We start from the raw sequence: 126,306 nt of genomic DNA on the forward strand, positions 1-126,306 counted from the left end.
TTCCTTCCTTCCTTCCTCTATAATTCCCCTTTCTTTCTTTCTTTCTTTCTTTCTTTCTTTCTTTCTTTCTTTCTTTCTTTCTTTCCTTCCTTCCTTCCTTCCTTCCTTCCTTCCTTCCTTCCTCTATAATTCCCCTTTCTTTCTTTCTTTCTTTCTTTCTTTCTTTCTTTCTTTCTTTCTTTCTTTCTTTCTTTCCTTCCCTTCCTTCCTTCTTTCCTTCCCTTCTTCCTTCCTCTCTCCCTTCCTTCCCCTCTAATTCCCTTTTCTTTCTTTCTTTCTTTCTTTTTTTCTTTCTTTCTTTCTTTCTTTCTTTCTTTCTTTCTTTCTTTCTTTCTTTCTTTCTTTCTTTCTTTCTTTCTTTCCTTCCTTCCTTCCTTCCTTCCTTCCTTCCTTCCTTCCTTCCTTCCTCCCCCTTTCCCTCTTGCTGGACAATGTCACCGGGGAGAAGCTGAGGGCCAAACCCAACGAGAGGCAGCTTTCTTTCCATTTGCTCATCGCTTTGCTGAATTTTCCACCTGATCCGGAGTGGCCGCAGGTCACTCTGAGCTCGCTACGCCTGGGATGGCCTCCTTCCTCCTCGTGCCGTGTTCTCCTCAAGCCGGCACGTCCGAACGGATACGAAGGAGCCACGCTCGTCTGTCTGCATGTGGGGGGGAGAAGAGAACCCCATTTTCCTGCCTCATCAAAGGGACTCTTTGGGGGGGGGGTGAGCAGGGCTGGCCACCCAGAGTTGCAAAGAGACAGGTAGGAGAGTCTCTGGAGAAGGACGGGGGGGGGGCAAAGAATTTGCAATGCCTTTGGATTCCTCGGGTCTAGGGAGCTTGCCAGAAAATTGCCCCCCCCTCCCAGGCCTGTTTTGAAACCCCCCCCTTCCCCCTCTTCTCCGGTTTCTCAAAAGTCTAAAATTCTGCTGGATTTTGTAAGGATCAGCTCCCACTGCAAAGGCGGTGTCTCCTTCCCCTGGAATTTATGGTGTTCCTTGGAAAGGCTGCTTTTTCTGAATTTCCCCGCTTGGGGACACAGAACGGGGGCGGTGGGGCGGGGGGGAGAAGACACTAGAACCTAGTGCAGACAGCTTGGCTGGGGGTGATGGGTTACGTGGCACACAGCCAAGCTGAGCGCCCTTCTTTGAAATGGCTCCAGCATGCGCCTTCGGGATTGGGAGGTTGTCTGAACAGGAAAACACCCAGTGGCAGACATTCAGGTCAAAACAGGGTATCTAGGATTCCCCACCCCCACCCCAAAAAAATCACATCGAGGTGAAAACTCTGCTTTCCTGGAGGAGAAAACCTCTGGGATATTGATTGCTGCTTTAATCCCCCCCCTCCTCCTTCTTCCATTTCTCTGTTGCTAGGAAAAAGAAATTTTATTTTTGCAAAAGGCGAGAGTCTTAACTCCTTCTAACCCCTGCTCTGCTTTTTTTTTTGGAGCCCAGCTGATTTAAAAAACAAAACAAAACACCAACCAAATCCCAGTCTTCCCTCCCTCCTTCCTTCCTTCCTTCCTTATAATTAAAAAAAAAATAATAAAATTTAAAAGTCAGAGAGAAAAGGAATATATTTGAGCTGGCAAAAGTCCAAGGCTCTGGGCTCAGCCGGAGAGAGGGAGCGAGGAAAGTCTTTAGTGCATTTGGCACCTCCTGCAAGGAACACTGATTTTTCCAGATAATAAAAAGCCAAAGAGGTGACATTTAATGTCTTTTTGAACTAGCACAGCAACAGGCATAATTGCCCGGGACGCTATTAATTAAGGTGCAGCCCTACTGTGCGAGTTAATTGTCAGCCAAAAAGCCAGCAAGCCACTTTGAGAAAAAGAAAGAAAGAAAGAGAGAGAGAGAGAGAGAGAGAGAGAGAGAGAGAGAAAGAAAGAAAGAAAGAAAGAAAGAAAGAAAGAAAAAGAAAGAAAAGAAAGAAAGAAAGAAAGAAAAAGAAAGAATTAGGAGCCTATAATATTTTCTTTCTTTTTTGTGCATTTCAAAGAGGAAGAAAAATCCATGTGTCCCCCCCTTCTTTATTTTATTTTATGTTGCTCCTGTCTTGTCTTCCAACAGCTGAGTGGTGTTCCCAACATCACAAAAGCCACGAAGCCAGAGAGAAGCTGCCAATTTCTAGCTATAGTAGGAGGTTTGTTCCAAGCAATTTGAGTTGCTTAGGAACCAGAGGCAGTTTCAGGGGAAAATAATAATAATAAAAAAGACTTTGGACACCCACCCTTTCAAAAAAAACCCCCTCCCTCTTCTTCTTTGGCCCAGTTTGGGTGGTGGTAGGACCTCCCCCGACCTACCTTCTCCAGCGTGGCATCGTTTGGACCTGAATTTGGGGGAGATTGCAAAGGGGTGCAGCTGAAGTAAACCCCACCCCACCCCCCAGCAAAAGCCGAAGCGCTGTGCCCAACTTGGTTTCCCCAGCCGGATTCGGCTTGCAGAAAGACAGGTGGTCCTCAGCTTACGACCGCAATGGAGCCCCCGTTGCTAAGGGAGGCAATTGTGAAGGGAATTTTGCCCCAATTTGGAGACATTCCTTGCTGCTTTTGTTAAAGGGGATTCACTGCTCTGGTTTAAGTTAGCAGCGCGGGGGTTAAGGGAATCTGGCTTCCCCCTTGTCAGAAGGTCGCAACACACACACACACACACCCGGACCCTGTGACGGTTGTAAGGGTGGAAAGCGGTCACAAGTCCCTTTTTTCCCCAGCACCGTTGCAAGCTTTGAATGGTCGCTAAATGGGCTGTTGTAAGTCAGGGACTCCCTCTAGACATTTAAGTTTGGCTTTCCGCTCATGAGATTGGGAGGGGGGGGGACTTTCTCCTTGAGGAGCGTCCTGATCATTTTGATTTTTTGGAAAGGCTCCACCATCCCTACCTTGGCCCGTAAATATGGCTATTTTGAGTTACAGGTCTAATTGGCAGAAATACGACCTGTTTTAGCCGGAGGTGCCATATATAGAACGGGTTAGGCTGGACCTTGCCGTGTAATTTCAATTTTTTTTCCTTTTTTCTTTGCAAAGGTGACCGTCTTTATTTCCAAAGTAAACCTGGGGTGCCACGGCTTGGCTCTTCCAAAGAGCCTTGGTTCGTCCAGCTTTCATTGAGAGCTTGACTCGGTTTTAAAAGGGTTTTTGTGTATGGACAAGTTGCTGCAATTTTGGGGGGGAGGGTGTTGTGAAGGAAGGAAAGGGAGAGAATTAGTAAATTATTAGGGAGTAGATTGAAAGTAACCAGCCCTGCTTCTAATTTTGGGGCTAGGCGTGGGCTGTTACGTATCAGCCCTTTATCAGCCTTTAATTTAGGGACTGTTCAAAGTTACAAGGGCAGTGGACAATGGGACTTGCGGCCGGTCCTCACACTTATAACCGTTGCAGCATCCCCTAGGGCACATGATCAAAATCCAGGTCCTTAACCCCGGTTTATGGACGATGGCCGCAGCATCGTGCGACCTTCCCAACCAAGCAAAGTTAGTGGGGAAGTTGGGTTCTCTTAATGACCGGCTGGATATGCGGAACAACCACAGGGATGGGGTGGCTTCACCCCCGTGGTGAAAAAGGTCGCAAAACAGGGCAACCACCTTGCTTAGTGGTTGACTACCGCCCTGCTTAGCTATGGAAATTTATTTGTGTTATATGCCAAATTTATTAACTGCCCATCTCTCTCCTAGAGGGGTTCTGGGGAGGGGAGGGGGTCCCGCTTGTGGCCGTAAGTCAAGGACTAAGTCGTTAACCCTTCCCCAAAGAGTAGACTAAATAGGGGACGAGAAAAAGGAGTTGTGCCTTAAACGGCAACGCAACTCAGCGTCCCTGTTGACACTCGGCTTGTTCTCTTTCAGGACCCTGGAGAGCGACGGGACCCTCGTCCTTCGTCCAATATGGTGCACAGAGTCTCTCAAGCTTACCAACTTTAAGAGGGGTGGACTTCAACTCCCAGAATCCCCCCCGCCAGCCCTGGGAGTTGAAGTCCACCCCTCTAAAAATTGCTAAGTTTGAAAAAGAGTGCAGACTGGAGGGTTTCGCCAGCTCAGCGCTGCTCTGGAAGCGACTCACCGCTTGTGAATGTTGCTTAACGTTCTTATTTTACCTTATCTCTTATTTCCCAACCTTTCTCTGCCTCTCTTAGCTTGACCTTCTAACCCTTGGTGGAGGCTGTGTTTTTTTTCTCCAAAAAAGAGAGAGAGAGAGAGAAAAAAAAAAGCTGTTTATTTCGCCCAGTTGAAGGCCTTGAATCACCCCTAGGGACCCAGCAAACCTCTCTTTTTAAAAATGCCTCTTGAGCAGGAATTCGGAGGAAAATACAGGCCCCGTTTGTTTTTGGTTTTTTGGCATTCTGGGTCAAGAAACACAGCTGCAGAAATCTGGTGCGGAACACGGGCCAAGAACTTATACCATCCCTTCATCTGGGGCAGGTCCCTTTTTCCCACTGCACAGGGGGACATCAAGGCAGCACATCTATATTTTTTTGGGGGGGGAGGAAATGAGAGTAGCAGTTAGAGAGGAGGAAGTGGGCGATGGGACCCCCAAAATGGACCACCGCAACCATTGGGGGGAATTGCACCCAGCCCCTGTTTCAAGGAGGTAGTTTGGCAGTTAAAATACAAGTGGGGAGCCTTTGAAGCCAGGGGGTTGGGGTGGGTGGAGGGGGAAGCCTACGTCCAGCTTTTTGAGGAAGTTCTCCAGATGTTTCTGCCGAGATGAAAATCTGTTCCCGGAAGCTTTCCTTGTCACCAAATATGTAATTCTACAATGCCTTATTGTTTGTTTGGGGGAATGTGTCTCTGTGTGTGTCGGATGTGCTTAAGAAAGGGAAGCCTTGATGGGGGGGTTGGCCTAGGACTGTACCAGTTTGAGAGAGAGGGGAGCTGGTCCCCTTGGGGGTCTCCTGCTTTAACCTCCCTCTTCTGCCTACGCCGGAAAAGGAGCTGAGATGCTCTTGGTGGTCCACCCACCCCTCTTGACGGACAGACACGGTACAGTCTCAGCTGGCCTGTCTCCTCTTGAAACAAACCACCTTGAAGAAGCCATCATTGGGGGGGGGGATGACGTACAACTGGATTGACCAGTGCCAGCTGATGGGAAAGGAGGTGGTCCCCTTTGAAAGAAACCTGCAGCGTTGGCCAAGCCCAAGTCATCCATTATCGGACGGAGACCCCTGATTCTGGGGTGACGATTGCCAAAACTGAGCCGGCCAAGCTTTCCGACGGAGATTGGATGATATTTCTTGGGGAAGGAAGGAAGAGAGAGAGAGAGAGAGAGAGAGAGAGAGAGAAACAAAAGAAAAGCTGGACAAACAAAGGACATCTAGCCGGATTGTGGGTCTCCACAACCACAAAAACTGGAAAGTCACTGTGGTTCTTTTATTTTTGTAACGCCGTAACTTCCGCCGTGGACCTTCCAATTCCACTTATTCCCACCGGAAAGAAGAAGCCGGATGGGCAGCGCGAAGGAAATAATTCCCAGCTCCTTGGCGTTCCTCAAAGACTTGAGTGCCGGGGCAGAAGAAATTTCTGTACGGCTCATTTTTTTTCTTTTTTTCCTGTTTTCTAAAAAAAAAAAAAAATTACGATGACTAAAGGAAAGCATAACCATAGTTTATTTTACCTATGAAATATATTGCTATATTATAAAGGATGACGCTGTAACTTTCGAATATTTTTTTTTTTAAACTCTGACAAGACGGTTTAGAGAAGCAGAAGGGAAGATTTCTTCCTGCTAACCCACATGATTGGTTCTGGGGTCCAGAGGCTTGGTGGGAGAGGAGAAGGGGCTTTGTAGTCCCTCCAGCCCATTTCAAAATACAAAAGCTGCAGATGTGCCATTGTCAAACCGTGGTAACTGGGCGAAGTTGCCGTGCTAATAGCTGAGGGAGGGGGGTTTTTTTTGCTGTGGGATGCTGATTCTTTGAAGTTTTCATCCCTCTTTAAGAAGTTTTTGGTTTCTCCCCCCGCCCCTAATATTTGGGCCAAATTGCCAAATCCTTGAATGTTTTTAACCCGTCACTCTTAGCTCTACCAGCTTAGCAAGCTTTGACTTGGGTCTTCTGCTGTTCCTGTTTCAAGGGGAGCGTAGAATTGGAAAGCAGGAAAGATGGATCAGGCCGGCTGGCTTTGGGGAATTCTGGGAGTTGTGGTCCAGGCCTGCTGGCTGAGGAATTCTGGGAGTTGTAGTCCAGGCATCTTTGTCCAGTTGCTGAGGTTGAGAAGGACTGGCTTGGAAAGTCTTTGCATCTTTCGGAGGAAACGAGAGGGTGGTGCCAAGCATTGAAGGACATATTAATTTGTTTTGTATGTTTGGCTTGTGACTCGAAATGCGCTTTCCTCCCCATCCAGGCAGTTGGAGAATTAGTTGCAATAACAGCGGCACCTCTATAGGCCCTGATTTATTATTGTTATTCTTTTGTCTGTCCCCATGGATGTGTATTATTGCAATGATCCCAAGAAATGGAGTCCATCTTCCCTCCGTTTTCCTTCCTCCCTTCCTCCCTCCCTTCCTTCCTTCCTTCCTTCTCCTTTCCTTTCCTTTCCTTCTTCCCTCCCTCTTTCCTTTTTTCTGCCTTCCATCCCTCTCCTTTCTTTGCTTCCTTCCTTCCTCCCTCCCTCCCATCTCTATCTTTCCTTCCTATCTGCCTGTTTCCTTCCTTTGTTTCTTCCTACCTTTTTCCTCCCTCTCTCCCATCCATCCCTCCTTTTCCTTTCTTTCCTTCCTGTCTGCCTCCATCCATCCTTCCCTTCCTTCCTTCCTCCCTCCCACCCACTCACCCATCCATCCTAGTCCATTCCTCCCTCCCTCCCCTTCTAGTCCCTCCCTTCCTTCCTTCCTCCCTTCCTTCTTCCTTCCCTCCCTCCCTCCCCTTCTAGTCCCTCCCTCCCTTCCTTCCTTCTTCCTTCCCTCCCTCCCTCCCTCCTTCCCTTCCTCCCTTCCTCCCTTCCTTCCTTCCTTCTTCCCTCCCTCCCTCCCTCCCCTTCTAGTCCCTCCCTCCCTCCCTCCCTCCCTCCCTTCCTTCCTTCCTTCCTTCCTTCCTTCCTTCCTTCCTTCCTTCCTTCCTTCCTTCCTTCCTTCCTTCCTTCCTCCAAACACATCCAAAACCTGAGAATCGGAGGAAGAGGAAAGGAAAGGAAATCGGGAGCTTCTTCCTCCCTGCCCGCTTAGTAACAGGGTCTGCTGTCTTTCAGCCTCTGAAATCTCAGCTTGGCCTCCTTCGTTCCTCCTTCCTCTCCTGGAGGCTTTGAAGGTAGCTTTTAATAAAAGCCAAGAGAGAGAGAGAGAGAGAGAGAGCAGCACAGTCAGACTCCAGCCTTGTCCCCAGATGTTTTGAACGCCCTGTTCTCTCCCAAGAAAGCCCCACTTTCCCACCAGCTACTTCGTTGCCTCTTTCTTTCTTTCTTTCTTTCTTCTTCTTTCTTTCTTTCTTTCTTTCTTTCTTTCTTTCTTTCTTTCTCTTTCTTTCTTTCTTTCTTTCTTTCTTTCTTTCTTTCTTTCTTTCTTTCTTTCTTTCTTTCTTTCTTTCTTTCTTTCTTTACTTTAATAAATTGATGCAAATAGGTGCCACTGCTAGGAATGAAAGCGAGCAGGCCTGCAAAGGAAAAGGGAAATTGCTGGAGTCACTCTTGTCAGGTAGACTGCCCCTAGCCTGGAAGCGCCACCTCAGAATGCTTCCCTTCTCTTATTCTGGCGGTCCTTGAATTACAGTGACTGTTTAGTGACCGTTTGGTGACTGTTCGAAGTTACAATGGCACTGAAAAAGGTAACTGGGGAGCCTTTTCCGCTCTTACGACCGTCGCAGCATCCCCCAGGGTCACCTGATCAAAATTCGGATGCTCAGCAACTGACTCGTATTTATGGCGGTCGCATAAATCCCCTTTTGCCACTTTTTCACAAGCAAAGTCAATGGGGGAAGCCGGGTTTACCTAACCGTGTTGCTAACTTAACAGCGGCTGCGATTCCCTTAACGACGGCGGCACGGAAGGTCGTACAGCGGGTCAAGGCTCCCTTAACAGCTGTCTCGCTTAGCAAGGGAAAATGTGGGGCTCAGCGGCGGTCACAAGTAGAGGACTGGGGTGTATTTGACAGGGCAATTCGAAAGCTGAGTTTGGAAGAAATCTGGAGTTCGGGACCGGACGATAGATTGTGTGCTAAAAGTGACGGGTTTTTTTTTTCTTCCTTTCTCTTCACCTTTCCTCTGCAGCTATTAAATGGCCAACTGACCAGGTACACCTGTCTCTAGATGCTCCTCTGCTTTTTTCACACCTGATTGGTGCAGAGCTGTAGCACAGGAGCCCGGCTCCTCCTCCTCCCCCCCCCCGTAAAGCAATAGGGCTGGTGAGCTGTCAATCATGTCACTGAACTGAGCCAAGATGACTCCCTTGCAGGGGAGAACAAAACGCCATTTCTGGCACCTTCCCGACGACTTGAGCTACAAGTCCCAGATGCCCCTTCCCCCTCCCCCAGCTCTTGAACCCGTGTGCGCCAGCGCTGCCAGGAAGACCCCCCTCCCTCCCCCCTGCACCCCAGAACCAACCATTAAACTCAATGGCTTTAACCTGTTCACTGTAAAACCAACAAAAAAATGTAAAAACTAACAAAAAAAAAGTGCCTTGGATTTTAATCTTAACAGAGGTGGGTCTATACATCTCGATGTTTGCAGGGGGTCTAAAGTCGTGTCGAGACCCAGATGGGAAAAGAGATGCACAGGGGAAAAAAATGGAAAAAAACCCAACAGATGTGATCAACAACCCTGATATAAAGCGTTTGAAATCTTCCTGTCTTCTCTTCTTTATTTCTCTCTCTCTCTCTCTCTTTCTCTCTCTCTCTCTCTCTCTCTCTCTCTCCGCTGTGTTTTCTTCATTTTTTCTTTCTTTCTTTTTTAAAGTTCAACAGACTAGGTAGATGGATCCCTTCGGCTCCTTTTAAGGCAGCCTGCAAAGGAATCAAAGCTTACAAAAGACTTTGCTTGGGTCTGCCTCTTCGGACTGGCGAAGGAAGAAGGCAAAATTTAATTTTTATCTGTTTTTTAGAAAAAAAATCACCCCTTCCCCCTTTGGGAGCTGCCTTCTTCCCTGGCAAAGAAGCTCGGGAAATGTGGGTGACAAAGGAGGCTTCTTAAGGCCAGGCTTTGCATCGAGGGAAAAGGGATTTTAAAGCTGTAAGCCTCTCTCTCTCTCTCTCTCTCTCTCTCTCTCTCTCTCTCTCTCTCTCTCTCTCTCTCTCTCTGTGTGTGTGTGTGTGTGTGTGTGTGTGTGTGTCTTATCCAAGCTCATGGAGGGGAAGAGTGTTGTGGGACTGCCAATGGGGCAAATTGCCGGCACAAAACTTTGGGGAGGCGGGGGGGGGAGTTGAGAGGTTGCATTTGAGTGGCTGGTTGTACTGAAATTCGACAGTGCAGGAAAACAGTGTTGGAAAAGAGAGTGGAGGTCTTCTATTCCAACCCCCTCCTCAGGCAGGAGACCTTATCTGGACAAACGGCTGTCCAATCTCTTCTTGAAAACCTCCAGTGTTGGAGCACCCACAACCTCTGGAGGCAAGCGGTTCCACCGGTTGATTGTCCTCACTGTCGGGAAGTTTCTCCTTAATTCCAGGTTGCTTCTCTCCTTGATGAGTTTCCATCCTCCAGTGATGGTTTTGGAAAGCTTTGTCCATCACCTTTTTCCCCTCTCTCTCGTTTTGCCTTGAGATGTGCCGCCTTCTCCGAAGGCCGCTAAGGAGCAAAGCAGATGGCGGCTTAATGTCCTCGGATCTCTTTTGACTTTTAGCTCTCTCCCCGCCCCCCCCACCCCGTCTCTAAAAGTCTATGAATAAGGCAGGTACCCTTTGGGAACACCCGAGAAGATGAAACCTGTTTATTGGCGGCGAGAGAGAGGACCGCGCCATGTTTTATTCATAAATGAAGTTGGTAGCTGTGCTAAAGACCAGGGAGGAGATGCTTTTTGTGTTCCCATGAAAAATAAGCGTTGGGAAAAGTTCTCCTGCTATTGTCACATTACAGGCAGTCCTCGACTTACGACCGTTTATTGAGTGACCAAATGGCACTGGGGGAAAAAGAGAGAGACTTGTGACCGTTTGCACACTTACGGCCGTCGCAGCATTCCCCAGGATCGTGAGATTTACATTCGCATGCTTGGCAACTGGTTCCTATTTGTGACGGTCGCAGCGTCCCGGGGGGAGGGGGTGGGTGTCACGTGATCCCCTTTTGGGACCTCCTGACGAGCAAAGTCAATGGGGGAATCTGGATTCATTTAACGACCGTGGTTCTGTACCAGAGACAAATCCCTTTGGGGTGGGGGGGGGTTTCAAATCACACTTGGCCAAAGAAAGAGTTTAATTCAGTTCAATGCAAACGCATTTTAAATAAATGAATACCTGCAGTTAAAAACCACTAACGTGACTGACTGAAGTGGCTGAGGCACGCTGGCTGAGGAATTCTGGGAGTTGAAGTCCACAAGTCATAAAAGGGCCAAGTTTGAAGACCCCCTGCTCTTATTTATTTATTTATTTATTTATTTATTTGATTTATATACCGCCCTTCTCCTGAAGGACTCAGGGCGGTGTACAGGGCAATAAAATAGGAATACATTAGTTAAATAATTTTAAAACCCAAATCCATCAGGCCAGGCCGGCTTTGTTTTAATGATTACACATCCCATTTTCCTCCGCCAAAGACTCATCTTCAGTGCTAGGTTGAGGGTGCCAAGAATGAGAGGAAGCCTTCCCTATCATTCCCAGCTGGGTCCATCCTGGTCAAGGAGGATGGGAGGTGTAGTCAAAACTGCTTGCCAGGTTCCTTTGAAAGCACCCGGTGAATGCACAGTTGAGGGTTGGCCAATGCTGCCACCTGGTGGCCAAAAGAAGAAACGCACAAGTTAGTGCCATCTAACAGCTGGAGATAATGGAGTTGGGGGACATTTCCCCCCAGACCCTGCCCCAATTCCGTGTGAAACCGGCTTGGAGCAACTGTCCCTTGAGCCTCACTCAATTCAGCAGTGGTTACACTATCGATCTGGGGGTGGGGGCCAGCTAGCCAGTGTTTTAACACCCCCATTTGCAATAATACAGGGAGTCCTCAATTTACAGCCATTTGTTTAGCGGCGGAAGTTACAACGGGTGTGAAAAAGTGGCTTACAACCGGGATTCACACTTAACGACCATCACAGCATCCTCACAGTGGGTCGCAGGCTGCCCAGACAGGCTACAAAGGATCCAAGTCAACAGAAATGGGACTTAAGCCATGATTATGTGTTTGTGAGAAGGCATTAGCCTTAGAGAGAAGCAACAAGCCACAATCAGCCTTTGGATTAAGCGCCAGATGGCAAATTACAGTTATTTACAGGAAAATGAGCCGACAAACCCCCCCATCTGTTTGAGGCCAGGCATTTTTACGCTAATCGGATTAAGTTACTGTCAAGGTTAGGAAGAAAATGAGCAGAAATGAATGGGGAAGGGGCGAATTAAGCCCTTGGGAAATTCTCTCCCCCCCTCCTTCTCACGGTTAGATCAGAGGGGAAGGCTTTGCCTCCGCATTCAACCACGAGCAACCCAGGAGGAATTTAAAGGAAGGGTGGGTGGGATTAAACCCAGTTTGTTTCAAGTGGAACAATGCGTTAAAAAGGATGCGTTCCAAATGGGTGATTCAATTTGGGGTGCGTGTGTTGGTTTTTGGCAGCTGGACTACAGTGAACATCATCCCTAGCTCATCAGTGAATTCAAGATCTTGCTTTTGACGCTATTTTTTATATTTTATTTATTTTATTTTATTACATTTATGTACCGCCCTTTCCCCGAAGGACTCAGGGCGGTTTACAGGGTAATTAAAAAACAAAGATACAAAAGTTAAAAACAGATTAAAAAAAATTATATTCGTCCCTGCATAAATAAAACCCGTTAAAATTAAGATTAAAGCTAAAATTAGAATTCTCAGTGCATGCTCTTTTTATATTTATTACTATTATATTACCATTATGAGCCACCCTGAATCATGTCTGGGAGGTGGTAGCCCTATCATCTATCAATGTGGTCGTGACAGCTGTGGGACTGCAATTCCCATCACCCCCTGCCAACCTGTTAAACTGTATTTAGCCCTTTATTGGGCAAAGTGACTCTGCTTACAATTCAATTCAATTCCAATTCAATTTGCTCCCTCCTCTCAACCCCATCCAAGCCACTGGGCTGCTTCTCTCTTTTGGACTACAACACCCAGCATGTCCCCCCCCTCTCCAGAGCTAAAACCAGCCTGGGTAGTGGGGGATGGATCTTGTAGTCCACGTTCTCTAGACCCCAGATGTGTCAGTGGACCACCGCCGGTTTTTTTTTTTTTAAAAACGCCTCTTTTCCCGCCGGTCTGCGATAGACTGCTCTTAAGCCTGGAGGCTCCATTTCAGGCCTGGCTCGGCCAGCGGAGGCGGCGCTACAGCGCTCTGCGGTAGCCGTGGCGAAGCGCCACGCCCCGTGACGTCAGAGCGGGAAGGACGAGGAGGCTCGCGCGCCGCGCGTGACGCCATCACTCTGCGCCCCAGGCACGGCGGGCTTGAGGAAATAAAGAGAAAGCGGGCGGCCGCCCTTCGACTGCCGTCTCCAACCGGGACTTGCTCCGGGCGGGAGAGGTAAGACGGCCCCGTTGGGGGCCGTTAGGGCGGCGGGGAAACCGGGGCGGCGACGGGAGGAAAGGCGGACGGGAAAGGCGAGGCGGATTGAGCGGGAACGCGTTGCCGCGAGTCACGCATGCGCCGTGCCGGGAAGGCGAGTCGCCGGGCCGCGTTGCGCGTGCGCAGTAGCCCTCCCTGAAATTCCCGTTCGGGTCCCTCTTCGCTCCGATGGGCTCGGCGCGGCCTGCGCCTCTCGCGCATGCGCGTCGGCGCCGCCCGCCGTTCTGCGTCCCGCAAGCCTTGCAAGCGCGCGGCGGGCGAAGAGGCGGGGATGCGCCCGCCCCCCTCCAGCTGCCCTTCCCCAACCTGGCGCCCTCAAGAGGCGGGCGCCCCTGCTCCCATCCTCCGCAGCCTGCCTGCTGGCTGGGGTGAGGGTTGCCAACCAGCTCTTGCAAAGGGGAGGGGGCGAGGTTGGGGGCGGCGCTGAAAAGGATGGGGAGGGGTCGCATCGATGCAAATGGGGGTCCCATTGCATGCATATTGGAGGGAGGGGAAGGTGGGCAGCGCTCGGGAGCAGCAGTCCCACGTTGGGGCATTGCAGGAGCCGAGAGGGAGGGAGGGGAAGCCGATTTACTCAAGCCATCCAAATCCAAAGATCCTTTCTTAGGCTTTGATCTCCCTTTCCTTCATGTTGCTTTCCCCAACAACAGCCCTGCGAGGTCGGTTGGGCTTAAGACTGCACCACCCTTGGGTCTCCCCCTTGCTTTCTGGCATCTTTGGAAGGAGGATAGTGTAGGATCCCGGGCAGCAGCAACACACACACACTTACACAATAGCTGTCAATTTCGAATTTCATCATGCATAGGACTGCTCTTCTCTGCAGAAGAGAAAATGGGATTAGTTGAATCTTTTTTTTTTTTTTAAAAAAAGGGGAGACTACCGCCACCATCATCCCCCGTCCAGCGGTGGGTGCTGGAGACTGTCGTCCAGCAGCGTCAGAAAGGCGCAAAGTGCGGGGCAAACCGACGCCTTGTGCAAATCCACCTTTCAAAGATCATTGCGTCTCTTTGGAAGCGGGAAGATACCAGTTTTTGCCCTCTTCAAAGATGGCGCCGCCGGGATCGACAGCCTGCCCGGGCAAGGCGCTGGCCGCGCTCTGATGGCGTCATCGCTGCTCGCCGGCGTTGGTCCCGCACAATAGAGGCGGCTTCTTTCGGCGGCGCCAGGCGAAGCGCCGAAAGGGGAGGGAGGTAAGGCTGGGGCCGGGCCGGGGCCCATCGGGGTAGGGGCTCCGAGCGCAAAGGCCCGCCTGGGAGGGGCGGGAAGCTGCAGCAGGGCCTGGGGGAGTCTGCCCGGCTCAGCCTGGCCTAGGAGAGGGCAATGCAACGCCGTGCAATGCGATGCAACCGGTTCATAAATCCATGTGCTTGATGGTTGTAGAATTTATAGGGCTGGAAGGGAACCTGGAGGTCTTCTAGTCTGACCCCTTCCTTGCTCAGTGCAACTATATGCAGTTCATAGATTTGTGTGCTTGGTTTTTATGGAATTATAGAGCTGGAAGGGAACCTGGAGGTCTTATAGTCTGACCCCTTGCTCAGTGCAACTCCATGCAGTTCATAGATTTATGTGCTAGGTTTTTATAGAATTATAGGGCTGGAAGGGAACCTGGAGGTCTTCTAGTCTGACCCCTTGCTCAGTGCAACTCCATGCAGTTCATAGATTTATGTGCTTGGTTTTTATGGAATTATAGAGCTGGAAGGGAACCTGGAGGTCTTATAGTCTGACCCCTTGCTCAGTGCAACTCCATGCAGTTCATAGATTTATGTGCTTGGTTTTTATAGAATTGTAGGGCTGGAAGGGAACCTGGAGGTCTTCTAGTCTGACCCCTTGCTCAGTGCAACTCCATGCAGTTCATAGATTTATGTCCTTGGTTTTTATAGAATTATAGGGCTGGAAGGGAACCTGGAGGTCTTCTAGTCTGACCCCTTCCTTGCTCAGTGCAACTCCATGCAGTTCATAGATTTATGTGCTTGGTTTTTACAGAATTATAGAGCTGGAAGGGAACCTGGAGGTCTTATAGTCTGACCCCTTGCTCAGTGCAACTCCATGCAGTTCATAGATTTATGTGCTTGGTTTTTATAGAATTATAAGGCTGGAAGGGAACCTGGAGGTCTTCTAGTCTGACCCCTTGCTCAGTGCAACTCCATGCAGTTCATAGATTTATGTGCTTGGTTTTTATAGAATTATAGGGCTGGAAGGGAACCTGGAGGTCTTATAGTCTGACCCCTTGCTCAGTGCAACTCCATGCAGTTCATAGATTTATGTGCTTGGTTTTTATGGAATTATAGAGCTGGAAGGGAACCTGGAGGTCTTCTAGTCTGACCCTTTGCTACTGTGCTAAAATGTACTGGCCAAGGCATTTGATACAGACAGGCTGAATGGATGTTTGAGCACCGTTGTGTCCTTTTAAATCTCATTTTATTCCTAATTAAGTCATTGGAGGTACAGTTTAGGGTGTGTGAATGGAAATCCAAGTAACAATATGCTTCTTCAACTACGAGGTTTTAGAAGGAATTTTAGAATTCGTCTTAAAGATGAAAGAAGATCTTTTTCCTTTGATAAGAAAATGGCACATTTGGCCTTGGCGATGACTCCCCAATGCCAAAATATGATAGGTAGGTAGGTAGGTAGGTAGATAGATAGATAGATAGATAGATAGATAGATAGATAGATAGATAGATAGATAGATAGATAGATATCCTTTATTGTCATTTTTTACTGTAGGCACAATGGCACATATTAAAAATGAAATTTAGTTGCTTGCTCTCAAAGCGTACACGTACATAACACACATTTAAAACTACCATATACAGAACGTGTATAGACCTACAACGTTACATATGAGTAACATATAATTATTAATCACTGTCCATCTCGAACACGTAACGGAAGGAGGAAGCTTTAGAGTTCACAAGGTTAATATTGTATGGAACAAAAGTATGGAAGGGCCATGAATAATTTCCTTCCCAGTTCGTTACTTCCCCCCCCCCCCTCGGGGCCTGGCCACCCCAAAGAAGGCAGCGTGTTAACTGTACCTCTAATGAAATTTCATCTCCCTGACTCAAATAACCAGCCAACTTAGAGCAAGCACGGAAGGTGTTCTCAATTGGCCCTGTTAAGACAGGTGCAGTGAACCGTAGCTGGGAGGTTTATGAGTGTGCTTCTTGTGGGTGGGGGTGGAGTGTTTGTGCGCATGTGTGCCAGGCCGGAGATGAGAGAGAAAAGGAACAAGCAGGCTTGTCCGTATAGTTGCATCTTTGTGAAAGTCACTGGCTAGCACAGGCGGTCCCCAACTTACGAGTGCGATTGAGCCCCAAATTTCTGACGCTAAGTGAGACAATTGTGAAGTGAGTTTTGCCCCCTGTTTTTAACCACCTTTCTGGCCACCGTTGTTAAGTGAATCCAGCCTCCCCATTGATTTTGCTCATCAGAAGGTCACAAAAGGGGATCGCGGGACACCCGGGGGGGAATGCTGCGACTGTCGTAAACATGAGTCAGTTGCCAAGCCTCTAACTTTGGATCATGTGATCGGGGCGATCGGTTGTAGGTGTGGAGGAACGTCGTAACTTTGAATGGTCACTAAATGAATCGTTACAAATCAGGAACGACCTGCATAGTAGTTGTAGGCAGTGGTTGAGTCACCAAGCCAATCCCTAAGGCAGGACTAGAACTCACAGTCGCCTAGTTTTTTAGCCTAGTGTCTTAACCAACCCAAGCTGGCTTTTTGACTTGTCTTGTCGAAACCTCCCTCTTGCTTTCGAATCGCACAGCAGTGTCTTCCTATTTTCTTTGCAACGACGACCCTGTAAGGTAGCTCGGGCTGAGAGCGATTCACCCAAAGACACCCCCCTCCCCCCATGATAAATATTGCAGGAAAAGAATTGCGTTAATTTGTGGTAGCAAAAGATTGTGAGCCTGCGGCGGGGCTGGACTAGAAGACCTCAGAGGTTCCTCCTAACTCCGTTCAGCCTTTTCCGAGATCAACTTTTCGCAAAGCTGCCGCCTTTGGATAAAATTCGTGAGCCAGGAAAGTTAGCCACCCTACAAGCTTCTGGAAGTTTTCCGTGGCTGAGAGTGGACGTAACCCTAAATATCCTCGCTCCAACACCTTGACACTCACCTGCCCAGGTAGACTGACTTGTGGATGGCCTGAAGTGAGGTGGTCGGGCTTGGTTGTGGCTTACGCAAGGCGGGCGAGATCTTGGCTTATCTGTCACACGTCTCCTTTTCCACCGGGGAAAGGTGAGCGCGTGTTATTTGAACTTGTCAACCAACACCGGGAACAAAAGCTTACGTACTCCTGTTTACAGCCCGTCCCTGAGGGGTCGCGATAAAAATCTCCTGATCAGTTTGAGCCTCTCGGCGCCTGGAGGCTGCGATCTTGAGATTATGGTCTGTGTTTAGAGGTTTGGTGAGGATGGGGTTAGATAAAGGCCCTGAATGTCCACTAGGGTTTTCTGCATTTCAGAAGGGCCGAATCCGAGAAGAAGGTACTTTCGTGTTGTTTTTTTAAAATCCTGAATCCAAGAATGTGATTTAATTTTTTTCCCCTAAATCCAAGAATATAACTGAATTTTTTTTTATCCTAAAACCTATAATTTATTTTTTTTTATCCCAAGTCCAAGAATATAACTTAAGTTTTTTATTCTAAATCCAAGAATATAACTTAGTTTTTTAAAATCCTAAATCCAAGAATGTAACTTATTTTTTTTATCCTAAATCCAAGAATACAACTTAAGTTCTTAAAATCCAAAATACAGGAATATAACTTTTTCTTATTCTAAACCCAAGAATATAATGTAGGTTTTTTAAAATCCTAAATCCAAGAATATAAATTATTATTTTTTTATCCTAAATCCAAGAATATAACTTAAGAGTTTAAAATCCTAAATACAGGAATATAACATTTTTTTTATCCTAAACCCAAGAATATAAATTACTTTTTTATTCTAAATCCAAGAACATAACCTCGTCTTTTTAAATCCTAAATCCAAGAATATAACTTCCTTTTTTAAAAAATCTTAAATCCATGAACATAAGATTCTCCACCCACCATCCAAAGCTGACCAGGCTTAAGAAATTTGCTTTTTTTTAAGATGGGGAGGGGGGGGGAGAGAACCAGGTATCTGGCCGGTAGCCCTGCCCAGGAAAGATGATGAAAGGGAACTGAAATTTTTCATTTTCAAAGAGGGCGGTGCTTCCTTTTTCTAGCCACAAGCCCCTCCCTCTGGGGGAAAAGGGCCAGGAGGAGGAGAATAGAAAGTGAAACTTAAACTTTTCTTTCTTTCTTTCTTTCTTTCTTTCTTTTTTTGCTTCTCCTGACCCGTCGAGGGCGGTTCTTTTCACCCTAGCCCCTGATTCTCACCTGGCTAAGCTTGTCCCCTTGCGGGCAAACCCTCTCCTCTCCTCCCCGTGCCTAGCAGGCTTTTTTGCAAGCCGTGGGTTTGTTGTGTTCATGCACACCCACGCATATCAGTCCCTTCCCTGCCGTGGGAACAGGAAGGTTTTGTCTGGGCCTTTTGCAAGATTGATGCAATGCACAGAGGTCCTCAGAGGAAAAAGCCGAGTGGTAAGTTTATTTATTGAGTTTCGATCTCTGCCCGCTTCAGACCCCCTTTTTCCATGTCCCTGCCTCTCTGGGTAAAGACACCCCCCCCCCTTCTTTTTCTTTTTTCTTTTTTTCTTTTCTTTTTACAACTCTTCCCAAGATGAGGGGTAAACAGACCCAGCTAGCTGGGGGGGGGGGAAACCACTCTGCGTGGTAAATACTCAAGACTTGACCGAGGGACACTTCACTTTGGAGCAGGGGTCTTCAAACTCAGCCCTTTTATGACTCATGGACTTCAGCTCCCAGAATTCCTCAGGCAGCATGCCTGGTTGAGGAATTCTGGGAGTTGAAGTCCATGAGTCATAAAAGGGCCGAGTTTGAAGACCCCTGCTTTGGAGACTTGGGAAAACTCGGTGAGCTGTCCGGAGAGGGCAGTTACACCCACCCGTCTGTCCGTTTTACCCGGGAGTAAATCTTGTAGCGTGTGAGCCAGAATGGCATTCCAACATGATAATAAGCGAGGGAAGAATGTGTTCCTTGACCCCCCAAAAAAGAAAGGAGGTGTGAAGGCTCTTTTTAGGGCAGTTTATAGAGTTTGAAAGATAAGGGAATGAGTTTGATGGGGAACCGAGAAGCGCGTCTGAATACGATCCGTTTCAGGGTCCTAATAATTGGAAAACTTTCACCGGTTTGCCGCGATTTAATCCTGGTGCCTGGGGTTTGAAATCTCCACGCAAGGGGGTGGGTGGGTCCATTTTTAATCACAATCATAATAGTAAAGTTGGAAGGGGCCTTGGCGGTCATCTAGTCCAACCCCTTGCTCAGGCAGGAAACCCTATACCATTTCAGACAGATGGCTGTCCCGTCTCTTCTTAAACACTTCCAGTGTTGGAGCATTCATCGCCTCTGGAGGCAGGCTCTTCCACTTTATTCCAGGTCTGTCCTTTAAAAAATGAAAAAGATTGCCAGGATTTGAAAAAAAAAAAAGAAGATTTTCTGAGTCTGCAGCTAGGTCTGTAAACTTCTGTTCTCGGTTTCCTGGATTTTTACATTGCAATTTGATTTTTTTTTTTACGCTGCTCTTCACCTGGCATGGGTTTGCATGCATGCATGCACACAGACACATAAACACACACACACACACACACACACACACCCCTGTTAAGGTTTCGATTAAAGAGGGGAGAGGCATGGTTGAGAATTGCAAAGGGAGGTGAGAGAGGGTTAAGAATTATTTCCCTGAATAAGTAGGTATTTAGAAGCTGTTAGGAACGTTCCATAAAAATGTCTCTGTGCATCTGTCAAATAGTTTTTTTTTTGCTGTTTCTTTTGGTATATCTAATTTTACAGGGGTTGAGAAAGAAAAGACGGCGACGAACGTAGGCTGAGGGTTTTTTTTTTAAATTATGCCAAGTGTTTTTGATTTGGTTTAAAATGATGTCCCAGCCTGCTTGTACAGATCAACATGTGTGAACTAAACTTTTTGTGTCAAAAATCCACAAACAGTGGTTAAATTAGCCAGGCGTAGGGCAGTATGTCAGAGGCATATTAATAGTTCTTTTAATTATCTGTACAGAGCGGTTAGATCAGATTAGCCTTAGATTCAACCTGGCACAACGCAAGCTGGAATGCCAGTTTGAGCCATAAGCCAGCCTTTTCCAAAGAAATTTACTTCCAGGTGAGCAAACGTCACCTTATTCCCTTTGGGAAACAAAACTATTGTTCCTCCGTTCATCCCTAAACTTTTGCCAAAAGAAAGGGCTGATGCTAAAAACCTCGGACCAAGCTAGGAAGACAATTCTTTAAAAAAAACCACAAATATTTGCAATGCACAAAGGGACGAAGGAAAGGTTTGGGAAGCTCAAATCCAGAAAATTAGGGTATTTATTTATTTTAAACGAAGGAGCAAAGCCGGCTGTGTTTGGAGACGGCTTAACGAATCCCTGGATTCTTCTAGACAATCCTAAAATAGTTTCTCTTGGGTCCAAAGAAAGCGGGCAGTGATCCAGCTTGGCGCTGGACCTGGCAGGGTGCTTGAGGTCTGGATGGGTGGATTATGGGCCTTCAAGTCGTTTTGGAAGGCTGGCAAACTCGAGGGCTTTTTATTTTTTTTCCTCTCCATGAAGCTGACGGGGCAACCCGAAGGGAAGTGGGAAGTTCTTCTCTACTTGCACGCTGGTTTGAAACGTGCCTTCTTGCCTCTTTGCCAGGTTCTGTGACATCTGCTGACAATGTCTTCACCCCGGCTCCTCTTTCGCACCAGCGTGCTATGAGCAGCCTCGCTGCTGGCCAAACAGCTTCAGATCAGTCCTCGCCCAGATCCGCTAGGTTGGTGGATTTTCATCGGGAGCAGATCCTCTTCCTGCAAGGAGAACTTTCCGAAGCTCCGTTCTGGAAGCCTGGCGCGCAGGGCTCCCAGGATCCACCAACATCCTTTCCACCCTCAGCCCATTTCAATTTATGGTCCAACTACAGAGACCCAGCTAGAAGACAGGCCTGTAAGAAGGGTGTCCCCGAGGGGCGGGAGCAGCCGTTACGCCCTAATCCAAGCCACTCCACCGATTGTCCCAAGGGTGGAGCTGACCAGCTGGTCTCCAAATTTCAGAGGCTGACCCTGAGCAAGCAAAACGTCGAGCAGAATCTTCTGGCGATCTTGAGCGATCTCAGAACTGGGCAGACCCTATCCGCTTACCATCTCGCCCACCGGCTGCGCCTCCAGAAGAAAGTGGTCAACCGTCATCTCTACCAGCTTCTTCGCCAAGGGCAGCTGAGCCGGTCGGCGACCACTCCGCCACTGTGGAGGTTAGTGGACCGGCGCGACTCCTCGGAAGCAAGCCGGGAGGGACGTCCATCCATTGGGGAGGACCGCAGCCTCCTTCTGGACCTGGGGATCGGAGAAGAAGGAAGTTCTGCTTCGGATCAGGAGGACACCTCCGTCGCTTGCCCTGACATGGCTGAAGTCAAGGAGAAGATCTGTGGCTTCCTGTTTGGGGTGGTGGACTCCACCGCCCACAACCTGGCCAAGAACATTGGCCTGAGCAAGGCCAGGGAGGTCAACGCTGCCCTTCTGGCCCTGGAGAAGCTGGGCGAGGTGCACAAGGAGAACGCCAACCCTCCCAAGTGGTCCCTGACGGACAACAAGCGGAAACGGATGCAGGTCAAGATGAAAGCCGAAGAGGTCCGGCAGATGGTCCCGTCGGAGCCGGAGTCCGAGCCCCCAGCTCCATGCCTCGAACCCGAGGCCCCTGCCCCCTTGCCCTCCCCTCACCCTTCTCCTCCTCCTCCTCCACCACCACCACCTCCACCTCCGCTGCCGGACAACGAGGAGGAGAAGAAGATCGAGAACGGGCAGCAGGCAGCCGAGCCGACAGAGCCCAGCTTCCGGCGCCCTACATGGGGGAGTCCCTCTCGTAAGCGTCCCAGGTACCACCGCTTCTACGACCACTTGGAGAACAGCAGCTGGGCCAGCGACGACATCCCCGAGGACATGAACGCCATCAGCTGCCAGGACGAGTCCAGGTGCATCATGGAGTCCCCCCTTTCGCCCAGCTACGCCGGCCAGTTCGACACAGCCTTCCAGTGCACCCCCTTGGAGAAGCTCATGGCCTGCCAGAATAAGAATCCCGTCAGCGGCCTGATCGAATACACACAGTACATGTACCAGCGTTGTGAGTTTGTCTTGCTGAAGCAGAGTGGGCCGTCCCACGAGCCACGGTAGGAGACCTCCTTGGGGCGGGGGGGTGGGTTGGAGGAGGGGGAGAATGTCCCCCAGCGAGTCTCGGGAGATTCTCAGTCATCCCAAGTCGTGGTTGCTTTGGGTTGGTTTCAAAAACAGAATTAGAGAGGACGGGGAGTGACCCCCGGAGGTCATCTAGTCCAACCCCCTGCATAAGCAGAAGGCCCTATGCCGTTCCAGACCAATGGTTGTGATGGAGGGAGGGAGGAAAGAAGGAAGGGAAAAAAAAAGAGCGGAATAGCAAAGAGTTGGAAGGGACCTCAAGAGGTCTTCTAGTCCAGCCCCCTGCTCAGGCAGGAAGCCTTGTAACCAGTGGCGGGAGTCAAATAGGTGAATAACCGGTTCTCTCTGTGGATGCCGTTTCCGGAAGTTCGTTCTGGAAGAAAAAAATTAGCTACCGGTTCTGCCGAAGCGGTACGAACCGGCTGAATCCCACCTCTGCCTATACATTCCGGACAAATGGTTGTCCAATCTCTTCTTTAAAACCCACAAATTCTGGAGGCAAGCTGTTCCACTGGTTAATTGATCTGGGATTACAGAATCACAGAGCTGGAAGGGAGCTTTGAGGTCATCTAATACAATTCCCCCCCACCCCGGTCATGTTAAAATATGTATGAAACGTGATATAGCCTGGCCCTAAAAACCAAATTCTCCTTAATTTTAGTTTTTCATTGCTGTTTTTCTCTCACACGCTTTCTCTCTCCCTCTTTCATTCTCTCTCATTCCCTTTCTTCCTCACATTTTTTTTCTTTCATTCTCTTTCTGTCTCCTTCTTTCCTTCGCTTTCTTTTTCTCCTATTCTTTTATTCTCTCACTCTTGCTCTCTCTCTCTCGTTTCCTTTCTCATCCTTTTCTGTCTCTCATTCTCTTCCTTTCTCGTTCTTTCCTTTGCTTCCTTGTTCCCTTCACTTCTCATTCGCGCTCTGCGTCGTTTGTGTCCCACAATACACGTGGGGTATATGCATAATTCTGTATTTATTATTGCCGTATTTATGTGGTGTACATTGGAGGTGGCAAGTCCTGGAGAGCTGCATGCAATGAAATTTCGTTTTCACGTATGGCAATTAGTCTGCATTCAAAGTGGCAGTAAAGTTATCGTTCTTTCTCTCATGTTTTTTTTTCTTTCTCATTCTTTCATTCTTGCTCTCTCTATCTCATTTTCTTTTCTCATTCTCTTTCTATCATTCTCCCTCTCCCCCTCCCTCCTCTCTGTCTTCCATCAAGGTTTAAATTCCAAGTCAAGATCGACACCCGCCGGTTCCCTCCAGCCGAAGCGGGCAGCAAAAAGCTAGCCAAGCAAGAAGCAGCTGCCATTGCTATGAAAATTCTTCTCCATGAAGCCCAGCATGAGGGAGAAGACAGCGCGGGGCCCGAGACGTCGCTGTACGAGGACAGTTCCCCCGGAGAAGGGGAGAAGGTGAGGAGGAGGAGGAGGAGGAGGAGGACTGTGGGGTCCCTGGTGCTCTCTGAGCTGGGTGGTTTCCTTGCGGACGTTTCACGACCCAACTAGGGAACATCATCAGTGCTAGAGGGGGTGGGGGGTTTATTATTATTATTATTTCTCCCTTCTTGCTCTCCAGCCTGAACAGACAGAGCCTGAGCCCACCGCCCCACAGCTCAGCCACCTGTGTGGGAAGAACCCCATCAGCGCCTTGATGGAATATGCCCAAAAGATGGGGAGCGTGTGCGAATTCAAGCTCCTCTGTCAGGAAGGACCGCCTCATGTCCCCAAGTAAGCCGGTGATGATATTATTGGAAGGAACTTCGGAGGTCATCTAGTCCAACCCCCTGCTCGGGCAGGAAACCCTATGTACCACTTCAGAAGAGGGTTTGCTACTACAGCCAGTCCTCGACTTAACAAGCCCAGGGTTTTCTGTGGCTAAGGGAGACGCTTGGGTTAGTGAGTTTCGCCCTATTTTGCCACTTTCCTTGCCACGTTTGTTGAATTGCACCCGAATTAAAGAGGGATTACTCCTCCGGCGTCTGCTCCGCTTGAGTTGCACCCAGATTAAACGCTGATTGTTCCCTCGGCGTCTGCTCAGGTTTCAATACTGCGTCAAGGTGGGCGAGCAGATCTTCCCCAGCGTAGTCTCGAACAGCAAGAAGGGGGCAAAGCAAATGGCCGCCGAGGCCGCCATGAAGGGGCTGACGGGCCAAACCACCGTGTCGCCCGAGCAGGTAAGCCCTTCCCCGTTTTCCCTCCCCTCCCCAACCTTCCTCTGCCTGCTCCGTTACCTTTTGTTTCTTGGACTTCTAGGCGGAAGCCCCCTCCGAGCCCCCACTGGACTTGCAAGGGGGCCAGCTGGCCAATCCGGAGGAGTCCAAGACGGTCAGCGCCAAGGGGGTTGGCGAGCTGATCAAGTACCTGAATTCGAATCCGGTCAGCGGCCTTCTGGAGTACGCCCGGGCCAACGGCTTCGCGGCCGAATTCAAGCTGATCGATCAGACCGGCCCTCCTCACGACCCCAAGTAAGTGGACGGGCTGCAGTGCACCATCCTGGGCAAAATACAGCTGGTCTTCGACTTACAACCACATCTGAGCCCAAGGCTTCTGCCACTAAGCGAGACACCGGTTGAGTTTCGCCCCATTTGATGGCCTTCCTTGCTGCCCTTAAAGGAATCGTGGCAGCGGAACACTCGTTAAGTGAGTTTCGCCCCACTTAAGTGAATCTCCGCATTTGTTAACTTAGTCACAACGGTCTTTAAGGGAACCCGGCTTCCCCATTGCCCTTTAAGGTCGCCAAAGGGGACCGCGTGACCCCGGGGCACTGTGACTGTCACAAATACGAGTCAGCTGCCACGCCTCTGAATATTGATCGTGTGACCACGACGACGGTCGTAAACGTGACAAAGTGCCGTCGTAACTTTGAACGGTGACGAAATGAACTGTTGTAAATCGAGGACAATGGAACTTTTCTGGTGCCAGGACCCGAGACATCTCCCGCCGATTCTCTCCGGCAGGTTCGTCTTCCAGGCGAAAGTGGGCGGGCGCTGGTTCCCGTCCGTCACGGCGCACAGCAAGAAGCAGGGCAAGCAGGAAGCAGCTGACGCGGCGCTCCGGGTCCTGATTGGGGAGAACGAGAAGGCCGAGCACACGGCCGAAGGGCCGGGCGTCACCGAGGTCAGGCCCCTTGTAGCCCCTCCCCCTCCAGATCTGCTTCCTTGCGACCCGGTTCGTGATCTGGACGCCCTCCGGCCGGTTTGCTTGACCAATTGCATGATTTGGTCGTACCAGGCGGTCCTTGACTTATAAGCGAAATGTCCGTCGTAAATCGTCACGGTCACCCGTCCAGGCCTCCACGTGACCGGCCTTGCTTTATTATTTTATATTTTATTTTACGAATAGAATAGGATAGAGGAGTAGAGTAGAGTAGAATAGAACAGAACTGAATAGAAATAAGACTAGAATAGAAATAAGGCTAGAATAGAATAGAATAGAAAAAATTATAGAACAGAATAAAACAAAAATGAATAATAGAAAAATTATAGAATAGAAATAAAAGAAAAAAGAATAGAATAGAACAGAATAGAAATAAAGAATAGAATAGAATATATGGAATAGAATAGAATGGAATGGAATGGAATGGAATAGGAATAGAATAAGAATAAGAATAAGAATAGAATAAGAATAGAATACAATAGATTTCCAATGACCCGTTGTAAGTCAAGGACTACCGTATCGAGGTCCCCCCTCCTTACCCCACCCCGTGCTTTTGGTCTGCATTCTCCTCCTGCCCCAAGGGGACCGGAGACACCCCCCCTGGCCCGGCCTGTCAGGGCATAGCTGACCCTCCTCCTCCCGCTTGCAGCTGCCGGTCAGTGGGAGCACCCTCCACGACCAGATCGCCATGCTTAGCCACCAGCGCTTCAACGCTCTGACCGCCCGCATCCAGCACAGCCTGCTGGGACGCAAGATCCTGGCCGCCATCATCATGAGGAGGGGGCAGGAGGGGCTGGGGGTCGTGGTCAGCATCGGGACAGGTAAGGGAGGCAGGGAGACGGGGAGGGGTGAAATGGGGAAGGCAGATGGGAGGGAAGGAAGGGGGAATGGGAGGGAGGAGGAAGGAAGGAAGGAAGAGGGAATGGGAGGGAGGAAAGAAGGGAGGGAGGGAGGGAAGAAGGAAGGAAGGAAATTTAAAGTCTCCTCTCCTTCCCCCGCCAGGGAACCGCTGCGTGAAAGGGGAGGAGCTGAGCTTGAAGGGGGAGACGGTGAACGACTGCCACGCGGAGATCATTTCCAGACGGGGGTTCATCAGGTGAAGAGAGGCAGGTGGTGGCGGCTGGGAAGCCCCATAGGCTGGTGGGAAGGGTGGCTGGGGATAGTGGGAGCTGTATTCGAATCCTGGCAGCGTTGCCTTTCGCCGCCTCCTCCATTTCAGGTTTCTGTACAACCAGCTGATGGAGTTTGACCCCTCGGCGCCGGAACAGAGCATCTTTCAGCCGACGGAAGACGGCAAACTAAAGATCAAAGACGACGTCAGCTTTCACCTGTACATCAGGTGAGTTGTAGTGACGTTCCCCCCCCTTTCACCTGGACCCGCCAGGTTGAGGGTAAATTTAGGACTAACCTGAAAAAGGGGGGGGGGCTTTTGCCTCCTTCGGGCACCTTAAAGGCCATCTGCAGTATCCCACGGACACATGACTCGGTCACCGTCGGTTTGCTTAACGACCGTGACAATCACTCAACGGCCACTGCGAAAAAAGCTGTAAAATCAGCAGCCGCTTTTTACAACTGTCCCGTCCAGATGACCATAGTGGGCAGATTCCCCGCACGGTCATATCTCAAGGACTATCTGTGGGAAGTGGGAGACATAAGAGAAATGGGGGGGTCTCCTTAAACTTGGTTTGCTGGCGTTAAGTTGGGGAACTTTAAACTGGGCTAGGATTCAGCCTCATTGCCTGGTGTTTGTGTGTGTGTGCGTATTGTGTGTGCGTTTGTGTATTTGTTCTCCAGCACGGCGCCTTGTGGGGATGGCGCTCTCTTCGACAAATCCTGCAGTGAGCAGGCCATCCCAGCCGGGGAGGATCAGCACCAGCCCCTGTTCGAGAACCCCAAGCAGGGAAAACTACGCACCAAGGTGGAAAACGGTAATTGCCGAATCTCACCATTGAGAGACTTCTCTCGAAATCCTGGGGTCTGGGCTCGTTGGTGTGTGGCCGAAGCGCCACGCTTCTAGTCCTCATGTTTCCAAAAAATGACAGGCACAGCCGTCAGTCTCCCATCTCTTGATTCATTGGCAAGTGGGGGGTGAATTATGCAGAGGGGAACTTTGAGTAAAAGGGTCGAAGAGGATCAGCTACCCAGAGAATTGAGGATTGGGTTGTTGTTTTTTTTAAAAAAAATATTGTTTTATTGATTGGTATCCCTCAAAGTCACCTAGCCAGCTTTAACGGCTAAGGCAGGACTAGAACTCACCATCTCCTAGTGTTTGGCCCAGAGTCACCCAGCTGACTTTCAAGTGCATCCAGCTGGCTTTTTAATTTGGCTCCTTTGGATTTATCCACAGGAGAGGGCACCATCCCAGTGGAGTCAAGCGACATCGTGCCAACCTGGGACGGCATCCAGCACGGCGAACGCCTGCGCACCATGTCCTGCAGCGACAAAATCCTGCGCTGGAACGTGCTCGGCTTGCAAGGCGCCTTGTTGTCACACTTCTTACAGCCGGTCTACCTTCGCTCCGTCACACTCGGTAAGCCCAAGCCCAAGTCGTGCTTAAAGAGGGACTAGAACTCACTGTCGCCTGGTGAGGGGCCCAAAGTCACCCAGACGGCTTTCATGCCTAAGGCGGGACAAGAACTCACCATCTCCTGTTGTTTGGTCCAAACTCATCCAGCTGGCTTTCTTGGCTAACCTGGGACTAGAACTTCCAGTCTCCTGGTGATTGGCCCAGAGTCATCCAGCTGGGTTTCATGCCTTAAATGGGACTAGAACTCACCGTTTTCTGCTTTCTAGCATAAATTTATATAAGGTATAAATTTAATGAATCATATCAAAACGTGAGCACTTGGTAACATATATAGTTCAGCTCCCAATATCCATCTATTTCTTATTTTCTTCGTATTGTCCTCAGGTTTTGTTATTATTCCTTAAAGGTATACCCCGTTGCCCTGTTTCGGAGTTGTTTCAAGACGGGATGCTTTCTAAACAAGATAAAACAGAAGGTGGATGAGACGGCACTCCTTACAATCCTTCCCTTAAACCCCCTTTGCCCTTTCTCCCTGTTGCAGGCTACTTGTACAGCCAAGGTCACTTGACCCGGGCCATTTGCTGCCGGATGTCCAGAGACGGCAACGCGTTCGAAACAAGACTTCCCGCACCGTATTTGGTCAATCACCCCGAGGTATGCCTTGCATCGAACTCACTCTCTGATCCATTTAACAGAGAAGCGCCAGGCTATACAGAGATCTCTAAGCTATACAGATCATCCTCATTCAGTGACCGCAATTGGGATGGACGACTCGGTCTCTGAATGAAACCGTGACTGTGCTTACGATCCTACTTCGTTGGCTGGAGAGACCCGTAAAGAAGCCTGTGTGAACGTTGCAAAGTTACATCTTTATCCCCGTCGTTACATGCAAGGCTGTCGCTAAATGAGGATGGCCCGTAGGCTGACTTTTGCCCTCGAGGGAAGCAGCAACACACCACTTTTAGCTCCCTGCTTGCCAAGTCTGGTCAACCAAAGCTGAGCACAGACGCCTTTCTGTAGCTGTTTCAGCGTTTGAGCCACGACAGGATCATCCCGCGGTTCTGTACGGGAGGGATGGCTCAGTGGGTTAGGACGCTGAGCTTGTTGATCAGAAGGTCAGCAGTTTGGTGGGTCGAATCCCAAGCGCCACGTAACAGAGTGAGCACCTGTTACTCGTCCCAGCTTCTGCCAACCTAGCAGTTCGAAAGCACGTAAAAATGCAAGTAGAAAAATAGGGACCACCACGGTGGGAAGGTAACAGCGTTCCTTGCGCCTTTGGCGTCTAGTCATGCCGGCCACATGACCACGGAGACATCCTTGGACAAGCGCTGGCTCTTCGGCTTTGAAACGGAGATGAGCACCGGCCCCTAGAGTCGGAAACGACTAGCACGCGTGTGCGGGGGAACCTTTACCTTTACCTTTAATTGGGACACTGCAGGCTTGAGCAATGGCTGCTCGCGGCTCAGGGTCTGGCAAAGAAATTCAGCCCCCTCCTGTTTGGCCTTGCAGGTTGGCCGGGTGAGCGTCTATGACTCCGCAAGGCAGACGGGGAAGACCAAGGAATCGAGCATCAACTGGTGCCTCCCGGATAGCAGCAACGTCGAAGTCCTGGACGGCACAAAAGGCAAAGTGGATGGGTAAGACCGAAGTGAACCCATTCAGGATCAAGATATTTTTTTTGGATCTGCAGAGATCCTGGAGTACTTTGATTGGGTGGATTATTCTACGTTCTCTCTCCTCTTGTCTCCTTCTTCAGCAAAGACCAGAGTTCTGTTCTGAATTTATAAACAATTCCCCCATAATTATTACGATTTGTGGCAGTGTCAGCCAGATGTTTAGACTGGATTGGGCATTTTTGTCCACTTAATGAGGTCTTTCCCGAGGGCCTGGGATGGGCAGATGTTGATGTTTAATCATATTAAAAGTATAACTCTAGGATTTAAGCTGTTCTGAGTCAAGCTGCCTTGTGCAATTGACCAACCGTGAAGTTGTCAGTGCCGAAGGTGTTCAGCGGATACTCCATTTTTTTAAAAAAAAAATATTATTATTTTCTTTCTGAATTGTTTGGGATAAGCAATCCTTCCTCTTCCTCAGGCCCAAGATGGACATGTCGCGCGTCTCCAAGCAGAGTCTCTTTGTCCTCTTCCGGCTGCTTTGTGCCAAGATGGGTCGGGAAGATCTCCAGAACTTCACCGTCTACTCAGAGGCCAAAGACTCGGCCGTCCCCTACCAGAGTGCCAAGCAGCAGTTCTTTAGGGGTTTGCAAGAAATGGGCTACGGGAGCTGGATCTGCAAACCCCAGGAGGAGAAGACCTTCGTCTTGCCGGAAACCGCCACCCCACCTTTCCTGTGATTTTTTTTTTCTTCTTCTTCTCTCTCTCTCTCTCTCGTTTTTCAATTTTTATTTTCTGCAGAAGCCAGGGAGAGAGAAAAAAAAAAGGGAGGATTTATTTTTTAGATTTGGAGCTGGCCGATGGGGTTGTTTTTAATGGAAAAATGAATGTTTTTCACGCTGTGTTTCAAATTCCTGGAGATCTTTCCAGTTTAGAGCGACAAGGTGTTTTAATGCGGTTGGGAAGGCCAGGGGTCTTTCCCTCCCCCCCTCCTCTCTTTTTAAATCCCCCCTCCCTTTTTCAGCATGAATTTGCCGAGACTTGATCCAAAGGACTTGAGGGAACAAGAGATCCACCAGCATTCCTCTCTTCCCCCTCCTTTTTCTTCTTCCTTTTCTTTTTCCTTCCCTCCATCCCTCCATCTCTTTCCCTTCCTTCCTTCTTTGCCACTTTTTTGGGGGGGCAGCGACCAAAAAAATAAAATAAAAATAAAACACTCCCAAATCACTATCGGAACCTTTCTTTTCAAACTGTGAAGTTGGCACACTGGAGGCTTTGCATTCACACATTTTCTCGTTTGTCTCTATTCTGGTCCCTGGGCGTTTCCCAAAGACCCTCGTGCGAGTTTCCTCACCTTGAAAATTGAATCGTTGAGGGACACTCCAACTTTCCTCCAAGGCTTTTTGACCGAGGACTCAAAACCTGTAGCTCAAGAGAACAGTGCCTGTCCTGGTGGGATTATGTCAGCTACAAAGATGGCGATTTGTGTGCTTGTGTCTTTCCCAGAGAGCCCTATAATAAGCTGCACCGGTCAGTTTTCACCGCAAATCTCGCTTCCCGTTTTGCCCTTTCTTCTTTGCCTAGCAAGCAAATTCGCTGGTTCTTTTCCGCGTTGTCCATCTGAGCCCAATTATTTTACAGGAAAGCAACTTGGGGAAAACTGAGATTGGAGAGGCTAAAACTTTATAAACTTGAAATCCTGAAACTGCCGCGTAGATATTGACCCAGAGAGTTGTGGGTTTCTTCAGCAGGAAAAACCCAGCTTCCCCCCCCCACTCCCCAGCACAAAATTTTAGTTATCATTCCTTTTCCCCAGCCCGTGGATGTTGTGTCTTCCTGCAGAAAGGTTGAGCAAAATTAGAAATTAACCTAAAAAAAAACGGCTGTTTTCACATGCTCGGGAGCACCCTGCCTTGGAGTGGGCAGCTGCAAATGGAGGCTGGGGGCTGCAGTGGGGCCAAATTGCATTCTCCCCCAATCAAATTCCTTGCAGGTGGCCACTGGGCATTTAAAGGTCCCCAGGTAATTTACCTGTACATTTTTAAATGTATTTATGCAAGTGGGTGCAGCTTCCCATATGATCCATTTAACTGTTGTTCCCTTAAGTGTGTGTGTGTGGGGGGTCTCTCCAAACTTGGTCCCTTTACGACTGGTGGACTTCAACTCCCAGAATTCCCCAGCCAGGATCTTAAAAAGTATATACTTAAAAGCATGCTGGATGGGGGAATTCTGGGACTTGAAATCCACCAGTCTTAAAAGGGGCCATGTTTGGAGACCCCTGCCTTAAACAAAGAGGAAAACTTGGCCTCTGGTGAGAGATTTTTTGCATAATCTTCCCCTTTAACCATATTTCTTGTTTCTCGCACTCCTAGAAATCAGCCAGCATTGCTAGAAATTCCTTAAAAAAACAAACCCAAAACGAGCCTTCCTTTCCCAACGTCTCTATCCCCCCTCATGGTTGGTCTCCCCCTGTTCCCTTGTGATTCTCTCCCCCCCCAGCAAGGAAACCTTTCGATTTGACCCTCATAATAATGATTTATTCCTCCCTCCCCTCCCTCCTTTTTGGGGGGTGGGACAAGTCTGCCTTTCATTCCTCCAGATCCTCTCATTTGATGGACAGATGGCATTGCATTCTGCCTGAAATAAAGACTTTTTTTTTCTGTAGCAGCCGTTTCCCCTGTGTGGTTTTTTTTTGGGGGGGGTGGGGTGAAGAACGCAAGGAGGCTTAATTCAGGGTTCTTTAAACTTCCATCTCCCAGAATTCCTCAGCCAGGATACTTAAAAAGTATGTAGGCTTTCCTGCCTGAGCTGGGGGTTGGACTGGATGACCTCCCGGGTCCCTTACCACTTTATTATTATTATTATAATTTAGAAACCGGACCTTTGTAGCGGAAGGCCAGCCTTCACCCAAAGAAAAGCTAAAGCTACCCCGCCCTCTCGTGCAAAAGGGGCGATCGATCGGTAGGTGGGTGGGTGGGTAGGTAGGTAGTTGGCGGATGGGATGTGTAGTCCAAAGCCCCCACCCTCTCTCCCGGTGGGGCAAAGGACCCCCAGGTGGGGCGAAGCCTGGAGCAGAAGGCATTAACGCACTCACAGACAGGTGCACGGACCGCGTGCCTGCAATCGCCCTCACCTGTGCGGCCGCGGCACACCTGCCCGTGATGAGCCGCCGCGCGCTGCTTCCCGCCGTCTCCGTGGCAACCCCGGCCCGGGCTGGACGGCACAGCTGCAACGTGTGATTTTCCCGCCGCGGCTTTCGGACCGCCTCCACACCCACCACGTCGCCTGCGATTGGCTGCTTTCGAAACCCCTCCCTCGGATTGGCCGAGCGGCCTCTCCCTCCAGCTCCGAAGGGTGGGGAAAGTTTTAAAAAGTCGGCGGGCTCCTCGGACTGAGGCAAAGGCAGTGACGGCGCCGCCGAGAGCGGGTGGCCCTGCGGTGGCGTCTCTCGTTCCTCAAAAAAACACCTCAGTTCGCGAGAGCCGAGCGATAAAGGGGCGACCTAGCCTGGCAACGAAACGTTCCGAAAGCCCCCCACGAGCTCGGGGAAGGAACTTTTCCTCTCCTCCCGTGCCCGAGCCGTTCCGCCGCTCTTTCCAAGCCGAGCGTCACTCTCCCAACTGCGCCTCCGCAGGTTAAGGCTGGGCACCGGGCACCTCGCCGTGGCTTCTGGCCTCCTGAGGTAATTAGAGCGGTCCCTCTCCGCCTTCGTGGGGTACGGAGGGCAGGCAATTCATAGCGAGCCTTTGCGGTCCTTTTCAGCACGGCGTCTGTCCGGGGGAGCCAAGCGCCAGTGGCGGCTGAGGTAAAATCCCGAGGGCGTCTTATTTCAAGGACGGCTCACCTCGGGGGAGTTACCTCAGTCCCACGAAGGGGGTTATTTACCTCGGGGGGAATAAGGCAAACTTTGGGTCCTGGAGAGTTTTAGCCAAGGCTGGCGTTTTTTTTAAGAGTCAAATGATGGTGGGATATGAATTCATCAAAGCCAGGTCCTCTTTTAAAAGGGCCAAGCCACCACAGGCAAGCCGATGGAAAAAGAAATAGCTTTAAAGGTAAAAAAATTACCTCAGGAGCTGAGCTATCTCCCTGGAATTAATGAATCCTTGGGACCTGAGGCCATTTTAATCCAGGCTCCAGTTCTTCTTGGCCGAATAAAATCAAAAGTATTTCTAATTCTAAAGTTAACCACAATGACTTCAGGTTCAGGAGCTGACCGGGCGCTCAGAAAATAAAAGTCCATTTTAGGGGGGACCTGAGGTAATTCTAGGCAAGGCTGGGGGGGGGTCTTCAAGGAAAATATTGGCTGAGGCGATTTCAGCCATGCCCTGTTTAGAACAAAAAAAAACCCCACCAAACCACCCCAGGTGAATAAGAGTTAAAACTAGCCTAGGAAGAATAAAATCAAAAGTATTTCTATTCTAAAGCTAACTACAATGACTTCAGGTTCAGGAGCTGACCTGGTGCTCAGAAAATAAAAGTCCATTTTGGGGGGACCTGGAGTAATTCTAGGCAAGGCTCGGGGTTCTTCAAGGAAAATGTTGGCTGAGGTGATTTCAGCCATGCCCTGTTAAAAAAAAAACCACCAAAGCACCCCAGGTGAATAAGAGTTAAAATTAGCCTGGGAGGAATAAAGGCAGTTGGAGCCATGTGCATTGAGAAGGGCTACATTAGCACAGGTGTGAAAAAAGGGCTTAAAATTAGCCTAAAGGCAAAATGGCTTCACGCCCTGGAGCTCCTCATCCTTTCTTGAACAAAGTTTCAAGTCTTGGGACCTGAAGCAATTTTAGCCAAGGTTCAACTTCCCAAAAGAAGCAAAATAGGTAAAGGACTAGCGACTTCAAGTAACAAAAGGCAAAAGTTAAGGGACTTGAAACTGCTTTCTTGAAATAAAGTCAATTCTTTGAGGCTTGAGGTAATTTGAACCAAAGTCTAACATTGGCCATGGCGATGATTCTTAGAACAGGGAAAGAAGAGCTTAACGACCCAATTTAATTCGTTTGGTGATGTTGGGGTTTTTTATTTATTTATTTCAGAGGCACTCCCTGCGTGGCACCAGTGAAAACTAAAGACATCAAAGGTAAGTCAGTTTCATTATACACACATTTAGCCAAGAAGCCTGACAGGTACTGCTGGCAACACGTGGTTTATTACTCCAAAAACCTTACCAATGCAGCGTGGAGATGGGAGAGATGCCCCTACACTGGAGGTTGTTCAATCCCTGAGCTTCCAGTCTCTCACCCTCAGACTGAATGGACGTGGGAGTCATCCACTCCGTCTCATTCGGTCCCTGCACACACGCACACCCTGGAAGACTCACACTGGACGACCTCTGGGGCTCCACTGGGTGCCCCTTTCAGTCCCTGAGCGAGTAATGAGGGTGAAAGACCCTGGAGGAGTGGAGAGCACTTGGCTACAAGCCTCCTCCAGGGCCCGAGTACCCTCAGTACTCCGACTGGAAGGGAGTCCTTTTGGATGACCTCTCTCCCTCCCTCCATCGGTTGCCAGTAGAGTACCAGTCAGACTTCTTAGCACCCAAAGAAGATGATTTGTGGCAACGGCTGAGTGGCATCAATCAAGACTGAAGACATCTGGGGTAAGTCATTTTCATTAATTATACACACGCACCTCATTTAACCAAGAAGCCTGACAGGTACTGCTGGCAATACGTGGCTTATTACTCCAAAAACCTTACCAACGTAGCGTGGAGATGGGAGCGATGCCCCTACACTGGAGGTTGTTCAATCCCTGAGCTTCCAGTCTCTCACCCTCAGACTGAATGGACGTGGGAGTCATCCACTCCGTCTCATTCGGTCCCTGCACACACGCACACCCTGGAAGACTCACACTGGACGACCTCTGGGGCTCCACTGGGTGCCCCTTTCAGTCCCTGAGCGAGTAATGAGGGTGAAAGACCCTGGAGGAGTCGAGAGCACTTGGCTACAAGCCTCCTCCAGGGCCTGAGTACCCTCAGTACTCCGACTGGAAGGGAGTCCTTTTGGATGACCTCCCTCCCTCCCTCCATCGGTTGCTAGTAGAGTACCAGTCAGACTTCTTAGCACCCAAAGAAGATGATTTGTGGCACCGGCTGCGTGGCATCAATCAAGACTGAAGACATCGGGGGTAAGTCATTTTCATTAACTATACACACCTCATTTAGCCAAGAAGCCTAACAGGTACTGTTGGCAACATGTGGTAAGGCTTGCTTTAGTGAGTTTTGAAAGAAAAAAAACAACCACAAAAACCTAATGAGAAGGCCTCACATACATTCTTCATACCAACACAGCGTGGAGATGGGGGTGATGCCCCTACATTGGAGGTTGTTCAATCCCTGAGCTTCCAGTCTCTCACACTCAGACTCAATGAGCCTGGGAGTCAGCCGATCCCTGTCTCATTCGGTCCCTGCACACACGCACACCCTGGGAGACTCACACTGGACGACCTCTGGGGCTCCACTGGGTGACCCTTTCAGTCCCTGAGCGAGTAATGAGGGCAAAAGACCCTGGAGGAGTCAAGAGCACTTGGCTACAAGCCTCCTCCAGGGCCTGAGTACCCTCAGTACTCCGACTGGAAGGGAGTCCTTTTGGATGACCTCCCTCCCTCCAGCAGTTGCCACTACAGTACCAGTCTGACTTCTTAGCAGCAAAAGTAAATGTTATGCGTTTTAATATGATGCCATATACAGTAAAGGAGACTAACAGATTTTATAGTTTCCTTGCCTGGCGTAACTTTGGCCATGGCGATCGTTCTTAGAACCAAAATGTAGAGCTCAACGGCCCATTTTAATGCTAGGTGTGGCTGTTGACTTAAATTAGATTTCATAGTTTTCTTGGCTGGCGTACCTTTGGCCATAGCGATGGTTCTTAGAACCAAAATGTAGAGCTCAATGGCTCAATTTAATGCTAGGTGTGGCTGTTGACCCATACTAGATTTTATAGTTTTTTTGCCTGGCGTAACTTTGGCAATGGTTCTTAGAACCAAAAAGTAGAGGTCAATGGTCCATTTTAATGCTAGGTGTGGCTGTTGACTTATGCTAGATTTTATAGTTTTGTTGCCTGGCGTAACTGGCAATGGTTCTTAGAACCAAAAAGTAGAGCTCAATGGCTCAATTTAATGCTAGGTGTGGCTGTTGACCCATACTAGATTTTATAGTTTTTTTGCCTGGCGTAACTTTGGCAATGGTTCTTAGAACCAAAAAGTAGAGGACAATGGCCCATTTTAATGCTAGGTGTGGCTGTTGACTTATGCTAGATTTTATAGTTTTGTTGCCTGGCGTAACTGGCAATGGTTCTTAGAACCAAAAAGTAGAGCTCAATGGCTAGGTGTGGCTGTTGACCCATACTAGATTTTATAGTTTTTTTGCCTGGCGTAACTTTGGCAATGGTTCTTAGAATCATAAAGTAGAGGTCAATGGCCCATTTTAATGCTAGGTGTGGCTGTTGACTTATGCTAGATTTTATAGTTTTGTTGCCTGGCATAACTGGCAATGGTTCTTAGAACCAAAAAGTAGAGCTCAACGGCTCAATTTAATGCTAGGTGTGGCTGTTGACCCATACTAGAGTTTATAGTTTTTTTGCCTGGCGTAACTTTGGCAATGGTTCTTAGAACCAAAAAGTAGAGGTCAATGGCCCATTTTAATGCTAGGTGTGGCTGTTGACTTATGCTAGATTTTATAGTTTTGTTGCCTGGCGTAACTGGCTATGGTTCTTAGAACCAAAAAGTAGAGCTCAATGGCTCAATTTAATGCTAGGTGTGGCTGTTGACCCATACTAGATTTTATAGTTTTTTTGCCTGGTGTAACTTTGGCAATGGTTCTTAGAACCAAAAAGTAGAGGTCAATGGCCCATTTTAATGCTAGGTCTGGCTGTTGACTTATGCTAGATTTTATAGTTTTGTTGCCTGGCGTAACTGGCAATGGTTCTTAGAACCAAAAAGTAGAGCTCAATGGCTCAATTTAATGCTAGGTGTGGCTGTTGACCCATACTAGATTTTATAGTTTTTTTGCCTGGCGTAACTTTGGCAATGGTTCTTAGAACCAAAAAATAGAGGTCAATGGCCCATTTTAATGCTAGGTGTGGCTGTTGACTTATGCTAGATTTTATAGTTTTGTTGCCTGGCGTAACTGGCAATGGTTCTTAGAACCAAAAAGTAGAGCTCAATGGCTCAATTTAATGCTAGGTGTGGCTGTTGACCCATACTAGATTTTATAGTTTTCTTGCCTGGCGTAACTTTGGCAATGGTTCTTAGAACCAGAAAGAGAAGCTCAACTGCCCATTTTAATGCTAGGTGTGGCTGTTGACTTATACTAGATTGTATACTTTTCCTGCCTGCCCTAACTTTGGCCATGGCGATGGTTCTTAGAACCAGAAAGAAGAGCTCAACGACCCAATTTAATTCGTTTGGTGATACTGATTTTTTTTTATTATTTCAGAGGCACGCCTTGCATGGCATCAGTGAAAACTGAAGACATCAAAGGTAAGTCAGTTTCATCATACACACATTTAGCCAAGAAGCCTGACAGGTACTGCTGGCAACACGTGGTTTATTACTCCAAAAACCTTACCAACGCAGCGTGGAGATGGGAGAGATGCCCCTACACTGGAGGTTGTTCAATCCCTGAGCTTCCAGTCACACACACAGACTGAATGGACGTGGGAGTCATCCACTCCGTTTCATTCGGTCCCTGCACACACGCACACCCTGGAAGACTCACACTGGACGACCTCTGGGGCTCCACTGGGTGCCCCTTTCAGTCCCTGAGCGAGTAATGAGGGCGAAAGACCCTGGAGGAGTGGAGAGCACTTGGCTACAAGCCTCCTCCAGGGCCCGAGTGCCCTCAGTACTCCGACTGGAAGGGAGTCCTTTTGGATGACCTCCCTCCCTCCCTCCATCGGTTGCCAGTAGAGTACCAGTCAGACTTCTTAGCACCCAAAGAAGATGATTTGTGGCAACGGCTGATTGGCATCAATCAAGACTGAAGACATCGGGGGTAAGTCATTTTCATTAATTATACACACGCACCTCATTTAGCCAAGAAGCCTGACAGGTACTGCTGGCAACACGTGGCTTATTACTCCAAAAACCTTACCAACGTAGCGTGGAGATGGGAGCGATGCCCCTACACTGGAGGTTGTTCAATCCCTGAGCTTCCAGTCTCTCACCCTCAGACTGAATGGACGTGGGAGTCATCCACTCCGTCTCATTCGGTCCCTGCACACACGCACACCCTGGGAGACTCACACTGGACGACCTCTGGGGCTCCACTGGGTGCCCCTTTCAGTCCCTGAGCGAGTAATGAGGGTGAAAGACCCTGGAGGAGTCGAGAGCACTTGGCTACAAGCCTCCTCCAGGGCCCGAGTGCCCTCAGTACTCCGACTGGAAGGGAGTCCTTTTGGATGACCTTCCTCCCTCCCTCCATCGGTTGCCAGTAGAGTACCAGTCAGACCTCTTAGCACCCAAAGAAGATGATTTGTGGCACCGGCTGAGTGGCATCAATCAAGACTGAAGACATCGGGGGTAAGTCATTTTCATTAACTATACACACCTCATTTAGCCAAGAAGCCTGACAGGTACTGTTGGCAACATGTGGTAAGGCTTGCTTTAGTGAAGTTTTGCAAAAAAAACAACAACCACAAAAACCTAATGAGAAGGCCTCAAAAATATTCTTCATACCAACACAGCATGGAGATGGGGGTGATGCCCCTACATTGGAGGTTGTTCAATCCCTGAGCTCCCAGTCTCTCACACTCAGACTCAATGAGCCTGGGAGTCAGCCGATCCCTGTCTCATTCGGTCCCTGCACACACGCACACCCTGGGAGACTCACACTGGACAACCTCTGGGGCTCCACTGGGTGACCCTTTCAGTCCCTGAGCGAGTAATGAGGGCAAAAGACCCTGGAGGAGTCAAGAGCACTTGGCTACAAGCCTCCTCCAGGGCCTGAGTACCCTCAGTACTCCGACTGGAAGGGAGTCCTTTTGGATGACCTCCCTCCCTCCAGCAGTTGCCACTACAGTACCAGTCTGACTTCTTAGCAGCAAAAGTAAATGTGATGCGTTTTAATATGATGCCATATACAGTAAAGGAGACTAACAGATTTTATAGTTTCCTTGCCTGGCGTAACTTTGGCCATGGCGATCGTTCTTAGAACCAAAATGTAGAGCTCAACGGCCCATTTTAATGCTAGGTGTGGCTGTTGACTTAAATTAGATTTCATAGTTTTCTTGGCTGGCGTACCTTTGGCCATAGCGATGGTTCTTAGAACCAAAATGTAGAGCTCAATGGCTCAATTTAATGCTAGGTGTGGCTGTTGACCCATACTAGATTTTATAGTTTTTTTGCCTAGCGTAACTTTGGCAATGGTTCTTAGAACCAAAAAGTAGAGGTCAATTGCCCATTTTAATGCTAGGTGTGGCTGTTGACTTATGCTAGATTTTATAGTTTTGTTGCCTGGCGTAACTGGCAATGGTTCTTAGAACCAAAAAGTAGAGCTCAACGGCTCAATTTAATGCTAGGTGTGGCTGTTGACCCATACTAGATTTTATAGTTTTTTTGCCTGGCGTAACTTTGGCAATAGTTCTTAGAACCAAAAAGTAGAGGTCAATGGTCCATTTTAATGCTAGGTGTGGCTGTTGGCTTATGCTAGATTTTATAGTTTTGTTGCCTGGCGTAACTGGCAATGGTTCTTAGAACCAAAAAGTAGAGCTCAATGGCTCAATTTAATGCTAGGTGTGGCTGTTAACCCATGCTAGAGTTTATAGGTTTTTTGCCTGGCGTAACTTTGGCAATGGTTCTTAGAACCAAAAAGTAGAGGACAATGGCCCATTTTAATGCTAGGTGTGGCTGTTGACTTATGCTAGATTTTATAGTTTTGTTGCCTGGCGTAACTGGCAATGGTTCTTAGAACCAAAAAGTAGAGCTCAATGGCTAGGTGTGGCTGTTGACCCATACTAGATTTTATAGTTTTTTTGCCTGGCGTAACTTTGGCAATGGTTCTTAGAACCATAAAGTAGAGGTCAATGGCCCATTTTAATGCTAGGTGTGGCTGTTGACTTATGCTAGATTTTATAGTTTTGTTGCCTGGCATAACTGGCAATGGTTCTTAGAACCAAAAAGTAGAGCTCAACGGCTCAATTTAATGCTAGGTGTGGCTGTTGACCCATACTAGAGTTTATAGTTTTTTTGCCTGGCGTAACTTTGGCAATGGTTCTTAGAACCAAAAAGTAGAGGTCAATGGCCCATTTTAATGCTAGGTGTGGCTGTTGACTTATGCTAGATTTTATAGTTTTGTTGCCTGGCGTAACTGGCTATGGTTCTTAGAACCAAAAAGTAGAGCTCAATGGCTCAATTTAATGCTAGGTGTGGCTGTTGACCCATACTAGATTTTATAGTTTTTTTGCCTGGTGTAACTTTGGCAATGGTTCTTAGAACCAAAAAGTAGAGGTCAATGGCCCATTTTAATGCTAGGTCTGGCTGTTGACTTATGCTAGATTTTATAGTTTTGTTGCCTGGCGTAACTGGCAATGGTTCTTAGAACCAAAAAGTAGAGCTCAATGGCTCAATTTAATGCTAGGTGTGGCTGTTGACCCATACTAGATTTTATAGTTTTCTTGCCTGGAGTAATTGCCATGGCGATGGTTCTTAGAACCAAAACATAGAGCTCAACGGCCCATTTTAATACTAGGTGTAGCTGTTGACTTATGCTAGATTTTATAGTTTTCTTGCCTGGCGTAACTTTGGCAATGGTTCTTAGAACCAGAAAGAGAAGCTCAACTGCCCATTTTAATGCTAGGTGTGGCTGTTGACTTATACTAGATTGTATACTTTTCCTGCCTGCCCTAACTTTGGCCATGGCGATGGTTCTTAGAACCAGAAAGAAGAGCTCAACGACCCAATTTAATTCGTTTGGTGATACTGATTTTTTTTTATTATTTCAGAGGCACGCCTTGCATGGCATCAGTGAAAACTGAAGACATCAAAGGTAAGTCAGTTTCATCATACACACATTTAGCCAAGAAGCCTGACAGGTACTGCTGGCAACACGTGGTTTATTACTCCAAAAACCTTACCAACGCAGCGTGGAGATGGGAGAGATGCCCCTACACTGGAGGTTGTTCAATCCCTGAGCTTCCAGTCACACACACAGACTGAATGGACGTGGGAGTCATCCACTCCGTTTCATTCGGTCCCTGCACACACGCACACCCTGGAAGACTCACACTGGACGACCTCTGGGGCTCCACTGGGTGCCCCTTTCAGTCCCTGAGCGAGTAATGAGGGCGAAAGACCCTGGAGGAGTGGAGAGCACTTGGCTACAAGCCTCCTCCAGGGCCCGAGTGCCCTCAGTACTCCGACTGGAAGGGAGTCCTTTTGGATGACCTCCCTCCCTCCCTCCATCGGTTGCCAGTAGAGTACCAGTCAGACTTCTTAGCACCCAAAGAAGATGATTTGTGGCAACGGCTGATTGGCATCAATCAAGACTGAAGACATCGGGGGTAAGTCATTTTCATTAATTATACACACGCACCTCATTTAGCCAAGAAGCCTGACAGGTACTGCTGGCAACACGTGGCTTATTACTCCAAAAACCTTACCAACGTAGCGTGGAGATGGGAGCGATGCCCCTACACTGGAGGTTGTTCAATCCCTGAGCTTCCAGTCTCTCACCCTCAGACTGAATGGACGTGGGAGTCATCCACTCCGTCTCATTCGGTCCCTGCACACACGCACACCCTGGGAGACTCACACTGGACGACCTCTGGGGCTCCACTGGGTGCCCCTTTCAGTCCCTGAGCGAGTAATGAGGGTGAAAGACCCTGGAGGAGTCGAGAGCACTTGGCTACAAGCCTCCTCCAGGGCCCGAGTGCCCTCAGTACTCCGACTGGAAGGGAGTCCTTTTGGATGACCTTCCTCCCTCCCTCCATCGGTTGCCAGTAGAGTACCAGTCAGACCTCTTAGCACCCAAAGAAGATGATTTGTGGCACCGGCTGAGTGGCATCAATCAAGACTGAAGACATCGGGGGTAAGTCATTTTCATTAACTATACACACCTCATTTAGCCAAGAAGCCTGACAGGTACTGTTGGCAACATGTGGTAAGGCTTGCTTTAGTGAAGTTTTGCAAAAAAAACAACAACCACAAAAACCTAATGAGAAGGCCTCAAAAATATTCTTCATACCAACACAGCATGGAGATGGGGGTGATGCCCCTACATTGGAGGTTGTTCAATCCCTGAGCTCCCAGTCTCTCACACTCAGACTCAATGAGCCTGGGAGTCAGCCGATCCCTGTCTCATTCGGTCCCTGCACACACGCACACCCTGGGAGACTCACACTGGACAACCTCTGGGGCTCCACTGGGTGACCCTTTCAGTCCCTGAGCGAGTAATGAGGGCAAAAGACCCTGGAGGAGTCAAGAGCACTTGGCTACAAGCCTCCTCCAGGGCCTGAGTACCCTCAGTACTCCGACTGGAAGGGAGTCCTTTTGGATGACCTCCCTCCCTCCAGCAGTTGCCACTACAGTACCAGTCTGACTTCTTAGCAGCAAAAGTAAATGTGATGCGTTTTAATATGATGCCATATACAGTAAAGGAGACTAACAGATTTTATAGTTTCCTTGCCTGGCGTAACTTTGGCCATGGCGATCGTTCTTAGAACCAAAATGTAGAGCTCAACGGCCCATTTTAATGCTAGGTGTGGCTGTTGACTTAAATTAGATTTCATAGTTTTCTTGGCTGGCGTACCTTTGGCCATAGCGATGGTTCTTAGAACCAAAATGTAGAGCTCAATGGCTCAATTTAATGCTAGGTGTGGCTGTTGACCCATACTAGATTTTATAGTTTTTTTGCCTAGCGTAACTTTGGCAATGGTTCTTAGAACCAAAAAGTAGAGGTCAATTGCCCATTTTAATGCTAGGTGTGGCTGTTGACTTATGCTAGATTTTATAGTTTTGTTGCCTGGCGTAACTGGCAATGGTTCTTAGAACCAAAAAGTAGAGCTCAACGGCTCAATTTAATGCTAGGTGTGGCTGTTGACCCATACTAGATTTTATAGTTTTTTTGCCTGGCGTAACTTTGGCAATAGTTCTTAGAACCAAAAAGTAGAGGTCAATGGTCCATTTTAATGCTAGGTGTGGCTGTTGGCTTATGCTAGATTTTATAGTTTTGTTGCCTGGCGTAACTGGCAATGGTTCTTAGAACCAAAAAGTAGAGCTCAATGGCTCAATTTAATGCTAGGTGTGGCTGTTAACCCATGCTAGAGTTTATAGGTTTTTTGCCTGGCGTAACTTTGGCAATGGTTCTTAGAACCAAAAAGTAGAGGACAATGGCCCATTTTAATGCTAGGTGTGGCTGTTGACTTATGCTAGATTTTATAGTTTTGTTGCCTGGCGTAACTGGCAATGGTTCTTAGAACCAAAAAGTAGAGCTCAATGGCTAGGTGTGGCTGTTGACCCATACTAGATTTTATAGTTTTTTTGCCTGGCGTAACTTTGGCAATGGTTCTTAGAACCATAAAGTAGAGGTCAATGGCTCATTTTAATGCTAGGTGTGGCTGTTGACTTATGCTAGATTTTATAGTTTTGTTGCCTGGCATAACTGGCAATGGTTCTTAGAACCAAAAAGTAGAGCTCAACGGCTCAATTTAATGCTAGGTGTGGCTGTTGACCCATACTAGAGTTTATAGTTTTTTTGCCTGGCGTAACTTTGGCAATGGTTCTTAGAACCAAAAAGTAGAGGTCAATGGCCCATTTTAATGCTAGGTGTGGCTGTTGACTTATGCTAGATTTTATAGTTTTGTTGCCTGGCGTAACTGGCTATGGTTCTTAGAACCAAAAAGTAGAGCTCAATGGCTCAATTTAATGCTAGGTGTGGCTGTTGACCCATACTAGATTTTATAGTTTTTTTGCCTGGTGTAACTTTGGCAATGGTTCTTAGAACCAAAAAGTAGAGGTCAATGGCCCATTTTAATGCTAGGTCTGGCTGTTGACTTATGCTAGATTTTATAGTTTTGTTGCCTGGCGTAACTGGCAATGGTTCTTAGAACCAAAAAGTAGAGCTCAATGGCTCAATTTAATGCTAGGTGTGGCTGTTGACCCATACTAGATTTTATAGTTTTCTTGCCTGGAGTAATTGCCATGGCGATGGTTCTTAGAACCAAAACATAGAGCTCAACGGCCCATTTTAATACTAGGTGTAGCTGTTGACTTATGCTAGATTTTATAGTTTTCTTGCCTGGCGTAACTGGCAATGGTTCTTAGAACCAAAGAGTAGAGCTCAACGGCTCAATTTAATGCTAGGTGTGGCTGTTGACCCATACTAGATTTTATAGTTTTTTTGCCTGGCGTAACTTTGGCAATGGTTCTTAGAACCAGAAAGAGAAGCTCAACTGCCCATTTTAATGCTAGGTGTGGCTGTTGACTTATACTAGATTGTATACTTTTCCTGCCTGCCCTAACTTTGGCCATGGCGATGGTTCTTAGAACCAGAAAGAAGAGCTCAACAACCCAATTTAATTCGTTTGGTGATACTGATTTTTTTTTATTATTTCAGAGGCACGCCTTGCATGGCATCAGTGAAAACTGAAGACATCAAAGGTAAGTCAGTTTCATCATACACACATTTAGCCAAGAAGCCTGACAGGTACTGCTGGCAACACGTGGTTTATTACTCCAAAAACCTTACCAACGCAGCGTGGAGATGGGAGAGATGCCCCTACACTGGAGGTTGTTCAATCCCTGAGCTTCCAGTCACACACACAGACTGAATGGACGTGGGAGTCATCCACTCCGTCTCATTCGGTCCCTGCACACACGCACACCCTGGAAGACTCACACTGGACGACCTCTGGGGCTCCACTGGGTGCCCCTTTCAGTCCCTGAGCGAGTAATGAGGGCAAAAGACCCTGGAGGAGTGGAGAGCACTTGGCTACAAGCCTCCTCCAGGGCCCGAGTGCCCTCAGTACTCCGACTGGAAGGGAGTCCTTTTGGATGACCTCCCTCCCTCCCTCCATCGGTTGCCAGTAGAGTACCAGTCAGACTTCTTAGCACCCAAAGAAGATGATTTGTGGCAACGGCTGATTGGCATCAATCAAGACTGAAGACATCGGGGGTAAGTCATTTTCATTAATTATACACACGCACCTCATTTAGCCAAGAAGCCTGACAGGTACTGCTGGCAACACGTGGCTTATTACTCCAAAAACCTTACCAACGTAGCGTGGAGATGGGAGCGATGCCCCTACACTGGAGGTTGTTCAATCCCTGAGCTTCCAGTCTCTCACCCTCAGACTGAATGGACGTGGGAGTCATCCACTCCGTCTCATTCGGTCCCTGCACACACGCACACCCTGGGAGACTCACACTGGACGACCTCTGGGGCTCCACTGGGTGCCCCTTTCAGTCCCTGAGCGAGTAATGAGGGTGAAAGACCCTGGAGGAGTCGAGAGCACTTGGCTACAAGCCTCCTCCAGGGCCCGAGTGCCCTCAGTACTCCGACTGGAAGGGAGTCCTTTTGGATGACCTTCCTCCCTCCCTCCATCGGTTGCCAGTAGAGTACCAGTCAGACCTCTTAGCACCCAAAGAAGATGATTTGTGGCACCGGCTGCGTGGCATCAATCAAGACTGAAGACATCGGGGGTAAGTCATTTTCATTAACTATACACACCTCATTTAGCCAAGAAGCCTGACAGGTACTGTTGGCAACATGTGGTAAGGCTTGCTTTAGTGAAGTTTTGCAAAAAAAACAACAACCACAAAAACCTAATGAGAAGGCCTCAAAAATATTCTTCATACCAACACAGCATGGAGATGGGGGTGATGCCCCTACATTGGAGGTTGTTCAATCCCTGAGCTCCCAGTCTCTCACACTCAGACTCAATGAGCCTGGGAGTCAGCCGATCCCTGTCTCATTCGGTCCCTGCACACACGCACACCCTGGGAGACTCACACTGGACAACCTCTGGGGCTCCACTGGGTGACCCTTTCAGTCCCTGAGCGAGTAATGAGGGCAAAAGACCCTGGAGGAGTCAAGAGCACTTGGCTACAAGCCTCCTCCAGGGCCTGAGTACCCTCAGTACTCCGACTGGAAGGGAGTCCTTTTGGATGACCTCCCTCCCTCCAGCAGTTGCCACTACAGTACCAGTCTGACTTCTTAGCAGCAAAAGTAAATGTGATGCGTTTTAATATGATGCCATATACAGTAAAGGAGACTAACAGATTTTATAGTTTCCTTGCCTGGCGTAACTTTGGCCATGGCGATGGTTCTTGGAACCAAAAAGTAGACCTCAATGGCCCATTTTAATGCTAGGTGCGGCTATTGACGTATGCTAGATTTTATAGTTTTCTTGCCTGGTGTAACTTTGACCATGGCGATGGTTCTTAGAACCAAAACGTAGAGCTCAACGGCCCATTTTAATGCTAGGTGTGGCTGTTGACTTAAATTAGATTTTATTTGTTTTCTTGCCTGGCGTAACTTTGACCATGGCGATGGTTCTTAGAACCAAAACGTAGAGCTCAACGGCCCATTTTAATGCTAGGTGTGGCTGTTGACTTGCTCTCCTGGTGTACTTTTGGCCATGGCGATCGTTCTTAGAACCAAAATGTAGAGCTCAACGGCCCATTTTAATGCTAGGTGTGGCTGTTGACTTAAATTAGATTTCATAGTTTTCTTGGCTGGCGTACCTTTGGCCATAGCGATGGTTCTTAGAACCAAAATGTAGAGCTCAATGGCTCAATTTAATGCTAGGTGTGGCTGTTGACCCATACTAGATTTTATAGTTTTTTTGCCTAGCGTAACTTTGGCAATGGTTCTTAGAACCAAAAAGTAGAGGTCAATTGCCCATTTTAATGCTAGGTGTGGCTGTTGACTTATGCTAGATTTTATAGTTTTGTTGCCTGGCGTAACTGGCAATGGTTCTTAGAACCAAAAAGTAGAGCTCAACGGCTCAATTTAATGCTAGGTGTGGCTGTTGACCCATACTAGATTTTATAGTTTTTTTGCCTGGCGTAACTTTGGCAATAGTTCTTAGAACCAAAAAGTAGAGGTCAATGGTCCATTTTAATGCTAGGTGTGGCTGTTGGCTTATGCTAGATTTTATAGTTTTGTTGCCTGGCGTAACTGGCAATGGTTCTTAGAACCAAAAAGTAGAGCTCAATGGCTCAATTTAATGCTAGGTGTGGCTGTTAACCCATGCTAGAGTTTATAGGTTTTTTGCCTGGCGTAACTTTGGCAATGGTTCTTAGAACCAAAAAGTAGAGGACAATGGCCCATTTTAATGCTAGGTGTGGCTGTTGACTTATGCTAGATTTTATAGTTTTGTTGCCTGGCGTAACTGGCAATGGTTCTTAGAACCAAAAAGTAGAGCTCAATGGCTAGGTGTGGCTGTTGACCCATACTAGATTTTATAGTTTTTTTGCCTGGCGTAACTTTGGCAATGGTTCTTAGAACCATAAAGTAGAGGTCAATGGCCCATTTTAATGCTAGGTGTGGCTGTTGACTTATGCTAGATTTTATAGTTTTGTTGCCTGGCATAACTGGCAATGGTTCTTAGAACCAAAAAGTAGAGCTCAACGGCTCAATTTAATGCTAGGTGTGGCTGTTGACCCATACTAGAGTTTATAGTTTTTTTGCCTGGCGTAACTTTGGCAATGGTTCTTAGAACCAAAAAGTAGAGGTCAATGGCCCATTTTAATGCTAGGTGTGGCTGTTGACTTATGCTAGATTTTATAGTTTTGTTGCCTGGCGTAACTGGCTATGGTTCTTAGAACCAAAAAGTAGAGCTCAATGGCTCAATTTAATGCTAGGTGTGGCTGTTGACCCATACTAGATTTTATAGTTTTTTTGCCTGGTGTAACTTTGGCAATGGTTCTTAGAACCAAAAAGTAGAGGTCAATGGCCCATTTTAATGCTAGGTCTGGCTGTTGACTTATGCTAGATTTTATAGTTTTGTTGCCTGGCGTAACTGGCAATGGTTCTTAGAACCAAAAAGTAGAGCTCAATGGCTCAATTTAATGCTAGGTGTGGCTGTTGACCCATACTAGATTTTATAGTTTTCTTGCCTGGAGTAATTGCCATGGCGATGGTTCTTAGAACCAAAACATAGAGCTCAACGGCCCATTTTAATACTAGGTGTAGCTGTTGACTTATGCTAGATTTTATAGTTTTCTTGCCTGGCGTAACTGGCAATGGTTCTTAGAACCAAAGAGTAGAGCTCAACGGCTCAATTTAATGCTAGGTGTGGCTGTTGACCCATACTAGATTTTATAGTTTTTTTGCCTGGCGTAACTTTGGCAATGGTTCTTAGAACCAGAAAGAGAAGCTCAACTGCCCATTTTAATGCTAGGTGTGGCTGTTGACTTATACTAGATTGTATACTTTTCCTGCCTGCCCTAACTTTGGCCATGGCGATGGTTCTTAGAACCAGAAAGAAGAGCTCAACAACCCAATTTAATTCGTTTGGTGATACTGATTTTTTTTTATTATTTCAGAGGCACGCCTTGCATGGCATCAGTGAAAACTGAAGACATCAAAGGTAAGTCAGTTTCATCATACACACATTTAGCCAAGAAGCCTGACAGGTACTGCTGGCAACACGTGGTTTATTACTCCAAAAACCTTACCAACGCAGCGTGGAGATGGGAGAGATGCCCCTACACTGGAGGTTGTTCAATCCCTGAGCTTCCAGTCACACACACAGACTGAATGGACGTGGGAGTCATCCACTCCGTCTCATTCGGTCCCTGCACACACGCACACCCTGGAAGACTCACACTGGACGACCTCTGGGGCTCCACTGGGTGCCCCTTTCAGTCCCTGAGCGAGTAATGAGGGCAAAAGACCCTGGAGGAGTGGAGAGCACTTGGCTACAAGCCTCCTCCAGGGCCCGAGTGCCCTCAGTACTCCGACTGGAAGGGAGTCCTTTTGGATGACCTCCCTCCCTCCCTCCATCGGTTGCCAGTAGAGTACCAGTCAGACTTCTTAGCACCCAAAGAAGATGATTTGTGGCAACGGCTGATTGGCATCAATCAAGACTGAAGACATCGGGGGTAAGTCATTTTCATTAATTATACACACGCACCTCATTTAGCCAAGAAGCCTGACAGGTACTGCTGGCAACACGTGGCTTATTACTCCAAAAACCTTACCAACGTAGCGTGGAGATGGGAGCGATGCCCCTACACTGGAGGTTGTTCAATCCCTGAGCTTCCAGTCTCTCACCCTCAGACTGAATGGACGTGGGAGTCATCCACTCCGTCTCATTCGGTCCCTGCACACACGCACACCCTGGGAGACTCACACTGGACGACCTCTGGGGCTCCACTGGGTGCCCCTTTCAGTCCCTGAGCGAGTAATGAGGGTGAAAGACCCTGGAGGAGTCGAGAGCACTTGGCTACAAGCCTCCTCCAGGGCCCGAGTGCCCTCAGTACTCCGACTGGAAGGGAGTCCTTTTGGATGACCTTCCTCCCTCCCTCCATCGGTTGCCAGTAGAGTACCAGTCAGACCTCTTAGCACCCAAAGAAGATGATTTGTGGCACCGGCTGCGTGGCATCAATCAAGACTGAAGACATCGGGGGTAAGTCATTTTCATTAACTATACACACCTCATTTAGCCAAGAAGCCTGACAGGTACTGTTGGCAACATGTGGTAAGGCTTGCTTTAGTGAAGTTTTGCAAAAAAAACAACAACCACAAAAACCTAATGAGAAGGCCTCAAAAATATTCTTCATACCAACACAGCATGGAGATGGGGGTGATGCCCCTACATTGGAGGTTGTTCAATCCCTGAGCTCCCAGTCTCTCACACTCAGACTCAATGAGCCTGGGAGTCAGCCGATCCCTGTCTCATTCGGTCCCTGCACACACGCACACCCTGGGAGACTCACACTGGACAACCTCTGGGGCTCCACTGGGTGACCCTTTCAGTCCCTGAGCGAGTAATGAGGGCAAAAGACCCTGGAGGAGTCAAGAGCACTTGGCTACAAGCCTCCTCCAGGGCCTGAGTACCCTCAGTACTCCGACTGGAAGGGAGTCCTTTTGGATGACCTCCCTCCCTCCAGCAGTTGCCACTACAGTACCAGTCTGACTTCTTAGCAGCAAAAGTAAATGTGATGCGTTTTAATATGATGCCATATACAGTAAAGGAGACTAACAGATTTTATAGTTTCCTTGCCTGGCGTAACTTTGGCCATGGCGATGGTTCTTGGAACCAAAAAGTAGACCTCAATGGCCCATTTTAATGCTAGGTGCGGCTATTGACGTATGCTAGATTTTATAGTTTTCTTGCCTGGTGTAACTTTGACCATGGCGATGGTTCTTAGAACCAAAACGTAGAGCTCAACGGCCCATTTTAATGCTAGGTGTGGCTGTTGACTTAAATTAGATTTTATTTGTTTTCTTGCCTGGCGTAACTTTGACCATGGCGATGGTTCTTAGAACCAAAACGTAGAGCTCAACGGCCCATTTTAATGCTAGGTGTGGCTGTTGACTTGCTCTCCTGGTGTACTTTTGGCCATGACGATCGTTCTTAGAACCAAAAAGTAGAGCTCAACGGCTCAATTTAATGCTAGGTGTGGCTGTTGACCCATACTAGATTTTATAGTTTTTTTGCCTGGCGTAACTTTGGCAATGGTTCTTAGAACCAAAAAGTAGAGGTCAATGGTCCATTTTAATGCTAGGTGTGGCTGTTGACTTATGCTAGATTTTATAGTTTTGTTGCCTGGCGTAACTGGCAATGGTTCTTAGAACCAAAAAGTAGAGCTCAATGGCTCAATTTAATGCTAGGTGTGGCTGTTGACCCATACTAGAGTTTATAGGTTTTTTGCCTGGCGTAACTTTGGCAATGGTTCTTAGAACCAAAAAGTAGAGGACAATGGCCCATTTTAATGCTAGGTGTGGCTGTTGACTTATGCTAGATTTTATAGTTTTGTTGCCTGGCGTAACTGGCAATGGTTCTTAGAACCAAAAAGTAGAGCTCAATGGCTAGGTGTGGCTGTTGACCCATACTAGATTTTATAGTTTTTTTGCCTGGCGTAACTTTGGCAATGGTTCTTAGAACCAAAAAGTAGAGGTCAATGGCCCATTTTAATGCTAGGTGTGGCTGTTGGCTTATGCTAGATTTTATAGTTTTGTTGCCTGGCGTAACTGGCAATGGTTCTTAGAACCAAAAAGTAGAGCTCAATGGCTCAATTTAATGCTAGGTGTGGCTGTTGACCTATACTAGATTTTATAGTTTTGTTGCCTGGCGTAACTGGCAATGGTTCTTAGAACCAAAACATAGAGCTCAACGGCCCATTTTAATACTAGGTGTAGCTGTTGACTTATGCTAGATTTTATAGTTTTCTTGCCTGGCATAACTTTGGCCATGGCAATGTTTCTTAGAACCAAAACGTAGAACTCAACGGCCCAATTTAATGGTAGGTGTCCTGTTGACCTATACTAGATTGTATAGTTTTCTTGCCTGGTGTAACTTTGGCCATGGCGATAGTTCTTACAACCAAAAAGTAGAGCTCAACAGCCCAATTTAATGGTAGGTATGGCTGTTGACTTGTTTCCCTGGTGTAACTTTGGCCATGGCGATGGTTCTTGGAACCAAAAGGTAGAGCTCAACGTCCCAGTTTAATGCTAGGTGTGGCTGTTGACTTGGTTGCCTGGCATAACTTTGGCCATGGTGATGGTTCTTAGAACCAGAAAGAAGAGCTCAACGGCCCAATTTAATGGTAGGGGTGGCTGTTGACTTGCTTGCCTGGTATAACTTTTGCCATGGCGATGGTTCTTTGAACCAGAAAGAAGAGCTCAACGGCCCAATTTAATGGTAGGTGTGCTGTTGACCTATACTAGATTGTCTAGTTTTCTTGCCTGGCGTAAATTTGACCATGGCGATGGTTCTTAGAACCAAAAAGTAGAGCTCAACGGCCCAGTTTAATGCTATGTGTGGCTGTTGACTTGGCTGCCTGGCGTAACTTTGGCCATGGCGATGGTTCTTAGAACCAAAAAGTAGAGCTCAACTGCCCAATTTAATGCTAGGTGTGGCTGTTGACATGCTAGATTTTATAGTTTTCTTGCCTGGCGTAAGCTTGGCTATGGCGATAGTTCTTAGAACCAGAAAAAAGAGCTCAACGGCCTATTTTAATGGTAGGTGTGGCTGTTTTGCTTGCCTGGAGTAACTCTGGCCATGGCGATGGTTCTAGGTTCTTCTGCAAAGAGGGTGTCCAACCCCCCCAAGATGTTTTGCTTCCCACAGGTGGCCCTTGGGTGGTGCAGTCTGGCGCTTCTGCTGCCGTTACTGCGGTTTGCATGGGGTCTGAAATACCACCAAAATGGGGAAGTGGAGTTTGGGGCTCATGCAAAGTGCAGGGAAGCAGGAGGTTGGTTTCCGCACGTTTCATTACCAGGCTAGCTAACACCTTCGGCAGAGTTTAGCGGATGTCCGTGTTTTGTTTATAAGGGCTTCCGATGTGGGTGTGTCAAGTGAGGGTCTTGTGACAGGTCAGGTGTGAGTCATCAGTGAGAGGCTTGTGATGGGGAGGATACATCAACTCAGAGTCATTGAGAGGTGAACTGGTGTTGGGGAGGAGGGGGGGTTGTGTGGGTTGGTTTTGGGGTTCAGTGCTGTCTCTGGTTTTCTGTGCAGTTGATTTGGATTCTGAGGGGTTCGTAGGCTGGTTGTAGGTCCAAGTGTGTATTGACGGAATTGCTTGTGGAGTGCCAGGTTTTGATGAACTCATGAGCGTGGCGGGTGGCAGCCTAGCCAATAAGTCTAGTGTTGCTCTATTCGAACTGGTGTTGTTTGGTGTTGCTGTGGGTAGAGATGAAGGATTTGGGATTGTGGTGTTTGACAGCCGGTGTTCGTGGATCCTGTTGTTTAGCTGATGTGATGTTTGTCCAACGTAGAATTGATTGCAGTCATTACAGTTGATTTTGTGTCTTGTCTTTGGTTCTGGACAGCACTGACCCCCAACCAACCTATGCAACCCCCCTCCACCCTCTCAGTTCACCTCCCAATGACGCTGACCTGATGTAACCTCCCCATCACAAGCCTCTCTCACTGATGACTCACACAAGACCCTCACTCGACACACCCACCCCTGAGCCATCACAAGACCCTCACTCGACACACCCACCTCTGAGCCATCACAAGACCCTCACTCGACACACCCACCTCTGAGCCATCACAAGACCCTCACTCGACACACCCACCCCTGAGCCATCACAAGACCCTCACTCGACACACCCTCATCGGAAGCCCTTATAAACAGAACACGGACATCTGCTCAACTCTGCCGAAGGTGTTAGCTAGCCTGGTAATGAAACGTGCGGAAACCAACCCACAAGCTCAGAGAACGAAGTGAATAAAGACTATCAGCCGGGGCCGGAGTCCTGAGGCTTCCTAGGCCCAAGAATTTGGCTGGCCGGCCATGGGACACGTTGATCGAGTGTTTCCAAGGCAGGCTAAGCAGCGACGTCTACAGCCACCTGCATCTCCCAGGACACTGGAGAACAGAAAAAAGCCTTGAAGCCAAAGGCAAGCAAAGTCCGTGGCAACGCTCCACAGCTTGTTTTAAGGGCGGAAAAGGGGCCCTGAGCACCGATTGCTGAGCTGCAGGACCAGTCCCAAAACCAGCCCTGGGACCTGCAAGGAACCGGAGAAGCCAGCCGCGAGAACCAGAGGAACAGCGCTGGAGGGAGTCGAAGCCGTTGCGTTCACCCTATCAACTAATGAAGGCGCGCGAAGTCTGTCCATCCCGGTGGAGAGCGACACCGACTCGGACAAGCACCTCTTGGTAAGTCGCCCCATAATCCCAGTAGCCATCCCCATAGAGTTGGTGGTGCCATCCTCCAGGGCTTAATGGCCCTTCGGGACTCGGGCTGCACCAGATGCCTGGCCAGCCCTGGCTGAGTTGAGCCCTTATGTGCCTAGCTGCCCTATATGTGCCTCTGTAAAAAGGCACCTGGGGAAGCCCCCAGGGCTCCCCCAACCTCCGTTCCGTAGAGAATAGCTGGATAAATCCCAATGAATCCAATCTAAGTGGTGTTTTCCTATTTTCTTTTTTTCCAGGACTAACATCCCTGTCAAGCTGGCCCAAGGAGAGAAGCAACCTAGAACTAAGAAACTTCCTGACAGCGAGAACAATTAGTCAGTGGAACCACCTGCCTCCAGAAATTGTGGATGCTCCAACACTGGAAGTTTTTCAGAAGAGACTGGACAGCCATTTGTCTGAAATGGTAGAGGGCAAGGGGTCTTCAAACTTGGTCCTTTTATGACTCGTGGACTTCAACTCCCAGAATTCCTTAGCCAGCGTGCCTGGGAGTTGAAGTCCACGTGTCATAAAAGGGACCGAGTTTGAAGACCCCTGGTATAGGGTATGCTGCCTCAGCAGAGGGTTGGACTAGATGACCTCCAAGGTCCTTCCCAATTTTATTGTTAATGTTGTTACTGTTGTTAATATTGTTGTTAATGTTAATATTACTGTTAATATTGTTAGTTAATATTAATGTTAATATAATTTATTATTGTTAACATTGTTATTAAATGTCAGCTCTGCCACCTTCATTGTGCTTTAGGCTTGCTGGCATCATGTCATAAAGGGAGGGGGGTTGGTAGAGAAAATTGGAGAAGCTGTGCAGTGGGGAGGGTGAACATTGACAGGAACCTGGGGGGGGCGGCTAAGCAGCTAGTTTCCGCCCCTTCGAGATGTGGAAATGTTCACGATGCACCTACAATCAACGTGGTTCTCACAACATCAAGCCGGGATCTATTGAACATTGATTTTCTGGTCAGGGGAGAAGCCCACGAACCTGGGAAAAATCTGTAAAAATCTGTACTCAGACCTTGCCTTGTTTTTACTGCCACCTCTAACCCTTCATAAAAGAACCTGTTGCTTCAACCCAATGGACTTGAGACTCTTTCTTTCCTGGGGACTTGGCTTGGGCAGGTTTGGCAATAACCCCAAATGGCAAGACATATTTTTGTAAAATAAAATGGGAAAGAAAAGAAAAGTTTTTAAAAAAATACGAACTCTCCAAATCTCTTTGAGAAAATCTCTCACAATCGGTGGCGGGCGGGGGGGGGACCCCAAATGTTTTTTGAACCACTTGAGTAAGATTTCAGATTCCAGGGACTTCCCTAAAGCCTGTAGGATTCCTGGGAATTGGGAGTTCATGGGCCTTAAAGCATGCTGGCTGGGGATTCTGGGAGTTGAAGTCCCAAGCATCTTAAAAAGTTCCCACAGTCGAGAAAGCCTGGTTTACGGCAACCATGCTCTTGGCCCTTTTCCACTGGGCCAAAATTAACCGATCGCTTGCGGATTTTTTTTTTCCTCTCCCCATGACTTCATTGCAAACTGGATGAGCTTCGCCACCAATTTCCCCCTCCCCACATGACCCCCCCCAATACCCACCCATAACAGCATCATCAAAAGACAAGAGTGCCCGTCTATGTGATCTATTTTATTGTTATTTCAAAACTAGCATCGGTCAGAGGATAGGAGGACGGGAAGACAGTCAAGGTTAACGGGTAGGCAACCTTGGCTCTTTTATGACTATAGCTGGCTCAGGAATTCTGGGAGTTCAAGTCCACGAGTTGTAAAAGAGCCAAGGTTGCCTACCCAATCATTTTTTTCTCTTCATTTCAGACTTGCACCCCCGAGCAGGTAAGCGAACCTCACCTGCCAGTTTATCCTGCCCAGAAGAATTTTTTTTAAAAAAAAAAATCAAATACAGATCATCCTCAGCTTACGATGATTTTGTTTTGTGACTCTTAGAGTTTACAATACTGCTGGGGGGGGGAGTTATGACTTATCCTCATGCTTACGACCATCGCAGCATCCGCTGTATTTAACGACGGCTCCCGGGGTCGTGTGATCCCCTTTTGAGACCACCTGACAACCAAAAGTCGACAGGGGAAGCCGGGTTTGCTTGATTCAGCAAAACAAAATGGTGGTAAAAGCGAGTGCGGCTTGCTTAACCGCCGCCTTGCTTAGCGTGTAAATTCTGATTCCGATTGTGGTCGGTAAGCTGAGGACTACCTGTAGTAACAGGTAGTCGGTAACAGCTAATTTGCCGCTGCAAAACCCATTCTTCTTGCAGCTTCATGGAGACATCCAGGAAAGATGGATATAATATATATATATTTCCTGAGTTGGGAGCTAATACCCCATAACTGGTCACTAAGCCATGGTTTGTTTATTTTTGAGAGAAGGACTAATCTACAATGCCCAACGGCACTTCCTGAAACTGCAGGAAGTGTCTCCACCACCCTTGGTCCATCTCCTCCTCCTCCTCCTCCAAAATGGAGGTCTTCCATCCTTGGTGAAACCAGCTTGCTCCTGAAAAGGTTTGGGGAAACCACCCATCCTCCCAACAGCCACCTCTTAGTAGGGCCTCAGGGTAGCAAGGGATACGGTTTGACCACCTTGGCTAGGAGAAACTTCTCTCTCGGCTGTTCCTTGCTACTCAAGCTGGTCCCCATAGGGCAGGGATGTGTGACTGGACACCCCCGTTGCAAGGAGGTCTGCTCAGCTGGTTGACCAGGTCATCCCGTTGGTCAACAGGCTTTTCCAGAGCAACAATGAACAGAATTTGTTGAGGTTCCCCTCAAGTTGTCTGTCTCCCTAGCCTTCCACCAAGGGCCAAGAGATGGCTGGGTTCAAGGTCTTTGGTCCCCTCTTGGTAGCCCCATGAGATGGTGTTCCCTGGGAGGAACCACGGGGGGGCGTCCCTTTCTCCCTCCTGATGCAGAAGACGACCACCCTTAGCCACCATGGGAAGTGGGCTAATTATGGTTTATTTGCAAGAGGGAGTTGGTGGCATAGTTCTGGAAGAGAGGCTGGAGGAACATCCCGATGGTGCCGAAGACGCAGACAAAAATGAAGATCCACAAGAAGAGACGGTCAATCACCATCGCTACGTATTTCCAGTCCTCGCTGACCTACAAAGGGGACAACAAACAGAGATTAGCACCCTCTAGTGGATCTTCTTGGAAGCTGCCTCCGACCGCCCTCTACAGGTAGTGGCGGCGATGGTTACCATCTTGGCTTATTTGGGCCAAAGTAAGGCTAAAACTAATTGCAATTTCTTTCCGCACGCCAAAAAATTCTGCTTAGGGGGTGTTATTTTTCGTGAATGTGTTGTTGTTTTTTTTTAAAAAAAATGATTTAACGGGAGTTTTCTTGGTAACATTTCCCCAAAAGATTTGGCCACTGTTTCCTGCCTAGGAGAGGAATTGAGAAACCCAAGGTCACCCAGCTGGTTTCATTCCCAAAGCAGAACTATAACTCACGATCGCCCGGTTTCCGAGCCAGCATCTTCAACACTACACCAAACTGGCTCCATCACTTTATGCTGCTGATTAGAGACTTTGAAACTTCTAGAATGCTGTTTTTCAACCCTTAGCAACTTTAAGAGCTTTGGACTTCAGCTCCCAGAATTCCCAGCTTTATAAGGTATGGACTCCCAACTCCCAGATTTCTATGCCACGAATTGCATGCTGGCTGAGGAATTCTGGGAGTTGAAGTCCATCGCTCTTAAAGCCGCCAAGGTGGAGTTCTACAAGTCTTGGAATGGCCTCCAACAAAGCCAAAAATGACACTGCACGATATCGGAGCAGAGGTGCTCGCTTTATGACCGACCCCTCGGTGGACTCACGCTCTGATCGTTGTCTTCACTCTTCATGTGGTCGGCGATGAAGCGCACCCCGTCAATCGCCTCCTCCAGCCCGCAGCAGCAGGCTTCCTGATTGGGCGCCGCTTGGCCCAGCTGCTCCCGAAATCCGTTGACCCCATCAGAACTTTCGGTGAAGGTCTGCCCGCCGCTGCTGCTCCTGGTCGCAAACGTCTTGACGGTGGACGGGTTGACGTAGCAGGTGCAGGAGCGGGTCCCTCCTTGGAGGAAGAAGCCGCCCAGCGCCCGTTCCTGGCTTTGCCGCTTCTGCCGCAGCTGCTGGCGGGCGCAGCTCTGGCGGGGCTGCTTGAGGAAGAGCAAGGTGGGCAGCTTCTCCAGGAAGACCACCTTTACCCAGGGGGGCATGGTGTGGGTGGTGGGGGAACGGTGGTGGACGTTGAGCACGCAGACGCTGGTGACGATGGAGAAGGTGACCAGCACCATAGTGAACATCAGGTACTTGCCGACCAAGGGCACGTCCAAGGAGGTGGGCGGCACAATTTTGGAGATGAGGAGCAGGAAGACGGTGAGGGCCAGAAGGACCGAGATGCAGAGCGTCATCTTCTCCCCGCAGTCGGAGGGCAAGTAGAAGACCAAGATGGCCAAGGAGGTGATCAGGATGCAAGGGATGATCAGGTTGATGGTGTAGAACAGCGGCTTCCGGCGGATGATGAAATCGTAGGTGATGTCCACGTAGGTCGAGTCGTTGGGGTTCTCGTTGCGCCGTCCCGGCAGAGCGATGATGTCCCACTCGCCGCTGGGGGTGAAGTCATCCAAGCTGGCCACTTCACTCTTCAGCACCAGGTCGATCTCCGTCCGGTCGTAGGTCCAGGAGCGGAACTTCATGGTGCAGTTCTGTTGGTCGAAGGGGAAGTGCTTGACCTCGATCTTGCAAGCGCTCTTGTAGATGGCTGGAGGGAGCCAGAAGATGCTCCCATCGTAGGAGACCACCGCGTTCGAGTAGAAGGACACCTCATACATGCCGTCCGCACTGGAGACGGGGAAGAGCAGAAGTCAAAGGGCGACTGCAACAGCGCTTAGAGCAGGGATCTTCAAAGTTGGCCCCTTTATGACTTGTGGACTTGTGGACTTCAACTCCCAGAATTCAGTGCACACTGGCTGAGGAATTCTGGGAGTTGAAGTCCACAAGTCATAAAGGGGCCAATTTTGAAGACCCCTGACTTAGACTTGTATATCGCTTCACGGTGCTTTACAGCCCCTCTCTAAGCAGTTTATAGAGTCAGCTGGGAAGGGAGGGAGGGAGGAAGGAAGGAAGGAGGAAGGAGGGATTAGAGGGGAAGGGGAAGGAAGGAAGGATTATAGCCCTGTCTAAGAGGTCTACAGAGTCAGTGTATTGACCCCAACAATCTGGGTCCTCATTTTACCGACCTCAGAAGATTGGAAGGCTGGGTCAACCTTAAGCCTGTCAGGATCGAACTGCTGGCAGTGGGCAGAATTAGCCTGCAATGCTGCATTCTAACTACGGGGAAGGGAAGGAAGGGAGGGCAATAGCACTTGGACTTAAATACCACTTCATGGTTCTCTACAGCCCTCTCTAAGCAGTTTACAGAGTCAGCATATTGATTCCTCCCCCCCCCCCAATCTTGGTCCTCATTTTACCGACCTCAGAAGGACAGACGGCTGAGTCAACCTTGAGCTGGTCAGGATCGAACCGCCCAACTGCAGGCAGTCAGCAGACGTAGCCTGCAGTGCTGCACTCTAACCGCTGCGCCAACGCCGCTCTCCTGGCTTAGGAGTAACCCCCTCCTGGTGACTTACTTGTTGTAAAGCACCACATCTGGCAGCCAGATGTGTTTGGAAGGCAGCCGCACCTTCTTCATGTCGTCGAACTCTTCCGGGTTCCATGTCAGGCGATAGTCTTCCCATTCCTGGAGGGGTGGAGACCACAGAGCCCTCCTCTTGAGGCTGTCGCTCAAGTTCGTGACGGGTCCCACCGACCAACTCCCCGTCTCCCGCTCTTGGCTTTGGGCTGCCTTCGTCAAAATTTTGGCTCGGACAAGTTGGAACGTGCAGAGGACCTTCTGGAGAACCAACAGTGGTCCCGCGATGGGAGAGAGGTGTCCTCCGGAGAAGTCAAAGCTCTTTCCCCCCCCCCGGAGAACAAGCCTCGGAGGAAGAAGACCTTGCTTCAGAGTTCTGCCTCGCGGACCCTGCCACTCATCGAGGGGTTAGTCTAGATGGCCTCCCAGTGTCCCCTCCCCGCTTCATGCCTCTCTGGTCCTTAAGCATCGATCCGTTCTGTGCAACCGATTTGCCCAAGCCTTAGAGCACAGGGGTCTTCAAACGTGGCCCTTTTATGACTGGTGGACTTCAACTCCACGCGTGCCTGGCTGAGGAATTCTGGGAGCTGAAGTCCGCAAGTCATCAAAGGGCCACGTTTGAAGACACACACACACACACACACACACACACACACACACACACGCCTTAGAGGTACGTTTATCTGCGTGAGCCTGGAAAAGGAGGGACGGGTCTTACCTGCGTTAACCATACGTTCGTAGTCATGATTTGCTCTCGTTCGTGCTACAAATAGAAATGGGAGGGAGGATAGGAAATAATCCCCCCCCCAAAAGAGAGTGGGTGAACAGGCATGATCCGGACAGTAGGCAAACCCCAATATCAGGTTCCCCGCCCCCAAGTCTAGCAGGTTTCTAATTCAAACAGCCTCTGATGGGCAGAATTGCGGTTATAATTCTAGTCCCTCCTTAGGCATGGAAGCTGGCTGGGTGACTCTGGGCCCATCACCAGGAGACGGCGAGTTCTAGTCCCGCCTTAGCCATGAAAGCCGGCTGGGTGACATTGAGCCATTCCTTCTCCCTCAGCCCAACCCACCTCCCAGGGTTGTTGTGGGGAAATAGGAGAAGGAAGAACTGCTATGCCTGGTGACAGCCTTGCATTCTGTATTGAAAAGGTGAAAGATCCGTCTTGGAGATCTTTATGAGAAAGATTAAATGTGGGGCATTAAAAAAAGAAGAACGGAACCCATACAAACCACGCTGATGAGCTGGGCCAGGGATACCATCAGCTGCACCGTGACCAACTCGGAGCCATTGGTGGCCGGGCGGATGAGTTTGTTGTACCGGGAAGGATCTAGAAGATGCTCCACCAGCCGTTCCTCCGTGTCGGTCCCGAGACCCCCTGCCAACCACGCGGGGTCCGTTAGAACTTTTTAACTTTTAACTTTTAACATGTATTAATTACTACGGGCATAGTTGTTTAATCACTTTTTAATTTTTGTATCCTGTTTTTTATTATGTATTGCCCTGTTCACCGCCCTGAGTCCTTCGGGAGAAGGGCGGTATACAAATTAAATTATTAAATTAAATTAAATTAATTATTAGAAGCCAGTAAAAGCTGCCACCTTCTGGCAGGCTCCGAATTCAGATCTCCCAAACTGGAGCATGCGGGCAGGATTAGAACTTGGCTCTATTGTACAAAAACTCCCTCCCTCCCTCCCTCTCTCTTCTCTCTCTGTTTATGTCCCCCTTTCTCTCTCTCTGTCTCTCCCTCCTTCACTTCCTCTTTCTTTCTCTCTTCCTCCCTCCCTCTCTCCTTTCTCTCTCTCTCTCCCCCTTTCTCTCTCTCTCTCTCCCCCTCTTTCTCTCTTTTTTAATTTCCAGCCTGGAAATTTTATTATTATTATTATTATTATTATTATTATTATTATTATTATTATTATTATTAATCTATTATTCATTAAACGTATACACCACCCGTCTCGCTGTTTTGGAGTAACAGCGGAAGGTAGACTACCTCTGAGGCTGGAGGCTTCATTGACCTTGTTAGCGAAGAAGAGTCTGAGAGAATCAGGGCAGAGCCGAAATTCCCTTCCCAAAATAGCTGCCCTGGAATACGTTGGGGAACCAGGGAACAGTTCGTTTATATTCTCCGGCAATCCGATTCTCATCTCTTTGGAATTCCCCAGTGGCCGTTGTGAGTAATCTCTCTGCCGCTCTCTGTTCTGCTTGCCAAAAGAGGCAGCGTCATTCGAATTTCAGGAAAAAGATGCAGAGGAATCCACCTCTTGAGCCAGGACCCCCAGCCCCCCTTTTTTTTTCTACAGCCCGCCCCCCCCCCAAGGAGCCTCTTTGCCTGAAGAAATTTTGCCTGCGCAATAGCCACAAAATCAGCAATGGGGTTTTTGATCCTTCCAAGGCAGGAAATCTAAAAATGCTGGAATCAAAAGCCCTCAAGTGGATCCCAGCTTGTCTGAGAACCCACTGGAACCAAACCTTAGTCTCTCTGATCCAGTTTGGGTTGCCCCGATGAAAGGATACCGAGGAAGAGAGATGAGAAGGATGACGGAGAGAGAGTGAGGGGCTTGGGGGTTTCACCCTAGGAGGAACGGTCTAAAAACTGGGCCTGTTCAGCTGAAAGAAGAGAAACTTGAGGCCAACTTGAAGCAAACTGGAAATAGGATATTTCCTTACTGGGAGAGCTGGGGAGCAGCTGAACCACGAACTGGTTCCTGGGACTCTGGGTTTTGAGCAAAGGTTAGACAGCCATTTGCCCGAAGGTTTTCCTTCGGGGCTGGACTAGAAGACCTCCAAGGTCCCTTAAGGTTGTCTCCAATCGTAAGGATTCTCTTACGATTCTCTAAAATATAAAACAAAATCCTGTTCAAACCGGTTGAAATGATGCAGTTAAGGATGGTTGCCGTCCTAGGAAAACCTGGCGTCTTTCTTAACTCCCTTGATTTGAAGCAAGGAGAGAGGTTACTCTCCTGAAAGGGTGTACTACAAGTCCCATCATTCACATCCTGGACGTCAACAGCCCAAGCTGGCCCCTTGGATTAACTCTCGCCTAGCGGACGAGGGCAGAAGGACAGCAGGAAGACCCATCCCCGGGAACGAGTAGAAGATCTCTAAGGTCCCTTAAGAACTGGTGGTGTGATGGGTTGGTTGATCCTATCAAAGTCACCCTATCTTCAAGGGAGGAATCCAGATTATCCCCCGGCAGCTAAAAGATGCAATCGGTTTAGCAAAATCACTGGAAGGAATCCTCCATTGCTTGGATCTATTTATTGAAATGATGATCAGAAGATGTCTCTCCTTGGATCCTACCGGTTATTTTCCCTCTTGAGGGACAGCTTCCCCCCCCCACCTTGCGCTGTCAATCTGCAAAATATGTAATTCTCACAGTGCAATTTAGGTATATTTAACCATGTAGTATGGCTGTAGTATTTCCTTCTTGTTATCTTCTTTACTCCCACCCTCTTATTGAGATCATGGTGATGGTGGTGATAATGAGCATTCTGTTGCTTTGCATATACGGTGAGAGTTTCTCCACCAGAGGCAAATTCCTTGTGTGTCTACACACTTGGCCAATAAAGAATTCTATCCTTATTCTTATTCCTATTCCTATTTTATTGTTATTCTATTCTATTCTTATTCCTATTCTATTCTGTTCTATATTCTGTTCTATTCTATATTCTGTTTTATATTCTGTTCTATTCTATTATATTCTATTCTTCATTCCATTATTCTATTCTATTTTCTAATCTACTGTATATTCTATTCTATTCTATTCTATTCTATTCTATTCTATTCTATTCTATTCTATTCTATTCTATTCTATTCTATTCTATTCTATTCTATTCTATTCTATTCTTTTTTTAGGACATGGCCTTCCCATTTCAAACCCCAGGGAGAAGGGGAAAGAGGGCCTAGCTGCTAGAGTCCTTACGTTAATTGAGTCACTGAGGAGTCTTGGAGCCCACCAACAATAGCCATTCTCTTCCGCTTGGAATAGGCTACCCTCTTCTGCTCCCTCTGGGCAGGGGAAAACAAAGAAGGCCCTCCTCCCCATTTCAAACAAAGGCCTGGATTCACGTGAACGAAGGGGTGCCGAAAACCACACACTCACTTCTCAGGATCCCCAGGAGGCAGAGGCAGGCGAGGAGAGCCATGGAGGATGGGTTCATCTTCTCTTCGGAAGGAGCATCCCTTTTCACCCCCTGGGGGCCTTCAGCAGCTTAGGCTCCAATAAGAGGAGGGTGGGTGGAGGGCAGGGAAAGTGTGTGTGTGTGTGTGTGTGTGTCTCCAAGGTGGGTGGGGGCGTCGTCCTTCTACTCTGCCTACCCTCCCCTCTTCAAAAAAAAAAGGGGGGGCTTTCCCCACCGCGCCGCTGTCCGTGGTGCTGAAATCCAAGCGCCTCTTCTGCTGCGCTCTCCGTGGTGCTGAACCGTCTCTGGGGCAGCTGCGCCGTGCAGCGGTGGGCAGTCCCAAAGACCGTCCTCTTCCTCTTCCTCCTCTTCTTTTTCCTCCTCCTCCTCCTCCTCCTCCTTCTCCTCCACCCCAAAGCGCAGGAAAAAGGGAGGCCAAGCTGCTTGTTCTCTGGACCTGACGGTGCTTCTGGATTCTCTACATTAGGTATCCTCGCCAAGGCCTTGGCATCACCGCCTCTGCTTGACGCAGCAAGGAAGACGCCATCCCCCTTGGCGCTGGAAGGGGAGGGGGCAGTTCCTTCTGCTGGCTTGGATTCTCCCAAGAGCTGGGGGAGTCAGGGATCGCCCCACACGCCCCTCCCCCACCCGGCGGAAAAAAAAATCACTGCTTGCCTTAAAAGCGTGTTTTTTTTTTAGTCTCCAAGTCAAGAGACAAAGATGCTGAAATGGAAAGGCTATTTTTAGGCTAAGCGGGATGGCCTTAAATTGGTTTAAAAGAGGGGAAGTTGATAAAAGAGATTTTTCTTTTTCTTTTTTTAAAGTCGATGTGGTAGAATTAGCCTTGGGGTTTAGGCCTTGGAGGGTTTTTGTTTGTTTATTCAAGCCATCTCAAATAAGTGATGCTGGAGATTGAAGGGTGGCAAAATCAATTAAACACCGAATTGCAATCACAAAACTACAGCAATTCCTCGACTTTCCACAGTTCATTTAGTGGCTGTTCGAAATTACAGCGACACCCCCCCCCAAAAAAAAAGGGACTTATGACGGTTTTTCACGCTGATGACCGTTGCAGCATCCCCATGGTCAGGGGATTCAAATTCAGATCTTTGGCAACTGTCTCATATTTATGACGGTCGCGGCATCCCAGGGCCACGTGATTCCCTTTTGCGATCTTCTAACAAGCAAAGGTTCCCCTGTTTGAGCAGGGGGCTGGACTAGAGGACCTCCAGGGTCCCCTCCAGCTCTGTTCTCTTCTAAAGTCAATGGGGAAGCCCGATTCACTTTACAACTGTGTTACTAACTTAACAAGTGCAGTGATTCCTTAACCATTGTGGCAAGAAAAGTCGTAAAATGCGGCAAAATGCAGTTAGCAACATAAATTTTGGGCTCGATTGTAGCCCTAAGTCGGGGACGGCCTAGATGCCTATAGGAGCTGGGAAAAATAACCATAAATATTAATACAGGCAGGAAATGAGGCCCTTCGCACCTTCACGACCTTAGGCCCAGCAGCATCACCACTTTCTCTGGCTGCCAGAAAAGTAGGCCATGCTCATCCAATTGAGATTTTTAAGCTTTTAGCACTTTTTCTTCTTTAACATACTTGAATCTGAAAAGCTGGCTCCAAAAGGGCATTTCCCAGGACAGTTGCTAAGAGCGTGTAAGCGTAAAGCTTACAAATTCAAAAAACCCCAAAGGAATGGCTGCTTAGTGGGTTTGGAGGTTTTTTTTAATAAGGTGCCCCGAGGTGGGGTGGGGGGCTGAAGTGTTAGCGCCCCCCCCCCAAAAAAAAATAAGCTGTCACCAATAGCTGTTGCAACACATCGGGCCGGGCGGATCTCTGCGACGCCAGAGGTTGAATTTTTCTCCTTTTCGATGCGAAGACAGGACCTGGAGGGGTGTGGACGATGGATCTGATGCGTTTGTGGTTTCTTGACTCAGCTGGGCAATTTCTCACACAGGGTGAGGGAAGTCCTTTGCAGAACGGGAGAGGGCAGGCTGCTGACTCCTTTGCAATCTGGTGTGGTTTTGTAACACAACAGATTTGGGTTGGGGAGACCCAGAGTGCGTTCAACGCGGGCGGGGGGGATGACTCTGAGCCAGCCTCTCTTGACTTACAACCACAAATAGGGCCCATCATCTCTTTTGCTAAGTGAGACGTGACTTTGCTGCTTGGAAGGTCGCAAAAGGGCATCGCACGACCCCAGGACTCTGCCACCGTCGTAAGTCTGAATCCGTTGCCGAGCGTCCGAATTTCAATCACGCAACAAGCGACACTGGGCAGTGCACCGCAAGGCTAAACTACGTTGAGATGTCAGGCTGTTGTTTTATGTCAAGATCCCTGTTTGGGATGCTTTAGTTTTAACGATGGGATTGCTGGTTGCAGCCTACAATCAGTCAAACATCCGCTGCAAATTCCTTTGGGCTCTCCACCTATCAGCCCAGTCTGCAGCTGTAATCCGATCCCGGGTCAACGCATCTTCTAATCTCAGCACAATTTCAGAGCGGGCAACTAAATTTCATTTTTGATGTGTGCCGTTGCGCCCACGGTAAAAAAAGAAAAAGTGACAATAAAGATGATCTTTTTCAGGCTTTTCTTCCGCCCTCCTGCAGGGGCCGCTATAAAGCAGCGCTGCCCTTCTTTCCTCGCCGAGAGCCATTCTCCGTGATTGCCGGGCGCCGGGCCGCTCTCGCCGCTCATGTTCCTCATCTTTAGGGGCGTCTCTATGTTCAAAGATGGCGTCCGCCCCTTCCGCCCGGGACGGGAAGCGCCCGTTACTATGGCGACGGCGTCCCGTTAGAGGCCTACCAGGCCTGCCCCTTTCTATCTCCGCCGCCGGGGCTCCGCCTCTTCCTCCCTCTCTCCGTTGGGGCTGCGCGCGCCGCCAGGGCTGGGCGGGGCGTGCGGTGCGGCGTCACTTCCGGCTGCGGGCCCTTCCCGGCCGCCATCTTGCGGTGTGGGGGGACGCGGGGGCCCCGGCGGCGGCGGCGGGGGGCCGCTCGATGGGACGATGCAGCGCGCGGGGCCGGGCGGGGCGGGGCCTGGCGCGGCGGGGGCGGGGCCGGGGCGCGCGCTGCTGAGGCGGGAGCTGCGGCTGCTCGAGTCCATCTTCCACCGCGGCCACGAGCGCTTCCGCATCGCCCGCGCCTGCCCCGACGAGCTGGGCTGCGAGTTCCTGCCCGGGCCGGCCGGGGGCGGGCCGGTCCGTATCCATGGCAACATCACGGTAAGGGCTTTCTCCCTTCCCCCCCCCCCCCGTTTCCCCCGGGAGGGAGAGAGAGGAGGAGGCCCGTCGCTCCAAGCGGGCCGGCTGGGCGGGGCTTAGCCCAGGGGCGGGGCTTGAGGGGACTCCAGGTCCCATCGTCCCCGGCCGAGGGAGCCCCGCCCAAGAAATTCGGCCCAGCAGGGAGGGAAGCCTTGTTGGATGATGGGTTTCGGTTGCTCTGGCTTGCCTCCTTTGTCCCTGGGACTACAAGTCCCATCGCTGCACGCCCTGGACTCCTCTCTCTTGGCTGCGGCTCCCCTTTGAAAAGTGCTCCTCCTCCTCCTCTTGGACTACATCTCCCATCCCAGCATCTCCTCCCTCCCACTCCTCCTGTATTCCATCTCCCATCCTTGCAGTCCCTTCGTTGGACTACACATCCCATCCCGCCTCTCTTGGATTCCAACTCCCACCCGCGCATCCCCCTTCTTCTCCACCTTTGGACTACCCATCCCAGCGTCCCCTCCACTTGCACTACACTCCCCATCCTGGGCCCCTCCTCTCCTGGACTACACCCCCCCCATCCCAGCACCCCCACTTCCCACCCTGGCAGATGGGCCTCCCCGCAGCGGCCCCTCCCCCTGGGCCTGGCACCTGACCGCCCCCCCGTGCTCCCCCCAGGAGGCCTATCCGGCGGTTCCCCCCATCTGGTCGGTGGAATCGGAGGACCCCAACCTGGCGGCGGTGTTGGAGAGGCTGGCCGACGTAAAGAAGGGCAACACATTGGTGAGCCAGCGGGCAGGGGGGGGGCAGTTGGGGGGGAGCTCGGTTGGAATTCCAGCTTGGGGGGGGCTGGGCTGGCCGATCCCCTCCCCACCCTGATTTCCCCCCCCCATTTCTGTCCGTCAGCTCCTGCAGCACCTGAAACGCATCATTTCCGACCTCTGCAAACTCTACAATCTTCCTCAGCATCCAGATGTGGAGATGCTGGATCAGCCCTTACCTGCTGAACAGGTGAGCCTCCCTGATGACCCGCCCCCTCCTCCTCCTCCCCCCCCCCCAGAGCTGGTCCCTTGGGGTGGACGGGTGTCCCCTGAGCCTGGGAAACCACCCAGGGTTTGCCTCCGCAACGTACAGGGAGTCCTCAAACTTACGACGCTTCGTTTAAGGACTGTTATTTTATTACAAGCTGAGTAATCTGGTTGTGCGTACGGACAGTCCTCCGCTCGCAACATTTAGTGACCCGTCTGAAAGCAGCGACTTGGGAATGTTTTCCACACTTACGACCGTCGCAGCGTCCCCAGGGTCACGTGATCAAAATTCAGGCCCTGGCCACATGATCAAAATTCGGACCCACGGCCACTAGTTTGTATTTACGATGGTCACAGTGTCCCCCCCCCCGGGTCACGTGATCCCCTTCGGCGACCTATTGACCAGCAAAGTCCACAGGGGGAAGCCGGGTTCACTTAACAACTGGGTGGCTCATTTAACGACTGCGGTGACTCCCTGAACAATTGTGGCAAGGAAGGTCCTCCAATGGGGCCAAACTCAACAAGCGTCTCGCTTAGCGACAGACGTTGTGGGTGGAGGACTGCCCGTTATTTGCCTGGCAATCTTCCCTTGGGCCCTTTGACTGGGAGGGAGATCCTGGCAGCCCAGCTGGAATCTGCAGGTGCGGTTGGGAGACTGACTTGGAGAGATCTGTTAGAAGGGGGATCCCTCGCTTGGGACCAGCCGATCCCATCTTGTTTTCCCTTTGCTTGCAGAACACGCAGGAAGACGTGTCCTCGGAAGAGGAAGACGAGGAGATGCCCGAGGTACCCACTCCGGTTTTGACACCTACACCCCTAGATTGAAATTTATATTTATTTGTTGAAATTATTAGCTGCCCATCTTCTATATACATATATACAAGTACGTGTGTGTGTGTGTGCCCAAACTGCGACCCAAAACCCACTTGTGTATTGTCGGGTGCCGGGAGGGTGTGGCCAAACAAACTCGGAGTTCTTGGGTATGGTTAGGAAGGCACTGACTTTCCTAGGCTGCCCCATCTATATTTCCTGGTAAAATACACAGATGATTTTAACTTTATTTTTATCTTAATTTCTGTACTTATTATATGTTTTGTTGTTAGCCGCCCTGAGTCCTTCGGGAGATAGGGCGGGATATAAATCCCATCAATCAATCAATCAATCAATAAATAAAATCCCATTGGAGGAAAATTCCACTTAGGGTTAGGGTTAGGTCACCATGGACTCATAGAGCAAAATGGACATTGCCAACAAACTCGGAGTTCTTGGGTCTGGTTAGGAGGGCACTGACTTTTCTAGGCTGCCCTATCTTATGTTTCCTGGTAAAATACATGGGGAAATCCCGGCCCCTCCCCCTCCAGGACACGGAAGAGCTGGACCACTACGAAATGAAGGAGGAAGAGCCGGTGGAAGGGAAGAAGGCCGAAGATGACGGGATCGGCAAGGAGAACTTGGCTATTCTTGAGAAAATCAAAAAGAATCAGAGGCAAGATTACTTAAATGTACGTGTCGCCAGGGGGAGGGAGGGCAGTGTGGGGGGGGAACCTTGGGACTGGGGGGGAGGGAGGGACGGAGTAGTCTTGGGGGGTCCTTGCCTGCCCACACCAGACCTGGGACTCCAAATCCCATAATTGGGGATGACTCGTCCACTGTGGGGGGGTCACAATTTCCGGAGGTTCACCCCACGGTCCGCCAGTCTCCCTCCCCACTCCTTCCTTGAACTGCCTCACTAGATGACCTCTGGGAGCCCCTCCCCCCAAATCGATCCCATTGGGGTGATGAAATGTCCCCCCCCTTTTTTTTTAATCCACCCCCACCCCCCAGGGAGCGGTGTCTGGGTCCGTGCAGGCCACCGACCGGCTAATGAAGGAACTCAGGGATATTTACCGATCGGCAAGTTTCAAAGGAGGTGAGTATCGGGGGGGGGGGGGAAGAGGGGATGGGGGACCCCTTGCTTTGAACTTTTTTTGGGGGGGGGGCTCCGCAGGGCCCTGTTCCGCCTGCCTCTAAGCTCCCTCCCTCCTTTTCCCCCGTCCCCAGGAAACTATGCAGTTGAACTCATGAACGACAGCCTCTACGATTGGAATGTGAAACTGCTGAAGTAAGTCACCCATTCGCTAACTTTATTAATTCAATTTTATAATGCCCCCCCCTCCTCCTTCCCCCAAACCGCCCCCGGGAAAGCGGCTCCGGATGGCTTTCCCGAGCGATCAAATCCTGAAAATGAAACCGCCAAAATGAAGCGAGGTCAAATAACACGTAAACGGTTTTCCTTTACTGACCGTTACAACGGCACGGGGGGGGGGGGGAGAAAGTGACTTGGGGACCGTTTTTTGCACTCAAGACCGTTGCAGCATTCCCACCCCCCACCTCCCAGGAGTCACGCGATCAACATTCCCATGCTTGGCAACTGACGGTTGCAGAGTCCCGGGTTCAAGTGATCCCCCTTTTGCGACCTCTCAATCAATGGGGAAGCCAGGTGCATTTTAAGAACCAGAATGGTCCTAAAATGAGGCAAAGCTCAACAAGTGCCTCGCTCACAAGTGAAACGGGCTTCCTCGTGGTCGTACGTCGGGGAACAGCTGGACGTGACTTCAGCCGCTTCCCATTTGCCTCCCGGATGCCACAACAAGTTTTTTTTTTGTCTCTCTCTTTCCCCCCCGCAGGGTGGATGAGGATAGCGCCTTGCATAGCGACCTGCAGATCCTGAAAGAGAAGGAAGGGGCCGATTTCATTCTGCTCAACTTCACCTTTAAGGTCAGGCTGGCCGGCCACACACTCCCCCCCCCAGGGGTGGGGGTGGGCAAACAGAACAGGCTTGCTCAGTCTCCCCCCCCCGCCTTTCTTCCTTCAGGATAACTTCCCCTTCGACCCCCCCTTCGTAAGAGTGGTGTCGCCCGTGCTGTCGGGAGGGTGAGTATCTCCCGTCGGTTGGCGGAGGTTGCCGTCACAGAGGCCGCTTTGGTCTACAAACCGGGAGACGGGGAGTTCCAGTCCCGCCTTAGCCAGGAAAGCCAACTGGGGGACTTTGGGCCAATCACCAGGAGATTGGGAATTCTAGTCCCGCCTTAGCCAGGAAAGCCAACTGGGGGACTTTGGGCCAATCACCAGGAGATTGGGAATTCTAGTCCCGCCTTAGCCAGGAAAGCCAACTGGGGGACTTTGGGCCAATCACCAGGAGATTGGGAATTCTAGTCCCGCCTTAGCCAGGAAAGCCAACTGGAGGACTTTGGGCCAATCACCAGGAGATTGGGAATTCTAGTCCCACCTTAGCCAGGGAAGTTGGCTGAATGACTTTGAGCCAATCACCAGTTGGTTGTGAGTTCTAGTCCCGCCTTAGCCAGGAAAGGCAACCGGGGGACTTGAATCGTCTCTTTCCCTTCAGGTACGTCTTGGGGGGAGGAGCCATCTGCATGGAGCTTCTGACCAAGCAGGTGAGCGGGGAAGGGGTGCAGCCGGGGGTTGGGGCTGGGTTGGGGTCCTAGAGAGATTGCGGGGGGAGAGAAGGATCCCTCTTCCCCTCCGAATGACTCCTTGACCGTCTCCTCGGCAGGGCTGGAGCAGCGCTTACTCGGTGGAGTCGGTCATCATGCAGATCAGCGCCACCCTGGTCAAGGGCAAAGCCAGAGTCCAGTTTGGCGCAAACAAAGTGAGCGATGGCGGGGGTGGGGGCGGCTTCCTTCCCTCCCTCCCTCCCTCCCCTTCTTCCTTCCTCCCTTCCCCTCTCTTAAGCCACCATCTTGGATCTCGGCCAACCTGGCTTGTTTTGAGAGTATTGGGATTAAACCTGGACCCGCAACGGACCCATCCTGGCCTGTAGCGGTTTCATGCTCTTTGCTTTTTGAAAGCACTTAAAAAGTTCGCCTCTACCTTTTTTTTTTAACACAAAGAACTCAAGCTGTCGAACTAACCTTTCCTCCTCCTCCTCCCCATGACAACCCTGTGAGGTGGACCGCGTCACCTATCCCTGCGACTAGCCCTCTCGTTTCCCCGCCGCCCCTCCCCCCCCCCCCGTTTCTCTCTCTTCCCGTCAAGATTGTTTTCGGCCAGGATCAACCTGTTTTCCCGTCTTCTCTTTCCCCCAGAATCAGTACAGCTTGACGAGAGCCCAGCAGTCCTACAAATCCCTAGTTCAGATCCACGAGAAGAACGGTAAGTCCTCGTTTTGCAACACTCCGCCCCCAGATAGTCGTATCTTGGTGGAGAGCCTTGGTGGAGCAGTTGGCTAATGCCTCCTTAAGTAACACCAGCTGCCTGCAATTAGTGCAGGTTCGAGTCCCACCAGGCTCAAGGTCGACTCAGCCTTCCATCCTTCCCAGGTAGGTAAAATGAGGACCCAGATTGTTGGGGACCATTAAGCTGACTTTGTAATAATGCCTCTTGGGGGGGCCCCAAAAGCCCTAATAAGCAGGCATATACATAGAATGAAGGCTACTGCTAAGCTTGTAAGCCGCCCTGAGTCTTCGGAGAAGGGCAGGATATAAATGGAATTAAATTAAAATAAAATAAAATAAAATTAGTGCAGGTTCACATCCCACCAGGCTGAAGGTTGGCTCAGCCTTCCATCCTTCCCAGGTAGGTAAAATGAGGACCCAGATTGTTGGGGACAATTAAGCTGACTTTGTAATAATGCCGCTTGGGGTGTGTGTGAAAGCCCTAATAAGCAGGCATATACATAGAATGAAGGCTACTGCTAAGCTTGTAAGCCGCCCTGAGTCTTCGGAGAAGGGCGGGATATAAATGTAATAAATAAAATAAATCTCCGGGACCGCCTGCATCCAGAAACCCATCCGCCCCCCATTGACGTCATCCGGTCCGTGGCTCCGTCCTGAAACGGTGTTTTGTTTGCCTCCCTTCCTCCCAGGCTGGTACACGCCCCCCAAGGAAGACGGGTAGCCGCGGCGTCGATGGAGCAGGGACCCCCACACCCCGGACAACCCCCCCCTCCTCCTCCCCCGTCGCTGGACGCTGTGCTCGGATGGCCTCTGAGGACTTTTTTTTCTCTGCCTGGACTCTCCGTCAGCTCTTTGAAAGAGCGTCTGCGATGGCCTCTGGCCTTGGGCTCCTTATAAACATTGGTGGTGAGCGGCCCAAGCCTCATTCGGACCTTCGCTGGCAGGCGATTCTCTCTCCCCCTCACTCTTATTAAATGGGGGAGGGGGGAAAGGAAGGAAGGAAGAATGAAAGAAAAAAAGAAAGCCCCACGCTCACCCACGTGAAAACTCCTGAAATTTTTCCTCTTCTGGCTTCTGCTGCTGCGGTTCTTTAAAAACACACACACACACACAAAAAAAAAAACCCACAAAAAAAAATGCTCTTCCTTCCGCGCTGGATTTAATTTATTTTCTTAATTTTCTTTTTCACGTACACGGCTTCCCTCCTCTTCCATTTCTTCTTCCCCTTCCTCAGCCCACCTGGCCTTTTATTTCTTATTTCTTTTCTTTTTTTTTCCTTCCCCCCCTCCCCTCTCTCTCTATTCTCCCCCCCCCACCTTTCGTTTCGTTTTGGTTACAGTGTATGATGGATGTCTATGGGGAAAAAATATGTATCTTTGGAAAAAAAAAACAATTACATTTGTTAATTTCAAGGGGGTCTGGCGGTAGCTCTGTCCGTGAAAGGGGGGGGTGAGGACGGCGGTGTGGGGGGCTCACACACACACACACACAGAGACGCACACGTACGGGGGGGGGGAAAAGCCTGGGGGATAATTTTTTTCCTTCTGGCTCGTCCCCCTGCCCATTTCTTGGCTAGCAAAAGGAGAAAATGGCCCAAAATATAAGGCTTCAAATTTCAGAAGCAAATCTGCCTTTTGTTCCTCTTGCTAAGGGCAAAAAAAATAATAAACCCCCCCCCCCCTATTCCCTGGGTCCTTGCTTAACGTCCAAAAGGATTTTGGAGGGTAAGCCGTGGCAGGCATTAAAAGTGGAAGGCCCGGTGGCCTGATTTTTTTTTATTTTGGGACTGTTTTCACCAGGGTCATAAAGCGAGTCACCGTTAGGCAGCAAGCCGTGTCTTTGTGATGCGGATCGATTCTCCCAAACAGGTGTTAAAAGGGGCGAAAATATTGGTCACGAATTGACCGGAGTGCTGGAACTGGTTGTAAAAATAATGCAATTGGGATCGCATGGGGAGGGGTGATAACTTCCAAGAATGGGTTGTAAATAACTTGGCGGTGTATGTGTGTCGTAACTTGGAGCCATGGTGAAGCAGTGGGTCATTAAGCGAGGAACGCTCATTAAAATTCTCGAGAGAAAAATTGAAAAGGAAAACCGGGTGAAAAATGATCCCTTGTTGCTTAGATTCCTCTCTTCAAATCTTGGCTCCCAAATCCTGTTTTTCCAAAAAAAAAAAAGAAAGAAACAGACGGGCACCGGTCTGTTTCCCCTAAGGCAGGCCATCCACACACAAGTTGTGATCACATTTTGTGAACAAAGAATTGGTCTTTTTCAACCCCAGCCTGTTGGAGAATATCTTGAGTTCCCCCAAAAGCAGATTAAATACTGGCAAGAGAGCGCCATATTAACTCTCCAGCAGGCCCCAAGCAGGCAGGATCTGGGGGAATCTATCCAGATTAAATCCATTTTCTTTCCGGATTTAATCTGTTTTGTGAGCTACAGCGTCTTTCATCGTGTGTGTGTGTGTGTGTGTGTGTGTGTGTGTGTGTGTGTGTATGCATATATATATATATATACACATACATATATACATATACATATATACATACACACACACACACACAAACATGAAAGACGCTGTAGCTCACAAAGTGTGCTTTTGTTGCCTATAATAAAATTGATTTGATTTGAGAAGGGAGACGACCCTGTTAGTTTCTTAACTACTTACCTTGCCTCAAAGGCTGATCTTGCCCTCTTGAGGACTAGAAACTTAACCTCCCCGCCCCCAAATCTGACCATTTCCAAACACAGCAAAATAAGACTTAGTGGATCTTCTCTAGCATTCTCCATTTCAAACCTCTCCCAGGTTTGAAGTAGCCTAATCTGTTTGGACAAGTGGAGGGTTTTTTTACAAGCCAAGAATCCCTTCCCCCGCACACACAACTTTCTATCGGAATTAAAAATTAGCTGGCATCGGAGCAGAGTAAAATTATGCCCAGTTTCCTAAGAGCCGAGTCCCTCCTAAAAATATCCACCACCACCCCGCCCTGCCCTGATTTGCAGCTTTTCTTTTTAATTTAATCTGATTGCATCTGTCAGCTTAGCTGAAAAGAGTATTTTTAAAATGGAAGGAAAAAGGAACAAGCCAATTTCTGGATCCAGTTAGCATTTTAATAAATTAACTGCAAGAACAAACTCAAAAAGAGAACAAGGTTGCAACAGAACAGCTCAGCCAAAATACAGATTTATGTATTATTTCTACCCCCCCCCCACCCCGCCTCTGCCTACACATCACACACAAATCCAGCTGTCCCAGACACAACATGCAGTAAAAAACATGTTTCTCTCTCTTCAAGCACAAAGTTATAAGGTCTCAACTAAGCGAATAATAAACTAATGCCCCAAAATCTTTCAACCAACTTTTTAAAAAACAAAAAGTTTGGTCGCGGGACCAAACCGCGACTTTTTCCCAGAAGAAAACTTGGGTGTAGTTCAAACTTGCTGGGGGGAGAACTTCCCAAATCCACAACTTCTTACCCTGTTTTGACCACAAACTTTAAAATGTGTGGCTGGAAAACAAGTAAAAAAAAACACACAACCCCGTTAAATTGTTTATACATTGTTCCATCACACCACTGCGTGTCTGGTTTGCGTCTGGCTGCGTATCGTGCCGATCCAGCTAATATTTTATAAATGTAATATTTAACTTGAAGAAAATTCAGCCAAGTGAGGATTGTACAGTGCAGCTGTGCGTTTTGTGCAATGACAACCGATTTATTTTAAGCTTCTGGTCCTTAAGATTGGGGGGGGGGAATGTTAATTTGATTGCACAACTGTATTATTTGCATAGGGCAAGTTTTGCAGTTTCTTTGCAAGTTGACTGAGAACAGGCCAAACTTTTTACACAGGGCTTAAATGCAAACACACAAACGGCAAATTGTTGTGTTTGCAAGCCCAAGAAACAGTGGTTTTTATACTTCTGAATTGCTGCAAAAATCTGCAAAACTCTTTGAGGATTCAGCTAAACCCCAAAAGGGCTGTTTGTGAAATTGTCCTGGTTTTGATTTTGGATTTTGGGACCCATCATAACTCTGAATAAACCACCGATGGGATCAACAAACCAGGATTCCAGCAGGAAGCTTATCTGAGATCAAACATGGTTTCTTTGATACTGGCTGGCTGTGACCAGAAATGTTTTTTTTCCCCCAATGGTTTTGCTCCTTTAAAACTAGCCAGGGTTTGTAATCTGAAAGCTGAACATTTGCGATCTTGGTTTATGGGGCTGTAGCAAGTCAGAGTTAGCTGGATTCAGGCCACACAATGAAGCAACTGTTATTTTAAGGACGCGTCTATTTCATTTAATCCAGAAATGACTTCTTGGGTGATCAAAATCAGACTTCTAAAACCACCTTTAGTTTTCACCTCTGGGTGAAAACAAAAATTAAATATATATTTTCCCCCCCTTTACCTCCCATTGAGAAGGTCCGTTCAATTTTCCTTCCAGGATCTGCCTCCGGATCGCTTGCGGGGGGAAAACGCCTGCACAGCCCAGAAAAAGTCCTCTTCAAATTGATTTCCCCCAAAAGGAATCTTTTGTCCCAATTTCTCAAAGCTGCTAATCAGCGGAATTAAAACACGCAGTGCCGCGTTTCTCGATCTTAGCAACTTGCAGATGGATGGATGTCGGTTCCCAGGATCCCCCATCCAGCCTGCTTCCAGAGGGGTGGGCTTCAACTCCCAGAATCCCCCCAGCCAGCCGGCCAGCCTTACCTTCCTCCAGCACGAAGGGCTGAGCCAGTGGGTGGATCTCCCAAAACTGCTGCTCGTCCAGCTTCCTTAGCGCGTTCAGAGGGAGGCTGGCGCAGCGGCCGAAGTCCACGAAGAAGCCCACCGCCAGGTCGCCCAGCGTCTCCAGCACCCAGCACCTGGGTGGGTGGGTGGGGAGAGAGAGAGAGAGGCAGATTGTTCGTTTGTTTCTCTCTCCTTCCTTCCTTCCTTTTTCTGATCCCTTTCTTCGTTATTCCTTCCTTCCTACAATTTTTCCTTCCTTGCTTGCGCCCTTGCCTCCTTTTCCTTCCTTCTTTCCCTTTTTTCCTCCTTTACTTCCTTTTTCCTCCCCATCCTTCTTTCCTTTTTCCTCCCCCATCCTTCCTTCCTTTTTCCTCCCCATCCTTCCTTTTTCCTCCCCCATCCTTCCTTCCTTTTTCCTCCCCCATCCTTCCTTCCTTTTTCCTCCCCCATCCTTCCTTCCTTTTTCCTCCATCTTTCCTTCCTTTTTCCTCCCCATCCTTCCTTCCTTTTTCCTCCCCATCCTTCTTTCCTTTTTCCTCCCCCATCCTTCCTTCCTTTTTCCTCCCCCATCCTTCCTTCCTTTTTCCTCCCCATCCTTCCTTCCTTTTTCCTCCCCATCCTTCTTTCCTTTTTCCTCCCCCATCCTTCTTTCCTTTTTCCTCCCCCATCCTTCCTTCCTTTTTCCTCCCCATCCTTCCTTTTTCCTCCCCCATCCTTCCTTCCTTTTTCCTCCCCCATCCTTCCTTCCTTTTTCCTCCCCCATCCTTCCTTCCTTTTTCCTCCATCTTTCCTTCCTTTTTCCTCCCCATCCTTCCTTCCTTTTTCCTCCCCATCCTTCCTTCCTTTTTCCTCCCCATCCTTCTTTCCTTTTTCCTCCCCCATCCTTCCTTCCTTTTTCCTCCCCATCTTTCCTTCCTTTTTCCTCCCTCCCTCTCTTCCCTCCCCCCTCCCATTTTTCCCTTTTCCTTCCCTCCCTCCCTCCGGCTGACCCCCCCCATGGAGCCGGGGGCCCCCCCTCACCTGTTCCAGGCGCTGCCCTGCACCCCGATGTCGCACTCGGCCAGGCATCGGGTCCCCCGCTGCACTTCCTCTTTGGCCAGGAAGGGCAAGCGAGACTCGGCCACAGCCAAGGCCGTGAAGAGCTTCTGCATGGATTCATAGCGTTCCTGCGCGGTCAAAAGACCCCAAAACAAAGGGTTTCAGCCTTTCTAAATCAGCAAACTGCTCCCCAGAGGCAGTAATCAAGTTTCTAGCCCTCACAAGGCTTGGAAACGGTAACTCCTTCTCCCCCCAGCGGCACTAGTCAAGTTTCTAGCCCTCAACGAGGCTTAGACACGGTGCCACTGTCACAATCTACAGAGGGGAAACCCTCACCTTCTTTCAACAGCCTGGGAACTCGGGGAGTCACCCTGAATGGCCCGATCCTGCTCACACAAACCTTGCTGAGGACGATGGCCCAGAAGTACGGCATCAGTGGAAACGTGTCCATCACCAAAAGCCCCACCTCCCCTGCCATGCCGGCCATGGAAGGGAGCCACATGGCGTCTCCGAAGCAGTCGTTCAGCAAGTGGAAGAGGAACGAACTTCTAAAAGGAAAAAAAAGGAGACGTGGAGGCAGAACAAAAGAGGATGGGACCCCTTGAGGTCATCCAGCCATGCCTCGGGATCGCATAGAAGCTTTTGAAGGAGCCCGGAGTAGCGAAAGGGTGAGAACCAGGAAACGAGTTAGGGATGTGGCAAACGGGCGACTCGGTGCAAAGTATTGAATTAACGCAACAAATCCGTCAAGCCGAACCTGCAAAACGTGTCGCCGAAATTCATAATTATCGCTCTGACAAGTAGCAGCGTCTGATCAGAGGGGAGGGGGGAAAATAAATCACACTTTCTCCACTCCCCATTTGCACCTACCTCATTTCCATGGGGACAGCATAGCAGACCCTCTGACTGGGAAGGGAGATCTGGGTGGCACCTTTGGGGAAGTGGGGGGGAGGGGAGAAAGAAGCACATTTGAGCCTTGATGCCAGCAAGGCTAAACATCCAGGTAAATCGCAAAAGAGAAACTCCCGCCCCTAAGCCTGATTTTCCTGAAACAACATTCAAACAAGAATAAATTAAAAAGTGGGTGCGAGGGTGCCTTCAACAGAAGGCTTTTACCCAGATCAAAATGAAAAAAAATAATAAATAATAGAAAACAAAGGTCGCCCTCTCGTACCGTTGGTAAATCCACATTCTGCGGAGGGGATCACTTCCAAATCCTGAAAAATCAGAAAATGACATTTGCAAGGGATTAAATCCAGAACCACAACGCTGTTTTAAGCACTGAAAGCTTAAACAGAATTAATGTTTAACCTAGCAGGCCGGGCCAATCCCTTCAGTCATGACTGGTTCAGCAAACTATGACTAAACCAATATCACTCGGTGCAAGAACTGGAACAAGCTGACTTAGCATTGGCTCCGCCAGAGCTACAAGCAAGGAACAGAGGCAAGAATTTCCAATCTGGGCTTATAACACTTCCCATGTAAGCAGGCTGGCTAACCCATGAGATGGCTAGACCACGAATCCAGGTTTACCGGCATCTGAGTGCTGGCTTTCGGAAGCTCGTTGTTTTTCTTGTTTTCGGTAAACATGACGGACATTGGCTTCCCTTTCACGAGGTGTCCGTTCAAAAGCTGGATTGCTAAATTTGCAGCTTCCGGTGACATCAGCTCCAGGAATGCAAAACTATAAATAAATATAAATTAAATGAACATATTAAATTCATATATATTAAATATAAAGCAGAAATATAAACAAAGACCCTTCCCCAACTTTAGAGACACCCTTTAGAGACCCCGGGCAATACCCATCATGCCCCAATGCCCATCATCCCCAGCTCCTCTAGACCCCATAAATACACCCCAAGGGACTGGATTTTGATCCTGCGACCGTGGGGATGCCGCGACGGTCGTAAGTGCGAGGACAGATCCTAACTCCCTTATTGTACCTTTGAATGACTGTCAAATCAGGCCCAAGTCCCTTAAGAACCGTCTTTCTTAGTGACGGAGATTCTGGGTCCCGTTGTGGATGTAATTCAAATTTGAGAATTTTTTTTTTAAAAAAAGGAGAGCCACCAGCATACCTTTTAAAAGAATTATTGTGTTTCTTCAAAGACCTGATCCCAAAATCCTTGAATAAGAAGGCAATCTCTTCCTAACAGAAGAAATCAAATGAAGAAATAAAGGGGGAAAAACATAGATTCAAAACCTTTTAGGAAGGAAGGAAGGAAGGAAGGAAGGAAGGAAGGAAGGAAGGAAGGAAGGAAGGAAGGAAGGAAGGAAAGACCCATTTGAGTTAGGTCTTTGCTCATGCTGGGGAAAAAAATAAAATTAAAGATTCCTTTATTGGAATTATTAGACCGAAAGGTTTTTAAGCCCATCTGGTTTTTGTTTTTTAAGGAAGGTTTTTTTCTGAGACAGCAAAGGATAAATACCATCCTAGAGCGATCCATTTTAAATAAAAAGGTAAAGGTCAAGGTTCCCCCGCACATGTGTGCTAGTCGTTTCCGACTCTAGGGGCCGGTGCTCATCTCCGTTTCAAAGCCGAAGAGCCAGCGCTTGTCCGAGGACGTCTCCGTGGTCATGTGGCCGGCATGACTAGACGCCAAAGGCGCACGGAAGGCTGTTACCTTCCCACCGTAGTGGTCCCTATTTTTCTACTTGCGTTTTTTACATGCTTTCGAACTGCTAGGTTGGCAGAAGCTGGGACGCGTAACAGGCGCTCACTCTGCTACGCGGCACTCGGGATTCGACCCGACAAACTGCCGACCTTCCGATCGACAGGCTCAGCGTCCCAACCCACTGAGCCACCGCGTCCCATTTTAAATGGGCTGCCACGGGTAATGCGGTGAAATTTTTATTTATATTTATGTTTCGGGTTCCTAAATAACCACACGTCTCTCTGAAGGAGGAACTCTGGGTGGTCATTAAATTATTTGAGAGTTTCGGCTAAAAACTCTCAGAGACTTTGGCCCCCCCAGTCACTGTAACACGAAAGCATTTTGTACAAAGACTGAATTTAGAAATTTAGGTGATTGAATTAAATCGTTTCATCATTAATATCGTTTAGTTTCAATAGCAACGGCGCACAAGTCTCCCAGGCTTAGCAACCGAGTTTCTGATCTCTCTTGTGCTTCTAGGACTAACTGTATGCCGTGTATTGCATCTATTGTGTGTGTGGGGTGTGTGTGTGTTGTGGTGTCTGTGTGTAAAAGTAAACCAATGTTGTACACCCACCACTCTGATATCCAGGGGGAGGTTTCCAACGAAGATTTCCTTTTTTTTTAAATGCCCTGAAAAAAAGCAAAATTGGGTTAGGATCCAGTCCCGTAAAGTATGAAAAAAGACTAGACGGTAAAGGCCGTCCGTCCCTCCCTTTATTCCTTCCTTCCTTCTTTCCCTCCCTCTCTTTTCTTCCCCCCTCTCTCCCTTCTCCCCTTTTTCCTTTCCTTTCCTCCCTTTTTCACATAAATTTCCTTCCTTCCTTCCCTCCCTATCTCTTCCTTGTTTCCATTCCTCCCTCCCTCCTTTTTCCTTCCCTCCCCTTTTTCACATAAATGTCCTTCCTTTCTTCCTTCCCTTCCCTCCCTCCATTTCTTCCTCCTTCCCCTTCCTCCCTCCTTTGTCTTCCTCCCACTTCCTTCCCTCCTTCCTCCCTTTTTCCTTTCCTTTCCTTCCTTTTTTCCCACATGAATTTGGCTTCCTTCCTTCCTTCCTTCCTTCCCTCCCCTAAACGTAGAGGGTGGCTGTGAGTTCCTTAGGTTATCACGCCAAGATAAGCGAGGCACACACACACACACACACACACACCGGCATCGTAACAGGGCCTCTCCGTCACCCACCCCTGTTTTCTCTGCTCGCCAAAAAGATGCTGGAAATTTTTCCTCCTCCCTCCCCGCGCCTTTTCCTCGCCTGCTACAACTTCCTGCTGGGAAAAGCCAATTAAAAACCTCCTTTCAGCCTTCGTGGCTCTTAATTGGGAGGCGGGTTGCTTCAAATCGATAAATGATAAAATTTCTGCTCTCCCCCTTTTCACACCGCTTATCTCCCTGGCCAACTTCCGGCGGGGCCAAAATCCTAAGCAGGGACTAATCGCACGCCTAATTCGCACATTCAGTTGTCTAAACTCACCGGGTTGTTTCAAGGGATTGGCCTTAACCAGTTTCTTAGAGCCTGGAGAACATTGTTTCTCGTAGCCATGTTTTGACCTGTAAACCATGTTAGAACAATCCAGGATTAGTAACGGCCACCTTTTGCAATGTTGTTTTCCATTTGCACACACACACACACACACACCAGCCTGGCTTTAACTGGAGAAACCCCACCTCAAGGCTTTGTTTTTAAATAAAACTCACAAGCGTGCAAGGAAAGGGTGCAAAATGGATTCACTTGCAACTGAATCCTTAGCAAGGACTATTTTCTGAAATATTTTCCCTCCCTACTCACATCTCGCTCCGGTGACTTTGCAAGATTCAGCCCGACACCTTTCAAATAATAAATCATATTAACATTATTCATAACAATGTTTTAAAAAAAACCAATTCACATCCTGCGACAATGATCTTAAATATTCTTAAATAAAAACGTTTGCCTACCCTAGATCCTTTGGAAGGACTCAAGAAGTGGATAAAACCCACCTCTGATTGACGGTGCCACCCACTACAATATTATTATCATTAATCATAAATAAATGATATTCGTTATTATTAAACATCACAGCATCCTCTGCCGTTCCGTTTACAGACCGCAACCCGAAACCAAAAAGCAAAATATTTTAAAAATATTTAGGAAACACTACAACCTAAGATACAAATAATCTACCATGCAAAACACTGCAACAGAAATATCTGTAAATACAAAATATTTTTAAATCTAAAGATACAAAACACAACATATTTACATTTAGGTATTTATTTATTTAGCATATGGCATATCATACCTGGACTATCCATACTGTATATATTAGATAATTTAGTTATTAACGGAATAACAGAGTTGGGAGGGACCTTGGAGGTCATCTAGTCCAACCCCCGCACTCAAGCATTCAAAAATCTTAATAGTTAATACTACTTAATATACACCCAGGTGGAAATAAAAATGAGAAATGTCAAATCGAAGCAACTAAGATTGATCACGATTCTCTCTTAAGAAATGTTAGCAGAAGGGTGGGAATTGTAGTCCTGTGCCTTAGGGGAAGTGTAGTTAGGAAAGCGTAGCTTTAGTAGAGAGTTTAACCACGCTGCAGCAGCAAAATTGGGATTAATTTTTCAACCTCTGGGCGAGGACTGTCCCTATCTTTGCTTTTCTTCCCCCAAAACGCCGTTGCTATTATTATTATTATTATTATTACTACTTTGCATTTGGTTTTTTTAGGGGCCAAAAGTTTGGGGCATTTCGGGGTATTTGAAAAAGCAGAGATGAAGGCACCGCTGTTGCAAAGGAGCGTCTACAAAGGAGAAAAGGGACTCACTCCGGATTGCTCACCTAGGGAAGAACAAAGAGGCGCGAATTCGGAGCAAACAAACGCAAACCTCCCACCAGGATCCAGACGCAGCGCGGCTTTTGCGCCGACGCGCATCCCGCCCCGCCTTTCCTCCTCTCCCCCCTCCCACCTCTGACTGTTAATGAGGAGGCGGGAGAGCCTTTAATTCGGAGTGGATCCGGATGAGATGCATGGGTGTACGCCTTTCTGCATTAGATATGTAAAAATGGGGGTTCCACCCGTCTCTACACGTGTGCATTTTTTTTGCAAATATTTTCGTAATGCATCTTCATAGATGTGTTATGGCTTCGGCCACCAGGGGGCTGCGGGGGAAAAAAAGCCACGCTTTGCCGCTCCCTGGCGGCCGGCAGAAGCCCTGCAGCCGAAATCGGCTTTCAATGCAATCCCCGAAAAATCGTCGCCGAATAGGGAGCATAAAACCCCACTGGCTCATTTTCAGCGCCCCCTAATTGGAGGGGGGGTTTCCAGGACCCCCCTTCCTAGTCCTTTTGAATTTCCCTCCTGCCCCACCTTTCTACCATATAACCTCTATTGACCCCCTCCCCATTCTAGATAAAGCTTGCATTTTTTTTAAAAAAGGTGGGGAGTCAAATACCATTGAAATATTTGGATCTAATTTCATCCCTAGGGGGGAAAAAATCAAAATAATTTAGCTCAAGTTAGCTCAGATTCATCTTAGATTAATCAACTCTTTGCAGCTTGAATGGGAAGAAAGTGATAGGAGAGGAGGTAGGTCTCCGGGTGGTGCCCACTCCACATTCATTCCCGCTGGCCACACAGAAGATGGGTTTGGATGGCTCCGTTTTCTCGGAACCGTGCAATGGGTGGGGGAGGTCTTCCCCAGTGGAAGGCGCTCCCTTCAACCAATAAAAGCCACCAACACCCCGCAGGCTGAAATGTAGCAGCTCAGGAGAACCAGCTCCTTCCCTGATGTGCTAGCTTTCTCTCTGCAGGGGTTTTTGATAAAGATTTTTGATAAAGCAGGATTATAGCTTCAAGTAATACAGAACAGCTTCATTCTGTGATGTCAGCCTTCTAATAATGACCTTGCCGGAACTTACCCGTTTTTCTAGAATTCAGCTCCGTTTTGAAAGTGACCCATTTGTGGCTGGGCGACAGCTTTGGATCGGTCGGTCCAGCCAGCCGGTGGTCAGATTATGGGAGAGAAATATCAAAGGCTCAAAGGGCAGAAAGGGAGACATGTCAAGTCACCCAACACGAGTAAGTCCAGAGGAGGGGGGAGGTGTGTGTGTGTGTGTGTGTGTGTGTGTAATTTCACAGACCAGATTTAAAATAAGCAGGGAAATTGCCTCCAAGGTTCTAGTCCTCAAGAGAACATTGAGTAGCGGATCCATCCTTTTTTGGGGGGGGGTCAGACGGAAAGGAAATATGGTGATTGCAGACCTTGATAGTTACCTATGAATGTGATCTTTTGCAGACCAATTACAGCTTCCATCCCTAACACATTACAACCAAGATTATGTTTTTTTTTTTAAAAAAAACACCACCTGAGAATATTACTTTTCAGATAAATATAGATGGAGATATAGATATAGATTAGAGATAGATAGAAATAAAGATAGATATAGAGATAGATGACAGATGATAGATAGAGATATAGATGATAGATATAGAAATAGATAGAGATAAAGATATAGATAGAGATAGAGATAGATAGAGATATAATTAAAGATAGATACATATAGATATACAGTATTCCACATCCTGCTCAAAAATGGATCTAATCTCCAGCGTAAAGAGAATCTGGGTACATTTTAAATAAGGCTTTTAATTTGCCCGCTGAGGGTGACCCATGTTTTCTCTATGCAGCCCTGAAGCACTTTCTCGGATTTTTCTTACCCCAAACCTTCGTTAACTTCCTGTGGAGTCAACCTGACGAATTCCGGCCTACCAAGTTTTTTCTCGGGGCTGGAGTCGGGATTTTATTTGCTTTGAGTAAGTCACGCCGTGGGGGAGAGTTGGGAGAGAAAATACAAAAAAAAAAAAAAAAAAAGGAACGGGTGGATGCCCATATGGAAAAAAGAATAGAAATCTATAGACTCCCTCAATTGGTGGGATTCTGAATAAATCTCGTTAAAGAAAACTCGGAGAATCTGGCTCGGAAAAGAATCATTTTGAGGCTGGGGGAATAAAATAAATAAATAAATCAAATAAATAAATAAAAAATAAAATTGGATACCTGCTGCCTTTCCCCTCCCCACCCCGAAGGATCTTTCTTAAAATCTAAAATTCTTCTTCCCCAGCTTTCGGCAAAATCCTGATCTTTCCCATGACCATCAGGGAACAGACCAAAGTCGAATTGCTGGGCTGGATGACAGGTACAAACTGGCTCTGGGGGAGAAGCCAAGACCCCAGGAAAAAGTTACAGCAGAATCCTGTGGGAAATTAAAGGGATCTGGGTGTGTTTCCCTCTTCCCTCCTCACCCCATTTTTTCCTCTAGTGTTGTTAGCATCCCACCAATTTGCAAACAAACACAGAGCGTCGATTACAATCGTGTTTTAACTCACGCGCGGCACACGCGTTCGTCAATCAAAAATCAATCAATGAATCAATCAGTCAAAAGCTGGATCTTTCGATTGGTTGAGAGAAGCAACTTACGTAGATTCTTCCCGACTGTTAGAACAATTGACCAGTGGAACCACCTGCCTCCAGAAGCAGTGAAGGCTCCAACACTGGTGGAAGATTTTAAGAAGAGACTAGACAGCCGTTTTTTTCTGAAATGGGTCTATAGGCTTTCCTGCCTGAGCAGGGGTTTGGACTAGATGACCTCCAAGGTCCCTTCCAACATTATTATTATTATTATTGTTATTATTATTATTATTATTATTATTATTATTATTATTATTATTATTATTATTATCTTTGTGCTGTGCCCTCTTTTTCCCAGGCGTGGCTGCCATTGGATGGGGCACCTCTCCGCAATTCCGTTGTGCCAGCCTCTTGGTGATCCCTAAATTCCTGGGCAAGGAAGGACGGCTTTATATTCTCACATACATGTTAGCCGCCGTCTACGATGGTACCGAGATTTTTATTCATTTTATTTGTTGGTATCCCCCGTCTTTATGATTTTTTTTTTAAAAAAAACTCAAAGCTTCAAACGTGCCTAACTCTTTTTCCTCGTCCTCCTGTTTTCCCTCCTTCAACAAGAGCCCTGCGAGGTGGGTTGGGCTGAAAGGGAAAGGGACTGGCCGAAAGTCACTTCGCCGGCTTTCATGCCTAAGGCAGGACTAGAACTCGCCGCCGCCTGGTGATTGGCCCAAAGTCACTCAGCTTGATTCTTTTAAATGGTGGAAAGACGTGCTTTAAGATGGGTTTCCTGCACAGACACACTGATCGGAATCAGTGTTATATATTATTTTTTCTTTTGTTTTTTCTCCTCCTATTCTTCTGTTCCTTCCTAAACTGGGAACAGGATAAAAAACGGGGCAGAAAATTTCCACATTAAACGCCGAGGACCATTTATCCTGCAACGTGCATCGCCCCCTCTATGCAAATGTCAGATATAAATAGAGACGCAGCCACAGAAAGATACTCGCTTCTAAAAAAAAGAAATATAGTATTTTTATGAGCATTCACTTTAAGCGGCAATTGCAGCATCCAGCCCTTAGAGGGCAGCATTTAAACTCCCGCTTTGGGATGTTTAATATTGTATCTCCGTTTTGGGACATAGTTCCATGACTGGCCACCAGAGGGCAGCATTTCCTCACTTTTGAAAATAGCCTCACTGCAACTCTTTTAAGCTTCAGTTGCCAATGTGGACTAGCCCCTTTTTCTGCCCTTCACTTGGGAAATTTAGAACAGCTGATCCCCCTACTCTATAATCTTTTTTTTCCCCACTGTCCTCTATTGGCAGGCCCGGTGGCAAACATCCGTCACAATCTGGGTGAAGTGGTGCGGTCCATTAGCTGCACGGTGGAATTACAGATTGAAAACTCCAAAAAAGCTTGGAAAATTTCATTGGCTCCGATGCGGAAGATCCTCAAAGACATGGTGGTGAGAATAACACAGGGCTGAGACTTGCCAAGGGGCTAGCCCTCTTGAGGGGTGTTTTATTAAAAGGCTGGGGAGCAGTAATTAAATGGAGGGTTTTAATGCCGCTTCCAGAACTTGCTGTTCATGTTTAAATTTCAAAACGGCATTGTGGGAAATCGGCGGGTGCCCATTGAGCTACCTTAGTGATGGGTTTTGGAGTTCTGTCTGCTATTAAAATGCTCTTCCGAGGCTCAGCTTAGCGCATGGATTAATTAAAAATCTGTGTCGGTATTAATTGGCCCTTTTTTATGCTAGAAGGACACATAAGAGAATTAACCTCTTGATTTTTGGTTATCTGCCCAGCATGCTTGGCGGGTCAAGTATACTTCTAGTCCTCATGAAGGCACTTGAGTGGTTTTAGGCCTTCTGCTTGGCCCTCATTGCTATTTCCCACGCAGAGAAGCGGGAAGACGTTGAGAACCGAGTCCCAAGAGGTCTCACGCTCTTTTACGGAGCTGAACAAGCAAGTGGCGAGCCGAGCCGGTACGGAGAGCCGTTTGGTGCGTGAAGCCGAAGGAAGCGCCTCGACCCAGGAAGTCTACGAGGCGAAGACACGGATGCGTTGCCAACGTAAGAAGAAGCGAAGAGCGGCTGGAAACTGTCTTTAAACTGGGTTTAAGCTGAGATTTCAAGCCCTAGAGAAGGGAGCCTCCTAAACCTGGCCCCTTTAAGACTTGTGGACTTCAACTCCCAGAATTCCTCAGCCAGCCAGCTGGGGAATTCTGGGAGTTGGAGTCCAGATGTCTAAAGCCAGGAAGGAAGGGGAAGGGAAGGAAATAAATTCTCGGGCAAATGTGGGAATTTCTGTTTTCTTCTAGAGATCATCCAGCAGGCAGTCAAGCGTTGTCAAACCTGGTTCCAAACCAAACATCGCTCTTGCATGCAGACAATCGCCGTACCCCTGGTGAATCACCTCCTCTGCCTCCCCATGAAGTTCAGCTTCCTTTGCCATTTGGCCAAGGGTGAGTGACTTCCCTGCAGGTAGAAAGTTAGTCTTGCAAGGAAAGACCCGTCGGGATTTCTTCACCTTGAAACGCTAGCTTTCTTCCTGCAAGGACTTTGGAAATGGGGCTTAGAGTTAAGGGAAATCCATTCTGTTTACTTCCCCACCACCACCCCCGGTCGTGCGAAGTGGTACAGTCTTACCCAGACTCACCCACCCCCTTGGAAAAAAATATATATTTGCGACACGGCTCGCTCACTCGATCTCTTCATCCACCTTCCGTCTCTCCCGCAGTGATGAACACTTGGTGCCGGGACAAGATCCCCGTGGAAGGGAATTTTGGCCAAACCTACGACCGGGTGAACGGCTCGGTGGAAAACTTAAACCAAGATTTCACAGCCAGCGTTGTCATCCAGGTCTGTCGGAGGGGTCGACGTTGCCTTCACCTGCTCTGAGTCACTCCCTGTACAGCTTTACAACTGTTTTGTTTAGTGACTGTTCCGAAATTACGACGGCCTTAAAAAAGGGACTTAGGGCTGTTCTCCACACGACCGTCGCAGCCTCCCCTGCGGTCGTGCAATCAAAATTTGGACCCTTGGCAACTGATTCATACTTAAGACTGGGATGACGTGATTCCCCCCTTTTGCGACCTTCTGACAAGGGGGAAGCCCGATCCACTTAACGACCGGGTTACTAACTTAACAACTGCCGGGATTCCCTTAAGAACGGTGGCAGGAAAAGTCCCACGCTGGGTCAAAAGTCCCCTAAGTGTCTCACTTAGCGACCAATGCGGTCGTTAAGGCGAGGACTGCCTGTAGCTGAGCGCTTCCCTGCCCTTCCTTCCTTCTTTCTCCCCAGGAGGAGCGCCAGGAGATGCTGGTGGGGTCCAACCTGTCCTCCCACAAACACCTGGTGGACGATGTCAACGAGCAGGTGTACCAGAGCGGCAAACAGCTGGGCACAGCTGTCACGATGCTGCGGGTGCTGCTGTCCTGCATGTTTATCCTGGTTTTCGCCTCGTGAGTTGGGGGCCGTCTTAGAGGGGAGGGCTAGGGGAGGGGAGGGCTGCCCCATTCTTCCCCTGTAGCTGGTCCTTGACTTGGAAGAGTTTGTTTACTGACCCTCCTTCCTTCCTTCCCTCTCTATCCATCCATCTCCTTCCTTCCTTCCTTCCTTCCTTCCTTCCTTCTCTATCCATCCATCTCCTTCCTTCCTTCCTTCCTTCCTTCCTTATCTATCATCCATCTCCTTCCTTCCTTCCTTCCTTCCTTCCTTCCTTCCTTCCTTCCTTCCTTCCTTCCTTCCTTATCTATCATCCATCTCCTTCCTTCCTTCCTTCCTTCCTTCCTTCCTTCCTTCCCTCCTTCCTTCCTTCCTTATCTATCCATCCATCTCCTTCCTTCCTTCCTTCCTTCCTTCCTTCCTTCCTTATCTATCCCTCCATCTCCTTCCTTCCTTCCTTCCTTCCTTTGAGAGAAGCAATCTGAAATTAAGGAGAAACTTCCTGACAGTGAGGACAATTAACCAGTGGAACAGCTGGCTACCAGAAATCTCAGGCGCTCCAACACTGGAGGTTTTTAAGAAGAGGCTAGACAGTCAGTTTTCTGAGATGGTATAGGCGAGTTTCCTGCCTGAGCAGGGGGTTGGACTAGATGACCTCCAAGGTCCCTTCCAACTCTTTTCTTTCTTTCTTTCTTTCTTTCTTTCTTTCTTTCTTTCTTTCTTTCTTTCTTTCTGTCTGTCTGTCTGTCTGTCTGTCTGTCTGTCTTTCTTTCTTTCTTTCTTTCTTCCTTCCTTTCCTTTCCTTTCCTTTCCTTTCCTTTCCTTTCCTTTCCTTTCCTTTCCTTTCCTTTCCTTTCCTTTCCTTTCCTTTCCTTTCCTTTCCTTTCCTTTCCTTTCCTCCTTGATGCGAAAAGTTTCTGGACCTCTCTCTCGCTCTCTCTTCGCCAGGGCTTATTCCTATACCAACAAGTATAACGAAGACATCCGTTTTGACAACCTGTATATCTCCCGTTACTTCCGGCAAATCGATGCAAGACGCCGGAAACAGGTGAGCTACTACCAAAGAAACTCGGGGTGGGGGGTGGGGGGTGGGTGGAGAGAGAGAGCAACATGAGGTGGGCCAGGAGTCCCAGGACCCTGCATGGGGGTGTTGTTGGAGGGACGCCAGCACCAGCAGCAGTCTATCTTGAAGTCTCCGATGCCAAGGTTGCTAAAGGAGAGGCTCCAGACATCGCTCCCCGCTGGGGAAGCCGGCTGAGGCTGCTGGGTTTTGTAGTTCAGCCGCAGGGGAGGCTCCGTGTCTCGTATTTTTTTTTCCCTCCCCCCCAAACGTGCAGAAAAAGCGGACGCTTCTTCCCCTGCGCCGTGCGGAGGAGAGCCGGGTCATCGACCCCCTGCGCCTGGCCTTCCAGCCGGCCGAGACCAAGCCTATGGTCAGTGCAAGCGGGGGGGGCAGCTGGGGGGGGCGGGCGAAGCGGGTGGGGGTCTCGGGGACCTGCGGTTGAGGGCCAGGTCCACCTGACGTTCCCTGCAAGCCTCCGTTCCCCCCCCTCTTGGTAATTTCAGATCTCAGCTGACTGATGCTTCCTTCCTGTCCCCTTCCCCTCTCCTCCTCCCTTCCCTTCTTCCTTCCTTCCCTCCTCTCTTTCTCTTTTCCTTTCTCCTTCCTCCCTTCCTCCTTTCCTCCCTCCCCTTTTTTCTTCCTTCTATCCTTTCTCTTTTCCTTTCTTCTTCCCCCTCCTTCCTTCCTTTCCTCTTCCCCTCCAATCCTTCCCTTTTTCCTTCCTTCCTTCCTTCCATCCATCCTCCCTTTCTCTTTTCCTTTTTCTTCTTCCCCTCCTTCCTTCCTTCCTTCCCTCCTCCGCCCTGCCCTTTTTCCTTCCTTCCATCCTCTCTCTTTTCCTTTATTTCTTCTTTCCCTTCCTTCCTTCCTTCCCTCTTCCCCTCTAATCCTTCCCCTTTTCCTTCCTTCCTTCCATCCTCTTTCTCTTTTCCTTTATTTCTTCTTCCCCCTCCTTCCTTCCTTCCCTCCCCCTCCCTCCTCCGCTCTGTCCTTTTTCCTTCCTTCTATCCTCTCTTTTCCTTCCTTTCCTCTTCCCCTCTAATCCTTTCCCCTTTCTCCTTCCTTCCTTCCACTTTTCCTTTTTTCTTCTTCCCCCTCCTTCCTTCCCTCCCTCCCCCCTCCGCCCTGCCCTCCCCCCCCCAGATGCTGGAGCTGCTGGGCTGCCTGCCCCCCCTGCTCTTCCTGCTGATGGCCTCTGCCCTGGACGCCCTGCTCTTCACCATCTTCAGCACCATCCGGAACCACTCCTTCATCCAGTATTCCTTCCGCAGTGAGTGCCACCTCCCACCCCGCCCGGATGGATCCGCACCCGGCTCCGGAAGGGCGGCAGGTTCTTCTCCCCCCCCCCCGCCCACAGCGGCCCAGCCCTCAGTCCTCGGAGAGAGGAGAAAGCACGCTGGGGTGACTCTACTGGGTGGTTCCTTTCCTGAAGTTGGTTGCACCTCAGTGGGGAAAGCGTTAACAGAAGGACAGAGTTGGAAGGGACCTTGGAGGCCATCTAGTCCAACCCCCCTGCTCAGGCAGGAGGCCCGATCCCGTTTCAGACAAATAACTGTCCAATTTCTTCTTGGAAAACCTCCAGGGAGGAGGGAGGGAGGGAGGGAGGGAGGGAGGGAGGGAGGAAGGAAGGAAAACAGAGTTGGAAGGGACCTTGGAGGCCATCTAGTCTAACCCCCCCTGCTCAGGCAGGAGACCCGATATCATTTCAGACAAATAACTGTCCAATTTCTTCTTGGAAAACCTCCAGGGAGGAGGGAGGGAGGGAGGGAGGGAGGAAGGAAGGAAGGAAAACAGTTGGAAGGGACCTTGGAGGCCATCTAGTCCAACCCCCCCTGCTCAGGCAGGAGGCCCTATCCCGTTTCAGACAAGTGTCTGCTCAGCCCCTTCTCGAAAGCCTCCAGCGCTACAAAGTGCCAAGCTAGGCCCTGGGGCGGGGGGGGGGGACCCGAGTTCAAATCCCCCCACTAGGGATGACTTCGAGCCTCTCTCTCTCTCCCCGTGTCTCTCCTTCACTTCTCCGAGCTGCCCAGGTTGAGAAACCCTGGTGTGACCAAACCTGGCTTAACCAAGCCTTCCCCGGCTCTCCGCGCAGGCAGCCACCACTTGGAAGTCCAGGTTGGCGGGGAAACCCTGATGGCCCGTCTCCTGCGAAGCACCATCGGGGCCCTGAACACGTCCTCCGAAACGGTGATGGAGACCAACAACCTGCGTAAGTGGGGCGGAGCAAGGGGGCGCCTGGCCCCAGATGGGTGGGAGAGGGGGCAGACTCTGCTCGGCCAATCAGACGTTTCGAGGGTGGGCTTATGGACAGCTGTTGGACCCCTGCATTTTGCTGCTGGACTTCCTCTGCTGCTGGAGGCTCGACAACCTGGGCAGTTTTAAGATGGACGGACTTCAACTCCCAGAGTCCCCCAGCCAGCACAGTAGACTCCAACTCCTACTCTAGCTAGCTGGGGAATTCTGGGAGTTGAAGTCCACCCATCTTAAAATGCCCAAGACTGAGAAACCAACAATGTTTGGTGACTGTGATTGGGCAGTTCTTGTCTGTATTCCTCGTCTGGAGGATCTCAGCCCGGCCAGAAGCCGGACCCCAGACCCCCCCTTTTTGCTTTGTTCTGCCCCCCCCAGAGTGCTTGCCAGAGCCGCGAGGGATGAGCCGGGACGAGTACGTCAAATGCGCCATCCCGCTAGGCGCCTTGGTGGTGCTATGTTTCCTGCAAGTCTACGTCTTCCGTCTCCGGAGGGTCATCGCGGCCTTCTACTTCCCCAAGGTTGGGGGGAATTGATCGGTGTCCATCTCTCCCGTCTTTGCCCCTCAATCAGGGCAAAGACCCCCCCAATAAAAAAGGCAAAGGGGATACCCCGAAAGGATGGGATGCTGGGTGCAAATTGGTGGTGGGATACAAAAAGGCATCGCTTGGCGTCTTCTGGATCCTCTATGTGTCTTTGAGCTGTAAGAGGGGCAGAGTTTGACTCCCAGAATCCCCCCAGCCAGCATGGGTGGATCACAACTCCCAGAATCCCCTGGCCGGCGGGTGATTGGATGCTTGTTTTTCCTCCCGGACAGCGTGAGAAGAAACGAATCATCTACCTCTACAACGAAATGCTTCGTCGGCGTGTGGCTTTCGTCATTGTGCAACGCAAGCGCATCATCCTGCAAGCTCGGAGGCGCAAGAGAGTGGTGAGTAAGCACGCCAGCCCTTCGAGGTAGGCCACGTGAGGAAACCAGCCCTAGGAGAAGTGCCCGTTTTTGTAAGCGGTCCGCCGAACAGTTGGGGCGAGGAAGGCCGTAAAGTGGGACAAAAGGTAGCAAACGTCTCACTTAGCAACAGAAATTTGGGGCTGAACGGTGGTCGTAAGTTGAGGATGTCTTGCACTTTGGTCTAACAGCCTTGATTGACGCTTCTGGGCTGCTGAGCCAGAGCTGCTGACCTTCCGCCCAGCTATTTCCGGCTGAATTTCTGCTTCTGCAAATATTTTTGGCACGTGGAGCTGGGCTTCCAGCACGGAGCGGCATTCGAACTCCCCACCCCGCCCTGTTAGCTGGCAGGCAGTTTTTTCCTTCCTTTCTCCTTCACGTCCCTCCACCCTTGGGCAGCCCCGGGACCTCCAAAGCTTCCCTTTAGCCTCGGATGGGTGTCTCCCTCCTTCGGTCCCCGCAGGGTGGGTTTTCGTGCCCACCCAAGCCGCTGCACCCGTTGCCAAATCAGGCCGATTGGACACCCATTGCCGATTCTCGCAGCCGACCTGCTTTTGGGGCCGGGCCGGTTGTAGAAGAATCCTCGACTTACGACAATTGAGCCCAACGTTTCTGTCGTTAAAGAGACACTTGCCCCGTTTTACAACTTTTCCTGCCACAGCTGCTGAGTCATCCGGCTGTTAAGTGAACATGGCTTCCCTCACTGGTGTTGCTCGTCAAAAGGTTGTGACATTTAGTGACCATTTGACGTTACAATGGCAATGAAAAAAGCAACTTATGACCCTTTTTTGCGACGGTTGCAGCATCCCCAGGATCAGAATTCAGAACCCTTGGCAACTGGCTCCTATTTATGACGGGTCGCAGCGTCCCGGGGGTCACGCGATCCCCTTTTGCGACCGTCCGACAAGCAAAGTCGATGGCTTCCCATCTCCAATCTTCCTTTTTGTGGAAAAACTCGGGTGAATCTGGAGCCCGAATTTGTCTCCCTTTCAGAGGAAGCCGCTGCTGAATCAGATCGGACGCTGGTGTCCATTCCTGAAACGGATCTTGCTGCGGCGGTGCATTCTTTGCAACCGGCCCGAATCCCGCCATTCGCTGACGTGCTCGAACCCCGAGTGCGAAACCGTTTACTGCCGAATTTGCTGGAAAGACATGGGCAGAACCTGCTTTGCCTGCCACCCCGAGGATGTGGTCTCGGAGGACGAGAGCAGCGACGGAGAAACGGGCTACGCCGATTAAATTGTGGCGTGTTTTTTTTCCTTGCCTTTTGTATTAAACGGAGTTTTTTTAAAAAAAAATATATTTGGAACAGGTAGTCCCTGTTTAGCGTCTGCCTCGGAGAGCGGCTGCATCATTGTAGTTGCAATGATGTTGGAACAATTCACTTTGCCACCAGTCCTCGCGTGAATGACCTTCACGGCTCTGTCAAGCAAAGCTGAAACTGTACCCTAAAAGCGCAGTCATGGCTTACACTTAGCTTTGCTGAAGAATCAAGTCACTAGTCCTCGCTATAGTCACTACATCAGCATGACCTGCATTTTAAGTGATGATGAAGCTTTTGGCCTGAAACGGCATAGGGTTTCCTGCCTGAGCAGTGGGTTGGACTAGATGACCTCCAAGGTCCCTTCTAACTCTCTTATTCTCTTAATTCCAAGCCTCTAAGGCAGGAATAGAGGAGAGGGGGAGGCAGGGAAGAGTGGAATAGAGGGGAGGGGGAAAGAGGAAGGAAGGCATAGAGGAGCTAGGGAGGGAAAGAAGGAAGGAAAGAAAGAAAAAGGAAGAATAGAATAGAATAGAATAGAATAGAATAAAAATAAGGAACAGAAGAATAGAATAGAATATAGAATATAGAATATAGAATACGGAATATGGAATGGAATAGAATAGAATAGAATATAGAATATAGAATATAGAATACGGAATATGGAATGGAATAGAATAGAATAGAACATAGAATACAAAATATAGAATAGAATAGAATAGAATAGAATAGAAGAATAGAATAGAATAGAATAGAATAGAATAGAATAGAATAGAATAGAATAGAATAGAATAGAATAGATAATGGAAAATAGAATAGAATAGAATAGAAAATATAGAATACAGAATACAGAATACGGAATAGAATAGAATAGAATAGAACATAGAATACAGAAAATAGAATAGAATAGAATAGAATAGAATAGAATAGAATAGAATAGAATAGAATAATGGAAAATAGAATAGAATAGAATAGAATAATGGAAAATAGAATAGAATAGAATAGAATAGAATAGAATAGAATAGAATAGAATAGAATAGAATAATGGAAAATAGAATAGAATAGAATAGAATAGAATAGAATAGAATAGAATAGAATAGAATAGAATAGAATATAGAATATAGAACACGGAATACAGAAAATAGAATAGAATAGAATAGAATAGAATAGAATAGAATAGAATAGAATAGAATAGAATAGAATAGAATAGAATAGAATAATAGAATAGAATAGAAGGGACCTTGGAGGTCTTCTAGTCCAGCCCCCTGCTGACTCTGCTTTTGAAAGACCCCTGGGACCCCCGACCTTGACAATCTCTCCGCCTTGGCCAGGAAACCCCTCCCCCCAGCCCCCTCCCACTCAGCCTTCCAACGGGGGTCCCCACCAACCAACCAGGCGCTCCAAGGGCGCAGCGCCAACCGCTCCCTCCCCTCCCCTCCCTCCCTCTCTTCTCCGCCCGGACCCTCCCCTCCCCCGCTGGCAGCCCCCTCCCACCCGCGCCAGCGGGGCAGGGAAACCCCCTCCCTCCTCCTCCCCTCCCTGCCCCTCTTCCAGCTGCGCCGCGGGGCTCCCCTCTGCTCCTGAGCCCGGGCCGGGCGTCCCCGGCGGAGCCTTGGCAGGCGGGCGAGCGGAGCAGCGGCGGGCGGAGGCCCGGGAAGGGCGGCCGGCAGGAAGTTCCCCTTCTCGGGCGGGCCCAGCAGCTGCTTGTGCTGCAGCGGCGGCGGCGGCGTTGCAATGCGAGGCGGAGCGCAGGAGGAGGAGGAGGAGGAAGAGGAGGCGGCCGCCGAGGCTCAAGAGCCGCCTCCTGCTCCGGAGAGCGACCCAGCCGCAGCCCGGCAAGCGGCGCCCCTCGTCCCGGCTCTCCTGGCCAGGCCGGCGACCCTCCAGGAGACCCTCCGCGCTGCGCAAGGCGCCTGGAGTAGCGCGCTCCGGGCATGGCGCTGCGCAGGGAACTGGCGCTGCTGCTGCTGCTGCTGCCTTGGTGGGGATGCCTGGCCGGCCGGGGTCGCGCAGCAGGTGAGACCCCCGGGACCAGGGGAGACCCCCACACCCCCACCCCCCCGGGAGGGACGGGGCTGGCGGGGGAAATAGCCGGGGCTGCAGCTTGGATGGGAAAGAGGATCGGCGCAGCTTGCGCCGTCCCCCCGGGGTGAGCTTGGCTGCGGCTGATGGGCTACGGAGGGCAGGCACGGGACTGGGGCCGGTGGTTGAGGGGCGTCGGGGTCGTGGGAAAAAGCTTTCCCCCCGGAGGCGAGGAAGCGGGTCGGGCTGTGTGTCTGTGTGTCTGTGTGTGTGTGTGTGTGTGTGTGTGTCGGGGTCGGGGGTCTTCGTGGGTAAAGCCTGGCGCTGGTTTTTTCCCACCCACCCACCCCCCGGGTTTAGCCGGCGGACCCAGCTCAGCCCTGAAAGGCAGAAGGGGGACAGGCCAGGTTCCTGGTCTCTGAGCACGTGCAGAGAGCGCTGGGCCTGCCCAAGGAGTAGTGGAGGCGGGGGTGGGGGGCGGGGGTGGGGGGCCCCATCCCTGTGAAACGTTGAGGAAGTTTTACAGCAGCTCTAACGGAATCACAGAGTGGGAAGGGTCCTTGGAGGTCTTCTAGTCCGTCCCCCACCCCCCCCCCCACCCCGCTCAAAGGGGGATCTTGGATTGATTGGGGTTTGCTGGCAGGCGAGAGGAGAAAAGGGGGTGACTGGCCGGGGAAATCAGGCTTAGAAATGGGTGGAAATGACAGAAATAAAGAGGTTTGGGGGGGGGAGGTGGAGTAGGAAAAAAAAAGAGGTCAAAGGGGATGAGGCTCCAATTTTCCTCACCCAGCAGAAGCAGGGGTCAGACTAGATGACCTCGCAAGGACCCCAAGGACTTCGAAAGTCCTTGGCTGAACTCCCACGAGTGTCCTTTGCCTTTCCTGCCAAGGAATAGCCGATTTGTGGGAGTTTTTAACTGGAAAAAAATAAAAATAAATGGGCCTGGGATTGGATAGCTGTGATTTGTTTCGTCCTCAAAAATTCAAAACAGTACAGGCGGTCCTGAACGTGACCACAACGGAGCCGGAAAAATTAATGTTGTTGAGCGAGGCCTTTGCGAAGTGACTTTTGCCCCACGGTACGACCTTTCTCGCCACGGTCGTTAAGGGAATCATCGCATTCATTAACTTCGTCACACAATGAATCCGCTTTCCCGTTGATTTTGGTCGATGGACAGACACAAAAGGGGGATCGAGGGATGCCCGCAACCGTCATAAATCTGAGTCAGCTGCCGAGCGGCTGAATTTTGAACACGTGACCGCAGGGGATGCTGTCAGCGTCGCTAAGTGTGCAAAAAGGGGGATTCTGGGAGTTGAAGTCCCCCACCTATTTAGGGGGAGAAAGTGGGGTGGTGGTGGTGGTCTTCTGTTCCACGCCCCCCAAAAAGTTGGATGTCCGAGCGGGGGAATCCCTCAATGGGGAGTCGGGTATGAATCTGTGCCCCCCCACCTCCCCCCACCCAGAGGTACATTCTCACAGACCCCTCGTGCAAGGATTGGGTTTTGACGACATCTGGGTCAGGGATTCTCCGGCTGAGCCATTTTATTTTTTTATTTTATTTTAATTCCATTTATATCCCACCACCAGCCCACTTTCTCCCCCCCTCCCGACGCTTTTTAACCTTTGCAGATGCCCCCGACTCGCAACCGGAGCGATGTCCTTTGCCGGTGGCCGGTTACCCCGAAGAAGATCGTGCCGGCGGCCTCGTGGTCGGTAAGGCGTCTCTGCCCCCCCTCCCCTTTCCCCAATTTGTGAAAGAGACAAGACAAGGCATAAATCACAAGCCTGCTTTGGCAGTTGCCGGTTTGGCCGGTTGGATGAGCTCATCTCCTCTGCCTCAGGCGTCCGCACCCCCCCCCCACGGTGTGCCCCCACCCCGTGGCACGGATGTTGGGTGTCTCCGAAGCGTTTCCGTCCATTTCTGTAGGGCAGGAAAAGCCTGGGTGGGGCGGGGAAGGCAATGTGACAGACACCTTCTGCAGATGCTGGCGGAGACCCCACCCCAAGGGGGACGGGTGGGGGCTTAACGTCCTGAAGGCAGCTTCCTCCAGCCGGGCAGGGGTGGGTGGGTGTGCGTGGACCACCACCCCCAAGCTCCCTGCTCCAAAATCGGGGGGGGGTCTCCCCATCCTTACGGGTTTCCCCCCCCCCCCAATTCCCTTCTTTTTAAGGTTCCCACATTTTCCCTGCTCAGCTGCGGTTTGCTTTTGAGGTGGAAGGGGAGCGCCTGCGTCTGGATTTGGCACAGAATCGGTGAGTCGAGGGTCAGGGGGCGGGCAGAGTCTGGGGTGGGGGTCTCCCCAGTTGGAAGGGTCCCCCCCAAATCCTACTCGCCCTAGAGGAGGTCAGCCCTGTCGCTTCTAAAGCACAAAAAAAAAAGTTAACATCAAAGTTATTGGAGGTGCTTGAATGGGGGGAACCTGCCTTGAGCTGGGGGTTGGACTTGATGACCTCAAGGGACCCTCTGATTCTGGCGTTCTAGATGCAAATATGAATTCAGGTTCGATTTTTTTTTAAAAAAAAGCACAGAACCTTTGCATAAAGAAAAAAGAAAGCCTAAGGCACCGTTGCACCGGAGACGATCCAGCCGTGAGCATTCAGTAGAGCTTCCATAGGCGGGAGCAGTCTCTCTTAAACGCCCTGGAAGATGATCTAGGAGTTTGAAGGAGGCTTTTTGTTGCGGCATTTCCATTCAATGTTGGCTTGTTCTTCCTTCGCAGGGAGCTGATGATGATGGGCAGCTCAGAGTTAACCTATTATCTCCCAAACGGGACAAGAACAGTGCATCCAAACAACCCGGAGGTAAGAACCAGGTTTATTTTCTCAGTTTTATATGCTACGTATCAGTGAAACGCGGCTCAGAGGTAGACTGTTCCTAGAACTGGAGGCTCCATTTAGTTATCTTAACAGCCCAAATATGGTCTGTTTGTTGAGTGTATCTACAGTAGCTGCTTTGACATAAAATGCCCCACTGAGATGCCTCAAAAATGGGTTTGGGTACCCCACAGCTCCTTATTCTGATAGGAGGGGTTTTTTTATTTTATTTTTTTAATTTTAATTCCATTTATATCCCGCCCTTCTCCGAAGACTCAGGGCGGCTTACAAGCTTAGCAGTAGCCTTCATTCTATGTATATTTTATTTTATTTTAATTCCATTTATATCCCGCCCTTCTCCGAAGACTCAGGGTGGCTTACAAGCTTAGCAGTAGCCTTCATTCTATGTATATGCCTGCTTATTAGGGCTTTCATACACCCCTCAAGCGGCATTATTACAAAGTCAGCTTAATTGCCCCCAACAATCTGGGTCCTCATTTTACCTACCTGGGAAGGATGGAAATTAAACCGTGGCTTGTGTCTATTCAGGTGCGTCTTTGCAAAAGAGGAATTTGATGGTCTGCTGCAGCGGAATCAATAATTAAGCTGCTTATTCTGTTTTGTTTGGGGTTTTCTTTTAGGGCAACTGCTGTTATCGGGGTAGCATTCAGGGCTACCCCGACTCTTGGGCCAATGTCTGTGTTTGCTCGGGTTTAAGGTAAGAACGGGCAAAATTGGGGCGGAATTGAGCTCTCCTCCCCTTCCATTTTCACTTTCTCCTCCCTCTCCTCCCCGTTCACTTTCACTTTCATTTCATGCTTCCCTCTACTTCCTCACCTTCCGCTTTCACTTTCTCCTCTTTGTCTTCCCCTGTTCATTATCGCCTTCATTTTATTCTTCCTTTTTCCCCCCACCTGCCCACGGCTTTCACTTTCACTTTCTCCTTTGCTTTTCTGAGGTCTTCTGCTTTTTGCCAGTCTTCTAGGACTCTCGAGGACAAGGCTACTACAAATCCCACGATGCCCATCTCGTGACCGGACACTGCCACTTCAAACCATTCGAAGCAAAATTGTTCCCTTTCCCCTCTTTCCGTTCCAGCAGACACGCGAGGAAAAGCGGGGAGGAGGGGAGAGGAAAACCCTCAACTTGAGCACCCAAATTGACGAAAAAGGGGGGCATGCCTTCGCCCCCCCCAAAAAAACTGGAGTGAATTCAGCCACCCTCTACGCCAAAGAAACCCAAGATATTGCACTTTTAAAGATGTCTTTCTTTATTTCTTTTCTTTGATCACCCAGTGGTCTCCTCACCGTCTCCCAGTTTAGAAGCTACAGCTTGGAGTCTACCCCAGATGGGCAGACGAGGGTCTACAGACTCGAAGGCATGAAACCGGTGACCGGGATTTGCAGACAATTTCACCCACAACCGCAGCCGAAGCAACGGGTAAGACTGAATTTCTAGGGTTGGCCATCGCTTGGGTCTCCTCTGCCTGACTGCTCCCGTTCCTCCCAGGTGAAGCGAGAAGCAGAGGCTGAACGTGGTTACGTGGAGCTGGTGATCGTGGTGGACCACGCCGAGGTGAGGGCTGTCTCTCCCTCCTCCCCAATTTGCCCGCACAACCCTTTTTTTATAGGCCGATCAAGTCATCTCCAGGAAAAATTTGCAGGGGAAATTTTTTTTTGCAAGCACTGAATTGAAGGGATAGCTAGTGTAAACTGCAACCTCGTGTTGCTCGATCTCAGTGAGTAAGCCCTTCTTTCCCACCACCCCCTCTCAGCTCGCCCCACCTTCTCACCGTAGACACAAGTTTTGATTCCCTCCAAAGCCTCAGGAATCCCATAGATCGAGTTATCCCTCCCTGAAAACTCCCTTTTGATCCCAGGCATATCCCACTGCTGACACCAATCTTTCTGCCTTGCAGTTCAAGCTGGTTCCGAACCTCAACAGGACTCAAACGCGGATCTTGGAAATTGCCAGCCACATGGACGGGGTGAGCTGCAATCCCGACATTCCCTTTTTCCCTCCCTGAAATTGGAGCGATTATTCGGCTAGATGCCACCATATTGTCGGGATACCGATTTTATAAAGACCAGTTACCCACCCACCCCCACCACCCCGGAACGAAAAATATCTTCAATTACAATTATTTCTCAATTTGTTACTCTGTGCAAAAACTCTGCTTTTGTTGTTGTTGTTGCTGTTGTTCCAGTTCTACAGGTTGCTGGGTCTGCGAGTGGCCCTTGTGGGCGCCGAAGTCTGGAATAACGGCAACCGAGTCTCGACAGATGGAACCGCAAAAGAGATTCTCCAGCGGTTCCTCGAATGGAGACAGAAGGATTTGCTGCCCCGGATTCCACATGACAACGTTCAGCTCATTGTGTAAGGCATCAGGTGCAGCAAGGGGACTAGCAGCTTGTTTTTTTTTTAAAAAATAATGTTTAATTAACTCAGTGCAGAGAGAGAGAGAGATTCCTGCAAAACCAAACAACTCTGAACTTTTAATTTTTTGCATTAATTCATGCAAAGAGCCTTGGTGGAGCAGTGGGCTAATGCCTCCTTAAGTAACACCAGCTGCCTGCAATTAGTGCAGGTTCGAGTCCCACCAGGCTCAAGGTTGACTCAGCCTTCCGTCCTTCCGAGGTAGGTAAAATGAGGACCCAGATTGTTGGGGGCAATAAGCTGACTTTGTAATAATGCCGCTTGGGGGTGTGTGTGAAAGCCCTAATAAGCAGGCATATACATAGAATGAAGGCTACTGCTAAGCTTGTAAGCCGCCCTGAGTCTTCAGAGAAGGGCGGGATATAAATGGAATTAAAATAAAAATAAATAAATATATAAAAATCCCTCTGCTTCCTTTTTCCCCTGTAGTGGTCCTCCGTTTCCCGCCGGCGTCATTGGTGTGTCCACCCAAGGGTCCATCTGCTCTAAGCGCTCCGGTGGGATCAGCATGGTGAGTGGAAGGGGCTTCTCGAAGGCTGGGAACGCCGACAAAGGCTCGCAAAATATTGCAAGTGTCAAATTTCCGCCCCCCCCGGAGCATCAACAGGTGGTTATGACAATCCCGGGGTCGCAGGGTGGTGTGATTCCCCACTTACGGCCTTCCTAGCTGGCTTCTGAATTACGACCACGTGGCTGTGGGGAATGCTGCGATGGTCGTAAGTGCGAGGACCGGCTGTAAGCCACCAATTAGTGCTAGTTTTGACTGGTCACTAAACGAAGTATTATAAGATGGGGGCTAAACGAAGTATTATAAGATGGGGGCTACCTATAAGAGCCTCTTAAGTTCAGAAAGGGCGCTTGTTTTTATGGGGCTGGATCGGCACAATTCCCTTTCCCCAATCCTGGTTTGTTTTCCTCCAGGGCCATTCCGTTAGCTCTTTAATCATGGCTTCCACTCTTTCACACCAACTTGGCCACAATCTCGGCCTCGCCCACGACAGCGACGGCTGTGGCTGCAACAGCTCCATCCGTCCCCCGAGCCGGAAGTGCATCATGGACGCACCAACAGGGTGAGCGAAAATGTCTCCTGGCCCGCTGGAAGCGAAGAGTAGAATAAGCCGAGTTGGGAAGGGAACTTAGAGGTCATCTAGTCCAACCCCCCTGGTCAAGCAGGAGATCCCTCTCCCGTTTCAGACAAATGGCTGTCCAGTGTCTTCTTAAAAGCCTCCAGTGATGGGATGAATGAATGAATGGAAGGAAGGAAGGAAGGAAGGAAGGAAGGAAGGAAGGAAGGAAGGAAGGAAGGAAGGATAACAGGATAGGGATAAGGATAGCAGATTTGGAAGGGACCTTAGAGGTCTTCTAGTCCAACCCCCTGCTCAGGCAGGCAACCCTATGCCACTTCAGACAAATGGCTGTTCAATCTCTTCTTAAAAGCCTCCAGTGTTGGAGCACCTACAACTTCTGGAGGCAAGTAGTTCCACTGGTTAATGATTTGAGCTCTCAGGGAATTTCTCCTTAGTTCTAAGTTGCTTCTCTCCTCGATTAGTTTCCATCCGTCGTTTCTTGTCTTGCTTTCGGCTGCTGTGGAAAATAAATGGATCCTCTCTTCAAATACTCAATAGCGGAGCAAAGATCCACACACCCCCACACACACACACCTCGTTTCCCACGCTTGGGAAATCAGGATTGTCCTGAAAAATCTTTCCTTCTTTCCTTCGCTAGGATTATGCCCGGGTTGAGCTTCAGCACCTGCAGCCAACAACGTTTCCAGCAAATCCTCCAGAGAAACCAGGTTAGCTGCCTCCTTGACCAGCCCGAACCAGCCCGCTTGGTGAAGTCCCACTGCGGGAACCGCCTAGTAGAATCCGGGGAAGAATGTGATTGCGGCCTTTTTTTGGTAAGGAAGGACAAATGACAACAAGCTCTTTCTCGCTTCGGGCCTTGTCCTTGTTGTGTTGGCACGGTGTCCTTTATTTATTTCATTGGTGCCAGCAGAAATCGGGTGTTCTATTTTGTGCCAGCCAGTCCCTAAAAAAGAGACTCCATTCCATGTGGCATTCTCCTCTGTCCTAAGAGGCCTCCTGTTCCCACTAGGCTTGGTGGGAATTTTCTGTTGCTAAGGTCCCTTCCAACTCTATTATTATTATTATTATTATTATTATTATTATTATTATTATTATTATTATTATTATTATTATTATTATTATTTTCCTTTTCAATTTTTTTCCCTCCTTCCTTCTCCAGGAGTGCACAGACCCTTGTTGCAATGCAACGACGTGTAAATTAGTGCCGGGAGCTCAGTGTGCTACCGGTCAACCGTGCTGTCACCAGTGCAAGGTAAGGTGCCTCCCCCCCCAAAAAAAATGCAGGATAGCCCGCTTCTTTTCGTTCTTAGCCCTTTTCAGATGCAAACCAGGATTCTGGCAGAAACCTTGTTCCCCAATCCTCCTCCCGAAAGGAAACCCGGATTCTGTTCTGGTTCTCAATCCTCAACTGAAGTTCTTGTAAATTTGAAATGTCCAGCTCTGCCCGGTTTTGCCTCAACTGAAGTGGCAAAATTTTAATAGTTTAACCGAGAACAGTCATAGGCCCAAGCCAGTTGCCAATAAATTTTGGTCACGTGACCAGGGGGACACTGCAAACGGTTATTGGTGCAAAAAAAATGGCGCTGTCTCTTTTTTCCAGTGGCGTTGTAACTTCGGTCACTAAACCGGCTGTTGTAAGTTGAGGATAGCTGCACAGGTAACTCCACCTGTTCTCCCATGTGTAGCTGCTCAATGCTGGACACACGTGCCGGGCAGTCCGGGACGAATGTGATCTGCCTGAATTCTGCGATGGGACCTCTCCACATTGCCCTTCGAATCTCTACAAGCAAGACGGCACCTTGTGCGAAGGGGGGAAGGCAATGTGCCACGGAGGGATCTGCCCCACTTACTCCGGCCAGTGCCAAGCCCGTTGGGGTCCCGGTAAGCTGAGGTTCGATCAAGCCACATTCCATACAGGTGGTCCTCGAGTTACGGCCAGAGTGGGGTGAAGCCAAGCCTTGGTTGAGCGAGTTACAACCCAATTTTGTGATCTTTGTGTGTGTGTGTGTGTGTGTGTGTGTGTGTAAGCGAATTGTGCGGTTAAGCGAATCACGTGGCTGAGGTAGTCGAGAACTAGTTTTAAATTAGATGCGTTCGTGTTTGATTAGAACCCGCTGCTAGAACTCACCGTCTCCTAGTGATGGGGCCCAAAATCACAGAATAAGCTTTCACGCCTAAGGTAGGACTAGAACTCACCATCTCCTAAGGTCACCCAATCAGCTTTCCTGCCTACGTCAGGACTCAAACTCACCGTCTCCTGGTGATTGGCCCAAAGTCACCCAATCAGCTTCCGTGCCTGAGGGGGAACTAGAACTCACCGTCTCCCACTTTCTTAACCGCTAGATATGTGTTTGCTTTTTATTTACCCTGGCTAATTAACCGATGAGGCTTTATCCTATTTTAGTTGATCCTTTTTTTTAGCCTGCAAACTGCTCAGCTTGCGAGGCCTGCGTTTTTGTTTGCAGTCATTCCCTAATTTTTTTTATTTTTTCATTTTAATTTTTTTTCCCCAGAGGCGGTTCCCATGTCGGAGGGCTGCGTGGCGTCCCTCAACCAGAGGGGCGATGCGCGGGGCAACTGTGGGCAGCATCTCAACGGTTCCTACATCTCCTGTGCTAAGAGGTAAGCCCTTCCATTTTCCCCCTACAACGGTGGGTTCTTAAGGTCGATTTACGAAAACGATGGAGGGAAAAAATAGTTCAGGATCAGCAGGCCAAACTCTACTTAAAGAACTGTCTCGCTTAGCGGCAGAAATTTTCAGCTCAGTTGTGGCCATCAATCGAGGACCACACACACACACCCCGTAAATAAAATAAATAGAGTGTTGGAAACTTTATCATATTTACGGCAATTTACACAAAGGGTCACACAATATTTACAGCAGCAGCAGCAATTAAAACTCTACCACTAGGAAACGTACGGTGGATGTTGGCAGGAATGGACATTTTCACTGGGTGGGGCCTGGAGGCCGGGCCCCGGGCTCTTTTAAGATAAAAAAAACCTGAGGACTAGGAACGTGAAGGAATGTTTTCCGTTTCTTTCCCGCAGCGACGTCCAGTGTGGGCAGCTGCAGTGCGAGAGAAGACGGAACGGATCCGTTCGGACGTCCAACTGCCTGCGGGATGCTCTTAGGATTGTGGTTGCTACCGATGTTGTGGATGAGGCCGGGGTGTCACCCGGGACGAAGTGTGGTCCTAACAAAGTGAGTGAGCCTCAAATGGGCTTTTCTGGCCGAGATTTTGGGGAGAGAGAATTGCTTCCCTGCCTTAAATGCCACTTAGAGGTAGTCCCCAAGTTACGATCCCAACTGGAACCTCTGTCCCTAAGTGAAGCAGTTGTCAAGTACCCGATTTTATGACTTTTTTTGACATGGTCGTTAAGCGAATCATGTGGTTGTTAAACGAATCTGGCTTCCTCTGTTGACATCAGCCCTGGGAAGGTCCCAAATGGGGATCACCTGGGAGGCTACAAGCGTCGTAAATACATGCTTTAAACCCGTGGGGATGCTGCCACGTTTGTAAGTGCGAGGACTGGTTACAGGTCGCTTTTTCAGCATCGTCATAACTTCAGACAGTCCTGAAATGAATGGTTGTAAGTTGAGAACTACCCATGTTTTTGTTTATAGGTTTGTATCAACCAACGATGCCAGGATGTTTCATCCATCAAATTCCCAGTGTGCCAATGCAGCGGGCATGGGGTAAGTGAAATATATTTCACACACACACACACACACACACACACACACACACACACACCTCTCTTTCAAAAACTGTTTATCTAACATCAAAAGACCAAAAGAAATGTAGGCTGAAACACCGGACAATTTTTCTCTTTTTTTCCCTCCCCAACATTTGTGGAAGAAGTTTCTAGTCCTCAACAGAAAGTGTTGAGGACTAGAAACTTGCCAGAAAGAGGGAAGGAGGCAGCCTGGGAAACTTGCCTTGTTGGATATCAACCCGAAGACCTCTCTAGATCAAAGAACCAGTTTATCCTGGCTGGGCTAACTCAGGCTTCCCTTTTCAACCTGCAGGTTTGTAACAACAAAGGGCACTGCCATTGTGAGCCCGGGTGGGCGCCCCCTCATTGCCAGACGGGCGGCCTTGGGGGCAGTGCGGACAGTGGGCCCCCCGCCCCACAGGAAGGTAAGGCAAGTGAGGGTGGGCGCAGAGCAATAGCTTAATTGTGTTGTTTGCCGCTATACGGATGCACAAATGTATTTATTAACGATTGCAGATTATTGTGTTGTTTGCAGCTATATAAAAGCACAAATATACTTCCGAACGATTGCAGATTTGCAAGTGCATGCATGCCTGGGTTGCAGTGAGCTTGTTTGCCCCCCCCCCCAAGCTCTCCCCTTTCTTTGTTCCAGCCGCCTTTTTTCCTTCCTTGCAACTTGTTCCTGCGTGTGTCAATTGTGCAGCAATTTCCCCCAGCCATTAGTTTCCCTTTAAGGAGAGCTTTTTGCTGGGTCATCAGGGGGTCTACCTGACAAAAAGAATCAGCTGGCATCTCATTTACAGCCCCTCCTTCCCCTGGAAAGACTCAAAGCATCTTAACGGATTAAGGGGGGGGAATTGCAATCACAGCCCTCAGCGGGGGGGGGTTTGGAAGAGACGCCCCACAGAAAGAAGATGCAATGGGAGGGAAGAGGAGAAGGTGGGTAGGTAGATGAGAGAGGAAAGATGGATAGACAGACAGATATGGATAGATAGATAGATAGATTAGATAGATAAAATAGATAGATAGATAAGAGATAGATAGATGATAGATAAGAGATAGATAAGATAGATAGATAAGAGATAGATAAATAGATAGATAAGAGATAAGATAGAAAGATAGATAGATAGATAGATAGATAGATAGATAGATAGATAGATAGATATAGATATTAAGAAAGAATGATAGGATAGATAGATAGATAGATAGATAGATATAGATATTAAGAAAGAATGATAGGATAGATAGATAGATAGATAGATAGATAGATAGATAGATAGATAGATAGATATAGATATTAAGAAAGAATGATAGGATAGATAGATAGATAGATAGATTGATAGATAGATAGATATAGATATTAAGAAAGAATGATAGGATAGATAGATAGACAGACAGACAGATAGATAGATAATAGATGGGACACAGCAAGATGGATGGATGGATGGATGGATGGATGGATATAGGTAGATGGATGGACAGATAGATGATAGACAGGAATGGATGGATCGATGGATGGAGAGAGAGAGATCTAGATAGATAGAATGGAGGCAGGGAAGGACAGACAGACAGAAGGACGAACGGACAGACAGTGGGATGGATGGATATAGGCAGGCAGACAAGTGGACAGACAAACAGATAAATGGTAGACAGACTGACAGATTGAGAAAGACAGAGAGACCGAGAGATGGATGGATAGATAGGGGGAGAGAGAGAATAGATAGATAGATAGATAGATAGATAGATAGATAGATAGATAGATAGATAGATAGATAGATAGATAGATATTCTAGTTTGTATACACAGCAACCCAGGGCTGAATTTTGCCTGCACCCCACTAAACAAAAAGCAAAGCCAGGTTAAAACTAATCCCGATCAGCCAACGCCGCAGACACATCTTCTCTATCCTCAGCTCGGATGCAAAAATCTCTTAGGTTTTTTTTTTTTTTAAATCGATTTATCCTCTCCGTCTCCGCCTAGGACTTAACCTCGCTGCAGGAGTCCAAAGTAAAACCAGGGACTTCTTTCCGCAGAGCGATGAAAGAAGAAACGAAAGGGCCCCGATTTATTTCATTACTTTAGGAAATGCATCTTTTCCAAGCCGGTCATGGGGCTCGGCACCCGCCGGGGGATGCCTGAAAGGCCCGGCTTGGTGAAAAACTGGCTTGTTCGCGGGAGACAAGGCCTCTTTTGTGTTTGCAAGATGCCCAGCTGCCCCCACCCCCGTTCAGCATGCGCCGTCCGGCCTCGGCGCAGCATAACACTCGGCCCGCCTTGTCCTTTTCCAGCGAGCCGGGCAACCTCGACGGCCCTGGTGGTGATCTCCTTGCTCCTGGCGGCGTTGCTGGTTGTCGGCCTCTGTTCTGCCAAACGGCTGGGTCTCCACAAGCGCCTCTGCCAGTTTGGCAAGGGCACAAGTTGCCAGTACAGGTAAGCCCCTCTTCCCCGCCGAGTGACGAGCTCCTTTAAGGGGAAAAAAAAAAGTAACCCTTGTTTTCGTGCGTTCACTCTGCAACCCTTCCTCTTTAGGGCCGAGCCAGAGTCCCAGGTGCAATTCCTTCACCCAGCCGAAAGGTGCGAGTGGAGTATGGGTTTGGGGGCACCCGGGCCCCCTCGCTCTGCATGTGAAAGGGTTGGGAGGGGGGTGTCTTCCTCGGTTGCAGCAACGGCGCGGCTGCTTGGATCTTGGCTCTGTGAACGGTGGCGGGGCTGCTTGGGGCGCGCCAGCCAGTAGTCCCGGACTTACGACGGTTTGTTTAGCGACCGTTCCAAGGTAGCGAGGGGGAAAAGTGACTTGTAACCAGTCCTCACGCTTACAACCTCCCCACAGACATGGGATCGAAATTCAGCCCCTTGGAGGTCATCTAGTCCAACCCCCTGCTCAAGCAGGAGGCCCTATTTTGGACAAAGGGCTCCGGACATCCCGGGATCACATGGATCTCCTTTTAGGAACCTTCCCACAAGCATAGTCAGTGGGGAGAGCTGGATTCCCTTAGTGAGCCCTTGATCCACTGAACGACTGCAGCGATTAACTTAACCCGTGGGGCCAAAAAAAAAAAAAAGGTCGTAGAATCAGGAGCGACTTACCGAATAACCGGCTTGCTTAGCGATGGAAATTCGGCTTCCCCCACCCACCCCAAAGCGGTCGTTAAGTCGAGGACTATCTGGAAATCCTTCCTGATGCCAGATCACTCCAGATAGTTGACATTTCTCCCACCACCCGCCTCTGCTAAACGTCCAGCAAAGTTTCCGCAGGGAAAAACGAAAGGGGGTTGCAATGCCGCCTAGGGTAGTAAGCAAAACGTGGTTTGTAAGCAACGGGCTGGCGGTGAAGCCCTCCCAACTTGTGACCTCTCTGGTCTCTCTTAAGCCTCTTTTCCTGCCTGGTCTGTCACTCTGCAAGACGCACCTTTTTGCTTTCTAAGGGAACTGGTGTTTGTTTTTTTCCGGCTGAGTTTTGGAGTATGGCTACCTCGGTTGTGGCTCCATCTGAGTTTGGCCGGCTGCGGCTTCCTTGATCATGGCTTAAAACTGGCTCTGGAGCCTGCGGCTTGACAGGACCTCTTCCAGGCATCGGATTCGCAGTGGATTGCTCGCCTTTGGTGGGATTTTTCCTCCTCCAAGCTCACCCGCCCGCCAAACCAGGATTAAAAATTCTCTCCTCCCGACCCCATTTCTTCAGGATCACCCAACTGGAACCCCAAAGTTTCAGCAAAGGTCCCCCAAGCCGTCCTCGGCCCCCCCAGTGGAAACAAAGCACGGAGCTTCAGCTTATGCCAACGTCAAAGGTAAATGGGGAGGGGGCTGAAAAAAGCGCCCCCTTTTTTCTTCTGCTCATTTCTCCCCCCCCCAAAAAAAACCACAACCAATGTTGCTTCCCGCAGAACCGGACAGAGTTAATCCCGGGGAAGATTTAAAGTTAATTTAGGATGTTTCCAAGGCTGCGGCATCCATTGGAAAACCAAGAGAGGGGAAAAAAAAACATTGCAAAAAGAGAGAGAGAGGATTCTCCCGTCTCTTGCCCCACTTCTAGTTTGGGGGGGCCACCAATTTGATCTCGAGGAATTGGGGTCTCCCAAAAGGAAGGGAAGCGAAGGCCTGGAAAGCAGAATGCCCCATCCAGAGGTTATCGGATCTCGTTTTCGATTTTGGAATGAAGGGGGTTTTCCGAAGTTGCCGATCGAAGGGGAAAATCAGCCAGTCTGGTTACAATGTCTGTGGGGTTGTATTTTTTTTGGGGGGGGGCAGAATGAGTGGTCAAAGAGAGGAAGGATTAACGGGGGTGACGCAGGTCAAGACCCCTGACCTCCCCATCAAATCTGGGTCGCTCTCCTCTTTCTGCCCGCCTTTTCCTTCTTTCCCCAGTTGGTGCATGGTGCATGGTGCCCCCCCCACCAAACCACGCATGGCATCGTCTGAGTTAACCACCGGCATGTCACCAGTCCCTATGTTTAGGCTTCTCCTCCATTCTTTCTCTTTCTCTTCCTCCCGTCCTTCCCGGGCGCTCCCTCTCTCTCCGTCTCGCTGCAGCAGCCCGTTGCGTTGGGTACCCCGCGGCCCGACCCACCTTCCAAGCCGCTGCCGCCCGACCCGATCCTGAAGGATCCACAGGTAACCGAGTTGGGAGAGGGAGAGGGAAAGAGGGATCTTTGTAGCTTCTTCTAGGCATGTGCCTTGCATGGATAGGCATGAAAGGATGAGGCAGGAGACACCCTCCCCCAACACCCCCCCCACACTCCTTTGTCCCCCTTCACATTGCACCCCACTTTTCCTACTCCGGATTAGCAAGCGATGGAGTTAGCGGACACCACGGGCGATCCTCGCGACGCCCGGAGTCCGATCTGCTTGTCTTTCACTCTTTCTGGAGGCTTTGAAGAAGATTTAAAAGACAGGAAGTCCTTGGCTGACGACGGTTTTATTTAGCGAACGTTTGCAGTTGCCACATCGCCGAAAAAGCGAGCTGTGACCGTTTTTCACACTTACGACCGTTGCAGCGTCCCCGTGGTCGCGTGATCAAAATCCAGGCGTTCCTATTGACGACGGTCACCGCGTCCACTGGGGTCAGGCGATCCCTTTTTTGCGACCAGATGACCGGCAGGGACGCCAGATTAACTTTTATGACCATCTGACTAACTTAACAGCCGAAGCGATTCACTTAGCAACCGTGGACAGAAAGGTCGTAAAAGGGGGCAAAAAAGCGACAAAAGTGTCGGGATCCGTCGGGATCGCAAGTCAAGGACTGCCTGTCCCAAGGTCTTGTTCAGCCTCACAACCAATCAGTTGCCTTTTTCCCCCTTAAGATCCTGAACTATGAGCTGATGTTTCTCCTTAGTTAATTATCATTTCTTATCTCCTCTCTGGAAAAAATAATAATAACCCCTCTTCAACCTTGCATGTTGTTCTTTGCTATCTGAACACTTTCTGCCCAGGACTCCGCTGGGGATCGGCCCGGCCCTCCTATACGGCCGCTGCCTCCTGACCCTATTCCTAAAAATCAGGTAATCCTTTACCCCTTTCGAGGTGGAGATGAACTGACTCGGCCCGGGGGGGGGTGAGCAAATGGAAAAGTGGGGAGAACAGCCAGAGTAGCCTTTCTCAACCTTGGCAGCTTTAAGAGGGGTGGACTTCAACTCCCAGAATCCCCCAGACAGCATGCTTTAAGAGAGGTGGACTTCCAGGATCCCCCAGCCAACTTGATTTAAGCCATGTGGACTTCAGCTCCCAGGATCCCCCAGCCTACTTGATTTAAGCTATGTGGACTTCAGCTCCCAGGATCCCCCAGCTAGCTTGATTTAAGCTATGTGGACTTCCAGGATACCCCAGCCAACTTGATTTAAGCTATGTGGACTTCAACTCCCAAAATTCCCCAGACAGCCTGCTTTAAGAGAGGTGGACTTCAACTCCCAGAATCCCCCAGACAGCCTGCTTTAAGAGAGGTGGACTTCAACTCCCAGAATTCAAAGTCCTCCTACATTCAGGGCACAGCACCCCTGCCCAAGGCCCCCTTTCTAAGATGGCCTCCAACTCACGAGGCAAAAAGGAGGCTGGCTGGGGAATTCTGGGAGTTGACGTCCACCCCTCTGAAAGTCGCCCAGACCCATTGGTGAAAAGGGAAGATTTGAGGGGTGGGCCCTGCCTTGATTCACGGCCTTTCATTCACGCCATTTTGCTTTTTTTTTCCCAGTCCCCTGGCCCTGCCAAGCCACCCCCTCCTCCTCAGAAGCCGTTGCCTTCGGACCCGCCCCGTGCCGTGTCCAGCTGTGATCCCGAGGTCCAGATGTTGCCATCCAGGTGAGCCCCAAGATAGGAAGGAAGTACTATTTTGGGGCAAGTGTGTAAATGGTGGCTTCCCCACAAAACGATGCATTCACACGATCCCAGGACAGTGCATGGAACCGTGGCGCGGAAGGACGTAAAACGGAGCAAAATGCGCTTCATAAATGTGAAGCAGCTTTCACAAGAGATCGATGGAACGTTAAGGTGCTTCCAAGCGAAATAGGCAGAATGCATAGATGCAGTCATTATGAAGCTTTATTCATCGGCAGGTTATATAAAAAGAGCTATATGGCATGGAAGCATCCATGCTTGTAAGATAGAAGATAGATAGAAAGAGAAGCAGAGCTAGAACAAAGAAGCAGCCCCTGGGCAGAGGTATTTATGGGGGGTCTCGGCCCCTCCCTAGCCATAAAACTCTCTCGCCAATGGGGCTGCTGCAGGGGAGCAAAGAAGCCTCTTTGCTCCATCTGATGACCTGTTTGGGGAACTGCCATGGCTGGCACAAAACATGTAACAATTCCCCTTCTTGCCAGCCAATGACAGGGACCAGTGAATGTGTGCGAGGGGCAAGCAGGTGTCATAGACATGTATAAAAACATTCAGAAGGCCAAACACAAACGCTTACACAGAAGGTTGTGCCGGTCAATGGGAAGAGGTTTGGTGAACAGATCAGCTATCTGGTCAACTGTATTACAGTGCTCTACACGTATAAAACCCTCTTTGACAAGCTGTCTGACATTTTTATAGCGTATGTCTATGTGGCGAGATCTAGAGCCTACTGCATAAGCCTCCGAGATTGCAATGGCGGCTGTGTTGTCCTCTAGAATTTGGATGGGCAGAGGAGGAGCTGCCCAGATGCTCGTTATCAGCTCATTGAACCAAGTCAAATCATTGGCCGTGTCTGACAGGCTGGCATATTCAGCCTCGGCCGTGGAGCAAGAAACAAATTTTTGCTGCCTAACATGCCAATGTATTGGGCAGCCATTTAGCAATATGAGAATACCGGAAGTACTCCGCCTACTTTTGGTGTCGCCAGCCCAGTCTGCGTCTGAGTAAGCAGAGAGCTGGGCCGTCTCCCCCTTCTCTGGTTCCAGCACAAGGAGGGCATCGGTCGTGCCCCTGAGGTACCTAAGTACCCTCTTAACAGCAGTCCAGTGGAATTCCTTTGGGTGTTCCACATGCCTGGACAATAGATTTACAGCTAAAGCTATGTCAGGCCTGCTCCAATTGCTGATATATAGCAAGGAGCCAATCACAGATCTGTAAAGTGTATTATCTGTGAACTCAGGACCGTCCTTGTGAGTATGGTTGTAAAAGTCGCTTTGCATTGGGCTGTGCGTAGGATTAGATTCTGCCATTTTGCATTTGGCCAATAACTCCTCTATCTTTTCTTTTTGAGATAGAGCGAACCCCCCCTTAGTGGCCAAAATATGCACACCCAAGTACTTATCAACCCGCCCCAAAGATTTCAAAGTAAACTTTTCTTCCAGGGCCTTGGCAAATTCATCACACCCTTCCTTGTCAGGTCCTACATATAGTAGGTCATCCACATAAACTAACACCCTTTCTGTGGTACCCTTTGAGTTGCGTGTGAAAACACATTTATCTGCACGGGATGCAGTGAAACCAACTCGTTCTAAACTTTTTCTAAGACAGTCATACCATAATTTCCCTGACTGCTTGAGACCATATAACCCTTTGTGAAGTAACCATGTATTTTCCCCTTCTTGCTGGTAGCCAGGAGGGGCCTTCACGTAGATCTGCCGGTCCAATTTGGCGTGGAGGTAAGCCGTCTGGATGTCGAATTGGAAGACTTCCTCCCCCAGAGCAGCTGCAGTCACGAGGGCGGTCTTGACGCTCTCTGCCCGGACAGTTGGAGAGTATGTCTCGCCATAGTCTTCCATATAGCGTTGGGCGAATCCCTGAGCTACCAAACGGGCCTTATACAGGTAGAGGCCATTGGCAAGTGGTTTTGCCTTGTAAACCCACCTTGTGCCAATGACTTTCCTCTCCTTTGGAGGTTGCTGGGGGGTGAAGACCTTGAGTTGTTTTAAGCTCTGCATTTCCTTCTCCATCGCGAGCTGCCATTTCTCCTGTTCTTCGATGGGCAGCTCCTGGATGTCAGAGAAGGATTTTGGGGTGACCACAACGCTGTTAACAGACGCGATGTGCCCAATGTCAATTCGCTTTGGCGGGATGCCTTTGTTGGACCGCTTTGACCTCCTTACCTTCTGCCACTCACCGCCTTTTCCTTCTGCGGGTTTCTGAGGCGTTGCTGGGGAACTGGACGGCTCATCCTCCCCATCTGAACCAGGTGGGATGACATCTTCGTCTTGTTCCACACTTTCGTCGGTGGCAGGGTATGTGGACGTCTCAGGTGATGTCGTAGTTGGTGTGCCCTTGTTGGGACGGTTGATATATGGGCTCAGATCATTGGAGTGTATCTGGGCCCAATTGGAGTCCTCTTCGAAGGAGGCAGATTGGGAAGTCACAATCTTGCCCCCTTCTCCCAGGAAACGGTAGGCCTTGGAGCCAGGAGCGTAGCCCAAGAACCTCAGTCTCTGGGAGACAGATCTCCCCTTCTTCCGCAGCTGCTTGGGGATGTGAACCCATGCATAGGACCCAAAAACACGTAAATGTCCAAGATTTGGTTTCCTACCATGAACTAGGAAATATGGGGTCTGGTTCACAACACTGCTCCAAGTGCGGTTTAAGGTATAATTGGCGTATTTTACCGCTTCTGCCCAGTATGATTCTGCGACCCCTGCGTCTGCAATCAGACTACGCATCATAGTTTGTAGGACTCCATTTCTTTTCTCTGCCACACCATTCTGAGCGGGGGTGAAAGGCGCGGTAAGAAAATGGCGGATGCCCTTACGCTTTACCCAGTCCTGGAATTTTCGGGACATGAACTCAGCCCCGCGGTCGCTCTGCAGTTGTGCAATCTTGGTTTTATACTGGGTCTCTACAAGGTTGTAGAGTGATTTTATGGCGTCAAAGGCTCCAGATTTTTCTGTGAGGATATACACATGGCCGTACCGTGAAAAATCATCAACTGCAGTGAGAAAATACTGACTTTTCCCTAGAGATGGTGTGAAAGGCCCGACCAAATCAACATGAACTAGTTGATATGGGAATTGGGTCTTACGCAGTGATGTTTTTGGGATAGGCGCAGCTTTCCTCTTTGACTTCTTACAGATTGCACAGTCCAGGAATACCTCACAATCTTTGAGCTGGACTCCCTCAGCAAACTCTCCCATCTTTTTAACTACAGGGAAGCTTGCATGACCTAATCTTCGGTGCAAAATATGGGCACACTTATCGTGGAGTGGCTTCCCGACTGACACCCTCTTGGCTTTGGTTGCCTTGAGCGGTGCTTCAGTTGACAGCTGAGGTTGGGATTTCTTATCCACACTGCCTTGCTGTGGGGGCTTGGATGCAACCGCTTCACCCTTGCGGTCGTTAAGCAGCCTTGGGGTTGTCTGTGAGGCCCCTTCTAAGGGGGAGAAATATGGCAAATCATCTATGATGGCTATATTTCCAATGACCCTCTGGTCCCGGGTGACATGACCTCCCCCTTTGCGAAATAAAACTTCCACCCCGTCATCGTCACATAACTTGATAATGCTCAACAGGTTGTTGGCAATAGAGGGCGCGTGTAAGACACCTTCAACTTTTCCAAGCCCGGGTAGAGAAACCGTGCCCTCCCCAATAACCAAAGCTTTATCACCGTTGGCCACCTTGACAGATGATTTCATTTTCTTTACTCTTTTAAAACCTTGACTCATATTAGTAATGTGAGATGAAGCTCCAGAGTCCAGCAACCATAAGTCAGTGGAGCTATCAGCTCTTGTGGTGGGGGCACAGGTAGACACAAGATTGTTAGTACTTTTGGCCCCGCCACGGCCCCTTCCTTGTCCCTTGCCCCTACCTTGATTGGGACCACGCTTGGGGCCTTGTTGAAAATGGGGGCAGTCCTTCTTGAGGTGCCCCTCAGAGCCACAGGTGAAACACTTGAGTAGAGCATTAACCCGCTCTGAGTTGCGGTGTCGTGTGCTGGCTGGCTGGCTGGTGACTCTGTTGTATTCTCCCGTATGTCTACGTCTGCTATCTTCGTCAATGAGTCTGCCCTCGAGGTAGGACAGAGGCATGGGTCCATCCCTGCCCCCTTCCAGGGAAATAATAAAATTGTTCCAACTTTTGTCCAGGGAAGCCACAATAACTGCGACCAAGTTCTCTTCAGGTATTCGGTAATTTTTGGACATTAGTTGCGCCCTGAGGGATTTTAATTTTCCAAGATGTTCTGCCATGCTGGCCCCAAACCTGAGTCTTGTGTTGTAAAACTCAGTTGTGAGTCTGGTGAGAGAACCCATGCTCTTGCTGTTGAATAAATTGTATAATAAGTGCAAGGCTGCGCAAGCTGTGAGTCCATCTGGAATGCTAGGGAACATATTATCATCGATGGACTCCATCAGAGTGGAAAAAGTCTGTCTATGAAGCCACTCTTCTCGTGAGCTCCACGGGAAAGGTGGTGGGTTCAGGGCCATTTCAAGAATCCCATCCTTTAATAGACATACCTGCAAATTTCTATTCCAACTGTGATAGTTCTCACCCCCAATTTTCAATTTTTCAAAGTTTGGAGGCAACGGGGATGCAATTAGAAACGTATTATCCCATTCTTGGAGCATTTGGGAGGTTGGCATTGAAAAAAATGGTAAAGGTACCCCTCTAGTGGGCGTTGGTGGTATATTTCTCTGATTTTCAGATGGCCCCCCTTCTGGGTTAAAAAGCCCGTACTGGGCATGCCCGGAAAACATGTGATCAGGGGGTGGGCGGAGCCCAAGATTGCCGGCCGGCACTTGGTTTTTAAAATGCTCTGGAAATCCTTCCTGGAGCCCCCCCGGCCCTGGATTGCCTTGAAGACCTTGGGGATGGCTAAAGCCGATGCTGGAGGAGGGGGCCAACCCCCCCCCAAAGGCCAAGTAAGGAGAGCGCCTGGGCGGGGGCGAAAGGAAGACTGGGGGCCCCGGAGAGAGGGTCGGGGGCCTTGGGGGGTAATGAGCAGTCTTATAGCCATCATAGCTCACGAGGGTTTCTGCTGGAGAGAGCCCAGGAGTTTGCATGTTGCTATGGCAGGATGCCAGGGGTTGCTGGGCCTCCAGACTAAGTTGAGGCCTTTCTTTGTTAGAAAATGTGGGCGCACAGGGGGCTGCCATCTTGCTTCCTGTGCCGGGCCATGCGGTCTCCCTGGGCGCAGCCATCTTGTTTCCTGTTGCCCCAGGAAGCTGGAGGTCGCGGTTAGGCAGGGTATTTCGCGCCGAAAGCCCTGGGGTCCCGGGGTTACTCAGGGTGGCAGGCGCCATATTGAGGGGCCTCGTGATGGCTGAGGGGGGGCTTACCCGGCATCCATAGTCCTTCTGCACTGATGTCCTTCGTGGAGAGGCTTGTGGGGTCTCCTGTACTTCAAGGAGTTTTAGAAGCAGTTCCTTGCATTCTGGTGTAGACATTTGATCCACGCGTTGCTTGCGTTGGGCCCGGAGCGCTTCTGCTGCATCTTGACAGTCTTGGGCGGACTGTAAAACTTCCAAGCTTCCCTCTGTGGCGTGCAGAAGGAAGCCATCTGTGCTCTCACCTGGAGCGGGGCTTGCTTCAGGGGCTAGAGCTGTTAATCTTGATTGAAGACTCCTGGTCACAATCTGCGATTTCCGGCCATCCATTTCAGTTTCAAATCTAGGCATTAGCTGCAGGCTTTGGAAGCGTTCCCTTTAACCATCCTCTCTGCTACCAACTTGTGAAGCAGCTTTCACAAGAGATCGATGGAACGTTAAGGTGCTTCCAAGCGAAATAGGCAGAATGCATAGATGCAGTCATTATGAAGCTTTATTCATCGGCAGGTTATATAAAAAGAGCTATATGGCATGGAAGCATCCATGCTTGTAAGATAGAAGATAGATAGAAAGAGAAGCAGAGCTAGAACAAAGAAGCAGCCCCTGGGCAGAGGTATTTATGGGGGGTCTCGGCCCCTCCCTAGCCATAAAACTCTCTCGCCAATGGGGCTGCTGCAGGGGAGCAAAGAAGCCTCTTTGCTCCATCTGATGACCTGTTTGGGGAACTGCCATGGCTGGCACAAAACATGTAACAATAAATGTCTCGCTTAGCAACGGAAGTGCTGGGCTCAATTGCGGTCATAAGTCGAGGACTTACCTGTGTTTTCTTTCTCTGCTTTTCTTCCAGACCGGCTCCCCCACCCCCTCCCACGCTGGCCGGTTCTTCCGGACACACTGGCAAAATATAACCTGGCTCGCTTCCTCGAGCTGCACAAGTCACTTCTTGCGGAAAGGACCGTCTGCCATCTTCCCCGCAGCTCGCTTGGCTGAGTTTGGCTGTACATTTTGTAGAGCGCCGCCCCCCCCCCCCCCGTCGCAAGCTCGGGACAGCGATGGCAGCTTGTCCGGGACAGACATTGGATCCCTAGGAAGTTTGTGGCCTAGCGGCCATGGATCCTAACTTGGCTAAAGGGATGCCATTTTGACCTGCTTCGAATCTTCTCCTGAGGGAATTTTGGGGAAATATATATATATATTTGCACTAGCAAGGTGAACTCACTGTGGCGCCCCCTGGAGGTGCAACTCTGGACATGTGCAATGGGAGTTGCACACCCACACGTGTGCGAGAGGAAAGCTATTGGATCCGTCTCCGCTGGAATAGATTCACCAGAATGGTTTGGAGGCCATCTTTTTTCTTTCCTTAATAAAAAGGGAGAAACTCCCTTGATTTGGAGGCAAATTCTGTGTTTTTCGGCGAGGGAAAGCGTGGACTGGATGTCCTCGATTTACGACGGTTCATTTAGTGGCCAGTTCAAAGTTACAACGGCACTGGGGGGAAAAAAACGAAGTGACTTGGGACCGGTTTTTTTTTGGCTCTTGCGTTGCAGCGTCCCCGTGGTCACGTGATCCTAATTCATCCGCTTGGCCACTGGTTCCTACTTAACGACGGTTGCCGTGTCCCGGGCTCCCCTGATCCCCTTTTGCGACCTTCTGACAAGTCCAGAGGGAAGCCAGATTGACTTAACGACCGTGTGACTAATTGAACAACTGAAGGGGGCTCGCTTTACGGACGTGGCGAGGAACGTCGTCCAATGGGGCCAAACTCACTTAGCGACAGAAACGTGGGGGTTCGTTTTAGTCGTTAAGTGGAGGACTAAGCTGTGTTTTCTGTCCCCTTCCCCAGTCTCTGATTTCTCCACTAGATGGCGCCTCGGTCCACCTTCTTCCCTTCCCTTCCAAGCCCTGCCTTTAATTTAATTAATTTGATTTATTAAACGAGTGGGAAGCAGATAAAGAGCAGCCATGATCAAAGAAGAAGCAAAAGACACCCTGAGTCCCTTAGGGAGAAGGGCGGTATAGAAATAAAATAAAATAAATAATAAATAAATAAATAAACTTCTTCTCTCTTCAAAGGTTGCCCCCCCACACACTCCCACCCTCAGTTTCCCCTTTTTTAAAAATATAAACCACCATTTCAGGTTTGTTCGGAATCCCTTTGCTAATATCAGAAGACCTTAAAAAGGCCTCCGTACAGCGTGGAGATTCAGTTTCATCCAGATAGACTGCCTTCGGAGCTGGAGGTTCTGGCGGATCCAGCTAGGCAACTCCCCGCCTTGCAGGTGACACCTGGCCAGCTCGGATGCAGGTGGCACTCTACATAGATAAAACTATATAAATAAAGATTTATTTATCGGTTAAACTGTATTCGCTGTCTTATCTCGCCACAAGGACTATTCCAGGCAGCTTCCAATTAAGAAAAAGAGAAATGAAAGAAGCGACAACAGAAGTAAAACCATAGAATTATAAAATAAACAATGACGAAGGAACACACCGCCACTGGGATAACCTAAAACTAAATGGCTTAAATATTTGTGTGTCTTTTGAGCAGGGGGTTGGGACTGGATGACCTCCGAGGTCCCTCCCAGCTCTGCTATTCTGTCTTTTGAGCAGGGGGTTGGACTGGATGACTTCCGAGGTCCCTCCCAGCTCTGCTTTTCTGTCTTTTGAGCTGGGGGTTGGACTGGATGACCTCCGAGGTCCCTTCCAGCTCTGTTATTCTCTCCTTTGATCAGAGGATTGGGACTAGATGACCTCTGAGGTCCCTTCCAGCTCTGTTATTCTCTCCTTTGATCAGAGGATTGGGACTAGATGACCTCCGAGGTCCCTCCCAGCTCTGCTTTTCTGTCTTTTGAGCAGGGGGTTGGACTGGATGACCTCCGAGGTCCCTGCCAGCTCTGTTATTCTCTCCTTTGATCAGAGGGTTGGGACTAGATGACCTCCGAGGTCCCTCCCAGCTCTGCTTTTCTGTCTTTTGAGCAGGGGGTTGGACTGGATGACCTCCGAGGTCCCTGCCAGCTCTGTTATTCTCTCCTTTGATCAGAGGGTTGGGACTAGATGACCTCCGAGGTCCCTTCCAGCTCTGTTATTCTCTCCTTTGATCAGAGGGTTGGGACTAGATGACCTCCGAGGTCCCTCCCAGCTCTGCTTTTCTGTCTTTTGAGCAGCGGGTTGGGACTAGATGACCTCCGAGGTCCCTGCCAGCTCTGTTATTCTCTCCTTTGATCAGGGGGGGTGGGACTAGATCAGCGTTTCCCAACCTTAGGAACTTGAAGATGCGTGGACTTCAACTCCCAGAATTCCCCAGCCAGCATAGCTGGCTGGGGAATTCTGGGAGTTGAAGTCCACGCATCTTCAAGTTCCTAAGGTTGGGAAACGCTGGACTAGATGACCTCCGAGGTCCCTCCCGGCTCTGCTTTTCTGTCTTTTGAGCGGGGGGGGGGTTGGACTAGATGACCTCGGAGGTCCAGCTCCCTTCTGATGGATCGAAGAGGAGCAGAAGCAGGCGGGAATCTTGCCCCCCCCCCGTCCCTTTTAGCTCCCCGAAGGAATGGAGGCAGCGGGCCGCCAAGAGTTAACTCCCCCCCCCCCTTCTCCGCCTCCATCCTCGCTGCGAAGTTTGGCTCCAAGTTTTGTTTTTCTTTCGGGGCCGGAGCGCGGCTGCCGATTGGCGGAAAGTTGCGAGCGGGGCGGGGGCGGGGCTCCGGCCGGGCTTTTTTCCTCCCCTCCCGCCGCCAACGCTGCGCCCCCCCCCCTTGTCCCTCCTGGCGCAGCGATGCGCCCCGTCCAGGCGCTGCCCTGGGGGCTCTTGGTCTTTTGGGGCGCCCTCCTGGGCCGGCAGGTGCGGGGTCTCCGCCACAGCGTCTCCTGGAACGCCAGCAACCCCAGGTAGAGGGGGGCGGGGGGGGTTCCTGCGCCCATCCTCCACTTCCAGGACTCTCTGCCCGCGCAATCCCTTCGTTTCCTTCCTTCCTTCCCCTCCTCTTCATTCTTCCTTCCTTTCCTTCCTCCCTCCCTCCCTCTAATCCTTCCTCCCCCCCAATCCTTCCTTTCTTCCCCTCCTAATTCTTCCTTCCTTTCTTCCTTCCTCCCTGCCTCTAATCCTTCCTTCCCTTCCTTCCTTCCCTCCTTCCTTCCTTCCTTCCCCTCCTCTTAATTCATTCATTCTTTCCTTCCTCCCTCCCTCCCTCCCTCTAATCATTCCTTCCTTCCTTCCCCCAATCCTTCCTTTCCTTCCTTCTCCTCCTCTTAATTCTTCCTTCCTTCCTTCCTTCCTTCCTTCCTTCCTTCCTTCCTTCCTTCCTTCCTTCCTTCCTTCCTTCCCCTCCTCTTAATTCTTCCTTCCTTCCCCTCCTTCCTCCCTCCCTCTAATCCTTTCCTTCCTTCCTTCCCCTCCTAATTCATTCTTTCTTTCCTCCCTCCCTCCCTCCCTCTATTCCTTCCTTCCCCCCAATCATTCCTTTCTTCCCCTCCTCTTAATTCTTCCTTCTTTTCTTCCTTCCTCCTCCTAATCCTTCCTTCCTCCAATCCTTCCTTTCTTCCCCTCCTCTTAATTCTTCCTTCTTTTCTTCCTTCCTCCTCCTAATCCTTCCTTCCTCCAATCCTTCCTTTCTTCCCCTCCTCTTAATTCTTCCTTCTTTTCTTCCTTCCTCCTTCTAATCCTTCCTTCCTCTAATCCTTCCTTCTTTTCCTTTCCTTTCTTCCTTCCCCCCTCCCCCCTTAATCCTTCTTTCCCTCCCTGGGCCTCTGGACCCCGGAGAGGCCTCTCCCTCACCCCCCTCCTATCGCTAAGACACCCCCATCCCCTAATCCGAAATCCTTGCCCAGAGGAAGATGGGCAGCCCTTTCTTTGTCCGAGGGTAGGAAGAAAGCGCCAGGGGAGAAAAAAAAAATCTTTGCCCCCCCCTCCCCAAAAAAGGCAGCCCTCCCAACTCAATCTCTCCCCCCCCCCCCGCTTCCCCCTTCCCCTCTTTCCGGGCCCACGTCTCCCCTTGAAAAAGAAGTTTCTCAAACTTTGGGAAGGAAGGAGTTAAAGCGGTGGGGCGGGCGGAGAGAGGGGGGGTCGTGGGGAGGAGAGCTGGGGGGCTTCGGCTGCGCCTGGCTCCATGTTGGGCGCGCTCAGCATCTTCTTTGTTTGAAGGCCGCCCAGGTGCCCGCAGCGGCCCCCCCCCAAAAAAGCTCCCCTTCGCTTTCCTCCTTTGGAAGCTCGGCTTTCCCTTTGCTCTCACCTTTTTATTGGGGAAGGGGCTCACTTAGCCCCCTCCTCTCTCCCCCCCCTCTTCTGCTCCACCGTTGGCAAGAGGGAAGGGGGGGGCAAACCTCCCCACCTCTGACAGTTTGATTTAATTTTCCGCCGATGGGCTCTGGTGGAGAGGAAGCTGAGATTCAGCTTAATTTTGGGGAGGGGGCTGTGAAGCAGGTTGCCGTTTACACACACACACACACACATACACCTCTCTCTCTCTCTCTCTCTCTCTCTCTCTCTCTCTCTCTCTCTCTCTTTCCAAAATCTGCATTTCCCCACCACCACCACCCCCAAAATAGTTGAGGCTGGCTGGCATTTCTTCTTTCTAATCAGTTGGCTGATTCTTATTCTTCCTTTATTCTTGTTCTTCTTTCATGCTGATTTGTTCCTTCATTTGGATAGCTCGGTTCTCTTGCAGCCTTATTTTTCTGGAAATTATTTTAGTTTGGCCTGCTTTGTGGTGTTCCCAGGCGCCTTGGAAGGCCGAGAATGCATTTCTTCAAACAAACCAGGTTTAGCTCCTGACCTCGGCCGCAGATAGGCAAAAAACGGCCAGTTTTTTCCAGAATTTAATCGGGAAAAAAATCCCAGGCTTTTGCCTCGGAACAAACCCGGTTTTACCTACAGTACAAAAATGCTTAAAAACTAGCAAAGGTGGGGAAAAAATATCACTCATAGCCCTGGGTTTAAAACGGTCCCTTTAGCGACGGGTTCAAAGTTACAACAAGCACTGAAGTGGCTTATGGGAAACCTAGCATTTTCCCCTGGTCACCTGATCGACATTCAGAGGCTTGGCAACTGACCTGTACTTACGACGGTTGCAGCCGCCTTCGGACAAGCAAAGTCCATGCAGGAAGCCGGATTGGTTTTACAACCCTGTCACTCACTTTAAAAAATTGCAGGGATTCACTTGAACAAGTGAAGCAAGAAAGGTTGTTGTGAAATGGGGCAAAACTTTAAGAACAGAACATTTTGGGGGGGCGGGGGGGCATTGTAGTCCTAAGCCATGGCAAAGAGGTGTGTTTGGGTGAAAAAGAAACCACACACACTGCATTTTTTTTCCTGATCTCAGCAAAACCTTTGAAATGAGGTGCAGGTAGAGAGGCTCCTAATATGAAGCATCAAACATTCCTGGGGGTCCCCTGAGGTTGGAATGGACCCCCAACATCTGGGCGCACTCAGCAGGAAAAGGCCCAGCTGTGCTGGGTGGGAATTGGGTCCTGGGCTAGTGTTTTAATTTTTCTTGCCCTCCTTTTTTTTAAAAAAAAAATTTGGGTGGCGGGAGGTGTCTGGAAGCAGAAGGGCTGTTGCATTCCAGCTTGTTTTTTTGCTGCGCTCAGCGTGGGAGAAGTTAGTTGGCACCGAATTTGAGTCCTGGTTAAACCCACACCAGAAGGACTGTGGGAAGAGCTAGCCAGCCACTCCCACTATCTGGCTAGGAGTTGTTGACAGGTGAGAAACTCTCCAACTATTTTTGCTCCCGTTGCACAATGTCGGGCCCCTTCCCTGCACCGAGAAATCTAGTCTCTCAGGGAGAAAGTCTCTGCTCTCATCTTTCCCTTGCAAGGCCAAAACCTCCTTGAAACGTTTGGCTTTTGAAACTCGATACGGGGGGAGCTTGCAAGGAAAAGAAGATCGGAGGCTTTTCTCCCTGAGAGACTAGCTTTCTAGATGCAAGGAAGGGAGCGTCCTACAGGGAGCAAATGTGTGCATTTTTTAAAAAAAAATTATGCTCCCCTTGATCCTAGCAAGGCACAAAGCAGCTTGCAATCAAACACAAACCTTTAAAGCAGGGGTCTTCAAACTTGGCCTTTTTATGACTTGTGGACTTCAACTCCCAGAATTCCTCAGCTAGTCCCACTGGCTGAGGAATTCTGGGAGTTGAAGTCCACAAGTCATAAAAGGGCCAAGTTTGAAGACCCCTGCTTTAAAGTGTTGAAATAAAAATGAGACCTTGAAATAAAAGCATGCAGTAGGTAGAGTGTAAACATTGCAATAGAATAGAAACATAGTTCAAAATGATACAAAAGCATGCAAAGAGGATGCAAACATTAAAATAGAAACATAGAATGCAAAGTTAAATTAGGTTATTATTGGATGCAATGGCGGCAGAAAAAGATTTGGTGACAATGTTGTTCTTTTTTCTCAAGGCGGAACTTTTTCAATTTTAACATCTGCAGCCAAACAGCAAACGCCAATTTTAACGTGTTCATTCATCCCATTTCTTCAAGAATGCCACCATCCTAAGTTTAATTAACAATTGTTTTGCCCACATTTTTTTTTAAAAAAAGCCTGCCATGGTTTCAAATCTCCAACGCTTGGCAATACAAAATCTCCCAGAAAAATTTGCTGTTGTACAATCTATGCGGC

The 126,306-nt window shown here is 49.3% G+C and overlaps 6 protein-coding genes and 1 long non-coding RNA gene across 21 annotated transcripts; 5 read left to right on the forward strand and 2 right to left on the reverse strand.

Moving 5' to 3' along the window:
• The first annotated feature begins 12,441 nt into the window (after window positions 1-12,441).
• ADAR (adenosine deaminase RNA specific) lies at window positions 12,442-30,429 on the forward strand. Of its 3 annotated transcripts, none has more exons than XM_083374483.1 (15): window positions 12,442-12,575; window positions 20,376-21,879; window positions 23,126-23,318; window positions 23,482-23,633; window positions 23,944-24,079; window positions 24,159-24,370; window positions 24,863-25,022; window positions 25,711-25,882; window positions 26,064-26,157; window positions 26,281-26,400; window positions 26,856-26,989; window positions 27,409-27,591; window positions 28,130-28,242; window positions 29,098-29,225; window positions 29,683-30,429. In XM_083374483.1, exons 2-15 carry the CDS (start codon window positions 20,435-20,437, stop codon window positions 29,939-29,941), a joined length of 3,501 nt encoding a protein of 1,166 aa, XP_083230609.1. In that variant the 5' UTR covers window positions 12,442-12,575; window positions 20,376-20,434; the 3' UTR covers window positions 29,942-30,429. The 3 variants fall into 3 exon arrangements, with proteins under 3 accessions (XP_083230609.1, XP_083230607.1, XP_083230608.1); XM_083374481.1 differs by lacking the exon at window positions 12,442-12,575 and adding an exon at window positions 12,759-12,985; XM_083374482.1 differs by lacking the exon at window positions 12,442-12,575 and adding an exon at window positions 17,997-18,186.
• Window positions 30,430-52,226: 21,797 nt separating this feature from the next.
• Window positions 52,227-55,076, forward strand: LOC310647117. Its single transcript, XR_014493823.1, has 2 exons — window positions 52,227-53,972; window positions 54,248-55,076. It is a non-coding gene; the product is annotated as an uncharacterized lncRNA (long non-coding RNA).
• Window positions 55,077-56,962: 1,886 nt separating this feature from the next.
• On the reverse strand, window positions 56,963-63,778 carry CHRNB2 (cholinergic receptor nicotinic beta 2 subunit; the record flags this gene model as incomplete). The annotated part of the gene is made up of 6 exons (XM_083373944.1): window positions 56,963-57,118; window positions 57,835-58,840; window positions 59,629-59,738; window positions 60,349-60,393; window positions 60,863-61,008; window positions 63,736-63,778. The coding sequence occupies 6 exons, from the start codon at window positions 63,776-63,778 to the stop codon at window positions 56,963-56,965; spliced, it is 1,506 nt and encodes a 501-aa protein (XP_083230070.1).
• Window positions 63,779-66,750: 2,972 nt separating this feature from the next.
• On the forward strand, window positions 66,751-73,575 carry UBE2Q1 (ubiquitin conjugating enzyme E2 Q1). Its single transcript, XM_083374789.1, has 13 exons — window positions 66,751-66,981; window positions 67,639-67,743; window positions 67,867-67,971; window positions 68,724-68,774; window positions 69,350-69,490; window positions 69,813-69,897; window positions 70,029-70,089; window positions 70,655-70,745; window positions 70,843-70,901; window positions 71,374-71,422; window positions 71,542-71,637; window positions 72,074-72,140; window positions 72,853-73,575. Exons 1-13 carry the CDS (start codon window positions 66,766-66,768, stop codon window positions 72,882-72,884), a joined length of 1,158 nt encoding a protein of 385 aa, XP_083230915.1. The 5' UTR covers window positions 66,751-66,765; the 3' UTR covers window positions 72,885-73,575.
• A 1,677-nt stretch (window positions 73,576-75,252) lies between these two features.
• On the reverse strand, window positions 75,253-82,903 carry TDRD10 (tudor domain containing 10). Of its 3 annotated transcripts, XM_083374767.1 has the most exons (12): window positions 82,376-82,903; window positions 82,061-82,137; window positions 81,167-81,222; window positions 80,014-80,084; window positions 79,466-79,616; window positions 79,107-79,149; window positions 78,803-78,863; window positions 78,333-78,480; window positions 77,915-78,060; window positions 76,874-77,028; window positions 76,572-76,642; window positions 75,253-75,672 (listed from the first exon to the last, which is right to left on the reverse strand). In XM_083374767.1, coding segments are annotated over exons 1-12 (1,017 nt in total). In that variant the 5' UTR covers window positions 82,378-82,903; the 3' UTR covers window positions 75,253-75,636. The 3 variants fall into 3 exon arrangements, with proteins under 3 accessions (XP_083230893.1, XP_083230892.1, XP_083230894.1); XM_083374766.1 differs by lacking the exon at window positions 82,376-82,903 and having other exon boundaries at window positions 82,061-82,329; XM_083374768.1 differs by lacking the exons at window positions 76,572-76,642; window positions 82,376-82,903 and having other exon boundaries at window positions 82,061-82,328.
• Window positions 82,904-84,428: 1,525 nt separating this feature from the next.
• On the forward strand, window positions 84,429-95,473 carry DCST1 (DC-STAMP domain containing 1). Of its 5 annotated transcripts, XM_083374489.1 has the most exons (16): window positions 84,429-84,653; window positions 85,263-85,388; window positions 85,697-85,771; window positions 86,342-86,470; window positions 87,308-87,447; window positions 87,885-88,056; window positions 88,305-88,448; window positions 88,724-88,845; window positions 89,288-89,448; window positions 90,380-90,479; window positions 90,769-90,864; window positions 91,638-91,764; window positions 92,587-92,703; window positions 93,123-93,265; window positions 93,562-93,675; window positions 94,687-95,472. In XM_083374489.1, the coding sequence occupies exons 1-16, from the start codon at window positions 84,590-84,592 to the stop codon at window positions 94,930-94,932; spliced, it is 2,076 nt and encodes a 691-aa protein (XP_083230615.1). In that variant the 5' UTR covers window positions 84,429-84,589; the 3' UTR covers window positions 94,933-95,472. The 5 variants fall into 5 exon arrangements, 4 of the variants coding, with proteins under 4 accessions (XP_083230615.1, XP_083230617.1, XP_083230616.1 ...); XR_014493863.1 differs by lacking the exon at window positions 85,263-85,388 and having other exon boundaries at window positions 92,517-92,703; window positions 94,687-94,709; XM_083374491.1 differs by lacking the exon at window positions 85,263-85,388 and having other exon boundaries at window positions 92,517-92,703; window positions 93,123-93,159; window positions 94,687-95,473.
• Window positions 95,474-96,757: 1,284 nt separating this feature from the next.
• ADAM15 (ADAM metallopeptidase domain 15) lies at window positions 96,758-120,676 on the forward strand. 7 transcript variants are annotated; one of them, XM_083374104.1, is made up of 25 exons: window positions 96,758-96,970; window positions 98,606-98,689; window positions 99,148-99,229; window positions 99,697-99,778; window positions 100,432-100,508; window positions 101,086-101,230; window positions 101,300-101,365; window positions 101,709-101,777; window positions 101,997-102,166; window positions 102,656-102,737; window positions 103,148-103,296; window positions 103,952-104,126; window positions 104,474-104,566; window positions 105,000-105,195; window positions 105,828-105,936; window positions 106,363-106,516; window positions 106,940-107,011; window positions 107,345-107,456; window positions 109,320-109,461; window positions 109,561-109,605; window positions 110,714-110,819; window positions 111,562-111,642; window positions 112,461-112,529; window positions 113,216-113,322; window positions 119,542-120,676. In XM_083374104.1, the coding sequence occupies exons 1-25, from the start codon at window positions 96,889-96,891 to the stop codon at window positions 119,600-119,602; spliced, it is 2,610 nt and encodes an 869-aa protein (XP_083230230.1). In that variant the 5' UTR covers window positions 96,758-96,888; the 3' UTR covers window positions 119,603-120,676. The 7 variants fall into 7 exon arrangements, 6 of the variants coding, with proteins under 6 accessions (XP_083230230.1, XP_083230231.1, XP_083230233.1 ...); XM_083374105.1 differs by having other exon boundaries at window positions 111,565-111,642; XM_083374107.1 differs by lacking the exon at window positions 111,562-111,642.
• Window positions 120,677-126,306: the final 5,630 nt, after the last annotated feature.

This window comes from Vipera ursinii, assembly GCF_947247035.1.
Source record: "Vipera ursinii genome assembly, chromosome: 15".
In the NCBI taxonomy this organism is placed as follows: Eukaryota; Metazoa; Chordata; class Lepidosauria; order Squamata; family Viperidae; genus Vipera; species Vipera ursinii.

What these genes read in the sequence shown, in the direction of transcription:
- ADAR (XM_083374481.1), top strand. Translation starts at nt 12,817, where the DNA reads ATGCGCGTCGGCGCCGCCCGCCGTTCTGCGTCCCGCAAGCCTTGCAAG. An exon ending in AAGGGCCGGGCGTCACCGAG is followed by an intron (nt 25,023 to 25,710) that starts GTCAGGCCCCTT and finishes TCCCGCTTGCAG; the next exon opens with CTGCCGGTCAGTGGGAGCAC. An exon ending in CGTGGTCAGCATCGGGACAG is followed by an intron (nt 25,883 to 26,063) that starts GTAAGGGAGGCA and finishes TTCCCCCGCCAG; the next exon opens with GGAACCGCTGCGTGAAAGGG.
- UBE2Q1 (XM_083374789.1), top strand. Translation starts at nt 66,766, where the DNA reads ATGCAGCGCGCGGGGCCGGGCGGGGCGGGGCCTGGCGCGGCGGGGGCG. An exon ending in AAGACGAGGAGATGCCCGAG is followed by an intron (nt 68,775 to 69,349) that starts GTACCCACTCCG and finishes CTCCCCCTCCAG; the next exon opens with GACACGGAAGAGCTGGACCA. An exon ending in AGAGGCAAGATTACTTAAAT is followed by an intron (nt 69,491 to 69,812) that starts GTACGTGTCGCC and finishes CCCACCCCCCAG; the next exon opens with GGAGCGGTGTCTGGGTCCGT.
- TDRD10 (XM_083374766.1), bottom strand. Translation starts at nt 82,148, where the DNA reads ATGGTTTACAGGTCAAAACATGGCTACGAGAAACAATGTTCTCCAGGC. An exon ending in CACAATAATTCTTTTAAAAG is followed by an intron (nt 79,617 to 80,013) that starts GTATGCTGGTGG and finishes ATTTATTTATAG; the next exon opens with TTTTGCATTCCTGGAGCTGA. An exon ending in ACGGACCTTCTCAATGGGAG is followed by an intron (nt 75,673 to 76,571) that starts GTAAAGGGGGGG and finishes CTTGTTTTCCAG; the next exon opens with CCACACATTTTAAAGTTTGT.
- DCST1 (XM_083374489.1), top strand. Translation starts at nt 84,590, where the DNA reads ATGGGAGAGAAATATCAAAGGCTCAAAGGGCAGAAAGGGAGACATGTC. An exon ending in CGGCCGAGACCAAGCCTATG is followed by an intron (nt 90,865 to 91,637) that starts GTCAGTGCAAGC and finishes TCCCCCCCCCAG; the next exon opens with ATGCTGGAGCTGCTGGGCTG. An exon ending in CTCGGAGGCGCAAGAGAGTG is followed by an intron (nt 93,676 to 94,686) that starts GTGAGTAAGCAC and finishes TCTCCCTTTCAG; the next exon opens with AGGAAGCCGCTGCTGAATCA.
- ADAM15 (XM_083374104.1), top strand. Translation starts at nt 96,889, where the DNA reads ATGGCGCTGCGCAGGGAACTGGCGCTGCTGCTGCTGCTGCTGCCTTGG. An exon ending in CCAAGCCCGTTGGGGTCCCG is followed by an intron (nt 105,196 to 105,827) that starts GTAAGCTGAGGT and finishes TTTTTTCCCCAG; the next exon opens with AGGCGGTTCCCATGTCGGAG. An exon ending in TACATCTCCTGTGCTAAGAG is followed by an intron (nt 105,937 to 106,362) that starts GTAAGCCCTTCC and finishes TCTTTCCCGCAG; the next exon opens with CGACGTCCAGTGTGGGCAGC.